Source organism: Tiliqua scincoides, chromosome 1 (genome assembly GCF_035046505.1).
Source record: "Tiliqua scincoides isolate rTilSci1 chromosome 1, rTilSci1.hap2, whole genome shotgun sequence".
NCBI lineage: Eukaryota > Metazoa > Chordata > Lepidosauria > Squamata > Scincidae > Tiliqua > Tiliqua scincoides.
In genome coordinates, this window is record NC_089821.1 from 48199216 (window position 1) to 48341034 (window position 141819).

Below are 141819 nucleotides of genomic sequence, written 5' to 3' on the forward strand. Positions count from 1 at the left end.
GCACCAGTACCCTGCTGGTGCTCGCCCAGTACTGGGCTAGTGCTGGAGCTCCACTGCTTGATGGTTGCGTGGACTGGAGAGGTAGGTGGGGTTGTCGGGGGAGGTGGCATTCCAGGGCAGGGGGAGGCAGGGAGGCGGGACTGATGAAGCAAAGCTCCACCGGATCCTGAGCCTCCGTTTTGGGCCACTGGCCCAACACAGAGGGTCAAAATTCTACGTCAATCCTTAGGTCGATGTAGAATTGATTAGCCCCATTGCGGGGCTATTTGGCTTACCCGGGGGAAGGGAACCTTCTCCCCAGGAGCCGCCGGTGCTGCCTGCGGTGTGTGCAGGATGCAGCGGCAGCCATTTTTGGTGCCGCTGCTGCCCTGGGCACCAGGAGCACAGGATTGGGTTGCCAGAGTTCTAGTATTAGCGCTAATACATGGAAATGAGACCTGACTCATACTAACACTTTATGAGTTCTGTGCTGTGTCATAACAACACCTCATTGCCTCTTAGAACAGTCTCATTGGGCAGTTTTGAGTTAGGGAAATCCATTTTTTGTTTCATAAGGCAGTTGTGTTTTCCTTTTCTGGTTATACAGCTACACCTTTTGATAGAATACAGATATTTCAATGTGGTATTTTTAATTGCATTCTTCACTAAGTTACGCATTGAGTGAAATTTAACACAATGGTATTATTCGAAAATACCAAGATTTTCACAATTTTGGCACTAGTGTCACCCCTCCCAAGTGTGTCACCTGGTGCAGTTTGCACCCCCCACTCCCCTAGTGACACCACTGTTCTAAACTTTAAAATTCTAAAAGTTCTAAACCTGTGGAAGTTGATGGCTTTGTACCTGAACTTTCAAAGGCATTTGCAGAGCCATTAAATCCATGGTTACTTTTGCTTTTTAATAGTGTCTTTGATGGAGATGTTGTCCTTACCCTTGGCAATGAGTCAGCTTATAACAGCTGTGTCCAAAGTTTTTGGCAGGAAGCCCGCATCATCTCTCTGACACTGTGTTGGGGGCCAGGGGGATAAAGAATTTACATTTAAAATTTGAATAAATTTACATAAGTTTACATAAATGAATATATTAAAGATGAACTTATATGAATGAATGAAGGTCTTGCAACAGCTCAAGGCCTATAGAAGGCCTTGCACAAAGCAAAACTGGCCTTTCCTTTGCTGCCAGTACTGCATCACAGACGTGAAACAGCAAGCAGTGGAGGGAGCTCTCATCCCACAGCTCATGGGAGAGGTCAAACAGTTGCCCTCACACTGAGAGCAGTTGCGTCAGGCCAGTGCAGGCTCCAACAAATCTCTGGAGGGCTAGAGGCTCATTGGAGACTGGGGGCTCCCTGACGGCCGCATTGAGAGTCATCGAGGGCCGCAAGTGGCCCCAGGGCCTGGGTTTGGGCACTCCTGGCTTATAATGGTCCCAAGCCCAATGGGGACAAGGCTGCAGCGGTGTGTGCCCCTGCACTGCCTGAATCCTTCCAAATGCAGCCTCTGTGTGCATACACACATGTGCACAGTCCCCCATGATTGAGGGGTAAGGGTGAACGAACAAGTAGGATGCATCCATTCCCCCTTGCCTTTTACTTACGAAGAATGCAGTATGCAGCCTCCCTGCCTTGTGCTACTTCTGTTTGAAATGAATGGGAGCAGTGTATGCTGGGAATCTACACTACATACATAAAAAATCTAAGTAGTATGCACTATATACTTTCATAAAGTGATACATAACCGAATTTTCTGAAATATTGAAAGCCTACAAATCTTGTGACAGATTGTAAGAACTGGAAGGACTCCCACTTTTGGGTATTCTGCCAAAAGTGCTTCAAAAACAATTATTTGCAAAATGTTTTATAAAACCAATGGCTCTTAGTTATCATGTGTCCTAACTGTATGCCATATATTAAAGATTACAATAAAGAAAATTTGGAATCTTTGGCTACAAATAAATAATTTTCTATTCAAGATCTTTTAAAAAGGAAAGAATTACTTCACACAGTATCATGCTAACTAGGTCAATACATAATCATGTTATACTTTATTGCAACATCATTTGAAGGTAACATTTTAAAATTAAGTAAAATATGCAAAGAAACAAAAATTATAGTTATTTTCTTTAATATTGAACAACCAAAGCTTCTCTTTTGTACATAATCCAATTCAAAGATAATATAATTAGCACTTCCAGCATGGACAGTCTGTATTTACAATCAGTGAGATGGGAGGGGAAGCTAAAGAAAATGAATTTCCAACATGTGTACGAAACACAATTCAAAACGTCATATTTACATAGGTTTCAAAATTAAGAACTCTTCTGTATAGAGAAACAATTAAAATTGTTCTGCTTACAAAGGGATTTTGAAATGATGATTGTTATGGTTTAAACATTTGAAATCTTCGGTAATGCCTTCATTGTTTTTGTGTGACTTTAAAATTCACTCCAGTATTTCTATAGTAGCTGCTGCTTGCACATGTAGTCTGGAATCTGATGTAAGCATAAGCAAGGAAATTTAATATGAAATCCTAATTCCACAGTCCTGGATAGGAAATTAGTCTAATAGATGGTATTCATCTGTTTCCAAGGTTTATGTACAGAAACGGTATACACATGAAATGTTCTTCACTCTTGCATAAAATGTTTGTAGAGTAGTGGTGAGCAAGAACACATCAAACTTTTTATGGATTCAGCTGGTATGGACTTTTGTTGATTGAAAATAAAATGTATTTAATTCTATTGTTCCTTTAGCTGAGTTAGAAATTAATCATCAATTCCTGGTGTTTCACCTTGTTGTATTCTGGAAGCTATTCTAATGGCTTCTTCCAAAGACTGCTGTTCTCCAAGCTGAAACAAAATATATGTTAAAATATACTTTGCATTGCAATCAATTTTCTGTTCAACAAAAGCAAAAATATAAATTGAAGTATGGTACATTTTGTACACCATGTTTAATCAACAAATATATTAGAGAAGAAAGTTGTATATCATATATAGCCCAATCCTATGACCAGGCTGTGCCGCCAGAACTATGGCATTGCAAAACATGACACCATGCATGACCAAGTTGCTGCTGAAAACAGCAAGTGGGGCTGGCTGTGTAGAAGTGGCTTGCCTGGAGTTGCCAGTCTGTCAGCAGGAGGGGTAGGCTGTGGGTGGGGAGGGAGTGGGAGAACTGAGCATGTAACAGGGCAGGGAGATCCTTAACACCAAAATGGCCCCCCATAAAAATCCCTCGCAAGCGATCAGAAACATTACCCCTGATGAGAGCACCTCTGGTTACCAAGCTTTCCCACCCTATCCTCATCTAACAGGTTTGGAGACAACTTGTATCCTTCAGAGAATCACCATGGGCATCCACATGGCTCCACAGTATGTCAACATTTCCATTACTACCTTAAAATAAGGTTCCTCAGCTCCTGTTCCCTAAAATTTATCCTCTACTTGAGATACACTGTTGAAATTATCATCTAGACTCACAAGCAGAAAGTCCTTGAGAAAGTCCACCAGGACTTTAACATCTTCTGCCCCACCAGAAACCCAGTAAACATTATACATATTTATAGGCTTCTAGCGTCCATCCACAATACATCACATGATTTATCTATAGTCAAGTCTTATAATACAATTGCATTTATTCCAGCTCATCAAATAGGGATTCACACCTGAAGAATTTACAGTAGGTATTCCTAAAATAACAATATTTGCTCAATGAAGTGAATAGACAGATTGACAAGAGAAAACTGGTTCCTAGGAAGAATCTACTACAGGACAGACTCAAAGAGAAAGTGGGTGAATATCACTGACCATCACCTTCAGCTGCTAGCTAAATCCAATTCATGTACTGTATCAGTTACGACCAATAGGTCATCCTGGACTATGACATTTATCACTCCCAGGCCTTAGACGGTAAATCTATCCTTACTCCCCAACACCTGAAACAGCTACTAGTGTTAATCAATACCACATAATTCAGAAAAAAGGGACCAAATCTGGCAACAAACCCAAATGACAACCTGTATTCACTCAAGCAACGTTATCAAAGGACCAAACAACATCATCTGTACCGTCAGAGGCTTTTTGAGTTGTTCATTCTCCAATGTGATATACACTATCACTTCCCAACTGCCTTTCTGCTCCCTATGTAGGATGAAAAGGTCAGTCTCTATATAATACAGGTCTTATCCATGGATTTGGAACCTGCGGATTTAACACATTGTAGGTTCTGAGCCCATGGTGGAGGGCCGGACCTGAGCTCCCTGACGTGACTAGAGATGTTCTCCAGTCATATCTGGGAGGCTTTCTGCAGGCCTCCAAAGGTGCAAGAAAGGCACTTCCAGTGTTTATGAAAACCAGAAGTGCCCTTCCAGCACCTCCAGAGGTCTTTCAGAGGCCTCTGTGGGTCTCAGATACACCTCTAGACACAGAGAACATTTCCAGTTGCGTCCAGAGGTAATACTGGACCAACCCGCAGATTTGCTTATCCTCAGGTTTCGGTATTCATGGACGGTCCAGCAATAGATCCCCCGTGGATACTAAAGTCCAACTGTATGGTAAATGGAAACAAATCTGATGCAAAAAATGACTACATTAAAAAGCCAGTGAGAGAACATTTCACTCTTCCAAGACACTACAGCCAAACTGAAAGTCACCATTTTACAACAGGGAACTTCAAAGGGAGACTACCATATAAAACTGCTGAACCACAATTAACAGGAGGTTTTATTTGGTCTGTTTTGACTTGAACAAAGAAGAGGTATGTGTTCTTATCTCACTATAGCTGCTAATGTAAGAAGACTATTATTGCGGACATAAAGATCACCATACTTATCTCATGATTTTGCCTCACATAAGAATAGTTACCCATTGTATTTCTCCCATTCCATAGATGTTCAGTTCCATCATTTACAGGTGGGTCCACCTACTCAGGCTTTAATAGAAGCTATTGTTCCAATGATCACAGAACCTTATGCAGTGGTTCTCAAACTTAAGAGTTTTACTCCCTAAGTAAGTCTTTGCAGGGGAGGGCAGCAAAGTTATTCCCAGGACTGTGTTGCTAACGGGGTGAAAGGGCTATTTTTACTTACAGAGGGCTTCTGGCAGCTGTAGGAGTTGTGGGGAGCCCCGAGCAGCCCTCTGTAGGGCTCCCCAGTGCTTAGAACATTGACTTAGAATGTTGAGAAAAACCAATCACTAGGCACTTCCTGGTTGTTTGGTGACCGGTTTTTCTTAATGTTCTAATATTCTAAGTCAACATTCTAAGCATCAGGGAGCCCTGTGAAGGGCTGCTTGGAGCTCCCTGCAGCTGCCAGCAGCCCCCAGTAAGTAAAAATAGCCCCCTTTTACCCCCCCCATAGCAATGCGATCCTGGGAATAGCTAAACAAAGAGTAGCTAAACAAAGAGTTGAACATCATGAAAATAATAATGAAAACTTGATAAGGCCTCCTCCTAATTCCACTTACCTGCACAGCAATTTGTGTTCCATTGGAAGTAGCCAACAATGTAACAGGTCTAGATTCTGCAGTGACTAAGTGATGCCCATGTTGCTGATGTCCAATTTCTGATGAAGCACTATGGAATGCTGCTAAATCTTGAGCCACAATGGCAACCTTCAGAATACAAAAAACACGTATTTGAAATCTAAATATTTTTTCATTCCTTTCAGTTTTAATCCATGGATCATTCTTCCTGTTTTTAAAAGAGTGGATCAGTTTACTAAGTGCAAAAGCTAGCTGCAGGGGCACAACTTTCACCTCTTGGAGCCAAATGGTGTGCATCTGTCATAGCTACCTGCCAGTGTTGGAAGGGAAACTGTCTCTGCCCCTACTTCCAGTGGATGATCAACCTGAGAGGCTGCCATACTGCTATTATGCTATTAGGATAGGTGGAATATCCAGACTGACCCTTGGACCTCTTGCTCCTGAATTCTTACCTGGCAGCTAATCAAACAATGCAAAGTAGGAGCAGAGAACAGCCTTCTGCCAACACTTGTTTTTTGGATTGGGCCACAGCACAGACCTTTATAACCTGAATTCCTACACATCTTGCTATGAGGCTATTTGTCAATTACTAAACTCACAGATTGTTTCTAGCTTTAACTGACTAGGTTACAAAGTTCTCAGAAATCTTTTGTACCATTAGACATAGAAACATAATATTAGAGACAAATGTTTTGACAATACTTAGGGCACAATCCTAACCAGATCTACTCAGAAGTAAGTCCTATTTTGTTCAATGGGACTTACTATCAGGAAAGTGTGGTTAGGACTGCAGCCTTAGTCTACTTTGTCATAACAAGATACAGCAATTGTGAGGATAATACTATTTTGTGCATTGCTTATTTACAGATATATTTGTTCTATATTTAGTTATATTTTACCTGCTGTCCTTCAGTGCCCTCTGCTGTGACCATTGCAACAGAATGTGTTCCTGCAGAAGAAATAACGGCATCGTGGGCAGGGACTGTGATGGTGGTGCCATCTTGTGTTACCATAGTGATAGTATTTCCAATGGCTTGCATGTCAGCCTGAGATATGTTAACCTAAAGCATAGAACGCAATTCTTCAATTAAGCTGATAGCATTATGATTGAGTCATACAATACTGTGCAATTTCAGCCAATGTGGTAACCCTTTCAATAAACAAGTAAAATGAAGATTAGTGTTTCAAAGATCGAATAGTGGCTAGGCATATTTTAAGAAGAAAAACATTAAAGTAGAAATTTTCCTAAGCACATTATACTGTTTGAGACCCTAATGTAATTTTCCTTATTAAGATGATGCCATATATGTTAGGTTAGTTATGAAATTAAAACAAGCAACTTTACAGTGAGATAGGTTGCTAGTTCAGTCATTTAATGGCCAAATAAAAAAGGACACAGGATTCTGATGGAACTTTCTGCTAAGTCAAACACAATTATTTTTTTTCCTCCCAGTTCTAATTGACTGACTGAAGCCTATCTTCATGGTAGTACTGAGTGACAATTTCTTTCTGCATTTATAACCACCAGGGGTACAAAATCTAGCTTTCTGCAAGACTGTGGGTCAGTTTGGACTATTCTTACCCTGTCCAACTGATCCCACCCCCTGCTTTATACATCTCCTTAATTGTAAAAGAGGGGATCATCCAAACCACCCGCTGCTAAACCATGCTGCTTAGCAGTGAATGTAGGTAATATAGATGGACCGTCCCCCTGCGCCATAAGGGAGATGTAAAAGGAAGCAAGGGGAGAGGCCAGGATGTGTGCGTGCCATTAGCATGCATTTTATTTAACAAGTGGGGCTGGTCAGACAGAGTTAACGCCCAATCCTATGCTACTCACCCTCCCAAAAGTACAGCAGCATCAAAATAGCTACCGCTATATCTTGTTGGGTAAGAGAAGCAGTTGGAGATTTACTCAGGAAATGGAACAATGGTTCCATTACCCTGTGTAGCGCCCCCAAAGCCCCTATGGGTCTACTTGGATCTACACCAGCAAAATAGCTGGTGCAGATTTGAGTAGCCTGTGTCAGGCTGTCATGTGTGAGAGAAGGCAGAGGATTTTCTGCTTCTGCTGTCCCCCCCTTCTGGGCCTGAACTGCCCTGCAGCCTACCCACCCTGCCCAGAAACACTACCTCTCCGCCTTCCACTGATTACTCACTGCTTGTGAGCTCCTGGCATCCTCTTGCCAGTGGAGGCCCAGCATTTACTGGCAATGACCTCCTCGCCAGCACCTCTCCCTTCCCAGCCACCGCAACGTGCCTTATGGCACATTTGCAACAGTCGCTGAGTCATTTGCAACATTTGCACAGTCAACACCAGTGAAAGTGGTGTTGCCCGGACAGAGGTTCTGGCTGCCTGTATAATTCAAACTGCCTGTGCTAGCAACTAGCATTTATAATACTTTTAGGTCAAAAAGTTGTAATGGCCAACACAGTAAAACCTTAATCAAGTCACATACTAATCAAGTATGGCACAATCTTCAACGGGATTTATGCCCAGGTAAGTGGATATAGGATTACTGTTTTAGGGCACATCTCGGCCCTTGACTTGGGCCAGTGCAAGTCCCTTGCGCTGACCAAGGAGGGTCACAAATATGCCATAAGCACATTTGCGCCTCCTCAGGAGTTGGCTAGGCCAGTGTACAGAGGCGCGCTGGCCTGCGGAGGCTGGAAGACGACTCTGTGCCGATGCAGGCACCAAGGCTCACGTCAGCCCAGCTGGGCCGATGCAAGCCTCTGAGGTAGGTGGAGAGGGGGCGGGCGGAAGGCGTTCCTGGGAGGGGGAAGGGCGGGCGGTAGGCAGCCCTGGGGGCGGGCAGGGAGGCAGGGCTGGGGAACGTTCTCTGGGGAGAACGGAGCTGCTTCAAGCTGCTCCGCTCTCCTTGAACTTGCGCCACCTCTTCCGAGGAGACCCATAGGGAATAGGGCACCTTTCCCAGAGGTAAGAGGAAAAGTTTCCTCTTGTCTCCGGCTGAGCCGCTTTTGGCCCCTATCCTGTGCTGGATACAGCGCAAGCCTCCTGGCTTGCCTTTTCCCACGCAGAGTATGATTGCACCCTTAGGAATTCTAATATTTATGTATATAATCAAATGAGGTTGCATCACCCCTGATTTTTAAAGCCATTTTGCAGGGATGGCTTGAACATGGTGAATACTTACATGCTGCGTTCCATCTTGGGAAATAAGTGCCACTTGCTGACTCAGCCCTGTCTGAGTCACTGTGGCAACCTGTGCAGAAACAACATCCTCTCCCTCTACACCTGTTACATAGGTTATCTGAGATCCTTTGAGAACATCTTCACCTTGACCTGTTTTGATTAAAGGAAGATAAACTTAGTTCTCATGTAGCCTATTGCTACAAAATAAGGAAAAAAAAATCATGCATGCAAAAGGCATTTCATATATACAAAATTATATCATGTTGGTATTCATATCATGTTTGCATAGGCTATCATCTAAAAGAATAAAATACTATGATTTACTTTTTGTTAAACATTAATCTTTGCCTAGTAACATCTGGACACAATAATCATCAGTGGCTTATTCAAAGAATTATTCATTAATGAATGCACTTTCCTTCTACGGAGAAAGAGAACCCCCACTGTGTGACAAGTGATGAAATAGTGTAATTATCTACAGGAATGTTTAACCCCAGCCAAATGTAAACTTTCATTCTAATCTTTCTTTTGAAAGTAGTCATTAGAACGCACCAGTTTAAATAGGCTTAATTATGTACTATATCAGCTACAGGGCAACAACCCAGTTTCTTCCCCCCATTACATTCAGATTTAAAAGGAAAAAGTAGCTTTTAAAATAAAAGGCCTTAAAGACAAAATCGGTTATGAACCTAGAAAGCAGCAGAGGATGGCTCAAAATGGAGACAAATGAACAATTCTTGCAATGCAGGGAAGCAATAGGATTTCTGAAAGTCCTATATTGAGACCAATGTTATTTAATTTATTAACAAATGATGTAGAATCAAGTTGAACAATGAAGCAGTGATGACATCAAATCTTGAGATGACATCTAACTGTTTAGATTAGGGGTGTCAAACACAAGGCCTGTGGGCTGGATGGAATACCCAGAAGCTTTTTATCTGCCCCCTGTGATAACTGGGCTCTCCCAGTGCCTCCCTTTCAACAATGCTGCTTCAGCTGAGGTATCATGTTGTAGACTACCTCTCAGCTGCTGAGCTGCAGATGCTGTGGCAGAAGTGGAGCTGCTGAAAGGGTGGCCCACTTGATAATAGGGCACTTCCATATTTAAAAATATGATCAGGATTTGCACATTTTCTCTTCTGGCACTTGCAGCTGAATTTCCATATGAGAACAAAGTGCTTATTTCTGACCATCATCTAGTTAACAACCTCACTTCCTGCTCAATGATGTCACTTCCAGCTTCCATGACAGCTATTCAGACCAAACTCATTTCATGAGTTTGACACTCCTGGTTAGATGGTGAAAACCTAAGCAGATTACAAAGAACCCAAAAGGAATCTTCCAAACTGGGTGAAGGTGTTGTAAAATGGTTAGCGCAACTCATTATTAAGTGTAGAGTAATGGACATTAGACAAAACATCCACATCCACACTAATGCGGATCTGAACTGACAGTGATTTTCTGGGGGAAAGGCCCTAGAGTTGTGGCAAGTAACTTTAAAAAAACAAAACATCAATTCTGTGTGTGGAAGTAGTAGAAAAAGACAAATTCCATAAAAGGACTAAAAAGGAAAATAAGATGGCCAATTTTATAATGCATTTATACGGTGTAACTACATAGTTTTAGCTCCAGCTAAAAAAGGCTTTCATAGAGATAGAAAGAGAGCAGAAAAGACCAACCAAAGTGATAAGAAGTTGAGGCATCTGCCAAAGGTTGAAAGGAAAGGAACTGGGGGAAATGAAGGGGGGGGGGATAATGATATATTTATAAAATGAGACCTTCTATGTAACAGTGGTTCCCAACCAGTGGTCTGCAAAAACTGAAAACTAGTCCATAAGGTCTCTCTCTCTCTCTCTCTCACACACACACACACACGCATGCACAGATCACCCTTTGGTAATTTTAATAAGCACTTCTATCACAGGCATCCCAAGGGGGCATGACACCTGGTGTGGCTGTCACCCCCATGCCATGGTGCCACCTTATAGGCTGGCCCGCCTATACGCCAACCATTTCTATGGCTCGGCTCTCGAGCTCCAGCATGATCTTGGGTGGCCCAGAGGCAAATAGGACCTTGTGTCACGGAAGAGCCAGCTGGCAGCTGCAGGAGCACAAAGCCTGCTGGCACACTTCCTCACAGGCTCACTAGTGGTGGGTGGTGAGAGGGGCACTGCTCTGGGTCCATGTACAGCCATCCAAGGAGGGGGAAAGGGGCTTGATGTGGCTGACTGGATGTTGTCCATGATGATTCCAATTTCTGTCTCAATGATTTGCAGTCTCCTAAAGGTTAGGAACCACTGCTTTATAATGATTTCCTCTCTTCTCAAATTACTAGAAAGTCTGACTGGATATCAGTTAAAAAATTTCTTGTCAGTGGAACAGATTGTCGAGGGAAGTGGTGGACTCTCTCTCACTGGACATCTTCAAGCAAAGGCTCAACAAGCACCTGTTGGAGATGCTCTAGGAGGATTTCCTGCTACAGGTAGGGTGTTAAGACTTGATGACCTATTAGGTCACTTCCAATTCCATGATTTTATGAGGTTGCCTAATGAAATGGATCAGCATTACTTTCTTGTCAAAGTGTTTTTTTTTTACACAATGCACAATTATCTTATGGAATTCATTGCACAGATGTGGTAATGACCACTGATTTAGATGGCTCTAAAAGAGCATTAGAAAATTTCATGTTGACCTATTAACAGCTACTAGCCAAGGTGGCTAAGAGGAACCTACATGTTCAGAGGTAGTATGCTTCTGAATACCAGCTTGGTGGGGGGAAGCGAATATGGTTGGAAGTGGGGCTTTGCTTTCAAGCCATATTCAGTGGCATTCCAAGGGGGGGGCAAAATGGTAAGTTTTGCAGGTGCCTCAATGCACTGTGTAAGCGGCCCCTTCTTCTCGACTTCAGAGTCATTCTGGGTGGAGAGAGCATTGTGGAGGAGTCTCCTCCACATTGCTCTCACCACCCAGAATGGCTTCAGTTTGTCCCATTTGGCCCCCCCCCGAACACCACTGGCACTATTTATGGGTTTCCTAGAGGCCTTTAAATCAGCAGATTCCAAACTGTGGGTTCAGGAACCACCAGTGGGTTGTGACCCAATTTTGGTAGTTTCCAGAATTGACAGGGTAGATTAGGTTATGTGCATCAAGGGTTAAACAAACACAGGGTGGAGGAGCACTGCTGCCCAATCACCATTATAGCCACACCCTTTGGCATTTATAAATTGGGCAGCAGCCTCTAGGGTAGGCTTATGTCAAACATAAAGCCCGCAGACCAAATGTAGCCCCCAGAAGCAATTTATCCAGCCACCCGTTGTAATTGGGCTCTCCTAGCTTGATAATTGGGCTCTCTCATATCTTGAAAATATGAAAAGATTTGCATCTTTTCTGTCATTTGCAGCTAATGAGTTTCTATATGAGAACAAACGGGGAGATTTGTACTTACTGTGAATCACCCTTCTCAGTGGTCTCCATGTCCGGATTAGTCCTTACAAGTGGGTAGCTCCTCCCTCTCAGGTAGGCAGGCCAGAGTCTTTGATCATCCTGAGGGGTGGGGCTGCCTGGACTCCCCAGACTGTCCAAGCTTGAAGAGCCCCGCCCCTGATGCCAGATGTCTTGTGTCCATCCGGAGACCACTGAGAAGGGGGATTCACGGTAAATACAAATCTCCCCTTTCTCCAGTGGGATCTCCATGTCTGTCTTAGTCCTTACAAGTGGGATGTGCCCAAGCAGTGCTCCTCAAGGGTGCGAGCTGCCGCAAGCTTATAGAGCCACGCTCTGGAGGACGTGCCTTGCGAAAACTGCATCCCCAGAGGCGAAGGCGTCGATCTTGTAGTGTTTGATAAATGTGTTAGGCGAGCTCCAGGTAGCTTCCCTGCCTACTGCCTCCAGGGAGGGGTGAGCCCTGAATGTGGCTGAGGTAGCGGCCCCCCTGAGGGAGTGGGCCACTAAGGGGGGTCCTTGCCAGATGCCCTGTAGGCCTCAGCTATGGCCTCCCTAACCCATCTGGAAATGGGGGGAGACACCTTCCTGCCTTGGTCACTAGGTCGAAATGAGACAAACAAGGCCTCTGAACGCCGGTGGGCTGAGGTACTGGAGAGATAAAAGCTCACCGCCCGACGCACATCGAGGGCATGCCATTCCCGCTCTCTGGGATGAGAAGGGTTGGGGCAGAAGGTGGGTAGCACCACCTCCTGCGAGCGGTGAAACAGTAGTTCACCTTGGGTAGGAAGGAAGGGTGGTGTGGAGGACAATCCTGTCTTCCTGGATCTGGCAGAGTTCCTTGGCTACGGAGAGGGCTGCCAGCTCTGACACCCTTCTGGCGGAAGTCACGCCCACCAGGAAGGTGGTCTTCTGTGATAATAGCTTTAGCGAACACGTCGCCATAGGTTCAAAGGGAGGCCTCGTCAATGCCCTCAGCACCAGTGTCAGGCCCCAAGTGGAAGCCCTGGTCACAGGGGGCGGGTTGAGAAGACTCACACCCTTGAGGAATTTTCTGATGTGTGGGTGTGCTGCCAGGGCCCTTCCCTTTGGGGACCGCAGAATGGAGGTGACTGCTGAGACCTGTCTCTTGACGGTGGCTGTGCTGAGGCCCTTGTCGAGGCCTGCCTGGAGGAAGCTCAAGAAGTCCTTGACCCTGATCCTCTCTGGGTCAAGATTTTGGAATTGGCAACATTCGGTTAGGACCCTCCAGGTTCCACTGCAGACCCGGTTGGTGGATCTTCTCTGGTCGGGGAGGAGAGTAGCCAGGACGGCGGGGGAGTAGCCTGACTTGGTAGTCTTTTACACTCAATCTCCAGGCAGCTAGATGGAGTTTGGCTGTCTGTGGGTTAAAGATTGAGCCGTGACAGAAGGACTGGGCGCTGGGGGAGGGAAATGGATGGGGAGATGGCCAGCTCCCGCAGGTCAGGGTACTAGGGCCGACGGGGCCAGTTTGGGGCTATGAGGAGGACCTCGGCCTGCTCTAGGCTGACCTTTGTGAGGACCCTCTGAAGGAGCTTTGTGAAGGGAAAGGCATACGTTACCCCTCAGGGCCACCATTGGTGGAGTGCGTCCATCCCCTCTGCTTCCGAACAGCGTCCTCGGGAGAAGAACCTTGGCAGCTGGTGAACAGGTCTAAGGTCATTGGACCAAACTGACGGTTGATCCATGCAAAGACCTGCGGGTGAAGCCTCCATTCTGAATGGTCGAAGTCCTGGTGACTCAGCCAGTCCACTGCTGTGTTTTCCAGTTCAGTCTGATGGACCTGAGGTTCTTTTCCGCCCACAGCATCAGTCTGCGTGCCTCCACCTGCAGCGCTGCTGACCTGGTGCCCCCTTGCCAGTTTATGCAGGCCCTTGCCGCGATGTTGTCAGTGTAAACTAGGACATCTTGGTCCCTGAGCTGGGGGAGAGAAAGCAGGGCCAGTGGGATGGTCCTCAAACTCTAGCAGGTTGCCTCCACCATCGAAGGTCCTTGAGAGTGAGGGAGTCCAGTCTGACACGCTTGTTCTTTTTGGAGACGATGAAGTCCTGGAAGGGCAACAGCAGGTGCTGGAGGGACCGTGCCCTGTACCTGGCCCAGGGAATGATGTCCTGGCAGGAGGTCAGCATGCCCAGGAGACAGGCCAACATCAGTACATCCGGTCTGGGGGAGTGGAGGGCAGCATTGATCAGGTCTGCAGTGTTGGCCCGCCATTCTGGGGACTGGAAAACTCTGAACTGGGAGGTGTCGATGATTGCTCCCAGGTGTTCTATGGTGTGTGAGGGTGTCAGGTGACTCTTCCCCAAGTTGATGAGGAACTCGTGGTTCCGGAGACATTGGATGGTCTGGTGCAGGTGTAGGGCGCCCTCCTCTGATGAGGCAGCAGCCGAGATCTCAGATCTCAGCTGTGCCTTTTGTGTCATGTAGCTGATGGACATCAGGATGGCGTGTAGGGTCTCCATCTTGAATTTCTGTTGATGTATCCATCTGTTGAGCCACCTGAAGCTGAGGATGGCTCTGGTGCTGCCGGATCTCTTGGGCACGGTGAAGAGGTGGGAGTACACCCTGGACCCCCACTGCTCCCTTGGAACCGGTTCGATGGCCCCGACCTGTAGGAGGTGTTGCATTGCCTCAAGTGTCTTGCCATGCTTTACTGGGCACTTGGGTCTGGGGACCCGTAGGAACCAGTTGGCTGGATGGCTGGTCGTTATTGAGACTTTGGGTCCTTTGCACCAAAGCGCTGGGGCTGCTGACTTCTGGGCTTGTGGGTTGGCCGTCTTGGGTTTGACTTCTGAAAGGGGCCACAGAGGGGGAGGTAATGGGTTGAGAGCTTCATGAGTGCTGAAAGGCGCCGGCACTGGGACCGCTGGGCGGGCCTTGGGTTCCACTCCCTGGCGGGCAGCACCCTCGTCTTTCCCCTGTACTCCACCAGTAGCGGGTCCAGGGCGTCCCCGAACAACTTGGCTCCCTGGAAGGGGAGGCTGGTGACCCTGGCGTGTGAGGTTGCAGTCATGTCCCAGCTACGCAGCCAGGTCCTGCGTCGCATGGCAACTCCTGCGGCCCTGGCCGAGAACTGCAGGGTATCTGCTGTGACGTCTGGTACGAAGGCGGCAGCTGAAGTCATCTTTGTCATATCTGAGCTAGCCCTGGAGCATAGCTTGTGGGTCTCACTGAACTGCTGAAGCCAAAGGACCAACGCTCTGAAGCAGAGGGAAGCAGAGGTGGAGGCCCGCAGCACATTGGAGGAGGCCTCAAAACCCCTCCTGGTGGTTAGCTCTACCTTCTTATCTGTGAGGTCCCTTGGGAGACCGTCACTTTCTGTGGGGAGGACGGTTGGAGATCCAAGTGCTGCTACTGGGGTGTCCACCAGGGGTGACTTGAGGCAGGCCATGACCTCTGGGGGCAGGTTGTAGAAGGAAACCAGTGGGGAGTTTCTTGCTGGTTTGGGAAGACCGTTGGGGACCCCCACTTGGTCTTTATTTATTTATACAGGTATTTATATACCGCCTTTCTTTGGTCGTCAGATTTCTCCTCGGACTTTAATCCAAGGCGGTTTACATAGGCAGGCTGTTCTAAACCCCCGTAGGGATTTTTACAATTGAATAGTTCTAGTCTTTCATAGAACTCCTCTTTCCAGTTGGATTCCTTCCCAGTCTGGTCTCCCTCTGGCCCTTCGCCTCCCACGCTCTACTTGATGGCAACTCCTCTCTGCCACCGAGAGCCAGCTCATCGGTATATCAGCGTGTTGTCAGTTCTCTGGTACTTCCGGTTGTTTCAAACTGGCAGCCTCAGATCTTCAGGCATACAAGGTGGCAGCTCTACCAACTGAGCCAGACCTCCTATGGGTCTTGGGCCCCATATTCACGTGGTGCTCGGCCTGCAGGTCTAGCACCTGAACCACCCCTGAGACTAGCTTGTTAAACTGTTAAGCTGCTCAGCGTAGGAGAGGTGGGACTTGTGTGCCTCAACCTCGTGTCCCCCCCCCCAATATTTCTCCCTCTTCCGTGGATGAGGCGTGGGAGCTCCCTATGCCCTGATCCTGCTCCTGAAGGTGGGTGTGTTGGGGATGGCACTGTGCACGGATCACGTCTGGCGCCTCTTGGAGGGGGGTGTGTGGGTTCATCTTCGTCATCATCCTCTACCACCTCCTCTGAGGAGGAAGCTGGGAGCCCCGTGGGTGGATGCTCTGGGGTACCCCCCAGTGGTTGCTGGTGTGCCTCCATGGCAATGTTGATGCTGGCCTGGACCATGTCCTGGATGGCCCTGGAGAGCTCTCCCCAGTCTAAGGCGCTGAGCACTGCACGGGCAGTGTGTGCATCAGGGGCCTTGCTGGGGGTGGCCATGTGTGAGGGGGGGGTGTCCACCAGTTCGGGGGGGCTCACCACTTCTCCAAAGTCTGGTCCGGTCCCGGGCTGGCGCGTGGCCAAGATGGTGCCCGCGCACGTGGTTGTCTCCTCTGCTGCTCTCCTGCTGCAGCTGGAGGCGGCTCAAGTGGCTGGACAGCACCTGCTGCCGGTGCAAGCCTGCCCCACTTGGGGGGGCTGGTCTTTGCACTCTTTGGGCGCTAATCCAAGGTGGCGCCTGCCGACTGCGTGGCGCCCTGGAACAATGGGGAGGGGAGGAAGCTCCGTGCCCCCACTGCTGCTGGGGGAAAGCGGCTCCCGAAGCTGGCTGCAGTGGGAGCGCTCGCGGGCGAGCCTGCCTCGCCCCTGCCAGGTGCAGGGGGGGGGCGAGCGGCTGGAGATGCAGGAGAGCCTGCTGGGTGTGTGGCTGCCGCTGCTTGAACAGTTGTTGTCAGCTAAGGGGGGTCTGCCCTGGGGTCAGATGAGGGCAGCCCGGGTGCTCCCATGTTGTGTGGCTGCTGCTGCTAAAGCAGCTGCCCTGGGTCAAGCGAGGGCAGAAAGCGGCCCCGGTTAGCTGCTGCCTCTCGGCAGAGGCAAGGGGCTCAGGCGCGAAGCTCAAAAATAGATTTGGCCGCCTTGCTCTAAACCAGGCAGCCACATGGGAGCCTCCAGGTCACCTGCTGGTAAAACAAAGGGAAATTTCTTGAAGGAACTGCAGCCTGCATTGAAATTCAAAATCAGCTCTAAAGCAGGCAGCAGGCACCTCCAGGCAGGCTGCTGGTAAAACAAAGGAAAAATTTCTTAAAGGGACAGCAGCCAGTATTGCCTGCTGGAACGGCTGCCCTGGGTCAAGTGAGGGCAGCCCTGAAAGTGGGCCAGGTTAGCTGCAGCCTCTAGGCAGAGGCACCAAGCTCAGGGGTGGAAGGGTGAGAAATCCAAGAGTAGAGTTGGCTGTCTTGCTCTAAAGCAGGAGCCTCCAGGCAGGCTGCTGGTAAAACAAAGGGAAGTCTCTGAAAGGGACTGCAGCCAGTATTGAATAAGTTTGGCTGCCTTGTGTTAAAGCAGGAGCCTCCAGGCAGGCTGCTGATAAAACAAAGGCAAATTTTCTTAAGGGATAGCAGCCCTTCTTGCCTGCTGAAGAGTTAGGAAAAAGTTTATTAAAGGGACAGCAGGCAATATTGCCTGCTGGAAGGCTGGAGAGTTAGGGAAAGGTAAAAAGAAGAATAAAATACCCTCTTAGCTTCTCCAGTGGGGGGGGGGATTCAGCAGAGCTGAACCCAGCTCTGTCCTGCTTCCCGAAAGGCTAGGCCAGTCTGGGGAGTCCAGGCAGACCCTCCCCTCCGGATGACCAAAAGACTCTGGCCTGCCTCCCTGAGAGGGAGGAGCTACCCATTTGTAAGGACTAAGAGGGACATGGAGATCCCACTGAAGAAGTGCTTGTTTTTGGCCATCATCTGCTTAATGAAGTCACTTCCTGCTTAATGATGTCACTCCTGGCCCTCAGCAGGCACCATGAATGCTAACTTAAGCCCTCTGTATGAAATGAGTTTGACACTCCTGCTGTAGGGTCTCTAAAAGGTTTGGGAGCCACTGCTCTAAATGGTAACTATTATAAACAGGGTGCTCTCAGCACCCTCCAGCAAAGCTCTTGCTCTTACCCCCCACAACCAACTGAAATGAATGGTTGTAATAATAATACAGGTATTTATATACCGCCTTTCTAGGTCCTCAGATTTCTCCTCAGACTTTATTTAAGGCGGTTTACATAGGCAGGCTAATTTAAATCCCCATAGGGATTTTTACAATTGTACAAACTGTATGTTCACTATTCCTTTGTACTTTGATGCTATAGGTCAGTGCTTCCCAAATGTTTTAGCACCAGGACCCACTTTTTAAAATGACACTTTATTGGGATCAACCCAGCTGTATGAGAATTTTTTTTTTAAAGGTTTCACCTTACCAGCAGCTCAAGTGACTGTTTTTATCCTTTTTTCCTATGGTGATGGGGGGGGGGGGCGCTGCCTTCTACAGTGTTTGTTGAGCTCTAGAGTCATCAGATACAGACCATTCTGGTGTTTTTGTAATCCCTTTCACTTGGCCTTCCATAGGAGCCAAGGCACATTTGCCTATTTGTGAGTAAACACATGCACATGGCTTGGTTTCACTTTCCATAGGGCTCAATATATTTTCCTTATCAGCTTGGGGGGGGGGACCTCCTTCTCAAGTGTTTTTTGGGGCCTGTATTCATTGGATTGGGACTTTCTGGTGGTGTTGAGTTCTTCTTGGAATAAGGCATGGCTGCCTACTCATGAGTAAACATGCACATGCAGCTCAGTTTCCATAGGTCTTAATACATTTTCCTTGTCAGCTATGAGCTACCCGCAATCAGGTTGGGACCCAGTGGTGGTCATGATCCACAGTTTGGAAAATAGTGCTCTATTTTGATATTCACTCTAACCTCTAGAGCAGGGGTGCCCAAACCCCAGCCCGGGGACCATTTGAGGCCCTCAGGAACCCCCAATCTGACCTGCAGGGAGCCTCAAGTCTCCAATGACCCTCTTGCCCGCCAGAGATTTGCTGGAGCCTGTGTTGCCCCAACGTGACTACTCTCAGCGTGAGGGGTGACTGTTCGAGCTTTCCCGTGAGCTGCAGGCCAAGGGCTCCCTCCACTGCTTGTTGTTTCACATCTGTGAAGCAGCAGCGGCAGCAAAGGAGAGGCTGGCCTTGCTTTGCACAAGGTCTTTTATAGACCTCGAGCTATCGCAAGACCTTCATTCACTCATATAAGTTCCATTCTAATATATTCATTTATGTAAATTTACTCATATTTAAAATGTAAATTACAGGTTGAGAAAAATTATTCCCACCTTCCAAGCACTCACAAGTGCTTGGTTCCAAGTGGATTTAAAAAAAAACGCACTATAGCAAATCAATTTAAAAAACAAAGTTTCTTTGCTCCAATGATTGAAAAACAGCCTTGCTGACCTTTTGACTCTAAGATAAGAGTCATTAAAAGGCAATCCATCAGAACTTCACTCAGCCCCTCCCTTCACCAATGCAAAATGGAAGGGAGGGTCCAAAGGAGAGAGGATTGATGGATTGTTAGCCTGCTGCTCTCTCTCTCTCATTAAGGAGGCTGTTGTTAAAGGACAGTTCAGTTTTCAAAACTGATTTTAAAGGGATGCATTTTTCCCCTTCTCCAGGGATCAGCACATTCTCTCTCATTTGTAGGGGCCATTCATGTTGAGTCAAATCCGTGTATAAAAAATCCGTGTATAAATAGGCTGGACCTGTAATTACTTTTTTCCCCTGCCCCCAACACAGTGTCAGAGAGATGATGTGGCCCTCCTGCCAAAACGTTTAGACACCCCAGCTCTAGAGTACTATAGATAAAATAATTTTTAATTAACAAATGCCCCTATGGATGAAAAATTGCTTGGAGAACTGACCACAGTTCGGATACATCCAATTTTAAAACCTGAAACAAGGAAGCCCAGTTTCTAAAAAAAAAAACTAAAATACTAAAAAAAAACTAACTAAAAAAAGGTAAAAAATAAACTAAACAAAATTTAACCCAACTACAATACTGAGATTTGCCAATACTAAATGATTCTTAATACTTAGAAAAACATCAAAAGAGCCTTGGTGGCAAGTACACTACTTTAACTCCTTGGTACCAGTGCTATAACTTCCATATTTAGATTACCCTATACTTAAAGCATTACAATACAATACAGTTCAGGTTGTTATATGGGAGAACATTTAACAGACAATGAACATCAACCACATACCTGGAGGTGGCTCAAAAAATGCTTCTTGCTCTTCTTCTATTGGCTCTGTGTCATTGTGTGCTGTCCGCTTGTGCATTGCAAGCGTAGAAATCTGCTTGTATGTTTTACCACAGTGATTACAGTTATAAGGTTTGGAATGTGTGTGTACAACGTGGTGTTTATATAAACTGGAATATTCTGTAAACCGTTTATCACAGCCAGGAACTGTACATACATAAGGTTTCTCTCCTGGATAAAAAAAAGCACAAACAGTGAGGAAAGCTGAATTTGAGATGCTAGAAAATCTGGCACCCATGCTGATAACATGAAGTACACCAATATATTCCTATCATTATCATGCAGAGCCCTCCTAATTTAATAGGGAAGTCCTAGTGCGGTTTAGCTGGCTTTTCCAAATTAACCGCAGCTAGTGCCTTTGTCTTTTGTATATAGAGCTGCGCAATCCACCATGCAATGCGCACAACCTATTGATAGGTAAAAGTTTATTTCAAGGCCCAAATTTGTAATCATGACTATTTGCATTAAAAACAACATGAATCCAAGCATGGTCCCATGTAAGCAAATCTGAGCTGGCTCCTGACAAGATATCTACTGTGCAATCTGCATGGTAGTATTTTGATCTTTCTGTCTTAAAATTTCCCAAAAACCAACTTATTGGTTGGTCTTATAAGTCATAACACAAAATATGTTCAACTCCCTCCATTCCCCTCCTCTTTTTTTTTTTTTAAGTAATATACAACCTCCTGAACTCCAATGATGTAAAATAATGGAATTCAGGTCTAAGATAATTGTGGACTCATCCTAACAAGATGAATAAGGTTGCCATATTAATTTTAGCACTCCCCCAAATATGTTCTAGGATAAAAGGCCACAGCAAAGAAATGATAGAATAACAAACTGTAAACTGAAATGTATTATATTTTTTTTCATTTAGGACAACACATTGCAAATTCTGCATTACAGATAGAAGCCTAACCCAAAGACTTTTGAATTAAATGAGAATTTTCTTCCATTGCCTGCAATGATCTTCAGAAAACACCCTGAAACACCCTCACACTTTAAGAGCAGTGTGAAAGTTTCCCCATTTTCAAGACAGACAGGAAGACTTCAACTTATCCCCTCTTAAATGCATCTGGGGGGAAAGGGGGGATTGACAAGATAATTACAGGCAAAACACTAAAAAACATAACTCAAATACCTGTATGTATTCTCACATGGTTCTTGTAATTAGTTGCACTGGCAAATGCTCTCCCACATCCTGGTTCTGTACAATAATAAGGTCTTTCCCCAGTATGTGTCCTGATGTGAACCTTTCTTATGTTAGATGTTGTAAATGACCTTCCACATCCTTCAAAGGGGCACTTGAAAGGTCTTTCACCTAGAATAAAAGAAAAGAAAAAAGGTAGGTAAAAATCAGTATGCGTTTTTAAGATGCACCTTCAGATTCACGTTTTTTCAGATAGCTTACACATGATAAATCTGTTATTAAGCAACCTGAGACTCAAACAGATACATTAAGTAGTCTTGCTGGGATTAGATGAATCACCATATCCATTAGTAGACTTAAAACTTCATTTAATTACAAAATTGATAAGGCTGCATTCCTAATCACATATACTAGAAAGAAGCCCTTCTGAACTCAGTGGGACTGACTTCAGAGTACACAAACACAAAATCAAACTGTAAATGTGGGCTCATTCAGGAACAAATGATGGCTATGATTCACATATGTGTGTGCAGTAGGACTACCTGCACAGGAAGAGGAGTGTAAGGCATACACCTTGAATGACGAAGGTCCCAGATTCAGACCCTGGCATCTCTGGGTAGGCTAGAAAAGCTTGATCTGAAATCCTGGAGAGCCACTGGCAGACAGTGTAGAAAACGGTACTAGGTGAGAAGGAGTAATGACTAAGTATAAGGGAGCTTTCTGTGTTCCATACAAAGGATTGTATTATAAGGTGTGTCTTCCTTTAGTGAAAGAAACTCCAGGAGAGTGTGGTGAGTTTTGCTTATCTCCCCTTCTGTCTACAGTCCTAAAATTCTGTTCTTGAGAGTTGGGGGACCCTCAGGAGCAGATATATGGGGATGCAGGGAACTACAGGCAGAAGGGGGATAAGTAAAATCACCCTCCTATTGCGAATGGAAGAAGCAATTAGGATACAATCCATCAATTGTTTTTATTAATGAGCAATTCAATTCAATGAAACCTTGTTTTGGTTGTTTAAACAACCTTTTAAATTCAGGGAAGCTTATATGTGTTTCACAGATTCAGTGCCACAAGCACCTGAAGTAGCTTGCAGAAACAGAGATTTGAACATATGTACGTATATTGCATGTGTGTTAATTCCCCTTTACTGCACTGTGGCCAAAATTCCTTATACAAAGTGGCCTACCACTTTGTGTATGTATGCATATCTAAATTACATATTAATTGTTCGACCTATATGTGCAGGAGATCATTCACAAATACAATCAAATGGTGATTTTGATACTTAAGGAAGAGCTAAATATTTTTAAATGGGAAAACATTTTGTACATATTATGCACTGTATAAAAATCCTTTTTAACAGATGTTAGTATTTCTGTTATTTCAGTTTACTTGCACAGTATGTAGGAGCTTTAGAGATGGACCACAATCCTGAGGCCTACTTCAGATAAGCACATTGACAGGTATAACCCCAATGGAACTCTTTTTCTTGGATCAGCAGATCCTATCTCCCTTTCTTCCCCCATCCCTTTGGTTTTTCCCAAGTTTCAAGAATGGTTTAGTTCATCAGGTAGCATGATGAGTTTTTGCATGGATAAGAGAATCCCAAGGTTTAGCTGGCTATACTGAGAGTCATATGTTCTCTGGATTGTGGCCATGGCAGTTATCCAACTGTAAATACAACACTACAGAAGAGCAAGTTTCTACTATCAAATCCACTGATGCAACAACTCTAAGAAAATGCATCTGTTCCCTTACACACAGCGATCTCAAACACAGCTATACTGATTATTATTTAAAACCCTACAATGAATGTTATATTGCTGGCGTACCCTCATGCTGTTGTGCTGTATTTTCTCATTGCTTTTGCTAAGAACTGTCGAGTCTCTGTACACTGTCATGACCCAGAGAGAAGCCTAAGAGGGATGGGTGAAAGCACAATTTTTATAATTCAATGTATTATTGAGATATTTTTAAACACCCCATTGCTATCATACAACACTGGACACTAAAAGGCCTTAAAATAGATCTATCAGAAAGTAGCTATTAACTTCTTGGTAGAATTAATTGCAAATCACTCCTTAGGAAGGTTTTTTCGTTTTCTGCCAAAAAGAGATATGAGTTTTAAAGTGTATATACTATAGTGACACGTTACCATAGTTTCTATAATCCTTACTTGATGCTATGCCTCATATTACAGGCAGAAAACAACAGAACTGCACTTTGATCCACCCAGCAACAGCCTTTCCTTAAAGCTAGTCTTTAGTATAAACAATTGGAACAGAATGTCTTCAAGAATGCCATACAACCTGTTTGTAAAGCCTGCTCTGGATATTTCTCACTTTTTTTTTTCAAAAAATAAGTCGCTGGGACATGGCTATTTTATGTTAAGGAACTGGATCAGTTACAATGAAGCAGAACCAAAAGGGAGGAACTTCCTCCCAAGATATTCCATCATCCCACATATCTAATAGTTTTCACCCAGAACACCGCATTTATTTGTCCAAAGTGTTTAGGGGGGGAGGGGTTAAACAGAAAAATGGAGGGTAGAACTCGAGTTCTGAACTCTTTGCCCTCCTGCCGCTTTCTGTTTGCATATCTCTCTCCTCGCTTCTGCTGGTAGGTTCGAAGACTGGAAGCAAAGCTGCAAAATGATGGGGAGGAGGGAAGAGAGGAGGTTGCAAACAATAAGTAGACAGGAGGGGAAGGTTTGGCCTCCGTTCAATTTTATATTGATTTCACAACCCATATTCTAACACACAAGTTGTGCTGCCCCTTAGCCTTTAGAGGAAGGTTGAATCTACGGTCGCCCAGAAAGTAATGCACCACATTTTTTTTCTTCAACAATTATTTATTGAACACAATGAAACTTACACACAAGAAAGAATGATGTTTCTTCTACACTCCCTATTTTTCCACGTAATCTCCGTCCAGTTCTATGGCCTTCCTCCAGCGAGACACAAGGGCATGTATGCCCTGTCGGTACCATTCCTTGTTCTGGTCACGAAGCCATTTCTGCACTGTGCGAATCACCTCTTCGTCATCCTCAAAATGTCTTCCGCGAATGGCATCCTTTAATGGCCCAAACAAGTGGAAGTCTGAGGGAGCTAGGTCAGGGCTGTAGGGTGGATGGGGTAACACAGTCCAACCCTGTTTAGTGATGTGTTCCGAAGTCCTCAAACTTGTGTGAGGCCGAGCGTTATCATGTTGAATCAAACATTCACCTGGGTTGTTATGGCGCTGAAGTCGCTGGAAGCGCTTCTTGAGTTTGGTTAATATCTTCACATAAGCTTCAGAATTAATGGTGCTGCCTCTTGGCATCACATCAATGAGTATGACGCCCTCACAGTCCCAAAACACAGTGATCATGACCTTACTGGCGGAAGCAGTTGCTTTGAATTTTTTCTTCTGTGGAGATTGAGGATGACGCCATTCCATCGACTGTCATTTTGTTTCGGGCTCAAAACCCAGGTTTCATCACCTGTCACAATCCTGGACAAGAACGCTTCCCCCTCATCTTCAAAACGTTTCAGCAACTCAGAAGAAATGTTTTTTTCTGAGAGATTTGTGGTCCACTGTAAGACAGCGCGGAACCCATCGTGCACACACTTTTGAGTAATCAAGAGCACGATGATTGCATCCACACTTCCTTTGCTGATTGACAGCTTCAGCCCCAACTGCCTAGTCGTTATGCGTCGGTCCTCGCGAATGAGCACATCAGCAAGCTGCGTCTTGTCAGGTGTGACAGCCATGGATGGCCGCCCCGAACGCTGCAAATCTTGGAGCTCTGCCGAACCGCCTTCTAATGGCCTCACCCTCTGTGCCCAGCGACTAACCGTACTTCTGTCGACTGCAGATTCTCCATAAACTGTACACAAACGTTTGTGAATGTTCCCAACAGTTTCTTTCTCCACAGTGAGAAATTCAATGACGACATGCTGCTTGTAACGTACATCACTTACAGACGCCATTTCGAAACACTGCTGCAGCTACGCTATCTGTCTGAAGAAACCAAAAATTTGTGTGCGCACTCCTGAAAATTCAAATAATGTATATCTAAAGTTTCGCATTCGTGCCATTACTGTAGGTTGAGAAAAAAAATGTGGTGCATTACTTTCTGGGCGACCCTCGTAAATATGTTGGTCAGCATCAGAAAAGGGAACCCCAAAAACAAGCACGAGTGACTTCTGTATTAGGATCAGCAACAGAGTAACTTTTAAGCTTCAGGGAAAAAAGTCTTGCTTTAGACATTACATAGCTAAAGTATACTCACACAATGTTTTTATATGTAAATTTTACAATATAGTATATGAATGCAATCAACATGTTTGCGATAAACAGGTATACTCGCCAAGGAGCTGGGACTGACGGCTACTCTCAGTGAATATACAATTGCTCCCACATAATGTATGGATAAGACCAAAGGGAAGGTAAATAGTATTTATGGAGGAGGTAGACGTATTTGGAGTGTGCTTGCATTAGAAACAGACAGAAAGCATATGTATGAATTAATCAGATACTATCTGATAACTTTTGATTTGTTTTTCTAATGATGCCCAAAGGCAAACTCTTCAAAAATATTTTTATTTAGAATAATTATACAAAAATAAATCATGAACAAGAAGGAAACCTCTCTGGCAACACATCACTGTGCAAGAGCTGCACAAAGACCCATTGCCTCAAGGGTCCCTGACAGTATTACCACCAATATGGAAGGAAATAGAGGAAGGAGTTGCTCTCTCCATCATCTTTTACCTATGTGGCAATATCAGAAAGGACACCCAAGGCCAAATCTCCATAAACAGATTGCAGCCTCCCCCTGTCCCCTTATGCACATAGTGAGAACTCCAACTAGTTCCATAGTGAGAACTCCATAGTGAGAACTCCAACTTTTTGGCCCTTTCCTACATTTGCAGGAACATATAAGCCCATCAGTCCAGTGAGCGCATGGATGGTAAAATGCCTGTATCACTATGTCTGCAATGCTCCTCCTTTTCTAGATTCAGAGTTATGAATTGCTGCCAGTTTTAACAGTCTGCTGTACCCAGCTAGCCATGGTTTAGAGTCCATCTGCATTCAAGTCTCATTCATTGTATGAACTGATGAGACAGTGAAAGCAATGAATGCTGTTGCTTCCAAACTTAGGAGGGATATAAAAACACATGTTCTTGTATGTGGACAAAATACAGGAAAAAGGAGGGGGGAAGCTGGGGTGGAGATGCAGAGAGACCTGCAGTGGACCAGAGAGAGAAGGAACAGTATGCTATAGGGATGCAGGGAGAAAAGGGGTCTTAACAGCAAGCTGGTTGAAAAGAAAACACAGAATTGAAAAGTAACAAAATGTGTTTCCACAGCCAACATACAAAGGAGCTATACTGACAAGGGCTATTATATTCAGTGGCTATTACATTATGAATAATCACAATGACACTACTAACTTTATTTTAAGTTAGAAAAAATGGTTCTTAGGAAGTACAGAATTGCACACTCCTGCTCTATGCAACATATTATACTTTAAGTAGTGATACTGTAAAGGGCCTCCCCTTCAATAATTCAGTGATGTTTAAGCAGCAACATAGACTCTCTTGATCTGAGATCCATTGCCAAGAACAGTGTTTCTAAACCAGTGGTACTAGTACCACCAGTGGTACTTGATGTGGTGTCTGGTGGTACTCACAGGACTCCTGTACATCTGCAGCAGCGAGACCAGAAATGCAACACAACAAACAGCGGTAGGAGGCTCGGTTTGGAGAGCCAAAGCACGCTTTACCATGCTCAAACAAAGCCCCCAATTCACCCTGAATCTCGTACTGGTGTTTATCACACTGCATCTGGCTTCCCAAGCCAGATGTAACTGGCAACAATGTCATGATGTCATTGCCAGTTACTTCTAGGTAGACCATGTGAGGTGGTATGGTGGAGGGCAAACCCTGAGAAACGCTGGCCTAGAACAATCTTGCAGCAGCACTATGGATCATACTGGCTACCTGTCTTATCAGGAAGGAAAGGAGTCAGAGTTGACAAAAAAAAAAAGAGAGAAGTTTTGTGTCTTCCATGCTCAGGTAGATTAGGAATATTACCAGAGATTGACAATTGCTTTAACTGTTTATACATCTAAAAAACAGCTAGACTAACAGCTAATCAACAACTAATCAATCAAGGATTAGCAGACGAAGAGTAATATGACTGCCCTGATAGGACTAAATTGTCCTGTGGCAACTATAACAACAGCCATAACCACTATAATGTGGACATTGAGATTAGCACTAAAAAGGTTTCAAGTGAGTTATTAATGTTGACAAAAACAGTGGTAATCTTGCTCAAAATTTTGGATAGAGTTAAGATGTCATGATTAGGATTTGAGATTATTGGGTAAAAGCAACAATGCTTTCCAAAGAGATTGCTGGAACAGTTAGGAGCTTCAGGAGAACATGCTTACCATGAAAGCAGAAGCAGAAGATCTAAGTTAGATTCTATTCAAAAAACTCCTTTCACTGTACAAAATGTATTACAAAAGATTAATAGGCAATAGAGTGCTAAATAGGTCAGATACCTGTGTGCGTTCTAATGTGCTTTTGTAGGTCTCCTGATGTCTTGAAGGATTTTGTGCAGTTCTCTTCTGAACACCGATATGGCTTCTCTCCAGTGTGAGTTCGGACATGGCTTTTGAGTCCATAACCTTGAAAAAGGTTTTACAGACAATCTCTTTAAATCTTAGAATATATGAATGTTCACAAACATTCTGCCACAAAAGTGAGACAACTGCAACTGTATAGCTAGTATTCAGAGACATCTTGGAACTGGACTCCTATGTGCTATCTCCAGGTTAAGCATCAGTCTGCAACTGAATACCAGTTGCAAGGGAGCAAAGGAGGAGCAACTCTCCTCCTTGTGAATTTCCCAGAGATAGTTAGTGGACCAAGATGCTGATGGGCCTTAGGCCAGATCCAGCAGGCTTTGCTTATGTACTTTTTGTCACTTTCTTCTTGCCTTTGCAAACGGGCACATTCTGATAATTATGCTGACATCCATTTTGATTTTGAATTTGGCAAGAGTGTCCAGAATCACTGGTTTCCTCTTACCCAAGTTTTTCTTCATTCCAAGGGCTCTTTTTCCTTTCTCTTCATTTATATCACTAACAAAGGACCAGATAGTACCAGGACCAGGACTGTCATGATAGTACATAACAAGCCCCTGAAAGTTTTATACGTTGTGTCCAAACAAGCATTAGCAGGAAATCACTCACAAAGGAGGGTGGATTTCTTGTCAGTGCTTCCACAATGCAGTCTCCAATGATCCCCAAAGCCTGCGGTTTTCAAACTCTCCAGGAGTTTGAAAAGCACAGTATATCCTTGCGGAGGCGGGGGAGAGGCAGCGGGCGTGGGGGGAAGGCAGCAATGCGATCCCCAGGATCATGCAGCTCAGGGGGGCTGCAGGGACTGGGATACACTCACCAGTCCCTGCAGCATCATCCTGGGGGTGTGGGGAGCCCTGCGCGAGCCCCTGCAGGGCTCCCCATCTGGTTCAAAGTGAAAGTAGAGTGATCACGCTCCACTTCCAGTTTTGCTATCCCTGCAGCCCCGAGCAGGGGATTGTGTTGCTGCCTCCTTCCTGCCCCTGCCCCTTAAGGAGCAGAGGCCAGGGCCTTTGGATAGAACCTTCTATCTGGAATACCTCATAATCTCTTTTTACACTCTGTTTTTGTTCAAAGTGTTCCTCTGTCCTGGAATACATTCAACCTTTTCTGAATGATAACTCCATTGCAAGTTTCCATCACAAGGTGTGATCCTACACAGGTACAAACCCAAACGTTTATTAATCATGGAGTATAAGAAGTGAAATGGGTAGTACTATATAAAGGAGCAGGGGCACTGCCAGATTGTATTTTTCCTAAATAAAGTTTTGGATTACTTCCATCATTTATTTTTATTATTATAAATATTGCCAATAAGAAGGTTGTTTACACATTATCATCAAGAGAAAAACACACAGCCTTACCTGTTGCAAATGCCTTGCCGCAACCTGGATGTTCACACTGATATGGTCGATCTCCTGTGTGTGACCTTTCGTGTACCTGTTGAAAGACACTAATTGCTTCATGCAGCAACATATGTTCTCAGATATAATGCAATTTTTCTCTGTCCCTTGTATTAGCACCTGAGGTCATGTGAGAATGTGGAGTCTCTTCAAAGAGCCCTAACACACATACAGCTGACAAAGGAATCGGGAATGTGTGGAAAATCAGAACAGGAACCTGACTGACCATACCCAACACCATGAATGTAATTCTCAGTTTGCCTGCCCTGTGCAGTTTGTATTGATGAGCTTTTCAGATAGTAACCAATGTGCACAGAGGACAGGGGGATATTCTATGGTTTGTGAGACACTGGTAACCATTCGTCTTATAGCCAAAACATATGGGCTCATTAAAGAGAGGAATAAAGAACATGGGAATGAAGCCCTCTCTTCTCTTCACATTTAAAGTAAACAAGCGCCACTATCAGACAGCTTCATAAATACAGTTGGGGGCAGATGTAAGGCAAGAATTATAATAGCTTGCCTTTGTCTCATAAATTTTGCAGGATTGTTAAACAGAAATATACACCTTAGAACTAATGCTAGTTAATGTGTTTAAATTACCAGTTGAAAGGAGAAAAATGTTCTATTATTAGACATAAGAACTTTGACCGTTTCAGTTAATTAACACACTTCTATTTGGCTTCTATAAGCCCTTTTCCCACAGCTGCTCTCTCTCTCTCTGTCTTTATATATATATCACTATATATATATATAATTCCTTTTAATTATATTGCTTTCTGCTTTGGTTATCTTTTTTGATAGCTGATTATGTCAGGAGTATAATGGGAGAAATATATATCATCTATAATGCTAGAGGCACAAACACAAACACTTTGTAAATTAGACATATAAATTAAAATTGCCATCTGTCCAATTTCCTATATGTCTCTATGACTTTCTGACCAACACCTTATTGCTAAGAACAACAGGAACACTTTTATACCATTTTGGAAATTACCTTGAGATGATGAGCTGTTGTGTACAGTTTTCCACAGCCATCGTAGTCACAACGAAAAGCTTTGTCTCCACTTGGTTGTGATTTAGTTGTCACTCTTGTACTATGGCTTTGCAAGACAATCTAAATGGAAGGAAAACACAAACATTTTAGGTATGTGTGTGTGGGGGGGTGGTGCCTATGTACACGTGGGGTTGTGTGTACAAATAAAACATCGTTCCAGAAAAGCAGAAGCATTACTAAGAACAAATTATTATTATTATTATTATTATTATTATTATTATTATTATTAACAACAACAACAATATTTATATACCGCTTTTCAACTAAAAGTTCACAAAGCGGTTTACAGAGAAAAATCAAATAACTAAATGGCTCCCTGTCCCAAAAGGGCTCACAATCTAAAAAGATGCAAATGAATACCAGCAGGCAGCCACTAGAACAGACACTGCTAGGGTGAGGTGGTACAGTTACTCTCCCCCTGCTAAAAAAAGGAGCACCCATTGAAAAAGTGCCTCTTACCCAATTAGCAGGGTAAAGATGCTAAGGGTAAAGATTAGCAGGGTAAAGATGCTAAGGGTTTAAGGTGCTAAGGAACAAAGAGTTTCTTAGCACCTTAAAAACTAAACTTTATTGTGACGTGAGCTGCTATAAGCAAAACCTCACTTTGTCAGATATAATAACAAACTAAGTGTTTATAAGGGCACATTTTCATTCATCGATTGTGCTGACTAGTACACAATTCCCACATGTGGTCACTGGGATCACAGTGCATGGCTTTGCTCCAGAAATCGCCAATTTTGCATAGTACACAACAAGGTGTTGTCCCTAGGCAAGGATCAGTACCAGTCTGTCATTTAGAGACAAAACATAACAGTTACTGGGCAATAAAAAAAACACAGAACACACTACAAGTTGTTTAAAAAGTCAAATAATCCCAGACAGACATCTTGGTTTCAAGACAAATCCTATTAATTTGGAATCATAGGAGCTGAACCAAGCCACAATGAAGAACAATCACTGCACAATGACACAGGGCTATATATTTCCTAACTACAATCTACAGGGTGTTGGAAAAAAAATGCAAACACATTTTATAGCTCAATCCTCAGTTGCCTGGTGCCCAGAGGAGCAGTGGTGCCAAAATGGCTACCGCTGCATCTTATGGGTGCCACGGCAGATGCTGGAGGTCTCCTTGGGAGGACATTCATCCCTTTCCCCCAAGTAAGGGCGCAGGCCCCATAATGGGTCTCCTCCAATCTATTTCACCAGCACAGACTGGAGGAGTTCCGTGTCAGGCTTTTCAGCTCATAGGATTGGGCCCTTAATGAGCCCAATATATATTCATATATACTTCATTGCAGAAAGTCTCCAACACTGAAATATCTAAAGAAGCAATTGAAGAGATATATGGAACCATCTCAGCACACATGCTGTGTGAATCCTTTTGTCAACCATGTCAGCAGTGCACATATACCAATGGGGATCACTTTGAGCACTTGTTCTAATTCATTAACTTACTGGATCAAGCAACTGCTTCTGTGTACACCATATGCCAGCGGTTCTCACACATTTAGCACCGGGACCCACTTTTTAGAATGAGAATCTGTCAAGACCCACCAGAAGTGATGTCATGACCAGAAGTGACATCATCAAGCAGGACAATTTTTAACAATCCTACCCTCCCTGGGCATTTGGTGGGCTGCTGGGAGATATAGGAAGTTGGACTGGATGGGCCTATGGCCTGATCCAGTGGGGCTGTTCCTATGTTCTTATGTTCTTACCCAGGAGTAAGTTCCATTGACTATCATTGTTAAAAGAATATACATAATAGTTCGTCAAAAGTACAGGTCTGTAACATTTCCCCAAATGGAGTCACATACCATGGTAGCATCAGGTCTAATACATTAAAAATAAAATACTGAAATGAATGGGGACCCACCTAAAATTGGCTCACGACCCACCTAGTGGGTCACAACCCACAGTTTGAGAAACACTGCCATATGCATTATATGTGTAAACTGCGCTGAATCCTCCAGCTTGCCTATCCCACTTGCCCTTGGAGTGCTCACCCAGGGCCGGATGACTTTGGTGGCAGGCCAGCCCGCCCATGGACAGTAGGTTGCAACCTTGATTTAGAAGGAAAAAAACTACTGATTTGAATTTCTCTGTACTCTGTTTTGGAAAAAAACCAAAAAGAAAATTTTGCTCTAAATACCTTTTTACAGTACAATCTTATACATGTTTACTTGGAAGTAAGTCCCACTGAGTTCAGTGTGACTTGCTCACAAGTAAGTATGTATAGCATTGCAGATTTAAATAATTTTATAAATATTTAGAAGAAGTAGCGGAAAGTTATTTCTGTACAAACCCCAACACTGAATTTTCTGTTGATAATGGTCAGAAAGCTGTTCTGTTGATAAAGGTCGGAAAACTTCAATATTTTGACAAGTATATTCTATTTGCTGTGAGCATATGGACATATACTGTCTGAAAAGGAATTACATTATCTGAGATGTATTTATACAGTTTTTTCCTTTTGTTCTTAGAAATACTATAGATATTGGGATTCAGAAAAATCCTTTGTATTTTTCCATAATGTGAAACTCTGCCTTAAGCAAAGATTGGACTGACTATTACTTAAGCCATGTGACATGTTTTCTTCTTATATTACTTTGGTGAACATAAAGCATGTTGAACACCTCTTAAATTAAAATAAATAATAATACAGAGGTGAAGTAGAGTTATTGTAAATGTGCAGAAAACAGGAGGGGGAGCCTTTGTCACACAAAACTAAGGAACAGGATGGGGGCCTTTGTCTCATAAAACTAAGGCTACAATCCTATGAACACTTTCCTGGGAGTAAGCTCCTTGGAATACAATAAGACTTACTTCTGATTAAATTGTGCTATAAGTTCCTAAATGAATATACAAAGTCTGTAATGATAGGAGAAAGTGGTAACAAAGTAAGGAAGAGAGGAATTTTTTTCCTAATATATAAATATTGAATTCAAATTAGAAAAAGACATCAAAAAGCAAGATTTAGGAATGACAATTCATGAGGAAAGACCCTAGTATAAAAATTGTTGTACAGTTCAAATCTATTTAAAACAACTGTTTTAAAACAACTGTTTTAAATACTGGAACTGTTAGGTAGAACAAGCTAGTAACAGTTTATGTTCTGTAAAGGAAAAACTCTTAGAAGGAAGATGAATCCAGAAGGGGCCTACGTGATAGTCAAGTCTGTGATCTATTTGGTATGCATTTAGTACCCAGAGCAAGAGAAGACATTAATAATAGCAACAACAAAAGGCCACCTTACTAGGAACAGTGCATATACTCCAGCAATATTTGTAAAGCAACATTACGAAGACAAAAAAATAGCTACCTATCCTAGGTCCTTGGGAAGGACTCGATAGGTGGGTATAAACAAAATCCAGTCAAAAACAACATGACTGTGCAAAAATATTACAACAACAATAATAATAATAAAGCAAGGTATGAAATAACCACTTGAATTCTGCAATGTTACTTACCTGCATTTTTTTATCTTGTTCACTGTCAGCTATCATCCCAGTGCTACTAACATTGTCACTTCCATCAATAGACACCTAAAAAGCAGAAACACAAAAACATGTTTTGAAATAAACTATTTTATTCCAGCTTCATCCAATATCCAACTTTTGTGAAACTGATGTGATAAAATACTCTTAAGCAATAAGTTAAATGGTTGATTTCTCATAAGTTTTAAAAATAAATACAAATACTGTACAGCAAGTCCTCACTTGAAGTTGTTTCATTCAAAGTTGTTTTGTTATAAAGTTTTTGAGAAAAAAAAATCAATTCCCAGTTGGGGCCAGTGTCTGTGTGGAAACTGCACGTGCTCTCCATGTTTGCTTGGGTTTTCTCTGGCCTGGAAAGAGCACATTTACTTTAATATTTAATATTAGAAGTGTTTTATGTCTTTATTTGGAAGTTTGGTGACATTTTTGGGCCCTGAAATATACTGTAGGAACTTTATTATTTATTTTTAACAATTAGCCTATGGTAAAATTGGTTTTGTTATAAGTTGTTTTGCTTAAAGTTGCAGCTTCCAATAACCTATTGACAACTTTAAGTGATGACTTGCTCTACCTAAAATTGCCATTTGTTTCATAAGTTAGGATCAACTGAAATGACATTCCCCCCCCCATTTTATTAAGTTTTTATATATACTGTATAACATACACAACAGTCATGTAAAAAACGATACACATAGAACAATACATTAAGTTCAGAACAACTTTCAAAACTTAAACATATTGATCTGCTTATACAAATCTGATATGTTGAAATTCTGACTAGAAATTCTCAATGTAGTCTGCCCATTCAAAAAAGCAGGCAAATTCTGCCACTTTAATATAACCTCTCTATATATCTTCAGTAGAACTGATTCACATACTTCAACAAAATTAAGATCTTCAAAAGTCTTCTCTCTCTCTCATTTTCTATTATTTTATTTCATTTTTATTTTCTATTCAGATTTATTTTCTAGCACAAATTTCAAAAGATGACCCGTTAGGACAACTTGCATGATATAACAGACTAAAAAATTCTGCAGATGTAGTAACTACACCTACACCAAGAAGCAATTACATTGCATGAACTGGGAGCTCAGAGATCTTGAGAAGGCAACAGCTCGTTACCTATCCAAAATCCCACTCCACTCCTATCCCAATCTAAAGTAAAACAGTTAGAGCTCAATCCTATGCAATTTTCTAGTGCTGGTGCAGCCGTGGCAGTGGGGCATGCACTGTATCCTGTGATGGGGGTGCAATCTGAGAGGCCTCCTCAAGGTATGGGAACATTTGTTCCTTTACCTCAGGACTGCACTGTGACTGCACCAGTGCTGGAAAATTGGGTGGGATTGGGCCCTTAATCTCTAAATATCAGAGAACATTTTAGCTGATTCTAGCACAACCATTGCTAGGTTAAGATTATGGATGATGCTCAAGGCGCATGTGCATAAATGCCAATCTTCTCTTCTAGTAGTAACCCTTCGCAACTAATGAAATGTTGCTTTAAAGGGACCCCTACCTTTGGAGAGTGGCATTTCAAGATTGCTGCCCCTGGAAAGGCAAAGAGACCATGTAGCCCTTCTGATCCCAGTCCTAGGGCTGTATCCTAAGGAGTGCACATGGAAATAAAGTGACAATCTTGCACTTTTGTGTGCAAATGTGCACACACATGCAGATGAAATTGCACAATGAAGTACTGATAATTTTGTGTTTGACATCTTATGCAATGTGTTGCACAAGCACAAAGAAAAGTCAAGACTCTATTTAAATTTCTGTGTGTAAGAATCTTGCACTATCACTTCCAAGGGCACAAGTTCCTTTACATGTGTTGAAGGATAGTTTAGGATGTGACCCTTGGAATTTAAGTTATTGCTCATATTAATCTAATAACAGATGGAAGAATCTACCACCTCCATTGCTTCATGAGTAATGTTACAATTTCAAAATAAATGAATGTTACCTGTACCTGCCCTGAGACCCTCACCTCAAAGATGAGTGAACTCTGCTATCTTCCACTATGCAAACTGCAATTGTTATTAAGCAGGAATTTGTGCCCCGCTTAGCACATTGCCCAATTGTCTGGAGCTGACAGTACTCTGATTTCTAATCATTATTAAGAAAAACTGGAACAGATCACAAGATTATGTATGCTTCCCCAGACCCTTCTTATGTGAATTTCTAAATAGCTAATGCGTAATTTTTTTTCCTTTTAGAATCTAATATTCTGCATGTTTCTTGATCACTACTGCACTTCAAACAGACTGTTAACTCTCCTCCAGATAACAGGCAAGGTTCTGTCTCCAACCTCCAGTCTCTCATTTACAAATGCAACCTTCTTTTCTGTCTTTAATCATGTCTCCCAACTTGTACTCTTCGATTACAGCTGGGCAAGCTGGTTTTTTATTTTAAAACAAAATGTGCTTGTTCTAATTCCATTTTATCTCAGTACAGTTTTCAGTGCAATAAAATTCACTTGACTGTATGTTTTCTTATGTTATACAATGATTTCATTAATAAGATGTACTCCAAATGTACCTTGGCTGCATACTGTTCCAAAGCTGTGATGGTATCTGGATCAATGGTAGCATCCCCTGTATGAAGACCTGCCACTGTACCATCAGCCTGAATAGCTAAGATGGTATCCGACTGTGGTACCTGCACTGTATGGTGAATGTAAGCAGTGGTCCCATCTTCCAGCTGTACTGCCTGTAGTGCACTCTGATCATAACTATCTGAGAAATGATTATAAAAAACAACATTAAGACATAAAACCAATTCCTATAATTCTTTAGAAGCCAACTGAGCAAATAATGCTGCTGCATAACCCACATCTATTTAAATTTTTTGCAATGCAAAATTTGAGTTTTGATGCAGAATGTAGTCTGGGTTGCATCCTAAGGTCTTTTTCGGCGAGCAGAAGACCCCTGCACCTCCAAAACATGTGTTCCTGAGGTTTGTGGGACTTTCCCAAGCAGATATTTGGGTGACACTAGAAGCCACAGAGGGAAAGAAAGTTTGACAAAAATTGGCCCCCCCCCCATGCAAATAGGACTTCTTCCGCTAATGGAGGACCATCTTAGGATACAACCCCAGGTTATCCTTCCACTCACATAAGTGGGCTTGCACATATGAAAATGATAGCAAAATGTTTATGTATACAAAAATCTCACCTTTTTGTTTAAACAACATGTTGCTCATGAAAATGTCAGTACCTTGCTGTTGTGTGATTTTTTTTGCATGAGTTAGCACAACTGCATTGGTACAGTACAAATTCCGCCATATTTCCATATGTGCTACTTATGGTAAAACCTTTATATTTGGTACTATATTAAGTATTATACAATGTTTAATGCTGTTCTCTGGTAAAAGTGTAAAGCTAACTTAACAATCTCTATTGGTTTTAATTTAAGTGCTTATTCCATTTGTGCAAAGGGGAAGGGCTATTTTTTTCTGACCGCCCTTTTCCTCTACAGATCCATTGCACTAACTGAACATCTGTTGCCAAGGGTCCCCCAAGGAGCTAATTTGGGGAAGGGGCTGAAAAGGGAAGGGGAAGACAGGGAAAACTGCCCTACCTCCCTTTACAAAAGCCGAGCTTCTTCCTTGAACGGAACAGCAACTGAGGATACGACCTGCTTTTTTACAAGGGCACACATTAATAAGTGCCATATTTTTTATTTTCTAGTAATGGCCTGACAACAAGACCTTACAACAAGAATCATTAACTACTCATTAACAACAAGACTCCTTAACTACTATGGTAATTGAACACAAATCTTTTTGCCCAGGAAAAAACTGGAATATTTTCTAAATCAGTGTAATCCAAGATTGAATTTGAAATACAGAAACTTAGACAGGACAACCATGACATTTAATGTACACTATGCATATTGTTTTGGAATATTTATCAAAAGAGTAGTAGATATTCATATTGCACTAACTCAGACCACCCTGTTTTATTTGCATGTATAAGTAGGTACACCAGCAGGAGGCTTTCCTTCTTTCACTTAAACATTACAGACCTTGTTTGAGAAATTTTAACTAAAAGCAAAAATTACCTTAATTAATTTGTATCTCTTTTCAAATCATTATTATTATTAATTACTATTATTAATTAATTACTATTATTCATTACTGAATTCAGGTAAAGAACTAAAATCATGAAATAAGCAGTTACTGGGTAACTGCAATGTAAAATACACTGACTTTTTCATGACTTTCATATAGAATTTTCAACTACACGTTAGAACAACACATCAGATTTGGTATACAGGTGGACCCTCATTATCCGCAAGGGGTTCATTCCTGGACCCCTCGTGGATACTGAATTCCATGTGAAATCAAATCATGTGAATTTTGAGGTCCACGTTGAGCTCAGAGCATGACCAGAGCCTTGCTCCGGTAGCATTTGGAGCTATTCTGAGGCTCGTGGAAGCCGAATGCAGCATCCAAGGGCCTCAGAATGGCCCCCGAAAGCATCAGAAGGCGACTTCCGGTTCACCTTCCAACATTTTTGGGGAGCTTCTGACGCTTTCCAGGGGCCTTTTTGAGGCCCATGGATGCTGTATGCAGCCTCCACGGGCCTCAGAAAGGTCCTTGAAAGCGTCGGAAGGTGACTTCCAGTTTTGCCTTCTGACACTTTTGAGGGGTGTCATGAATATGTACGTTAGGCCTAGGTTAGCATGTGAAGCCTGAACCAAACTAAGTCAGTAAAGGAGAAGTGGCTAGCAGTTCCCAACTGCAAGAATGTGAGTAAATAAACAAGAATTACAACCCCTTGGAACATTTAATACCTTAGTAGACGGAGAAGCGCCTACTCAAGCGGAATGGAATGCAGTTATGGATCTCCAGTTGGGAGGGGTAAGAACTAGGAGGGCTAGCAACCAGGCCAACTTTAAGAAGGTTCTGTCGTCAAAAGTTTCTGATTGGACAGTCTAAATAAGTATGAAGTCACCTCAGTACTATTGACATGAGAAGTAAAATAATGGGTGTGTTCCAGTCCTTCCTAAACAGAGTTTTTTGGGTGCAACATCCTGCACGCTGCGAGCTGCATTGTCTACCGTGGGCACCTGGCCTCATAGGTAGCCTTGGGGCTAAAAGATCAACAAGAATAACTGACCCAGGTGAGAGATAGGGATTAATAGATATAGCCAGCTAGCTTTATTATTTTATTGCTGATATGTTTCCTAGATGTTTATGCCTCTAGCATTTGCTGCCTTACTGTAACTTTATGTAACCGTATGTACTTAACAAACTAAAATCTCTTTTACTAAGTTGTTTCATTGCCTGTTGGGGACAAAGGTTGAGAATCCTGCCTAGCCATTCAGCAAGCTACCAAGTGCTCATTGAGGTCTAGTAACTTGAGGACTGAAGCTTTAATTGGAGAAAGAGCTCAGCGCCTGCAAGGGATAGAGTTAAGCCTAGAGGGTCTCCCTGGACTGAGGCACTGGCACATACAGGGTGATGGCAGTACTACTGGACAGGGGGCCTTGAGGGTTTTAGGGTTCAAGAAACAAGAACTTGGAGCACCCCAAAACCCCCTAAGTTTGCGACAGGGGGACCTCAGAAGAATCTCCAGAGGTGACCGGAGCACAGCTTCCATCACCTCTGGAGGCTTCAGATTGGGCCAAATCTGGCTCAATGGGGGTCGGGAGGACCTACATTGAGCCAAATCCGCATATCCAAAATCCGTGGATAAGTAGACTCAACCTGTATTACAAGGGGAATGATAATTACTTTGTTTAGTGCAAAATTAATTGCATGTAAAAATGTAATATACACCTTTTGAAGTGTGATGAATGAAAGCTGTTGTTCCATCCTCAAGCTGAACTGCCTGCCCATCTTCTAGACGAAGACTATCTCCTGCATCAGAAAAAAAAATTAAACCTCAGTTAAATAGTGGATTTATGAATTGTAGGACCAGAAGTTAATGGTTATATAAGCACCCTGCAAAACAAATTAACTAGAATGGAAACACTTCCAATGGCAGCAATAACATTTCATAAAAGTGGTCATTAAATCAGTGTAGTACACTGCATGTTGTCACTAAGTTAACAGCTTAGTGGCCCAAATCCTAAGCCAGCTGCTGCCATTGGGATGGGCATGCACACTGCCACAAACATGCTGTAAGGCAAGTTGCAACAGTGCGAAGGATTGTCACACCAGCAAAAAGACTGGTGCAGGACTGCTCCCACCAGAACAGGTAGGCATTCTGCTGGCTGGCAAGGGGGCAGGCAGAAGGTGTTATGGGGACAGGCGGAGGGCAGAGAGGGGGTGGAGGGAGGCAAGAATAGTGGCAGAGACCTCCACTATTGTTACGTGAATAATTTTCTCTCTATATCAGGTTATGTTACTAAAACATCATGCAGGCCACACTTCTCCCAGCACACTTTTCCAAAAACTATGGTCAAGTCACAAGCTCATGGTTACAAAATCCACCTCCCTATGATTCATATATTATAGGAAGAAGTCTGGCATAGTAAATCATTGTTTAAGTGTCTCCTATTCACTGTATTGTTTTAACCCAGTCTCCTACATTACTGTATTCATTGTATTGTTTTAACCCAATCACTGCTTAAGTACCATATGCAAACTTGAACTGCCTTCCTGGGTTGCCCATTCATTGTATTGTTTAAGTTCCCCCAGCTAGGAAACCAGCCATTAGACCCCACTTAATTTTGCTAATAAGGGACATCCTGATCTTTTCAATGTTTACCCTGCTGTGTGGTAGTAAGGAAGCTACCATTCAGCTCAGCACATTTTGCAAACCCCTTTTTAAGAGAGGGCTTCCCCACCACATGCTATCTCTCTGGCTCCCCCTCCAAGGACACAACACATATATAGTTGTATTGTATTGAACCCATATATTGTATTGTGACCCTCTGTGTTGTGTCAGAGGGTCCTTCACACAGGACTCTCCCCCCCCATCCAACTGCTCTACAAGACAGGTAACTATCTTGCGTCTGGAACTTTTTCTCTTCTTTCCCCCCTTTTTCTCCCCTTCTCTCCCCATCTTTAGTTAGCAGCTGGGTTTGGCAGACCAGAGACCCCTAAAATCCTTCCCTACAACCTTTCCTTTTTCTAATTTCCTGGGATGCACCAAATACTTCTCACATGCAACCACCATGAAAGCTAGGTACACTAGATTCAAGTACTAGGACCAAGAAACATATACTTATCATTTTTCCATGTGCATTATGTTTACCTTTGTGCTTTTGTAATAAAGTTATAATCTTTTATTGAAAGTTATCTTTCTCTCAGTCTCCTTTTTAAGCTAAAGGGAATTTCTCTGCATTATGCCGTCTTGTTATCCAGCCTGAGATCCTGAGGTTCCAAAAAGGGTAGTGTAATAATTCCCCCTAAACAAAACAGCCCTTTTGGTAACACTATATCCTATCCCCCATTCCCAGGTCTGATTTTCCAAAATGGGGCTGCCTGGACATGCGCCAGTTATTTTGTGGGCACACATTGGAGTAGCCCCATTGTGACTGTGAGGGCTTTATCCAGGAAACATTTGTCTCCTTACCCCAAGAAGACACCTCTGCCACACTCAATGTAGCAGAGGCTGCACTGGCACCGCTGCATTGCAGTGTGGAACTTTTGTCAGGATTGGGCTGCCCAACTAAGTATTTGTTGTAATATACTTACTACTTTTAGACATCGGAACATGCTGCACATAAGCAGCTGAGCCATCTTCTAGCTGAATCACCTGGCCATCCATTAATTTGCCATCTGGAATATATGCATGAAAGGTACAGATTAAAAATTATTTCCTCAATCTAGTAGAATGATTTGTGTAAAGAAGCAAATTTCTAAATGCAGATCAACTTCTGGAACAGGACCCCTGGATGCAAAATTATGCGCACGGCTTTGGCATGCAACATCAAACCGGTGGTTTGTGCTATTTGACAACAAAGACATTGTTTTTGCACATGGGTAGGGGAGGAGACTAAATCCAGTCTTTCATCACTCACCATCCCAGTCATCAACTTCATTTTGCTGGATGGTACCCATGTCAAATTATTAACTATGAACTGCCACAGACACAGAAACAGAAAGGAATCCTTTTGGAATAAAGGATTCCAAATAAAACTATCTTGCTTTGTTGAATAAGATAGCAATGTATAAAAGGCTTTCAGATACTTGAATTAAAGCTTCTTATGAAACTCAGGCAGGACAGACTGGCCTTGTTCCAGTTAAGGCCACTTCAAATTTCACTGGTGCTAGAAATATAGGACTTCTTCAATAGCCATGCTATTTCCCCAAAACTTCCCACAGTTAAGAAGTTAGTTGTATAGTGGTCCTGTCCTGCACAACGCAGAAGCTTTTCCGCAACATATCAAAGACTGTTCAAGGAATGCACTAGTTCAAGGAATATTGGCTCCCAGCCTTGAAGCAGAGCAATGGGAGGCCCTTCTTTTGTACTCCAAGAGAGCACAGGATCACCTTCTTACACAGCAATACTACACATGTTTACTCAGAAGTAAGTTCCACTGTGTTCAATGGGGTTTACTCCACAGTAAGTGTACACGGGAGTGCAAGTCTAAACATGTTATTCAGAAGTCAGTCACACTGAATTCAAAGAGATTCACACCCCAGCAAAGGATTGCAGTCTCACAGCCCAATCTTATCAAGAGGCTCCACCACCAGAGCTAGTGTTCACTTTACAGCATTACACACTTTAGAGCACACATAAATACTGCAAATACTGCACTGCAAATACTTACAGAAGCATGTGTAGCCACAAGCTTCTGAGTTGCCATCTCAGAAAGCAAGAAGGACAGCACACATGAAAGCAGCCAGGAGAGGCATGCTGAAGTTGGCTGGCTAAGTAGAACAGGGTGGAGGATCAAGATGGATGGTGAAGGGAAAGGGGCATGTGGGAGACAGAAGGGGGTTATTCTGGCACAAGCAACTTTGCCTGATGCTATCCCCATCTCCTTGGACTTGTGCCAGTTGAAGAGCTGGCACAGTTCCAAGTAGATCCAGTAAGGATTGAGGGGCTTATGGAAGGGTAATGCAAAAATTTTAGCTTCCTCTCCCAAACCTTTCAATCAGCCCCCTCCACCATAGCATTCTACACAGCCTGTTTTAGCATGGCTTCGTGTTATGGTGGGGAAAAGGATAGGATTAGTCTGTCAGTCATTCAAAAGGTACTTCAAACACATCTTGGTAATGTATTCAAAGTGGTTAAATAGTGAGGTAGTATCATGGAACAGTTATTCAAGCATACTGTGACTGTGAACACACATATGGTATTCTTATGTATTAATGAATACAGGGTCCAATCCTACCCAAATTTCCAGCACTGATGCAGCTGCAATGCAGCCTCGAGGTAAGGGAACAAACATTCCCTTACCTTGTGGAGACTTCTGTGATTGCCATCTACTGCAGATGCAGTGCACACCCAGTTGGCATGGCTGCATCAGTACTGGAACTTGAATAGGCTTGGGCCCTAAAAGAGTGTGTTGTGTTTATCAAAACAGACAAATGCACACAGTTTAACTCTGTAAGTTAAAACTTTGTATGATATAACAAATTTATATGAGAGCATTTTATTACTTAAATGCAAATTTTATATTCTTAATATACCTTTAGAATTATGTTGTATGTAGGCAGTAGAACCATCAGAAAGTGTAACTGCTTGTAAGCTTACTCCTTCCATGCTATCCAAGTTGTCACCATCTAACAAGAACAAAAATAATTTAGCAACACCTTTAATTTACATGCTTTAGAGAGAAAAAATTAGCGGAAAAAAAACATTTAGCTATCTGACAGTTTCCGATTAACTTCTACGGTGAATTTCAAACCCAAGTAGGTCATGTCTTGTAAGTTCACCAAGCTAGATGTTTTGCTTCTTTTCAATTCCATACTGAATGGTTTTAGGACATTAATCTCATTGCTCACCTTGTACAGCTACAGCTTCTGTCAAACAGAGAGTTACGTGCTGAGCCTCCATCCCCCCTCCAGAAAACTCTGTCATTCCCTGAGAGTCTCGGTTTATCTGGGCTAATAACATTGTTTGCCTAAAACGAAAGAAAATTTAAGTAAAGTTAGCAGTAGATTCAGCATATCCAAAAACAATTCATTGTAGTATTAAAGTAGTAGTATTCCTTGTACAAAATAACATTTATGGGTTGTATCGGGGTTAGCCAGGTTGAGAACTGGCCAAAGGTTCATGTCAATGCAAGGATCCACATGGCTGGTTTGACCCCTGCACTCACAGTATTTGCGGCAGTAGTAGCACCCAATTGCCATCAGGGGTAAAGCGGGCCACATGGAAGCCCACTGCCAAGTTCCCCCTCCCCCAAGTACCACAGCAGTAATGTTTCAGAATTTTTATTGGAAAAACGTTTTTTGCCAAGTCTTAAAATCACAGCTCTCATACTTAGGTGGTGGGGTAGAGTTTAAACCAAAAACCTTGCTAAAATGTAAATATGTCATTTATTTTTCCCCAAGTTACAAGTTCTCATAAATTTGAAGTTTTAATTATTTCAAAGATTCTAGTCATCAAAGAGGAGCATTTGAGTGCAAATGTTTAAATCAAATAATTTAAAACATTGTTTTAAAATCTTAAAGCAGTCATTCTGAAATTGTGTGCCAGGACACACTGGTGTGACTTGAGTAATACATGAACCTGTAATTATAGCACTCCAGCGTAAGTCCCTGAATGTGCTCCCACCTGATCAGCCTCTCTGAAAATAAGCAATTTTGCTGTACCAGCACTCCAAGAAAGTCAGGCGCCTGAGTCATAACTTGGATAGCCTGATCCTAGGCTGCCCTACCACCAGAGCTGCAGCCCCAGTGGTGTCCGTAAGACACATTTGTGCCACCCTGGGAGGAAGCAGTGCCGGCAGGGAGGCCTGCCCTGCCCCATCAATGGTGCAGAGCAATCCCTGACCACTGGTAGTGAGGAGGTAAGTGCCAAGCAGTGTGGAGATATGGGGAGCATGGCAGGAAGTGTTTCTGGGCATAGAGGGAAGGACCAGTCTGGGAGGGGGTGGGGCTGATGCTTCCTTTGCAGAATTCTATCCTGTGTCGGGCTTGGAACCCTGACACAGGACTTCTCAAGTCTGCACCAGCAATTTAGCTGGTGCAGACTCAAGAAGCTCTACTGAACAGGCAAGGGCTTTACTTGGGGTAAAAGAAGAAATCCTTCCTTCCACCAAGAAGACTTCCAGCCTGCTCAGATCTAGCACAGGATCTGGCAGTGGCCATTTGAGCTGCTTCTCCTAAGAACATAAGAACAGCCCCACTGGATCAGGCCATAGGCCCATCTAGTCCAGCTTCCTGTATCTCACAGCGGCCCACCAAATGCCCCAGGGAGCACACCAGATAACAAGAGACCTCATCCTGGTGCCCTCCCTTGCATCTGGCATTCTGACATAACCCATTTCTAAAATCAGGAGGTTGCACATACACATCATGGCTTGTACACCATAATGGATTTTTCCTCCAGAAACTTGTCCAATCCCATCCCCTGCATAATTTTGTATGTCTCAATCATGTCCCCCCTCAGGCGTCTCTTTTCTAGGCTGAAGAGGCCCAAACGCCGTAGCCTTTCCTCATAAGGAAGGTGCCCCAGCCCCGTAATCATCTTAGTCACTCTCTTTTGCACCTTTTCCATTTCCACTATGTCTTTTTTGAGATGCGGCGACCAGAACTGGACACAATACTCCAGGTGTGGCCTTACCATAGATTTGTATAACGGCATTATAATACTAGCCGTTTTGTTCTCAATACCCTTCCTAATGATCCCAAGCATAGAATTGGCCTTCTTCACTGCCGCTGCACATTGGGTCGACACTTTCATCAACCTGTCCACCACCACCCCAAGATCTCTCTCCTGATCTGTCACAAACAGCTCAGAACCCATCAGCTCCTCACAATCACTTCTGGTCTTCACCACTCAGAAAAGTTTGGTGTCATCTGCAAACTTAGCCACTTCACTGCTCAACCCTGTCTCCAGGTCATTTATGAAGAGGTTGAAAAGCACCGGTCCCAGGACAGATCCTTGGGGCACACCGCTTTTCACCTCTCTCCATTGTGAAAATTGCCCATTGACACCCACTCTCTGCTTCCTGGCCTCCAACCAGTTCTCAATCCACGAGAGGACCTGTCCTCTAATTCCCTGACTGTGGAGTTTTTTCAGTAGCCTTTGGTGAGGGACCGTGTCAAACGCCTTCTGAAAGTCCAGATATATAATGTCCACGGGTTCTCCCGCATCCACATGCCTGTTGACCTTTTCAAAGAATTCTATAAGGTTCGTGAGGCAAGACTTACCCTTACAGAAGCCATGCTGACTCTCCCTCAGCAAGGCCTGTTCGTCTATGTGTTTTGAGATCCTATCTTTGATGAGGCATTCCACCATCTTACCCGGTATGGATGCTAGGCTGACCGGCCTATAGTTTCCCGGGTCCCCCCTCTTTCCCTTTTTAAAAATAGGCGTGACATTTGCTATCCTCCAATCTTCTGGCACCATGGCCGTTTTGGGGGACAAGTTGCATACCTTAGTCAAGAGGTCTGCAACTTCATTCTTCAATTCCTTAATAACTCTTGGGTGGATGCCATCAGGGCCCGGTGACTTATTGATCTTTAATTTATCAATGAGGTCTGAAACATCTTCTCTTTTAACCTCTATCTGACTTAACTCCTCGGTCAGGTGGGGCCATTCGGGCAGCGGTATCTGCCCGAGGTCTTCTGCCGTGAAGACAGATGCAAAGAACTCATTTAATTTCTCTGCCATCTCTAAGTCTCCTTTTATCTCCCCTTTCCCTCCCTCACCATCCAGAGGGCCAACCGCTTCTCTGGCGGGTTTCCTGCTTCTAACATATTTGAAGAAGCTTTTATTATTCCCCTTAATGTTGCTGGCCATGCGTTCCTCATAGTCTCGCTTGACCTCCAGTATCACCTTCTTACATTTCTTTTGCCACAGTTTATGTTCCTTTTTATTCTCCTCATTAGGGCAAGACTTCCATTTATGGAAGGACGCTTCCTTGCCCTTTACAGCCTCTCTAACTTGGCTCGTTAGCCTGCGGGCACCCTCCTGGATTTAGTGGAACCCTTCTTTCTTTGTGGTATACACCTCTGCTGGGCCTCTATAACTGTTGTTTTAAGCAGCCTCCATGCACTCTGGAGAGATTGGACTCTTTTTACCCTCCCTTTCAACCTCCTTCTAACCAGCCTCCTCATTTGAGGGAAGTCCGCCCGTCGGAAGTCAAGGGTTTTTGTTAGAGATTTGCCTGGTATTCTTCCCCCAACGTGCGCGTCAAAACGGATCGCAGCATGATCACTGTTCCCCAATGGCTCAGTAACGTTTACATCTCTAACCAGGTCCTGCGTACCGCACAATATTAAATCCAGAGTCACCTGTCCTCTGGTGGGCTCCGTGACTAGCTGATCTAAGCCACAGTCATTTAGCACATCAAGAAATCCGGTTTTCTTATCGTGACCAGAACACAAATATCCTTATCGTGACCAGACCACTTATCGTGACCAGAACACTCCTTATCGTGACCAGAACACTCCTGTGGTGGATAGTACTGGACCCTAAGTGTGCTCCTGATGTTAATTCAGAAAACCATGCCTCAGGTATCTGAAGTTTACTATCATGAAAAAAAACAAACTTCTCAGTCACCCAACATGATACATCTACAGGTTTACATGTGTGTTTACAGTCTGTCCATCATCTATTAATTTGAACTTTAGGTCTTTTCTGGATTGTGCATATGTCTGTTGATATCAGAGAAAAACGAAAGGGTAGCTGAAATCTGCACTGCACTTAAACCATACAGAGCATATCAAAGTAGTCTATCCTCAAGATGAAAGAATGGAAATGCCAGGCACCACAGAACTGGGAGAATTCCAAGGATATAAACTGGGGAGGGAGACACACTTCTTTCTTTAAAAGCATCCTCCATAGATCAGGCCCACCAGCCATAGTCACTTTAGTGTTGCCTGAATTCATTTTCATTCAGTTTGCCTGCATTTGATTCACAACCACAGCCAGATACAGCAGGCACTGGGAGGATGTGGCTAAAATGAGAGAGCTAAAGCCAGGTGTCACTAGCGCTGCAGTTGATCGCATCTCACGCCAAACCACCACATGATCTTAATCAACCACCTTCTGTATCAGTCGAATGGGGAAGACAGAAAGGAATTGCGCTAACATCTTTGTAATAAAAATTCCAGCCACAGAACTATCAATTCCTATTTCATGGCTACGCTTTCAATGCTTCTGCCATGTACAAGAAAAACATGAGGAAACAACTTCATAATCATTTGCTGGTCTCCCTATTTGCAACATTACCACAGCATGACAACTGCTTGATCTAACAGGATCAAAAACCCAAGGTCAAGTACAAGTTCATTATCACCCCATGACACTCAGAGATATTAGCTGGAACCAGAGCAGCTTAATCTCCAAATCACCAGCCTTTCTTAAAAAGGGAAGGCAGGAAATGTGGTAGTCACCATCCCCCCCCCCCCCCAAAAAAGTTGCCGTACCTGGACAGCTGTACTGTACCTATTTTTTCAAGAAAGAAACATCAACAAAGTGAGTCATACACTTTTATCAGTATCCATGCTTTAATTCAGTGTTGTCACCATTCAGTTAGCAGGGAGCATATATTCTCATCCCTGTTAATTAATGACAGATGGATAAACTTGTGGTAGAAGCTCTCATACAACATTAGAAGAGCAATCTTGTATCTGACATTGGTGGAAAGGTGGCATCTTCAGAGCCAATTCTGATTTGTTTATTGCTAAACTGCTTTGCCACATTTCTGCTTCCAATTGTTTGCAGCCATCTCAGGACCCATAAAACAGATTTATTTTGAAGAATCACTGAACTCCAACAGTGATCCTTTCTGCTGCGTGCAGTAATAGTCACAAAATATTCCATGAGATTATTCAATTATTATTTACATGGCAACGCGTTATACAGTTATCTTATTTGTACCACAGTCCTATAGTGCTAACAAATAATCATGCTTCCCATTTTGAGACTGGAAACTGGCCCAATCTATCCAACTTTCCAGCACTGGTGCAGCTGCAGTGCAGTCCCGAGGTGAGGGAACATATGTTCCCATACCTTGAGGAGGTCTCTATGACTGCCATCCCACCAAAGGATGCAGTATACACCCCACTGACATAGCCGCACTGGCGTTGGAAAATTGAATAGGATTGGGCACTAAGGCTGGAAGATAATTAGTCAACCCAGCAAGTTCATTAATTTAATACAGATACAAGTGAAATGTAAAGATTCAAAGAACATTAGGAGAGAAATGGTCCCCTTTTGTTTCAATCTTTTTGCTCCAATCTCAAATTGCTTTTATCTGCAGAAATTGCCTTTCTCCTACGTCTGATCACCTATGCAGAGCAAGTAAAGTGTGCAGCAGAAGTTTACTGTATTGCAAACTCTGTTCTTTACACACACACACACACACACACACACACACACACACACACACACACACAAAATGAGACGAGCTGTGTACTAATGATAAGCACAAGCTATATTAATTATGTTTTACTTACAGTTTGACATTCAAACTTTCACCATGCCTTTCTATTCCAACTAATTTCTGACTACCTGACTACCTATCTGACTTCTGGTTTATTTGAAATACCAGTTGTAGGAGATTTGGAAATGTTTTTTGAAATAAATATAATAAAAATTTGAAAGACTATTTTGGAAACAGCATGCAGAAACAACAAAACACTGATGAGCGCTTTTTGTACAAGTAGCAGCTAGATATTTTAAAAGTGAATTATTAAAAGTCTATTACAATATCAAGAAATATTATTAAAGCAATTTAAATCAGTTGGTAAATTGATAATTTACACCAGTGGTTCCCAAACATTTTAGCACCAGGACCCACTTTTTAAAACAACACCCCATTTGGGATCCACCTAACTTTATAAAAAAAATTTTAAAATGTTTCACTTTGCCAGCTACTCAAGTCTCTGTTTTTATCCTTTTTACTATGGTAGTAGGGGGACACCTTCGGGAACGTTTTTTTTGTTGAGCTCCATGTAAATTTGAGTAAACACACATGTGCAGTTCAATTTCACTTTCCACAGGGCTCAATACATTTTTCTTGTCAGCTTGGAGGGGGAAACTTCCTTCTCAAGTGATTTTGGGGGGCCTGCATTCATTGGATTGGGACTGTTCTGGTGATGTTGCATTCCTCTCTGCCTGCCCTTCAAAGCGGACTGTAGCACATTAATCTACTCCTGAGTAAAAGGTCACAACCCCCTGGCAGGTCACAACGCAGTTTGGGAAACCCTGATTTATAAGCTCACAAGACCAAAAAGTTTCCAACTTGAACTTCAGATATTTTCTAAGACAAGTGCTTACTAATGGTTAATATCAGAGCTGACCCATCCATGAGATGAACTGAAGCAGTCACCTCAGGCAGAGGATTGGTAGGGATACCGATCTCTGTCCTCCTGCCTGCCTCCACATCTCCTCCCTATATTGGAAAAGAGGGGGACAGAGAGGAAGAAGAAGTGTAGAGGGAAGGAGAGAACTAGAACACTGGAGAGTGAGAAGACCAGTGGCTGGCACATCATTAGGTGGGGGGGAGCAGTTGGCATGTTGCCTCAGGCATCAGACTAGCAAGCATAAACATTCAAAATCTGAGAATTGAGAAAACCATATACAGAGCATAAAACAGGAGTAAGACGGGGGGGGGCTGAGATTATTCTGGTGGAAGATAGGACAGCATGTCTCACAGCCAGGTGTTGGAACCCATCACCTGTGATGACTTGCCCAGTTCCTGCCCCAAGATACCAAGACATACGAACCTGCTGTGCCATCTTTATAATGCTTGATCTGCAAAAGTAGATTTCCCCCATTCAGTTATAGTCCCCCCAATTAACAGTTCTCCCCCATTTATTTGATTTTCTCTGTAAATGTAAATGTAAATGAGAAGCAAACTATAAATATTCTTAATAACAATAATTCATTTTTTGCATAAACATATTCTGTGCAACTCAATCACCTATGCAGTTAGGTGTGACTGATAATTATTTCACTTTCAGATGAGGAAGGAAATGTAAAAGCAGGGTAATAGGAGACATCTGAACCAACACAAAGACTTGTACTTATTCTTAAAATGCCAAATCAAAAGCTTCTTGCTATCATTGTGAAGAGACCTGTAGCCCAATCTTAAAGCAGTGTTAAAGCAAACTTCTACCAACAAGAGGAATATCTCAGTCTTAATGTAGTTGAGGAGAGCTATTTTTTTAACATACAATGAAGTATTCTCCTAACAATCAAAGCATATTTGCTTTCGAAACTTAGGTTAATACTATTATATCCTGAAAGGCAGTGACTTGGTTAGGACCACCTTGTCTATTGATGGCTCATAAGATCTAGATTTTTTTGGCTCGCAGTCTACAATTGTTCCAAAACTGTCAGCTGAAACCAGCCTGCAGAATCCTCCTGAAAAACCCACCATACTATACAGTGTACAGGATTGTAACCCTAATAGGGAACAACAGCCAGTGACTCAGTAGGTCAAAAGGGCTGCCAGCTAAAATAGTTTGGTAACCACTCCCGGGTAAGTGTGGATAGGATTGCAGACTTTGGGATGTTTGGGGAACTTTTTTCAAACAGATCAGCAACTGCTTGGGAGGGTTAGAAGGGTTCTCTTTTATTTCAAATAAATTTTTAATCTTATTGTAAACGTTTACTTCTTTGATTTTATTGTATGGGGGGTGTTAAAACTTTCCTGCTTGAAGACGTCACTTTTAGACATGACATCACTTCCAGGTTCAGGACGTCACTTCCGGGGTTTCCTGACAGATTGTCATTCTAAAATAGGGGTCCAGATGCCAAGTAGTTTGAGAATCACTGCTGTAGAGTGTTAGATGCTGTTGTTAGTTTTGAATGGTAAATATAGCTCTGCCCCAATCATATCAAAATAGAGATATACTGCATTTTAACAGCAAAAGGGATACTGAATCTTACTAGTCTCTTGTCCATGAGCACTTTTTGCCCAAATGAAGCAATTTCTGATATCAGAGCTCAGGTAAGAAAAAAAATAGCTAGTGGGAAAGCGGTGTGGGCAAGGAAAAGGTCTAGAACTCCTCATCCTTTTGCTCCTTTTGCTGTTAAAATCTGCCTACTTGATTTATGGTACAATGTTATACTCACTGAACACTGTCACAGATATGCCATAAAGCACATTGCAGCACTGCAGGACATTGTGGCACCAGCAGGGAGGCCTGCACAGCCCTGCCAGCACCAGTGCAAGGCCAGCACCAGTGCAAGGCCTGCACGAGCCAGAGCAGGTTCCATGCTGGGTGGTGGAGAGCAGAACAGGAGCAGGGAGGGGGTGAGGTGGGGCAGGGTGAGGGCAGAGTGGTCAAAGTCAGGCTGGAACGGCGGCAGGGGTTACTACCATATGCTATCCCCAGACCTGATTTCCTGACACAGGGCTGCTCACGCTTGCACTAGCGGCTGCTGGGGCTTTTGTGGGGTGAAGGGGAAAAATGTCACCTTACTGGGGGAGAACTCCAGCAGCCTCTCTTCCTGCACTGTATACAGTTGAAACTGTTCTAGTATTGCTGCATCAGAGCGGAAAGTTAGGATTGAGAAGTTAGACAGCTCCATGCTTAAACACATGAAACTGCTGCCATGACATCTAATTTGGCCCTTAATCTCAGTAATGAATGCTGTTTTATCACTATTAAGTCTGAAAATGTTTCTGGATGTCCACAAATGTTTTTCCAGTTATTTACAGGTAGATTCACTGACTGTCGACATAGTATTACAGTAATCAAGGGCCCACTCTGAGGACACAATACAGCTAAACTGGTCAGTGCCTTGGATGGGTGACCACTAGGAACTTCACATTGGTCACTGAGTTCCATGATGAAAGATATACATGAAATAAAAATAATCAGAGAGATGAAGCCACAAGTTGTTTCTACTATATTGTAAATATGAATAAAGGATCATTTTAATAAATTTCTTTCTGAAGATTGCATTTGTAAATACAGGTCCAGCCTATTTATACACAGATTTTTTTATACACGGATTTGACTCAACACAAATGGCCCCTGCAAATGAGAAGGAATGTGCTGATCCCTGGAGACGGGGAAAAATGCATCCCTTTAAAATCAGTTTAAAAAACTGAACAGTCCTTTAACAATAGCCTCCTTAAAGGGGGGGGGGCAGCTGGCTGACAATCCATCAATCCTTCTCTCTCCAGGCAACCCTATCTTCCCCGAGTCCGTGGTATTCAAACCGGGGTGTCACGACACCCCAGCCTGTGGGTCCCCGCCTCTGCCCCCGCCAGGAGACGGGGGAAGGCAGTGCTGCGATCCTGTGGATCTCGCTGCTCAGGGGGGCTGCAGGGGCTTGGGTGCACTTGCCCAAGCCCCGTGCAGCCTCCCGGGGGTGCGGGGAGCCCTGCACAACCTTCGGCAGGGCTCCCCAGGTCAGGAAAAGTGAAAGCAGAGCGATCATGCCCCGCTCCGCAAAAACAGAAGCGGAGCATGATCACTCCACTTTCCCTTCTGACGGGGCTGCAGGGACTGGGGTGCACCCTCTAGTCCCTGCAGCAGCCACCTCTGTGTGTGGGGAGCCCTGCGCAAGCGCCTGCAGGGCACCCCAGGTCAGGGAAAGGAAGAGTGCGGCAATTGCGCTCCGCTTCCGCGGAGGCAGCGCAGATCACTCCACTCTCCTTTTCCCTGACCTGGGGAGCCCTGCAGTCGCTCTCGCAGGGCTCCCCGCACACAGGGATGGCTGCTGCAGGGACTGGTGAGTGAATCCCAGTGAATTCCCCTGAGCGACATGATCCTGCCTTCCCCCTGCTGCCTCCCCCCCCCCCACAAAGACTTACTTACTCAGGGAAGCTCTGAGTGAAAGAAAAGTGATCACTTTGCATTGGTGAAGGAAGGAACTGAGTGAAGCTGCTTGGAGGAGGACTGATGGATTGTTTTTTTAATGACTCTTATCTTACATCACAAAGGTCAGCAAGGTTATTTTTAAATCACTGGAGCAAAGAAACTTTGTTTTTTAAATTGATTTGCTATAGTGCTGTTTTCTGCCATCCACATGAGTGAGTGCTTGGAAGGGAACCCACAGGAATAATGAGGCTCAACCTGTAGCTTAAAAATGCCTCTGGTACAAAAAAGAACTATGGTATGTGATCTATGCAAAGCACACATACAAAAAAACCTCAAGAATGAAGTCCAATACCAAAATAATAACCCCATTTAAATCTAAATGGGCAGTGCCTTATAATCAGCTTCAGCAAAGAGTATTCTGTATATTTTTGAAGCACTGGTATTACAAAAGTTTTGCCTTACAAAGGCCTAATGGACAAGTTGTTCAACACTGAGTGTGACACTGGAGACTGATCATCATTCATCATTATGTATTATTTTAGTTAACCTACTTCTTATAATTATAGTAAACTATTTAATTTGTCTTTTTATTTGCATATATACAACCAGAGCCTAGCTATTTCTAAAACTTTATTACGGACTAGCAATCCTAAGAAACAAATTGATTTTACACTCTGCTTATAGGTTTCTGAACCTGTAATATACTGCTATCACATTTTTAAAATCCTTATATTGTATAGACATAAAAGTCAGCAATACAGCAACAAAACAAACAAAATACTTGGGAAACATCACATTCTGACAAAAAATAATTTCAGATAAAAACATTTGCAAAGGCATTGCTGTTTGCTTTCTCAGCTCAGAGAGAGCAACTCAGCCTATCATCCACTTCATCTGAGAGAAAAAACTTGTGTGGTGGTAGTGGGGGGGGGGAAACAGTACACAATTATGTCACTGGGCTGTGGCCTCATCAAAATGTGTTGGTAGGTCAGACATAGCCTGCGAGCCAAAATCACGGGACTCTGATCTAGGCTTTGATGAACCATTCTTTTACATGACAACTTTTAAATACAGCTACTACTAGTGCATGTTGATTTTACCACAATCCTATGCATGTTTACTCCCTATATTCAATAGGATTTACTGCCAGGTGTACATAGGACAACTTACCTGGAAGTGTCCTATGCACACCTTGCATAGTTGATACATTTGCCCATAATTTAAACATGTCACTTTCTTCCATGGTTATAAACTGGAGTGTCATCTGCACTTGGAAATGACTCTGTTCCTGCCTTAAATAGCTAATTTTTCTATAAAATTGTGTGCTTTATGGCGTCTTCACTAACCTTTAAAAAAAAATCTTTTTTTAGTTACAAAACACCCAGACCACAAAACAATTCAGATAAGCTTAAAAGCTCACTGAAAGAATGAAGTGAGCACTTAAGGCTGTAATCCTAAGCAGTTACTTGGGACTTAGGCTGCAATTCTATGCATACTTACCTGGGACTAAGGTAAGTATGAACTCAATAAGACTGATTTCTGAGTAGACATGCATAAGATTGAGGTGCAAGCTCCCAGTACATAAGCACATGAAGGATTAGGCTGCACAACTTTGTTGGATCATGCTTGCAAAGTGCAATGTACTAAAAGACAGGGAGACTTTCTTAGTCCTCTGTGTGTTCTCATGCTAAAAGTGAATAAACATAATAGCAGCAAATGAACACTGATAACTGTGGGTTGCAGGCACTGTAGAAGAGGTCTGCTGCAATATATATCAATGGAAACAAAAGCAATACTTTTTTTTGACAATTTCCTTAAATATGCAAAATTTATTACAGGTTGAGCCTCATTATTGCTGTGGGTTCAGTTCCAAGCACTCACATGGATGGCAAAAAATGCACTATAGCAAATCAATTTGAAAAACAAAGTTTCTTTGCTTTGTGATTTAAAAACAGCCTTGCTGACCTTTGTGATGTAAGATAAGAGTCATTAGGAAGACAATCCATCAATCAGTCCTCCTCCAAGCGCTTACAAAGGCACTTTACTCAGCCCCTCCCTTCACCAATGTAAAGTGATCACCTTTCTATCAGGTGTTCAGGGGGAAGGGAGGGGTCTGCTGGGGAGAGGATTGATGGATTGTCAGCCAGCTGCCCCCTCTCTCTCATTGAGGAGGCTATTGTTAAAGGACTGTTCAGTTTTTTAAACTGATTTTAAAGGGGTGCATTTTCCCCTTCTCCAGGGATCAGCACATTCCTTCTCATTTGCAGGGGCCATTTGTGCTGAGTCAAATCCCTGTATAAAAAAACTGTGTATAACAAGGCTGTACCTTAGTGTCTTGTATGTCATATTTGGTTGAGTTTTTTGTTAACAGTTTTTTGTTAACATACTTTTTTGTTAACAGCTCGTTTATCATTGATGTTAGGATTGCAATCCGATGCACCCTTGTGAAATTCAGTTCTGAAAATTTTTTAACCCCTGCTAACTGCATGAGGCCCCTTTTCAAGTAGGTGCTCCTCTTATTTAGCAGGGGGAGCATAACCAGCCCTCCTCAGTCCAGCAGGTTCTTTCCAAGCACCTATCCGATTATGTTCTTTTGCATCTTTTAAGATGCCCTTTAGGGCCAGGGAGCCATTCCTTATTTGACTTTCTCTGTAAACAGCTTTGTGAACATTTTGTTGAAAAGCTGTATATAAATACAGCACTGTTGTTACTAATAATAGTAGTAATTAAGGATGCAACTCAATGCACACTTTTACTAGGGAGTAAAAGCCCAATCCTATGCAGGTCTGCTCTGAAATAAATCCCCTTACAGTCAATGAGGATGACAATATTGACTTAGGGTCCAATCATATTCAATTTTCCAGTGCGGGTGCAGCTGTGCCAATGGGGAGTACACTATGTTCTGGAGGGGGGGGTCACAGAGGCCTCCTCAAGGTATGAGAACATGTGTTCCTTTATATTGGAGCTGCACTGCAGCTGCACCAGTGCTGGAAAGTTGGATGGGATTGGGCCCTAAATTCCCAGGCCTAAGGTTGCAATTCTAAGCACATAATTATTTACCTGGGGGTAAGAGCTCCATCCTACTCATATCTACACAGAAGAAAATCCTATTATAGTCAATGGGGCTTACCCCCAGGTAAGAATGGGAACACAATGGGAACTCCTTCTGAGTAGTCATGCCTAGGATTGGGCTCTCAGGCTGCACTCCTGTCCACACTTTCCTGGGAGTGAGCACCACTGGACTCAAGCGGAAAGCCCTCCAGAGCGGGCGTGTGGCGCCTTCAGCACCCAGGCAGAGCGGGAACTCTGAGGGGGCGGCCCCCCAGCATCCTAGGAGGGGCGACCCGGCGGTGTTGGGAGAGGGAAGCGCTGCTTCTGCTCCAGTGCGAACCAGAGCCAGTCAGGGCGGGGAGGCCGAGCGTCCCCGAGGGAAGCCTTCGGAAAGAGCCGTCCGCTCCGCACACGGGGCTGAGGGAGCTCGGGCTCCTCACACGCGGCGGCGCTTCCCGAAGGCCTCCCCGGAGCAGGTGACGCAGCCCCCCGGAGGGTCCCCTCAGCCGGGTGCGGCGCCCCGCTCCGCTCAGCCTCGCCTCAGCCCCGGAGACGCAAAAAGGGCGGGAGCCGGCTGGAGGCCTGGCGGAGGGAGTCCGCGCGGGCGGGCGGCGCCGCGCGCCGCCTCGGCTCCCCGCTACTGCGGGCGGCGGCACAAGCGCGGCCGCCCCTCCGCGCCCTGCAGTTCGCGGCGTGCGGCGGCCGCGGAGAACCAGGCCCGGCGGCCCAGCGCGAGGCGTCCCGGCCGGAGATGGCGGCGGGCGGAATAAGGCACACTGGGTAAAAACACATTTATATACGAACCTCGCCGAGAAATTTTCCAACAATTCCTCCGTCCGACCACCATGCACCAGGACAGGAAACGGCCGCGCTGCGCCCGCCCGCCTGCTCCTCCAGCCCCGCCCCGAGCCGCGCGGGCGGGCCCGCAACCAGCGCCGGGCGCGGCGCCATTGGGCAGCCCCCTCGCGGGCCCGCCCCTCGCCCGTCATTGGGCCTCCCGGAAAGCGGTGCCGCCTCCCATTGGCTCTTTGAGGGAGGGCCCGCCTTCGCGCTGCGCCCGTCCTCGCCCATGCTAAGCGCGGGGCCTTCGCGCGGCCATTTTGTTTCGCGTCCAATGAGGCGGCTGTGCGCAACGAGGGGAAGGCGGGCGGGCGCCATTTTCCCTTTTCTCGCGGGGAAGGAGGCGGCCGCAGCGTCGGCCAGGGACCTCTGAGGAGCGCAAGGGTGGTGGGCAGCCGCCTGGGGCTCAGACCGCGCGCTGTCCTCCTCGGGGTGGCGGGGTGGCTTTCCCTGCCAAGAGCGGAGCTACCTCCCAAGGGGGCCTGTCTTAGCCAGGACCGCTGTCTCACAGCCCAGTTCTGTGCGTGTCTACTCAGAAGTAAGTCTCATTAGAGTCAATGGGGCTTACTCCCAGGAAAGTGTGGATGGGACTGCAGCCTCACAGCCCAATCCTATGCGTGTCTACTCAGAAGTAAGTCCCGTTAAAGTCAATGGGGCTTCCTCCTTGGAAAGTGTGGATAGGACTTCTGTCTCACAGCCCAATCCTATGCGTGTCTGTTCAGAACTATTCTATTCATTAGTCAATGGGGCTTACTTCCAGGAAAGGGTGGAGAGGATTGGGGTGTTAGATCAGAACCTTTTCTTTGCCTCTTCTCTCCCACCCCACTATTTTAAAACTTGGCAGTATGTACTCTTGTCCTATCTAGATACTGAACAAGGGGCAGCTGGATTGGCATCAGTCTACAGCTCCAATCCTATCCATACTTTCCTGGGAGGAAGCTCCATTGACTGTAATGGGACTTACTCCACAGTAGACAGGCACAGGCTTTGGCTCTCTACATCAGTGAACCACTCAAACGCCTTAGCATCAGGACCCATTCTTTAAAATGAGACTGTCGCAGCCATTTTCAACCTCTTTTTCATCTCACATCGGTGACAAGGCATTAAAATGGTCAAGGTGCACCATCAGTTTTTTAAAAAACCATTTGCAAGGCACACCGTGCTGCTGGTAGGGTACTCACATCCCCCAATTGCCCAACTAGTAAATGACCCTCTCCCAAACTCTCTAGGCATACTGTCCAAGGCACAGTGGTTGAAAATCACTGTTCCATAGGACTAGATTTACAGGACTTAAAATAAGGTGATCAAGAAAAGTTATTTATTTACAAGTAATGCTTTATTTATTTGCCCCCCCCAAAAAAAACACATTTGATCCATTTCACATAATGAGGCAGTCCTAATGAATAGCCTCAAGGCTTGAGGGGCTTAGTTATGTGACCCAGCCTTCACCTGCCCCCAATACCTGTCACTGATGGATGGAAGAAAAACGCACCAGAAAAAAATTCTCAAAAGCTTGCAAAACTGCAGGAGCTCAGCTCTTTGTGGGGCAATTAGCAGCTATCTGATTTCTTAATAGCCTCAGCTTGAGGCAATTATCTTAGATACTCGTTCATAAGTTGACCCCACAGATAAGTGGAGGGCAGGTTTTGAGCCAGCAATCATGGAATTTTCTATGACCCTCAGATAAGTTGGGGGTTAAACTTAGGGGGGTGTCTGACTATAGTTTTGTCTGATTTACCTGAGGCCAGATCCTGAAAAATAACCTACCACTAATTGTTACCTAAGAACTGTAATTTATTAAAAACTGTAAAAGATCATAAGGTACATTTTTATTCTTTTTAAATTCTGGTCTTCACCACCTTTTTGTAAGCACTATCAGATTAAGTACACTGTAAACAACATACCAATAAAACAGTGGTTCCCAACCTGGTATTCATGTTCTCCCAGGGACACTCAACAGGACCTTTAGGGGTTCTTGAATAAGAATGGAATAATGGCAGAAAAAGGCAGGTCCTGCTCCAGAATGCCTTGCAAGGCAGGAAGGGAGTAGCTAGTTGGATGTGAAAACCCCACCAATAGCTGGTTTTTGGTCATCAATTCATGTGTGAACCAGTGATTGAAAACCAGCACAGTAAAAAAATTGAAATATGGAAAGTGATCAATCACCCAGAATTTCTCAGGATACTTCTGGTGCAAAACAGCGCAAAAGCAGAGTCTTCTGTTCTTCAAACAGATGAAAAGAGAAAGTATGTGATGAATACATAAGAACAGCCCCACTGGATCAGGCCATAGGCCCATCTAGTCCAGCTTCCTGTATCTCACAGCGGCCCCACCAAATGCCCCAGGGAGCACACCAGATAACAAGATACCTCATTCTGGTGCCCTCCATTGCATTGGCATTCTGACACAGCCCATTTCAAAAATCAGGAGGTTGCACATACACATCATGGCTTGTAACCCGTAATAGATTTTTCCTCCAGAAATTTGTCCAATCCCCTTTTAAAGGCATCTAGGGTAGACGCCAGCACCACATCCTGTGGCAAGGAGTTCCACAGACCGACCACACACTGAGTAAAGAAATATTTTCTTTTGTCTGTCCTAACCCCCCCAACACTCAATTTCAGTGGATGTCCCTTGGTTCTGGTGTTATGTGAGAGAGTAAAGAGCATCTCTCTATCCACTTTATCCTTCCCATGCATAATTTTGTATGTCTCAATCATGTCCCCCCTCAGGCACCTCTTTTCTAGGCTGAAGAGGCCCAAACGGCGTAGTCTTTCCTCATTGCAGCATGATCACTGTTTCCCAATGGCTCCATAACATTGACATCTCTAACCAGGTCCTGAGTACTGCACAATATTAAATCCAGAGTCACCTGTCCTCTGGTGGGTTCCATGACTAGCTGCTCTAAGGCACAGTCATTTAGGATGTCAAGAAATCTGGTCTCCTTTTCGTGACCAGAACACAAATTGACCCAGTCTATATGAGGATAATTGAAGTTCCCCATGATTACAACCCTGTCTCTCCTTGTCACCTCCCTGATCTGTTTCCTAATTTCAAGGTCCCCTTCCGGTTTCTGGTTTGGAGGACGATAGCATGCCCCCAGTATTACATTGCTCCTGAGGCCTGGTAATTTAACCCACAGAGATTCTATGGTGAAGTCGAACCTGCCTTCAATCTCTATTTTGCTGGATTCTATCCCTTCCTTAATGTAAACGGCCACCCCACCTCCAACTCGACCCTCCCTGTCCCTCCGGTAGAGTTTATAGCCTAGGATTGCGGTATCCCACTGATTTTCTGCATTTCACCAGGTTTCCCACTATGTCAATATTTTCCCTTGTCACCAGACATTCCAATTCTCCCATCTTTGCTCGGAGACTTCAGGCATTTGCATAAAAGCATTTGTACACGGAATGCCCCAAGATGGGCTACTTATTAGCTCCTTTATCCCCGCATCCTCTCATTGTGCCAAACCGTCTATCACATCCCATCACACTACCATTCCCAATTTCTTCTCCTACTCTGTCTTTACCTTGTTATTCTCTAACCTCCCCATCCTCGTCCAATAGGGATGAGGAGTCCCGAACTGGATGCCCCTCGGCTCCTGTCGGGCTCCCCCCAGGGGTCGGTTTAAAAGCTGCTCTGCCACCTTTGTAATGTTATGTGCCAGCAGTCTGGTTCCATTCTGGTTCAAGTGAAGCCCATCCCTCTTGTACAGGCCTTGCTTGTCCCAAAACATTCCCCAGTGCCTAACAAATCTAAACCACCGTCTCATCCACGCATTGAGACCCCTGATCTCCGCCTGCCTAGCTGACCCTGCGCGTGGAACAGGTAGCACTTCCAAGAACGCTACCTTTGAGGTCCTGGCTTTCAGCTTTCTACCTAATAGCCTAAATTTGGCCTCCAGGACCTCCAGGCTACACCTCCCCACATCATTGGTGCCAACATGCACCACAACCACTACCTCCTCCCCAGCACTGTCTACCAGCCTGTCTAGACAAAAAGTGATGTCCACAACCTTCACACCAGGCAGGCAAGTCGCACCCTGCTGCTGGCTGCCTGACTGCATAGCTTTTTTTTGTTGCTGTTTAGGGGCTTAACCCTACACTGGTTTGCTGCCCTCTTCTCAAGGGAAGAAAACGGGCAGTGTCTGGGGCCCTGGCTTCCTTGCCCTGCTGCTGAACTCGCACAGAGGCTAAACTCGCTGTGCCTTACCTGGCACTTTGTTCCCAAGGCACTGGGTTTCCCAGAGGCCACACACGCTTCTGCAGAGGGCTCACACGGTGGCAGGCACTAGCTTTATACCCCTAGCTAGCTCCTCCTCCCTCCCTCCTTGCTGATTGAAAGGGGGCTGGTCTTCCCAAGTGAATTACAAAAGATTAGGAAGACAAAAGGCTGCTGGTGGGCCTAATCTACTCAGCAGGCTCCTGAATGGGGTGTTTGGATTTGCCTAATGGGGCTCTTATCACCTCCTAAAGGACAATGACTATGCTAAATTACCCTGGCTGGCTAGGAAAGGGCCCTTCCTAGGTTCTTACCCTCCCAATTCAGTTATCTTAGGCTGGACTGTTTTTTTAAACCTCAAGCTAATTTTTATTTGAGTTTGTTTGTTTGTTTAATTAATTAATTAATGCTCTCACCTAGATCCTGTGTCCCAATTTACTGAACCATTAGATTATGTTCTGATTTAGATTAAGTTTAACTTGGGTTAAGTATAGGGTTAATGTAGACAAAGTAGAAAAACTTGCTTTCCACTGTATCCTCCTCTGCTTTGTTTTTCCAAGTGCCTGACCCTTGGGCCTTTACTCACAAGTAGGACTCTGCTCCTGCTCAGAGTAGACCTATGTACACACTTGCGTATTTATTTTTATTGCCCTCACCTAGCTCCTGTGCCCCAACTTGCTGGACCTTAGATTCCCTCCCTCAGGTTAGATTAGGTGCTAGTTTAGGTAAAGCTAAGCTAAAGGTAAAGCTAAATTTCAATCCTGATGAAGTCTGGGCTTTCATATAGAGGAGATGATGGCTTGTATTATTACAAACATTTTGCTAATATGAAGAGTACAATTTAGGAAAATGGGCTGCTAAGGGATATGCAAGTGAAAAAGGTTGGGAACCACTGCAGGAGATCCATGAATCAAATCCACCTTTAAGGTGGCTGGTGTATCACCAGAAGCTATCAGAAGCTCTACATACAACATACAACCCATAACTGAGAGTGTGCAATTCAGTTCACAGCAGAGATGCAGCTGCATATATTTGCAACACTTTTTACTCAGACCAACTGCTTTCCATGGGTGTTATTCTTAAGTAATGGTGCATTGAATTGTAGCCTGTGACTTTGCTTTAAATAGAAATGCGGATCCCATCCTGGTGTTGAAAAGAACATATCTCTAAATGCAAAACAGAACCAGGCTGCAACATCATTGGCAAAAGGGAATGGAGGAGAATAAAAGGTTAACTTTGGCTGGAATTTCCCAGGAAAGTTACTATAGAAACAAATGAGCCTGCTTTAGCAAGCAGACTTTCTAATGAGCCTACTTTAGCAAGAAAGGCAACCAGAGTTGAAAGGCTCTGCCCTCTGATTGATCCAGATATAAGGTGAAGTGATAATTGGAGCTTGATTACTCAGCAAAAATTTTAAGGTAGTTATCAGATCTTTCCATCAGCCTTGTTTTCACTGGAGGCACCACAGCACCCACCAGAAATCAGGTCCCAACCCAAAGTTTGAGAAAAGCTGGTCTACATTACTAGAGTCCCTTTTTCCATTCAGTTAATAAAATCTTGTGTCTTTAAGCTATTTGGAGGAGTTCCCTCATTATAGGCAAAGTAATGGACAAAGTCCATTGCTTGCTACAATCTGTTTGAGTAATAAAGGATCTTCAATTAAATCCATTGTATTTCCAGTTTTGAAAGCTGTTGTGTTCTCCTTGTTTTCTAAGACTTGTGTTCTAAGCCCATGTTTTCTTCATAACAGAAGGAACCATATCAGCCATAGGTGGCTAGATGCAATCGGGGATTAGGAATTCATTCCATTCCATTTGTAAAACCGAGAATATTTCATCTGTTTTACTTTGTCTTATCAAATATTAAAGGTGTTTTTTTTTAAAGCGCTGGATGAATGAAATTCTGTCTTAAACTACTAACAGGAGACACTGTCACCATTCTATCTGGCCATCTTTCTTTTTAGGATATAAATTCTTTAAAGAATTTTTGTTGTTTGAACAGCACTAATCCACCATCAGTACTGTATCCCAGTATCTCTCAAACTGTGCTGCTAGGAGTTCTGGGGCTCCCTGAGACCCCTTCAGGAGCTCTCCAAGCACACCATAAGTGGGCACCCATCTGTTTGGCAGTGCACCACTCCATGCATGCACCAGCATTCTGAGGCTCCCCCAAGTCTCCAGCCATGCACCAGTGGTGCTCCCTGAGAGTCCATTTAGGGGTGTAAAGAGTCCAAAAAGTTTGAGAACCCTGTCCTTATACTAGTAGTTCAAAGTTTTGGTGTAAAAGGATGTACAGTACACTGTGTACAACATAATTGCTTTTTAACAATGCGTCTCAACCCCTGTGGCTTACATTCTTCCCTGGGTGTCTCCACACAAAATGCACGTCCATTGTTTCCCAGCTGACAAGATAGAAAGTCATACAGAATGTTTGAAGTGCAGCTATTCTGTAAGTACTCTAAGCCATTACGAAATTAAACATTCTCTTAAAACATTTATTCCAAATACAGATATGGCTACGGTTAAGCCATTTCTGCCCAATGTTGTATATATGCAACAGGGATCAAATGTGTACGCCTGTAGGCTGGGAAAAAATTGATTTTAATACACCTTGGCTCAGAAGCTGCTGTGGGTTCCTGCAGGCTATGCTATGGAGAACAGACCACTAAGAACCACCTTCACTAAAATATAATAGAGGGAGTCTTAGGCAATGGTATTTGATTGTAAAATAGGTGAGAGATAACAGAAGTGTGCTTCTATTTTCATTTGTCACATATTAGAGAGGGTACATGCCCTTTTCAGGATCAATAAACTCCCTACTAGCTTCATAGAAAGAATCAATCTGGAACACTTCAAAGACACCCAGAGTTACTGACATAAGCAAAAACAAAGTATATGCTTTGACAGAGGCATTGGGTTGTAGCCAAAAGTTTCTTCTTGAACACAGAAACTAGTGGTATTCTACTATTTTTATTTATTTAAAAAAATTATATCCTGCCTTTCCCACACCAAAGCAAATGCCCAAGTTCCATACCAAAGCAAATGCCCAAGGTAAGTTCCATCAAAACAAATTTACAATATATAAAATTAAAATAATAAAAACAACTGGGGGTTGGCTATATAGACCAGAATAAAGTAGCAAAATGAAACATCATACATAGAGGCCCAGAGGGCAGATACTAACCCATCACACAAATGTTTTGAGCCCTTGCCAAAAAGCCAAGAGGGAGGCAGTAATTCTTAATTCCCTTGGCAAAGAATTCCATAATTGTGGCACCACTACAGAGAAGGCTCACTCCTGTGCTGCCATTCCTCTAACTTGGGAGCAGTGGCGCGTGCAGGAAAGCCCCCAAAGATGACCTAACAGGGCAGGCCAGAATGTATGGGAGAAAGCAGATAATCTGGTCTCAAACTATGAAGGTCTTTAAAAACTAGTACCAACACCTTGAGTTGGATCTGGAAATTAATGGGCAGCCAGTGTACGTGCCAAAGCTGTAGTTCAAAAGAATGAAACTGCCTACCTCCAATGGTACCTCCAATGTGGTACCTGGGCTGCCACATTCCTACACTAATTGCAGTTTCCAAACCAAGTTCAAGGGCAGCCCCACAAAGAGTGTGTTACAGTAATTTAGTCTTGAAGTTCCTAAGGCACGGACCACCATGGTCAGGTCCAATGACTCAAATACTACTTTTGTACATGCATAGTGCTCAAATATAAGGATTACATCAACTCTATAAAACAGTGGTCTCCAAAGTGGAGACCACTGCACTCAAGGAAAGGAATCCCCAGCACAATTGGCACTTACAGTTCCGCTGGGGAGCTTTCCTTCCCTGCAGCCAAACTGCACCCCAGGCAGCTGCATCTGCCCAGAAATCCGGGTGCAGTGGCTGCAGGGACAAAAACCTGGTCATGACAGGCTAGACCGCAGTTGAGAAGAGAGGTTGGCAGCAAGGAAGGAAGGCTCCCCTATGGAAAGGTTAAGTGCTGTTCACACAGGGTAGGGAAAAGACAGGGCACTAGACCCAGCTTGTGGGCCGGAGTCTAGAGAGCCATGCTATAAAATATCCCCTTAATGCATCACAGGGGGAGTTGCTTACCTAAGGTTATTGAGAGCATGTTCAAGAAGCAAGATTTGAATGTGAGAAGTTCTGTTTTGCTAGCCATTATATACCAGTTCTCTTAAGATCAGCCTTTGTGTATCTGAACAAGTTGAGTTCTAACCTAAAAGTTCATATTAGCTGAACTAAGTTCATATTAGTCTTAGCCTCATCAGACTTGAAACTTGAGTACTGGTGCAAATTGCGACTTCTCTAAAATATCTCTACCAAGAACTGGCTAGGTTGCCATTGGCAAGCCATACCCTCTCCATCTCAGTTGCGATACAGGGATAACACCTTATCAGATTGTTGTAAGGATTATATCATATCATCAAATTTTTTGCACTCCAAGTGCTATAGAAATGATTACTCATGTTATCACAGCAGGACATGGGAGTGTCTTCCTGCAGTTTTTTAGTAACATTTGGAAACAAGAAAGGCATGTGATGTGTCATAGGAATTGTGGAATTCCTATGAAGTTGTTTTCTTGACCTATGCTAATTATTCTCTAGGTTAGGGGGTACATAAAATCAATTAGCAGCCCAATAGTTTTGATTTTCTGAATAAAAAGTGTTTACCCATATGGTGGTGAATAGGATTCCTATATCTGTTGCCAAAATTACTAGCTCAGGCAGCAATACAACTGGTGAAGCTACCCATCACAACCTCCATTTGGGAAAAAGCTTAATGCAGGGCATTTTTCGTCTATGGCTGTTAACAATAATAAGTTTGCAATGAAGGCATTGAGTGTCCTAGAAATAGCACCTGAACAGTCATCCTCTTGTGTTCTTGTTGGGGTATTTGCTCACCTTGGTAGCAAAAAGAAAACTGACAAATACTACAGGAATATAAATTTAATATAAACTTTTTAAGATTTGCCAAACCCACACAAAAATGAACATATTTAACTGACTACAGACATTAAAAAATAATTTGGAAAGGCAAATCTTGCTAAACTATAGCCAAGAAAAGTTTTGAATACACATTGTAGTTTTAATTGCATTAGGTTAAGGCTGCACAAGACAATTTTTAAAAATACTGTCTAGAGCAGCAGTATTAAAACAGGTTGTATTTCTAGGGAACACTTCCACATTAGCCCATCTATCAGAGTCCTTTGCACACTGCTGTAGATTCTGAGGTACATGAATATAAGGTACGCTATTCTAACTCAGACCACTGGTCCATCCAGCAGCAGCAATTTAAGGTTTCAGACAGGGGTCTTTTTAAGTTCCACTACCTAAGTGAAAGTTATCCAAGTTAGCTTGAGAAGTCAGGAATTTAATCTGGGATCCTTTGCATAAAAATGCTACTGCCAAGGTATGATTTTGAATTAATAACTGTACTACAGAATGCACTAAATACTTTTCCTTACCTCCAAGTTACTTAGGAAGATCAGTAATAGTAGCCAAGATGGCTTTCAGGGAAGCTCAGAATATTTAAACACCTTTAAAAAAGGTATTATAGCTTAAAGTCCAACCCCAATACCTATTATTGCACCAGCCTGCAAGAACATAAAGTGGGTTTTAACTATAACTGTCAGCACAATCACTGCAAACCATATGTTCTAAGCAGATAGTCTTTTCCTTAAGTAAAGTCTTTTCCTTTTCCTTTCAGACTATTGTCTGAAATTCATTACTATTATGAGCTAACTAAAATGAATTTAAGCATGTTAGGTTAATGAATACTACTTTTTTGTTAATTCTGACCAGTTCTGATGGAAAGACAATACCAGGCAATTTAAGGTTATTCAGTTTTACAGTGTAAACTTTATGCCCTCAAGCAAGCAACAGGCAGATATAGATGGATACCAGAAATTTATCTACAAGCTTGTATGCCTAGCATATGTTCTGTGGAGCTCATTGTAGTGAGGAAGAGAAGTGCTGGATTCTGTTCTGAATAATAGTATCTTGACTGGTGTCTAAATGATAACAGTAACTGCAAATCCAGCCACATCTAACATATACAGAAAAGGAAGAGCAGTGCACAAAATCAAAAGCCTCAATAGTTGAACAGAAGAAGCATCCACAGGTCTGACTTGAGAACCTAATTTCAGTGTGCTAGTCTTCCTGGGGTTAAATAGAAAATAGATAGAAGATACCCATTTCTTAGAAGCTAAGGTGCTAACATAAGCCTGCTTCTAATCATACACATTCAAATGAAGGTGAGTTATGAAAGCATAAATGAAAAGTGGGACAGCCCTTAGTCTAGCTTGAAACAAGCAAGAGGTAGATATTCTGCTATGGAACCCTTACATTCCAAGCATCCCTCACCACAGATACAAACACACATCACACAAATTGATTTTCTGAAGACTGCATTTTTGAATATCATAATATATATGTTCATTTCAGTTTCATTTTTTACAGATATAAATTCAATTCATTTTTCAACCTGCCTTTAAAGTTTTGGAGGCTTACATTTAAATTAAGGTAGCTTTTTCAGTATCATTTGTAACAGTAGATGACATTGAATATAAAAACAACCAGGAGAAAGAACTTTTACTTAAAAGATTTGACACCAGTGATCTCAAGGCAAGATCAAGAAACTCAGCATTTAAGATTTTATTTGCGTATTTATTTTGTAGAGGGGGCACTAAGCCAGCCCAGTCACATCCTTTTGATGTTGGCTTATTTGAGTGGTTTTAATAGTGGTCCCAGTTTGGGGGGGAGCAAAGGAATTGCCTTTCTAGTTAAAATATTTCCTAGTATACCACCTGGAGAAAGGGTATAAAAAAGGGAAAAAGAATGATGGCTTCAAAAATGAGAACTTGGTAATTTCAATAGTCCTATCTAGATCATAACTAATAGAATGTCCACTATTTCTGAGAGCCATAAACTGGTGGGGAGGGGGTTTTAAAGCTTCTACCCAGGTGCTGGAAGAAGAGTAACAGGATGAGAATCTTCATATTCCCAGATATGAGAATAAAGTTCAATCAGATCCAACCCAAGTTAGTCAATTTTTCTAAAAGATTGCATATGTAGATGTTCACCACCACACTTCAAAATACACTCCAGTAAGAGCAGAACTTCGTGTCAGATTTCACATGCTACTGAGAAAATGAACTCCCTTCTCAGCACTTAAACATGAAGTCTTCTGTATCCAAATTTCCACTTGTACATTAGAGCTTTAAGAAAAAACGAAGGACACAGAGGGTGTTGCCATTTTTTTCTTTTTTAGCAGCAATGAAATACCACTAACCCCTTTTTACATAACCAAATTCAAGTCACAACCAGTGGTGACTGCACCACAAAGTCACCAGGTACAAAACTGCTAGTTTGTTTTAAATTAATAAGTTGAAATTTTCCCCAGAACATCCCTTTTTTATAAACAAACATTTTTGACTATTTTTGTACATAGGCTAGCAGGCTTGTTTCAATATGAAAGTGCTAAATCATTTACAGATTTATCAGTTATGTAGTGCTACAATAAGTGTCCAATATTCTACATATGAACAATCTTGATAAATGGAAATGACAAAGTGTTAAGTAAGGCTATCCAATTACGTTTATGTACATTAAAAGAATAGGTATCCCAGCAGGGAGAAGGGGAAGGGAGAAAAATTGGGCAGATACTCATAGTCCCACAGGTGTAAAAATTAAATTGGCTTTCTTGCTTGTGTACTGTAAATGAGACCTTTCAACAGTCCTGTAGCCAATGCCTTTTCTTTCCTTCTTGACATTCCCTCTTGATTTCCGATTTCCACAGCGTGTCATTTGAAGCTCAAAGTGTCAGGTTCTTCCTATCTTCATAAAACCTTCTTTCCAGTATTAGGTTGCATGATCATGTCCCACTTCCTGGGTTGGTTTTTCTTTTTCATTTTTAAAATGTTCATTCTACCAATTCATTTAGAGTGAGCTGTAGATAACATGAACCAGTTCTGGAACCACTACTGGGAGGAACACAAGCTCTTCACTACAATCACACAGTAGGAGGAAAAGTAGTGATAATTCAATTCATTCCTGGGGCTGGACCACCAAAATTGAATGAACTTGGCACAACTGGAGCATTGAATTTGTAACCACCATGCTTTTCAATCATTTTGGATTCTGAAAGAAAGGGAAGAGGGAAATTATTTGACCACCAAAAACCATGTCTCTCAAACAGACATCAAGTTCTTAATGTCCACTCATGCTAAAAAGGAGCCCCCTTTTAAAAAAACAACAAATGTATTCCTTAAAATATATCAAGTCACCTTATCTCTTAGTCATTACTACCCCTTTTGATGATGAAAATGAAATTTAATTTGTATCGTATGCAAGGACTCCAAGATCAAGGCATGCAAACTTGAAACAAGCACCAGCAGAGAGGAGCTCTAACATTAAAAAGCCTTATGAGGAGAGTTATAGATCTACAGTCATGTCCCTCTTCTAACTGAATTTGCTCAGCAACACATATAGTATTTGCTCTGTTCTCCATGACTTACAATTTGCTCCTTCATCTAAGTGTACATGGTCAGATCACAAACAGTCTAAAAAAATAGCATCCAAAATTTAAGTTCATCCTGTATTAGCTGGCAACAGACCCAGAAGTCTACTTCAGAAACTGCTTATGGGAGAAGCTGTGAGACCAAACTGGAGTCTCTCATTCTATGGATCAGCAAGGCCACTTTTACTCATTGCTATCAGACCCCAGAAATAGGAGTCAAGAGTTCTAGATCAGTGAAAATATACCTTCCATGTAGGCTTAAGCCACAACATCTCTTTTATATAAACAAGTATTGCTTCTGTGCTGCCTGCCATCACATTCTTTACATATCCCACCATTCAAATAATGACAGATGGTATGAAATGAAGGAGAATGACACAAACAAAAACTATATATTTAAAATAAAATCAGAACTAGAAGACTTGCTGGTCGTTTAGTTCAAATCTTTGCCTTAAGGCAGTGGTTCTCAGACTTTTTAGCACCGGGACCTACTTTTTCAAATGACATTCTGTCAGGACCCACCTAGCTTTACAAGACTTTTTAAAAGGGTGATCTAGAAAATTTTTTTTATTATTCACAAGTAATATTTTTATTCATTTATTTATCTGCAGAAAAACTTCGGATACATTTCTCGTAATGAAGCAGCCCTAATGAATAGCCTCAAGGCTTGAGGAGCTGTTATGTGACCCAGCCTTCACCTGCCTCCACTACCTGTCACTGATGGACTTGGGGGGGGGGGAACACCAGAGAAAAGACTCTGAAACATTGTGCACTTGGTACCTTGAGAGGGTATCTTCGAGACCTTTGAAAGGCACTTCCAGTTTTTGCTAAAAACTGGAAGTGGCTTTTGGAGGCCTCCAAGATACCCCCAAATGCATGCTACACAGGGCAATGTCCCCCCAACCTCTCTTAGCTATGCCACTGCTCACACACATTCACAGAAGCAATTGATAATTAAATCTCAACACCTTATCTTTTGTAAAATGCTTCCACATCTAAGCAGTAACCAGACCCATTTTTGTTTCCCATTCACACATCAGGCATGAAAGGGCACTTTCACAGTTTTCAGGCCATAGAGCCCCTTTGTGAAATGCTAATAATACAGCAAACACTCAACCAGTGACATATAATCTAATGGAGAAATGCATACCATGGGCTGCTCTCCGCTGATCTGCTAAAGTTGCTATGTCTTGTAACTGTTTTCTTTGTTCTTCATTAAGACCACGTGTCAAAGCTTGATACCATACAGGGTTGCGACTCTGAATTGCTGCAAAACAAAGAAACATGCAGTGATTTGAAAAACTTTGGACACACTAGGAACATCACAGTTTAGTGCTTTCTATAAGTCACTTGGATTGCTGCATTTCAACTAGAAACATAAACACCAGTATTTCTGTGCATTAGGGTCAAGGCTTTGAGAACTTCCATAAGGAAAACATGGCTTCACAGGGGAGTATTTTTTCCCCAAGTTGGTTTTGAGTTCCCATCATGGGATAACAAATGCATTCGTGCATTTTAAACAATGTGGGAACAGAGAAAGAGGAAAGCACAATTATTGCTGGAATGCTAGAAATCAAGACAAGAGTCAGTAGGTAAATGGGGTCAGAATTTGATTCACCCCATATCCCTGGCTTTGAGACCTCTGTTGCTGACTTGTCTTGAGCTCAGACACCTTGCCCTATGCGGACTGCTGGCACAGTCCTTCCCAATACACCTCAAATTCTGCCAGAACCAAATGCTGAAGTCAGAATTGTGCAGCAGACTAACTTTATGCATTTGTGCATCACTTATGTATTCTAAAAAATAATCTGGAACTAATTGGTATACAACTGACATGGGGGACAGCATAAAACAGACAAGATCCCTCAATATTTCATAACAGCTGTTGGTAACTGTTGGTAGTTCATATCAAGACAGTAGTGAAGAATGGTGAAGCAATTCCTTAAAAAGCGTTCCTCTCAAGTTGACCAGTCAACCACTAGCTAACATCACTACTAAAGTGCAAACTGTTATCAACATACAGTCACTTAGATGATACTTTTTTCCCTCTTCACTCACTGGATAAAACATACTTGTGTCAAAGAACTGTTCAGCCTGAATACTTTCACCAAGCTAACAACATGTGACTTAGCAGAAATCGGCCAACAGTTAGGTAAACACCATATCAGCTTGGTTGAAAATGCTAAATATCCTGCACTTTCCTCTTCCACTTTAAGTTCATCGTTCCCTCAATTATTTATCTCAGGGGTGTCAAACTCATTTCATACAGTGGGCCGGACAGCATTTATGATGCAGGCTGAGGGCCAGAAGTGATGTCATTAGGCAAGAAGTGATGTCATTAAATAGGTCATAACCAGAAATAAGCACATTTTTCTCACTTAGGAACACATTAGCTGCAAATTACAGAAAATATGCAAATCTTGATTATATTTCAAGATATAGCAGAGTCCAATTATCATGCAGGCCACCTTTTCAGCAGTAACACCTCAGTTCTGCTCAGCAGCTGAGAGCCCCAGGGTCAGATAAAAAGCTTCTGCGGGTTGCATTGGATCCCCAGGAATTATGTTTTACATCCCTGATTTATCTCATCTTTAAGAGAAGCAATATCATTTCTTCTCCCACAAGAAACTACATGCTTTTCTGCAACAGCACTTCCACCCACAGTAACACAATTATATCAGGCAATGCAAGTTGAGTTGGTCACTACATGTCATTGTGGTTGCCCTTGTTGAGGAAACTCCCAACACATTCAGCTGCAAACACTTTCTACAGCAGTATGCCACAACTTTGTCTATGAGAAAAGAGTTTCCACCAGAAATAGGTAAGCTGCCACCTTCTGATGATAATATCCATTTTCATGGATATGGAGCTTTTCATCTGCAGGTTTCACACTCCCCCTCCCCGAATCCCCTAGAACTCCCAGTGTACCTCAAACTCCATCTCCTACCAACAGAAGGTTGCATTTGGTGCATTTTTGGTGCATTTGGCGCTCACAACAAGGTGCATTTTTTCCACCTATTTTCAACACACACAGATATTTTGTTCAAGATGTACACTACAGTTATCTTACTCTGAAAGATTGCTTTAAATATCTGGTATTCATCAACAGGGTTATCTTCATCATCAATAATTGTTGAATATCCTTCCAGTGCAGTCTCTTCAGCATCATCTTCTTCCCAATCCTCATCATCCCCATCTTCTCCAGCCTGCTTTGCCAGAATCTCTAAATACTCTTGTCCATCTTCATCAATATCATCTTCATCACTCCCAAGTTCCTCTGTAGAAGCAGCAAGAGTGACCCAAGGTCAGCAAATGAACATAAAGGGTATTTCTCTTTATACAGCTCCATAATGGTTCCTAGTGTTTAATGTTGAACTCCAGTGTCCTGGACTCTAGTGTTTAAGGCTGAAGTTGTGATTAAACACAGCGACTAAAACATTGAGCTGTGAATCAGGACTTCCCTAGGTCAGATCTCTCCACTGCCATGAGTTCACTGGGTGGCCTTTGGCAAGTCATAAGCCTCTTGGCCTTGACTTCTTAACTATATGGTATGGGGATAGTATTTATCTTACAGGATTCTTGTAAGAATTAAATTTTAAAAAATACATATGAGGCACTTTGCACAAATCACTATATAAAGCTATTATTATTATCATTGCAGTGGTTGGAGTGGAAGACCCAGATTCAAATCTCACTCAGCCATGAAACTGACTAGGTAACTTAGAGCCAAAATCTCTTAGCCTAACCTTCCTCATAGGGTTGTTTGCGAGGAGCCATATACACCATATATAAAGGACAATGTATACATTTATATATTGCCCTTGGACAAAGGGCAATATATGAATATGAATAAGTAATTAAAGTTGATATGACAAAACACCATGCCGTCACAATGCATTAATTAAATTGTCAGTCAATTTACAGACGTCAAATAAATACTGCACTATACAGTCTGAAAACGTAAAGGGAAAAATTCAAATGGAGATAAGTAGTAATAGAAAATAATAAAGCAATACTGTAAGTGCTTAATTTCTCTCTCTCTCTCTCTCTCTCTCTCTCTCTCTCTCTCTCTCTCTCTCCAGAAAGCAAACAGAAAGAAGACTGAAAAACAGACACAAAGCAGAAAGGACTCTTTTCACAAAGAGTAAGGTTACTTGACTCACAAAGCACTCACCAAAACCAGAAACGTAAAAGTGAAGGAAAGACATCAAATAAGCAAGCATAAGAAATACTAACACAAGGCTGAAGAAAAGTACTGTATGACAAATCAGGGAGAGGAGGAAAAACTCAGACATACAAAAATTTGAATCATGTTTAGAAGAGGAAGAATGTCAATTGAGAGAAAAAAGATTCTACTTTCTGAATCTAAAAGCAACCAGGTATAAGCAAGCAAAGGAAAATCCAGGACTAAACATTCACTGTGAGACTATTAGCACATGACCAAAGTAGATGAACTGACCCAAGAGATCACCAATCACTTACCTGCTTCTTCATCTTCTTCTGCTTCATCATCATCCTCACTATCATTTTCATGCTCAGCATGGCAAGCATATGCTCTTTTCAATCCATTAAATAAGAGGATGAAAGCTGGCAGGATCTGGCCCGAAACCTGATTTAAAACTTGTGGTATTTGTTCCAGATCAATAAGTGCACACAAGCCTAACACACACATTTTTCTGTCATGAAGCCTGGAATGCAAGAGGAAATTTTATATTACAAAATTTTGAGTTTCCAAGAAAAAAGACAAGTGACATATTGCCCAATACAGACCCCAATTTAGAGAGGTGCAAAGGGAAGGAGGTCTACATATACAAATAAAACTTGTCACTTTTTCCAATGCCATGATGAAAAGATGAATGACATATCCACTGTGTACACACAATTCCTTGCTTGTGCATAAAAAGGACTAGGCAGAACAGGGCCATGATTGCCAAGAGACAAGCTTACCCCAAGAAACAGTCTATATCATTAAGCCACTGCGTAATGAAGTGATTTGTAACAGGCTCCACATTATTGGGGAAGCGAAGATTATCCAAGGTATTCAAAAGCAGATGAGGATTGTAATACAGAGCAGCAATGGCAACCTGGAGGCACATCGTTCGCAGTTCACTTGTTTTAACTTCTCTGGTCAATCGTTCTAAAGCAGCTTCTACAAATAAGGGTATACACTGAAGAGAAAGGAAAAATAAACATCTCACAGTTAAAGTTTCAATGACAGGATGCGGACATTTAAAAGTCATAGCTCCTCTCACTCTTTTCCTGAACAGTCCTATTGTCTTTCCCCTCCCTTACCTGCTATGGCAAGCAAGAATGTAGGTGTGCTTTCCAGTGAAAGAGAGAATACAACAGGACTCAGGAGAGAATGGGCTTTCTTGTCTCCAGTGGCACTACAGTATTACAATGTATACAATTTGTGTTTCAATTGTAAAGCAACTATTATATAGGCATAATCAATTATATTAGGGAACAAATTAAGTAAAGATCAGGGGGTGAAATATAATTCTGAAATTCATATTGACCTGCAGGACATTTGCAAGAATTTTACAAGACTATGGCTGCATATGATGGATAAGTCCAAAATATGGACCAGTTCTCTTTAAAAATCTTTTGTGAAATGAATCTCTCAGCAAGCATAGATGCCTCCCTCCTCTCCCCTATTAGAGGCATCTGACAAAGACAAGGGGTGTTGCAAGTTCCTTTTTCCCAATAAGCAAGAACAAAAAAATATAATTAATTTCACAGTATAAACCAGTGATTTTCAACTTTTTTCATCTCACGGCAAACTGACAAAGCACTAAAATGGTCAAGGCCCACCACCATGTTTTTGACGATTGACATGGCACACCATGCTGCCAGTGGGGGGCTCACATCTCCCATTGGCCCTATGAATAAATGACCTTCCCCCAAATTCCTGCGGCACACCTGTGGACTACTCACAGCAGACCAGTGTGCCACAGTGGTTGAAAATGGTTGGTACAAACTGTCTTAACAGGACATATTACTCACATTACATTGCAGGCCCACATTCATGATGCATTGTTTAAGAGAGCCAAAGATTCAGTTCCACCTACCTGATCAATGCCACGACCTTTACACTGCAGAATGATCACCTCTAACAGCTTTGCTGCATGACATTCTGCATCTTCTCCTGCCACACCTGTAAGGACCTAAGAATTATATTCCCTGTTAAATTTTGGTTCTGAGCATTTTAGTATCTTTACATTTTAAAAATTGTGTTTTTATCAAAGTTCTGAAAAGAAATTACATAGTAAAATGAAGACAAATTCAAAAGATGAATACAGAAGACAGCAGACTAAAAATCAGGAGAGTATACTGATGTTAGGCATGCCAATCTTTTACCAACGTTGCCAATGATACCAGAATCTCATAGTAACTAAATCATTCCAAAAACACCTCTAAGGCAGTTTGAAAATTGCTACATTGAAGTATCGCTGTTAACATAATAAACAAATAGTTTTGTTTCAATAAGCAAATCTTATGTATGTCCATCTGCTGCATGAGCCCTTTAAAAATGCAAAAAACTTTCCCCACTTTCAAACTACATTTGAGAATTTGGAGGCTGATCAGTGGTAAGCTTGTCTACCAAATCACTAGACCAGTACTGTGAACTCAAGTTGCTCCTTGACCACAGGTCATGTGAGCAAGACAGGAACAAAAAACAGAATACAAATGGACCGTGCAGCCATTGTAATTTACTTCAGAACTGGGATTCTTCGGTTCAGTACCAGCCACACATGATGTGTGTATCAATCACTTTGCCTACCTCCGGTGGCTACACAGCAAGCAATTAATACTGTGCCCCTTGTTTCCCCACCTAACTGAACAGGTATGCGGGCTCTTAGCTTACTGTGTCAGTGAAGGCTCCTGTCTATCTTTTTAGAACCACCATAATTTTTTAAGAAGCCACTACAATGTAAATGGACATCCATTTAGTGAATATTATACTTGCTTTCAAGTTAAGATTCATTTGTCAATCGATTGTTAACCCCACAGGTCTGCAAAAATGTAGCTCATCTAGATCCTGCTGAGTTGCAATGGTATGAACAAGATGAATTAAAACGAACTAGAAAAGGCACAAGCATCTTTTCTGGATTCTATATGACATATTTATACAGATTTAGCCATCTTAAGACAGGAATGTTCTACCTACCTTTTTACACATACTGTAGATCATTTCTAGATATTTTGTATCAGACAGGAGCGTGTCTGTATCAACAGTTACATAATTATGCAACAACGGCATCATATCTGTGTTAAAAGAATAAGCAAGTATTATTTATTTATTTATTATTCGATTTATATTCCGCTTTTCTCCCTGAAGGGCACCCAAGGTGCCCAAGTATTATATATGCTTTCAAATCTGAATAGCATGGAACCTACAAAAATATTAATATTTTAATCTTCCCAACTCTAGATAATCACATCAAATGATTAGGACATAAAAGCTCACCTGTAAAGTAATCAAAACCATCCTGCTGAAATACTTCAAAGACAAGAGGCAAAAGTTGCCACATCTGTGCAGAGACCTGCTGGCAGGTCAGACTATGAGCCAAGGAAAAAATTTCCTCATAGAATTCTGGAAAAGTAACAGGAAGTCATTAAGGCAGCTTGATCACATTTGTCAGACTTCTATTATGTTTAGGTTCCTCATGCAAAAGTTATAGTATTTAAAAAATATTCTTACCTAAAACATGTTGTTGTAAAACTGTTCCAATGACTTGCAAACAGATGCCTTCCAATTGCTGGGTAATCTGAAAGGGATGGTTTAAATGAAGTTTCACACACAATTAAGAGCTGAACATCAATATTTCAAATAAAGAATCTATTTTAACAATGGAGATACTTGTGGATGTTTGTATACATTCAAGGTTCTTTGTGTCTCTATTTTACAAGGGTATGTTTTGGAGCCGGCTTCTGAAAGTCTCCTGAGTTTCAGGAGCAGGTTGTTGAGCTGCACACGTGATTACAGGTGAGCACCCATATCTGCAAGGGTTCCATTCCCCCATGTATGCAGATAAGGAAACAGTGTATATGAGGAAATGCCATATAGATAGGGTTCCCCTGCACACCCATTACATGTACCTTTGTTTACTGTAGTAGCGCTTGCAGTATAGGTGCTTCTTGCTTCCTGTTAGTTGCCCTTTAGTGTGCAGGCTTGTTGCCCACACATTCAGTTATTCAGTTAAGGAAGAATGTTAAGCAAGAAGCACCCGTGCTGTAAGTGCTACTACAGTAAATAAAGGTACTTGTAATGGGCATGCTGGGGGGTCCCCGAGATCCACGTGTAAGCGAAACAGTGAATATCACGGCCTGCCTGTATTTCCAAGTAGAAAATAAGCTCCACCACACAGACAGAGCTCACCATGTGGGCCTTGCTTTAGTTATTTTTCAAGAACACTGTTCTGTCTAACCCCTGGGCAATGATCTTTTAGAACAACACACATATTACATCTGAATTATCGGGTCATTCACAGCTAAATGAGGACTATAGCAGAAATTTAGTTTTCTAAAACTGCCCAGATGCCCATCACCCAGTTGCTCAGAGAGATGCTAGCCATGCCAGATCTCGAATCCCTTTCATTTCACCTTTTCAAATTTTAGCTACACCCTTTGAGATTACATGGTTATGAAGTATATGGCAAAGGAATCACACCATTTCTAACACAGAGTTTAAGAGATACTGGTAACAAGTATTGGGGGGACAATTTCAGATACTCAGATAATGGGGGTGTTGTGGGCTATCCCATCTGTGGAAGATGCTCAATTTCCTCAAGCACGAGAGGCAATTCTCACAGATCTCTTCTTCCTTCTGAAGCCCCTAAAAATTTGAGGTTTGAGGAACCTTCAGGAGTATATACAGGCATGCCCTGGTATCTGTGAGGGTTCCATTCCAGAACCCACCACAGATACCTGAAACCGCAGTTGAAAATAAACAGCATTCCATTCAGCCATGACAAGGGATCCCCTCCCCCCACACGCTTGGTTCTGTAGCACAGTACAGTTCAGTACTGTACTGAATTACTTCTGTTCCAGCAGTCAGCGGGTCTTTAAACAAGTGAGGTGTTTTTTTTCTCCTCCTGGAGAAAGTCACTTCATGGAAGGCAGGGGATTCTTTAAAGAACTGCAGCTGCCACCAGGCAAGCGAGTGAGCGGGAAAGCTATCCTGCCTCCTGCATAATGTGCTCTCCAGTAACTCAGGAAAGTAACTTTTCACCAGTGGGCAATTAGAGATAAACCACAAGTGAAGGGGAGAGAATGAGTTAACAAAACGGAGGAGGAAGCTTTTGAAAACACGGTAAGCCTTCTGGATAATGATAGCTTGAACAGTACAATTAGGAACAGGAGTAATTCAGTACTGCACAACTTAACCAAGCATGATGGGGGGCAGATCCGAATCCATTGATAACTGAAGCCATGGATTCCAGATCTGCAGATATGAACATAAGAACAGCCCCGCTGGATCAGCCCACAGGCCCATCTAATCCAGTTTCCTGTATCTCACAGCGACCCACCAAATGCCCCAGGGAGCACACCAGATAACAAGAGACCTGCATCCTGGTGCCTTCCATTGCACCTGGTATTCTGACATAGCCTGTTTCTAAATTCAGGAGGTTGCACATACACGACCTGTAACCTTTGCCATGTACTTCATAACCATGTAATCTCAAAGGGTGTAGCTAAAATTTGAAAAGGTGAAATGAAAGAGATCCAAGACCTGACATGGCTAGCATCTCTCTGAGCAACTGGGTGATGGGCATCTGGGCAGTTTTAGAAAACTAAATTTCATGACTTGTAACCCGTAATGGATTTTTCCTCCAGAAATTTGTCCAATCCCCTTTTAAAGGCATCTAGGCAAGATGCCAAGACCACATCCTGTGGCAAGGAGTTCCACAGACCAACCACACACTGAGTAAAGAAATATTTTCTTTTGTCTGTCCTACCTCTCCCAACACTCAGTTTTAGTGGATGTCCCCTGTATTCAGGCAGCACAAGGAAGGGGAGATTATACCTCCCCCCTTATACGATGTTTGCCAATGCAGCATCTTCTACAAATGGGGAAAGAAGTTTAAGATGCAACCCACTGTTTCCAATAGTACAACAGCATGTGTAGTACACATGCCAAGGCATACCTTCTCTAGCAACTGTGGAAACTGACTAGGCTCAATTTTGTGATCATAGATAGCCACATGTAACTGTTTGAAGCCAAGTCTGCTGTTGTCTCAGTTTCTGCATGACACTTAATGTGATTTAAGGCAGTAGCAGACCTCCCCAGCCCCACATCCCAGGGCAAAGGTCTGCAATGGCAACCCCCAAGGATGCCTTCCCCGTAAATCTGCCCTCCCCCACTTACCTGGCGTGCACAGTGCCTAGCGTGACTCCAGGACATCTTGGAGAACCCTCCTGAAGGTTCCCCAATGTTTTAAACTGTGCATTCGGTAAACCGGAAGCACAGTTTCTGACCCATCGGGAACCTCAGAGTGGCTTCTGCAAGGTCCTAAAGATGTGTGAGGCTCTGCAACAGGGGCATTTGCCCCATCAACTGAATCAGTGGTCCGCCACCGATTAAGGGTAATTTTTACTAAATGCTATTTTTACCTTGTGCACCAACTTCCGAAGCTAACTCTCAAGTACAATGCAAGCTTACTGTACTAATAATGGCTTCCTGTTGAGTTTCTTTCATCTAAGACAATGTTTCTCAAACTGTGGGTCGCATGCCAATTTCAGGTAGGCCCCCATTCATGTCAATATTTTATTTTTAATATATTAGACTTGATGCTACCATGCTATATGACTGCATTTTGAGAAATGTTACAGATCTGTACTTTTAACAAGCTACTATGTATATGTTTTTAACAATGACAGTAAATGGGACTTACTTCTGGGTAAATGTGGGTAGGGTTGCAACCTGGGATTGTTAAAAATTTTCCTGCTTGATAATGTCATTTTTGGTCATGACATCACTTCTGGTGGGTCTAGACAGATTCTCATTCTAAAAAGTGGGTGCTAGAAGTTTGAGAACCACTGATCTAAGATATTTTGTCACATTCCTGCAAACGAAAACATGTTTTACCTCTTTATGATCCTCAACTACACTGAGGAGTGTATCAATGGTATTCAAAATGCCCATTGCTGTTACTGCTTTATCATCACTGCCTTCTTCATCTGGTCCTGTCTGAATCACCTGGTTAAATGTCATTGCCTGCAAATAGGAAGAATGAAATCAGAGAGCTTCAATAATAAAGCTGAATGAACCATGAAGTATACCAACATGGTAAAGAACTACATGCAAACAAATGTCAAAACTTATATAAGGCGGACAGCTAGTTTTTTGACCTATAAACAGAAAAATTTAAATTCCTTTTCTGAGCCCAACCATCCAATAAAAGGCTGATCTAGGTACAAATTCTCAATTAGTCATGAACTCTGTGAAGAACCCTGAGTGGGATTCACTTCCTCCATTCCTTACTTGTATAAGAAATGATCAGCAACTGATCTCTTTGTGGTGTTGGGTGGAATTTAGGAACGTTCTGCATACTAACACTGCTGGAAGTGTTAAAATGTCAGTTCCAATTCAACTAAATCATTGGAATAAAAGCTGTTCTCCTACACATCACTAGGTATTTCTAATCATCTTATGCCCAGTTGCCTGATAAGACAATGCCAGGGGTTTTTACTAAATTCACATGAACAGCAAGACAATATCTACCAAATCAAAGCAATTTTAAGCCATATTCCTACATAGAGCAGAAGGTATATGCACTGCTATTTTCAAATATTAAAACATGCACTGTGAAACCATTGCAAATAAGTGACTTCTTCTGAGCACAGAATAGGATGTCTGTACTTAACTGTTATAACAAGTTAATTGAGGCCACAGTCTTGAATACACATTGGAGAACTGAACTTACTGCTGAGTCAATATGCATAGAATTGTCAGTATGCATAGAATATGCAATAAATTGCACTTTTATTGTGAATAAAAGGGATGGATATTCCTTAAAAATGTTTTGTTACTGTCAACACACTGGCCCAGTTTCAGAAGCAACAACCACCATGGTTGAGTTTGTGGGGCACCCCTGTCTTCTCCTCCTCCCTTGCACAAGGGGAAAAAGTATCCAATTTCCATTCATTGTTCATAACAAACTGCAGTTTCCTATTTCATCCAAAAAACTCTGAAAACTGATTTGTAACAAGCCATAGTTATTTAAAAAGCCAGATAGTTAACCAGGATTCTAGTGCAACAGTTGAAAATCAAATTATGAAAGCAGGATCTGACCCTGGTTTGTTAACGGCTATTTATGTAAATGTATGTAAATCTGTTTCCTGCATTCATATGAAAATGTAGTTTGTTACCAAATGCCAGTAGACAATTTAAAATGCCCTTCCTTTGGGCATGAGAGCCTGAGTCCTGCTACAGCATATTCTTGTAACAAACCATGGTTTGTTGTTACATCTGAATGTAGCCACTATCTTCAGTAGCAAACTAAACAGATCAGACAACATATTTAATAGCCTGCATGACTGTAATCAGGACACAGTGGAAGGGTAGCTAACATAGTGTAACTATACTTACCAAATGCTGTGTCATCTCTACAGCTATTGGAGTAACCTCTTCACTATATTCACAGATCATTTTCTGAATCACATTGGTAAGGTCATCATTCTCAGTCTCTCTAATAATATGAAGAAGAGCCTGCATTACAGGTCTAATGAATGGAGTAATATATTCTTTAGCTGCAAAGCAAGAAGAAAAAATGGATTACTTTCTTGGAACTCACAGGAAACCTCAAAAGTATTTAAATATTTGCCTTTTTAAACATTTAAATCATACTCTGAACAACAATTCACTATCAAATAATTTTGCTAACTTAGCTTCTTAGTATTAACTGACCTTGGTCTATTCAAGTTGTAACCTATAAAATACTGTTATATTTTGCTTCAGGTTCCATATTTGTTTATCTGTTTAAAAATAAGAGTACAGCCAACCTCGGATGATTTAACCCCTCCCTGTCCTTATGGGAAAATGCTCTTCCAGGAGTATCCCTTGACTGACAAAATGCTCCAGGCCCCAAGGATAGTGCCCAAAGGTCCCTTCAGACCAAAACAAGCACTTCCCCCCATTGCTCGCCAAGTGTCATTTTGCCTTTTTTTCCCCCTGTGAAGTTTTGCAGAGGAAAGCAGCGTACATAATGTTAACTACATCTAGCCTCTCTGGTATTGCTATTGCCACATATACTTGCTACCATATTCAGTAGATTGCAAGAACCATGCTTTCATTTTTAAACTTAGGTCTTTTTGTCCCTCTCTCTCAAAGCAATTTTGTCAAAATACAAATTTTCTGAAGATTTCAGAATTTCTTCTTCACAAAATACCACAACGTCCTCCTACAATTCCATTAATTTCTACTGTTGCATCTGCACCACTATTTATATAGACAGCATCCTCATAGCCATTGGCTGAGCTGCTGTGATTATCATGGAGTGTTCACAAACATCGTAACTGCCAAGGTAGATGGTAGTTCTAAAATATTGACAGAGAACCGTTTCTGTAACAAGAGCTAAAAATCTGAGCTGGTTGAGGAACAGTTGACAGGATTTGAAACAAACATAGGATGTTGTTAGCAGAAAAGGGAGGGATATCTCAAAAAAGAGTATGGCCAGAGTAATATAATTTCTACACACTAACTTTCTCCTCCATGCTCCCTTCTGCCAATAGTATACTGCCCTACTTATCCCAAAATCTGTAAGGATCCTGACACAGAGGAGTTAAGAATCAGAGCCTGAAGGGAGTAAAATAAAGCTGAGGAAAGAATAAATGGAAGTGGCAGGAAGCCAGTGAGAGATGAGGAAAAAGCAACCAGAAAAGAGAGACAGGATGGTGTAGTGGTTCTGGAATTAGACCTTGAAGATCAAGGTTTAAGTCCCAACTCAGCCATGGCTTCCTGGGTGACCTTTGCCCAGTCACTATCTCTCAGCCTAACCATCTCACAGGATTATTGTGAGGACAAAATGAGAGAAAGCACTATACATAGTCACTCACTATGTACACAATCCTGAGCTTCTTGGAGAAAGGGTGGTATAAAAAAATGTGAAAAAACACATAAAAGGGCTTTGTACAAGAAAAAATAAGCACAGAATATAGCCTATACTGCATTAACAAGAAAAACCAGCGAAGAGGTACAATAATAGAGCACAGGACACATGGGAACAATGGGCCAGGATGGCTGAACCTGCTCTGGCATCCATTGCCAGATCTGCTGCCACTGTCTCAACAAAATTAAAAAAATGAAGTTGCTCACTTTGCTCCTTCCTTCACAATCCCTTCAGATAAATAGGAAGGGTGTGTCATGCTAGGAACTTCCATCATGCACTGCACTTTGATTTATTTAAGGGATTTATACTCCCTTAATCCTCTCACCTCATGCAATCTTTGTAGAGGGACTGTGCAAGGTAAAAGAAGCAGGTCACTGCTGCCTGTGTGGTAGGGAGGAACAGACACCAGTGATTTGGTTCCCTACCCACTCACTTTGCTCTTTCCTCACATGATCCTTTTAAGTGCATGTGAAAGAAATGGGTAAGGAAGCAAGTGATCCTCTCCTGCATGCTTTTAGCAAGCAAGAAGTGGATTGATGAGGCTTGGTCCACGGCAAGCGGGAGGGAAGCAGCAACAGGCTCAGGATGAAGGGGCACCTCTGCCCACCATCCACCGACACAAACCACATCATTCACCATGACTGGGCCAGCTATAGTTGCTTCTAAAAAGCAATCTGTTGCTCACACATTTTTTTCCAGAAGGGCTTTCCAAGAAACAACTTTGTGACACTCTGTACAGTGGTTCTATCTATTCAAGTTTAAAAAACTATTCTACAGAAATTTTTACAATTTGTACAAAATTGGAACAACAGAATTTGTACAAAATGGCAAACACTAAAAAGGAAACGAGCAAAGGAAACCACATAGCTCAGTAGTTCCCAAACTGTGGGTCACAATCTGATTTTTAGTGCGTTGCCAAAGGGTGATGGAAAGATGAGATAACTGTCGGTGCAATCCTAACCCACTTTCCAGCACCAGCATAAGGGCAATGTAGCTCCTAGGTAAGGAAACAAGCATTCTATTACCTTGAGGGGGCCTCCGTGAGTGACCCGCAACTGCAGGGTGCAGCACACGTCCCATTGGCACAGCTATATCAGTGCTGGAAAGTGGGTTAGGATTTGAGCCTAATTGCCTCAAGCCCCAAGGCAAAAATCAGATAATGTAGCTGCTAATTACCTTGCAAAGAACTCAGCTCCCGCAGTTTGCAAGCATACATAAATATAGGGAGCCACACACAACCTCTGAAGCCCAGCCCCCAAGTAAGTGGCTGTGATGTCACCCCCCCACAGGTGAGTTAACCATGGGGGAATCCTAGAATGGTTCCCTCGTGGCTATTGAGGTCCCGCTGTATTAAGACATTGTTTTAGGCTGAACTTCCTTCTAAGTACGTATGTTTCAGATTGAACTTCCTTCTAAGTAGTTATGTTTCAGATTGCACCCTGGGCAGGGCACTGCTGAAATTATGGCTAAATAACCATGCTCAGTGAAGCTTTGAGCAGAGCAACATTTTACTCAATATTCTGCCACATCTAAACTTTCTTAGTTCAGTGCAGGGGGGAAAAATACCTCTCTCTTGATTACTAATCAAAACCTGTAGTGCTATGGCAGCTTCCACCTTCACAGGCATTTCTCTGTCATCAATCAGGCATCTTCTTGTCAGTTCAAGAGCTGTCTGCAGATTCTGGTCACTCTTAAACTTAACTTCACAGAAGTAGTGAAGAACCCAGCAAGCCTGAAGAAGATGGCAAACAATTTCAGAAAATGCACATGCAAGTCCCACATGCCAGTTGTCTAAAGCATTAATAAAAACAGAAGTTTTGACACTGAAATGTTTGAATTACTTTTCACCATTTCTATAGGTATGTTTGAGAATTTGGAGGCTGATCAGCGATAAAGCTTGTTTTTCAACATCACTAGATCAGTACTATGATCTCAAGTTGTTCTTTGGCCACAGGTAATATGTAAGCAATATAGTCTAAATGCAGAACGCAAATGACCATACCACTAAGCATAGATTAGGAACTATGCACACATGACCACAGCCAATTTAATTAACTTGGGGAGAGGAGCATCACATGATGTCACATCACTGCATGACGATCACTGAGACAGGCTTATCATATGGTTGTTGTAAACAATGAAGAATGTATAGCCTCATCTTTTCCTTTGTTCCATTACTAAACTGTTCTTACAGACAGCAAGGAATTCCTAATATTTAAACTACATCTGCCTACCCGAAGCTTAAAATCCACTGCATTTACTGTTCTCAAAGAAGAGAGAGCTATTCCTCTTCTCTCTTTCAGATGATCACATCTAGAGACACTTCATTTTAACTGCATACATAAAACTTGCATGCCACGTTACATAAAAGTTGTATAATACAAATTTAAAATAGGGAAACTTGGAAAAAATTAGGATATTGAATTTCAAGATATTGTATGATCTCTGGTTCTATTCAGTCCCCTTGAAGAAAGTTTTGGAACCTAGAGTACAATAGGAACACTATTTCCCTTCCACCCAAGAGCCCTAGCTACACTTGCCAGAGATCACTATTCTTCACAAGACCTTTCTTCCTGAGCCTTGTCCTGTCTTCCACATAATATATTCACAGAAAAGCTAGCACTGGGAAAAGAGCAGGAAAAGCTGGACCCAGATAATCACACATCCTGCCCTGTCTTCGCATTTACTTACTCGAGCTCTCATGTAGCCAAGCTCACTGCTGAACAGAGGAAACACGTGATTCTGCAACATGTACTCCATCTGATCTTTGTATATCTTTTTCTGTTGGAATATTAAAACAATGATAGTTCAGTATTTTAGTTTTATATAGAGAAATACAACTAACTTGCCAGAAAGGAACTATCGCAGACACTCAACTATAAGTCAATCTCACAGATAAGTCAAGGGCAGGTTTTAAGCAAAAAATCATGGAATTTTATATGACCCTCGAATAAGTTGGGGTTAAACTTAGGGGGGTGTATGACTTTACTTTTACCTGAGGCCAGATCCTGAAAAAAAACCTACCAGTAATTGTTACCGAAGTACAGTCTCTAATTTATTAAAAATACAGTAAAAGATCGTAAGATACATTTTTATTCTTTAACTTTTTAAATTCTGATCTTCACCACCTTTTTGTAAGCACTATCAGAGTAAGTGTACTGTAAACGACATACCAGTAAAACAGTGATTCCCAACTGGGGATTCATGTACCCCCCAGGGGCACTCAACAGAACCTTTAGGGGTACTTGAAAAAGAATAGAATAATGGCAGAAAAAGGCAGATAGTTCTCCAGAATGCCTTGCAGAGCCAGCAAGGCAGGAAGGGAGAGAGCTAGCTGGCTGTGAGAGCTCCACCAATAGCTAATTTTTGGACATCAATTCATGTATGAACCAGTGGTTGAAAACCAGCACAGTAAAAAAGCTGAAATATAATATGGAAAGTGATTAATTACCCAGAATTTCTCAGAACACTTCTGGTGCAAAACAGTGCAAAGGCATAATAGTCTTCTGTATGGGTTTTTATATAGAGGAGATGAGAATATATCCCCTATTCCTGTGATTCCCAAACGGCAGCAAATTCACAAGGATGCCTTGGGATGTCCCTAGGAGCTTCTTTGCTCCCCCAGGTTCCACCATCTTCGATCTCACGAGAGTCGCGCAACATCTTGCCCAATTCAAGATGACAGCACCCAGAATAGCTGGGAATATGAGACCCCAGCAAAAAAAAAAAAGTGCTGTGACCACAGTAAGTTTGGGAACCACTGCCCTGTTCTACTACTGCACAGACGTTGTCATAGGTGCAGACTTAGCAATTATTATTCTAATTAGCAAGAGATATGCATGGATACAGTTTTGTTTTTATGTTTAGGTTCTTGTTTATACATTACACTTACTTTCAATAGTATTTCAGCCAAAGATCCAATCATATGCAAAGCACCATCTTTTTTACGAGGATCAGCATTTGGTTCTGTGAGGATCTGGTAACAAAAGCCCATAGTCTTTTGCAAAACCTAGGTTTAGGGAGAAAAACACAATTTATTAAAATATTTCAGCTAGCATGTTGAGTATTAAAAAGTTGCTGAAACTGTCCAGATTGCTCACTTTTTATTTTTCCAAATTTCAATACATGGACACTGCACAGACACTGTATAGATAATTTACATTTAAAAAGTAGCATTTAATGGAATGCTATGTAAACATCATAATGACAAACTATGGTTTGTTAGGCGCACAGGCAAATGTGACCTTGCATGCTCTTCCCTCTCCTTGCCTCCTTCTCCAAGGTGAGGGTCAGTCTGTAACAAAGTGCAGTTTTCAATTTCATCTGAATATGAAGAATTGCTCTGTACAAGCCACAGTTCCCACATCAGACAAAATAGGGAACTGCATTTTATAGTATATCAAGAACAGAACCTTTAAACTCCCTCCCCTTGGCTACCAAGGAGAAAAAACTGTGTGAGCTTAAGGCTCACATGGGTAACAAACTATGGTTGATAATGTTAAGCAACATCATCCTTGAAGCTGTAACATATAGTCTAAAAGTGGAACATACAATAAAATGCAATGTATCTCAAGCCCTAAAGAAGATTGTTAATGTCCAAGTAATTGTGGACCAGGCCCCAGTGCTGCCTGCAGGCACAGGTTCGCAAAATGCCCCCATCAGATAAATGGCATTTCCAGTTTTTTCAGAAAACCAGAAGTGCTGTTTTTCTGGAGGCTGGGGTGACATCGGGCAGTCCCTCCCGGCCCTTAAAAGGCCTTCAGGTCCATAGAAACAAAAAAAAATGGTGGTGGGGAAGGGTTGCTGTGCCATCACCTTTCATGGGTGCCGCCTGGGGCATTTGCCCCCCTGCCCTCCCAGGTACAACTGTGTGTTCAGGGCTCCAATCAACCTGGGGAACTTGAAATGACATTAGCTCAAAGAAGTGTGAGGAAAGGGACACTGAGAAAAAGGACACTTTTATTCTATTGCCTTCCCTCGAGGCAGTCTTCTGCTATGCTAGAGGGTCAATATGGAGTCTGGCTTCTAGTGAGGGGTGGTTCTGAAGAATGGGAAAGGGAAAAGATTTTAACTTTATGGCATACATCCAGCTCCCCACATGCACCCTGAAAGACATGTATTAAAATTGTGAGCATGCATGCCAACTCCATTTCTCCCTCTGAACAATTGTGGCTCAAGGGCTCTCTAACATTCTGTAGGTCCCAAGTTCACTTTCACACTGATACGCATTTGATCATCCAACCTCACCCTTAGAGGAACATAAAACAAACTGTTGCATTTCCCCAACCCTCATACCCATGGCTAAAGCAGGTCAAATCATCCTGCCACCCTCCAAGCATTTTGCACTTCTTGTTTTCGAACCAGTACCTCAACATTTTATTATTGATTCTGGGCCACACTGGAGTATGCTCAGTCCATCTTGGGCAGATGCCCCCACTTCCCCATTACTTTTAATTTACAAACTTATGTACTTCCTGCATAACGAGCAAGTCCTCCAAGTATGCAGAAACCACCAACTTGCATGCAAATAGACTGGTTTTGTTTCCAATTAGATAGACACTCAAGAACCCCAAGTTCATGATCAAAGGGAATGATGGTAGTTTAGGATTAACTAGAAAATACATTGCCCCAAGACTTATTTGCATTTTCCAAATACCATTATGCAAATATCACATAAAGAAGCGTACCCAAGGGTCGGTTTGCACAAGAGTCCAGGAAAGAGGACTATTGTTTTGGGATTAAAAGTAATAATTAAAAAGCATACCTCTTTCCTTTTACCACATGCTGTAAACAACAATGTTTGAGCAGCAGTTGTGGGGGAAATGAAGTCTTCAAACACATCTATTAAACAAAACACAAGTCTAAATGTTTTGTCATTTGAAACAAAAGAACTAAAGCAAAACAAAAACTGAATTCAATCTTCAGAGACATTTCAACCTGTTCACCAAAATTTTTTTACTATAGGAATTCCCACTTTGATTTGTATACAGAGTTTTTAAAAAACACAACTTCCTTGGAATCTAGAAATATCAAATATCAGTACAGTTGGCCCTCAGTATCCACCGGAGTTTCATTCTGACAGGTCTTCCACATATGGTCTCTCTGTGTCTCAGAACACCTCTGGATGCAAATGGAGGGCACCTCCAGAAGGTACGGGTCCGTTCTCCAGATGTAGATCAGGGACATGCACTGAGTTGAACCTGAGGGTCCTGGACCCGCGGATAATTAGGGTCGACCTGTACTACAGGATATCTGCTTCCTTTATGCTTTGCAGATGCTACTAATATAAAATGCAACACAACATGTAAGAATCTTTTCTCAAAAACAAAGTATTCCAAAACCTAGCCATCACCTGCTTTGTGAGGCATTTTGTTGGCAACCTTCAGTCTCAAAAGACTATGGTATCGCGCTCTGAATGGTGGTTCTGGAACAGCGTGAGGCATTAAGATCTTAAAAATTCCACCAATAAGAACTGGCGATTAAAATTTGATTATGCTGATTAAAATCTCAAAGATCTATGAGGCATCCAAAAATTTTCCTTTTCACTGTTATACTGAGAAAGCCTCCTACAAGCCTGAGCTCTTAAAAAAGGACTTTAGGGAATTTTGAAAGTTAATACGTTCACCGAAATAGTACTTTTTACCTCACTTTAAAAAAAAGAAAACTCACCCAGATATGAGTATAACCCTAGGCACACTTTCCGAGTATAAACAATGCATATAGTGAGATTTACTTCTGAGTAAATGTACACAAGACTAGACTACACAAGCTTGATATTATGCTTTGATGTACAAAATATAGGGTTAAGACTTTGGGCCCCTCTCTCAAAGGAGCGCTGTCAACCCTGGCACTTCAGCCCAGCAGCAGGAACAAGTCAAGTTGAACAAGAACAATTTCTTCAAGGAGAAATGGTAGAAAAGTGTAAATTTTCTGCTTCTTACACATAACCTGGTGCATGTTAAGGCTCTAATCCTATCCTAAATACACTGGTAGATCACAAGGATTGCAAACCACCAGCACAGTAGCCTCTCCCTCATTCTGTGGAGAACTGCCACTAGGACAAAAGATGGGAGGCCACACACTGAAAGCAGCACCATGTAGACTGGCCAATGGTGCAGCTGCAGTGGCGGATCGGGGGGGGGGATGGATCTTGGCAGTAGTTCTCAGCCTGCCAAATCTAGAGCCTCTCTGAGAAGACCCATAGGACACCAGGCAACAGCCAGAGAGTTGTTTTATTTTTACTTGCTCTTTAGGCTAGCCGGGTCCTCTGTTGGCAGGCAGGATAGAGCAGAGGCTATACTGGCAGACCTAAATGCAGTACATCAGTGGGAGATAGCATTGGGCCATTAAGAACTATAACTGGGGAAAACACGCATTTCATTCATTTTAGAAGCAAACAAGGCAGACTATCAAGTTGTGTATAGTTTGGCTTGCACAAAAATTAATGCTACGGCTAGAGGTGTTCTTAAATGTTTTGATTTTTGCACAGATTCCCCCCCCCCAAGGAAAAAAAGTGCAGAAAGCAGTGATGTGTTTTAGTCCAAGGGCACATTTTTATAAATATAATAGCTTTAAAAGTGTAGTAGGTTAAATGATATAGGTGGTATAGTGTCATTACCAGGCTGTGACTGTAGCCATAGTCATTAGCCATGCACCCTCTGTTCAGCCCATTTATGTATTTTTTTGCATATTTCCCAGTTTATTTCATTTTATTTTTTTGCAGGTTTCAGGGTTTTTTGTTTGTTCTTTTTACAAAAATGAGAAGTGCAGAAAGAAGTCTTAGGTGTTTTTATTTCATTATAACCAAAAAAAATCACACCTCCAGCTATGGCACAAACCTTCCGCTTGAGTCACAACAGCTATAGAAAGAACAGGAACGAACAGTTTATCACATTGAGCATTTTCGCATTACAATGTCTATTTGGGAAAATATGCATTCCATACATAATTTTGAACTACTTACCAAACTTCATACGTATATATTCATAAGGATCTTCCTGCCACAGCTCTTCATCAGCATCTGTGTAGCACATCAGTGGGAAAATCACATCTTGGATAATTCCCTGCAAATAATGAGAAACAGTCTTCAGTTTTTGTTTCCCTCTCTGATAAGGCAACAGCATGAGAAACCATTTTCAAAAGGCCCAGTACATCATATAAGGTGCCAGTTGTATGATCTTTCGATGAAGCATGCAATAAAATAAGGTTTATATCAACACCACAGTCTGAAGTCACAGATGTTAAAATCAACACAGTACGTATTACTTTAAAAAAATCTGTGCGTCAAAACAAGCTGCAGCTTTCACTGCTGTGGAAACAAGTATGAATTGTCTGAACTGTGCAGATTTGCAAATCTGCAGATGCGTGGCTGAAATAAATTCCCAATCAAAATATGTTGCAATAGTGGTAAGGAAAGCCTTTTAAAAAACTAGCATTTCCATTGCATAGTTTCTTCCATTTGCAAGAAAAACAAGAACTTACTTGGATATGGGGTTTCAGATTCTTCCAAGTGACAGCATGTGACACCCCCTGATTGATGTAGTTTAGTGTCTGCTGCAGGACTCTAGGAGCCATGTACTGCTTTTCCTTATATTGATATAAGACTTTCAATAAAACCTAAGAAAATGAACTTCAATTAGTTATCTCTAAATATTTAAGCATCTTGCCAAACAAATCCCAATTCATGTCTAGGTGGCACCTTTCCACATAGCTGATTTACAAATGTAGTCTTAATCCATAAATGGGGGGAAAGGTACCTAGTCACGTGGGAAGTAGCAGGGAATTTGGAAATTGTGATGCTATTAATAGTCCTTCTGGAGTGTAACTTGCACTGATCCTGCTATCCTACCACTAATGATCTGTACACTTTATGATTTTTGGTGATAGGTGTGCTGAAGCTCTTCACTAGGAAGCACCAGGGCTTTGTCAATTCATCATATATGGGGAAAATTTTGGGGTAGGAAGACACAGGATGGGTCTATCAGAATGTTAGGCATTTGCCCTCAAGCAAATTTAGTACCTAGGACCACCTTAGAGAGGCTTCTTTGGTAACCCAAACATAATTTTGCTAAATACCCACAATAAGAGATTAAATTAGTTTTAATAAGCGAGTGTAGAACTCTTAATTTCAAACAACCTGATGTTTTTGTATAAGCTTAACATGATCTTTAATCTATTCCTTCTGCAAAGAATAAATACTAATTCCCAAAGAAGCTTGTGATATGACAAATAAATTCCTACCTGCTGGACACCCACAGCAAATGCCTTTAAGAAAACTTCAGCAAACTCGTTGTATTCCTTGGAAACATTACCAGGGCTTCCGTACCTATTATGATTAGTCAGATAATGATGCAATATTTTTATGTATCTCATCAGAGGTAACATCTCCAAAAGTTAAAAAAAAATTAGAAAATCCATTACCTTTCAAAAAGTCTAGCCAAGATATGCAATGCCCACTTCTTACATTTCCACCATGGTAATTCAGGTCTATCATCTTCATCAACTTGAAGGGTCTCCTTTAAGAACCAATAGTAGATTATACCATAAGTAAAAATACTTATATTTGTACTTATATACCTAGGGTTCCCAACCTGAGGTCCGCAGACCACCGGTGGTCCACAGCGCCCTCCCAGGTGGTCCGTGACCTCTCTAGTGAAAAAAAGAAAAAAAATGCCCTTCCAGGAAGAAAAAAAGCCTCTGCAGCGCCAGCAGCCAATCAGAGCAGCTCAGAGCCAATCAGAGCATGGCCTTTCTCCGCCTCCTGCCTCCCCCCTCCCTTCCCTCCTTGTCTGTGAGTGCCCAGATAAGCGAAAAAGTGAAGCGCAGGTGCCCAATAAGGTGTGCGCATTTGTGCAGCCTCCTGGCTCAGCTGCATGCAGAGGAGAGGCGCCCTGCCGCCGCTGCCTCCAGCCTGCTGCCTCCATTCCTTGACCCTGTGCCTTGCGGTGAGCCCTCATAGCCTGGTTTTTCAGGAGTCAAATCAGGACTGCAGCCAGCCTGGGACGTCTCTTGGGCATGGGGGCTGCCGCAGGAGGAGGAGGTGGGGGGGCCTGAGGAGGGGAGCAATGGGAGTAATAAGGAGGAGAAGGAGAAGGAGAAGGAACAGGCTCCCAAAGGCATCGCTGGCTGGCTTTCCCTGGGAGTGGGTTTCTCTGGATGTGATTTCCCTGGGAGTCTGGACTCCAGCTGGCCAGGGAACACAGAGGGAGTTGGAGACAGTGTGGCAGCAGGAGAGGGGAAAAAACAGTATGCTCAACCCTCAGCCCTGGTACCCCCTCCCCAGTTGGCAGGATTGGGCCCCCTGGATGTGCTCTTCTAACACCCAGGGGTGGAGCAAGGGATCCAGGCAACCAGGTTTTGGCACCCCTTTTGGAGAGGGAAACAGGCAGCACCTCTGCTATCTTACTGCAAGCTGCCCACCTGGGGAGAAGCAAACCCAGAAGTTGCAGAACAGGCACCACCATAGCCAAGTACAGCAGGTGCAACCCCTGACTCTTCCTCCTCAGAGGGCAGCAGCAGCTTTGTCCATGGGAAGCCCTCCCCCACCCCACATGTGGCCAGTTCCCTATCTCCTGCAATCCTATGCATGCTTACTTTGGAGTAAGCCCCATTGACTATAATGGGACTTCTGAGTAGACATGCCTAGAATGGGGCTGTTAGTCACACTGTGGCTGTGATGAACTTCTCCAGAAATTTCTCCAATCCCCTTTTAAAGGCATCTAGTCTAGACATCATCATCACATCCTGGGGCAAGGAGATCCACAGACTAAGGACAGAGTAGGCAGCTGTTTTGTGGCTGCAGCCTACCTACAGGCTTGCTCACACTGTCTTAGCTCCAACCAAAGTAGCCCACAGCTAGAGCATGACAGCAAATAGAACAGGAAGTGAAGAGAGGCTTTTTTTCCCCCCTAAAGACCTTGCAGTGCACACCAAAAGGACCTTTCTTCCTGAGACATGCAGCAGCCATTCAGAGATGTCTCTCTGAGCTGGTGCTTCCTTCACACATCTCCTTCAGGACCCACCTGCCTAAATTGTGTTGAACACTTTCCTAAGGACTCTGGACTCACAAGTGGGGGGGGGGGAGAGCACGGCCAGGGCTATGTAACAAAAGGAACTGTGGAGGGATGTGTGTGCTTTTTGTTGGCTCATTTAACTACCTTACATGACTTGTCTATAATCCCCTTGTGCTTACCCTCTCTCTTTTTGAGGTGTTTTTCCATACTTAAAAGAGGCAAGGGTTGTGCGTAATGTGGTCTGGTGTGGGGGAAAAGAGACTGGATTGAATTGGGTGGGTGTGAAAACCTCTGAGTTGGGGGGGAATTATTATGTGTTCCATGTATTCCATGTAAATCTAAGACTTTCACAGCTAGTGAAGCAAATGCAAGCACAACCATCACATTAATTATTAAATAATCTTCTTATGTATTGCAAATTTAATTTAACAGTATTTAACAGTATACCTGAACTAACAACATGCTAGTCTAAGCACATTCATAGCAAGTGTGCCCTTTAAAAAAAACAGCTAGAAAAGCAGCCAGATGGGGAACATGGTGGGGGAAACAGACTGTTGATTATACCCCTCCGAGGCTTTTCTTAGCTAGGGGAAAATTCCCATTGGTGACAATGAGAGTGTTTCCCCCTTGGTTAATGGCAGCAGCCCAGGAGTCAGGAAAGCATCAGGACTGGGACTGCAGCAGGGGGTAGCACTGATACCCCTCGCCCATCTAGCTATTTAACACACACACACACACACACACACACACACAAATATGATCCACCTCAAGTTTGTGAAGGAAGTAACATCTAGTCAGACCATCAATAGCTGATCATCAAAGGTAAACTACCAGAAAATTCATAGCTATGCCACATTTCCTTCTCATGCTTATCGTAGACCCTTCAGATTATAATCTGTTCATTAAATTTCATACAGAGCATCAGGGAACTAAATATCCAACATTTGTGCAGAAGATTGGTCTATATGCCTTAAGCACTTACAGCTGGTACATCTCGATCCACAACTGTCTTCAGAATTTCTATCCATTCAGCTAGATTCTGCTGATTGATCAATTCTAGAGGTAAAGTGTACTATTAAAAAAAGGAAGAAAACAAAATTACAAATTAAGTTCCACTTTAAAATAAAAAACATTTACACATACCTAATATGTTCTTCAAACCTTTCTTAGGCATTATTTTGATATGCAGAACTCTGCTGGGGAACTTTATTAGCACAAGAGGTATTTTGTGGCATGTACACTTTCTTCTTATCCACAAAAAGTTTTCCTCTTTTTCATTCTTCCCATATTTCCTGAGACATTTGAATCGTCTCCTAATAGCTTCCTCCTGGGACTGATCAAAACGGTTTTGTTTCATATCAGAAAAAACACAATTCAGGCCTTGGTTTTTCAAATTGTAAACTGATATTTGCACCATTCAGGTGGTTTTTCTTGCTGAACAAATAGACCACTATATTTTTCCTGCCAAACTAATGAAGTACCATACACCAACCTGAGCTTCTTGGAGGAAGGGTGGTATAAAAAAAGTGAAAAATAAGCACTTGCTTTAAGAATAACTCTATATTAAACATACCAATTTCTTTAGTATTTTGATTTATGTTTTCAGTAAAATAGTGTCACTGTAGAAAGTAACTAAGAACAGTAATTTCTAATCACCCTTGCCATGCAGATTTAACACAAAACTCCACAATATCTATATATACAGTACTCAGGGCAAAGTTATCCACAAAACCCACTCAGAATCTCAAATAAATGTTCCACTGCCCTGGCCAAACACTGATGGACAAATATTTCAGAGTACTAAAATGATTTTAGAACATTAATGCTTTAAAGGGGAGAAATGTCTCACCTGAACAAGAGCATAGAAGATTTTGAAGATCTGTTTCTGGATAAGGACAGACTGATCAGATGGATCAGAGAGAAGTTGGATAAAGCGATCCTTCAGAACAGGTAGGAAGTGCTGCATTGCTGCTATCAATGGAGTTCGCTCCTCTGGTTTCTTATACCTATTTAAGGAAAAAAAGAAATTGCTTTAGAAGGATTTTAGAGGCAATACCTATTTAAGATAAAGATTTCAAGTCACATATTCAAAGTAGCTTCAAAATAATGTATTAGGAAAGTACTAAATCCTACGCTATTTTGTCATGACAAAGAAAAGAAATCCAAAATTTGCATAATTATACTGTACTCACATTTTTATCCTGCCAGCAACTGGATGACCTCTACTGTTCAATAGCAAAAGTGTAAACTATTATATGAGCATACCTCACACAATTTGCTCACTTTAAATACTGTGTCATGCAGACATCAAAAAGCAAAGGCAGAACAAGGCCAGATCTGTAAAGCTCCCATCATGTGGCTAGGTTTGATACCACTACCTAGAAGTATTAACTATACCCAGCCTAGGTATAAGAGGAGCAAGAGAAAAGAACCATGCAGGCCTGCAAAGAATTAAGATTCAGGGAAGAAGCACTCATCCCCAGAAAGAATAAAAGGAAAAGAAAGGGGGAGGTCCAAGTGGCTGCTCACCTTATTAGTTAACATTACAAGTAACAAAAGTGGCTAGTGAGCCCCCTCTCCCATCTTTCTCCTACAATAAAAAGGAGGAAGACAGGGAACAGGGCAACCAAAAAGGAGAACAAGACTTCAGGAAACTCTCTTCACAAAGGAAAAAGCATGACTGTAGAAAAGTGAGTATCTATCATTAAACAAGTCACATTTTAAAAATTATTTAACTTACACCCCACGATGCTTCCAAGGAGCTCAGAGCACGGACCTAACTTTTAGTCAGGTCCCCCACAAGCATTAGGACTGCTGAACTTCAGCAGCAGAACTCCATCATCTGCTTCAAACCACTTTCTAAGCCTCAGGCAAGTTCAGTTGTTATAACATAATGTGACCTCTTTGGTCAAGGCATTTCTAGCCATCTAGGTTTATAAAAAAAATATATGAGGAGAATAGTATAAGATAGCAATGAGTGGGGGGGTACACCAGGGGGAAACAGTCACTATGTTCCATATCCCAGGAAAAACTACTATAGGCATCTTGGTAGTAATACAGTCTGCACTGACCAACTCTCATTTCACTGAATAGCAGAGGCCCACTCAATAGCTTACTCAGCATAACTCACTCAACATTATCTAGAAAGTACTAGTGTAAGCTTTTAGTAAAGCAGGAGTTTCATATCCTTGCTATTGCTCTTCTATGAGATGACTACAAGTAAAAGGGGAACTTACTCATAGTTTTTCACAAGCTGATAAAGACAGAGAAGAATTCCAAGCCAATAGGCACTATTATCGGACTGAAGATAAAAACCAATTTTCTCCACAACAGCAGTCCAACGATTGGGATAATCATGCTTGATAATGTGGTGAATGCAAGTAGTAAGCTGTACCCTAGAAGAGAAGTCACAGGTGATTATAAAAATAGCCTCACTATTTTAGGGGATTTTGGTTTTTGAAGTTGCTTTTTGGGCAACAGCTAAACACTAAATAAACCAAGCAGTTAGAATAGAACTAAATTTAAAAAAATTAAGGCTTAAATATTCCTATTTATCTAGTGTAACAATCTTCTCTTTTGTAACATAAGAATTACAAGTCCAGAATCCTCTTATTTATCCAGCGATATGAGTGCTATAGATTGGATTTTCCAGCACAATACAAAATCAGTTTTGTAACTTTTTGTCACAATGAGGTTTAACATAATGAGATCTAAGTAAGAACATACTTCAAGATCATGACTGAGAGCAAGTTTAATGAATATACCTGATCAGTTCAGGAGAATGAATAATAGCTTCTACAATATTCTCACGAATACAATGTCTATCTTCTTCTGGTATTGAGTAAGGTGGGATGTCCCCTGGTGTAGTTTCACGATCAGGCCAATACTGTGTTATCATATTCTTCAAGTAAATAACACCTGAGAGAGAAGAATTCAATACTGGTATATCCCAAACTTATGTATAAGGCTATAATGGGTCTGCAGTAGCATAAAACCACAACTCATAAGAAAGCACATCTTCTGCTATGACTACTGATGTGCCACAACTGGATAAAGTGCACCCTGAAGCTATGAAGTCCCTTTCCTAGAGAAGTACTGAAGTTTATGCATGTTTCAAAAACACCCCAATACCTTGTAAAATTGTACTGACTTTGGAGGCTGGCTTTAAGTTAAGCATTGGGAGGCTAGAGGATGTAATTCCCCCTACCCCAGGTAATGCCGCAGCAGTGCCAATGGGATATTTGGATCTGCGCCACTTAAAGAGGTGGCACAAATCCGAGCTGCCCAGGACTGCCTGGGGATAAGACCCAGGATAACTGCCAATCTTGGTCCCACCCAACCCTGCCCACCTGCCCACAGGCCTCCCTCCCACCCACCCACCCAGTCCCAAAACGCCTGCTTCCCGCCTCCCTCCCGCCCTCCCCATGCACCCCCCGACCTCTGTGCCAGCCAAGCTCATCTGCACTGACCTACCTTCTCAATCAGCACAGAGGCTGAATGCAGCCTCCACAGGCCAGCTCATGTCTCTGCACTGGCCCAGCTGACACTTGAGGAGGCACAAACATGCTTTATGGCACATTTGCAACTCTCCCAGGCCAGCACAAAAGACTTGCACCGGCTGAGTGCTCCCTTAGGATTGTGCTCCACGGTATCAGCATTCTTTGACAAAAATCCACATATCAGTTTACCCATTTTAAGATTAGGGCAAGGACGTCACTGGTTGGAGAAGCCTGCAGCAGGCCCCGACCGTACTCCCCAGCGGGGAAGAGGGCATCCTATCCTGCAGGACAGACAGGAACGAGGGGCTAAAATGCCACTCCCTTAGACACCAGGGAATGTAATGGGAGAGCAGGGAGATTGAGACATACAAAATTATGCATGGGAAGGATAAAGTGGATAGAGAGATGCTCTTTACACTCTCACATAACACCAGAACCAGGGGACATCCACTAAAATTGAGTGTTGGAAGAGTTAGGACAGACAAAAGAAAATATTTCTTTACTCAGCATGTGGCTGATCTGTGGAACTCCTTGCCACAGGATGTGGTGACGGCATCTGGCCTGGATGCCTTTAAAAGGGGATTGGACAAGTTTTGGGAGGAAAAATGCATTACAGGTTACAAGCCATGATGTGTATGGACAACCTCCTGATTTTAGAAATGGGCTATGTTAGATGCAAGGGAGGGCACCAGGATGCACGTCTCTTGTTATCAGGTGTGCTCTCTGGGGCATTTGGTGGGGCCGCTGTGAGATACAGGAAGCTGGACTAGATGGGCCTATGGCCTGATCCAGTGGGGCTGTTCTTATGACTGGTATCCCTTTAAGGACAACAAGCAGGAAGGAGGAGGAGCAGGGTAGAGCTGAGAAGCCCTATAAAGCCGGGGAGGCCAGTGATAACAGTCTGAGGAGTGGTGAGGCAGGCAGCATGAGGGAAGGCTGTCTGCCTGGGAGCCCTTAAGGTGCCACAAGATCAAGGCAGGGGGTCAGGGTGATATAACCCCCCTTGGAAAACTATCTGAGGCCACCCCATTGCTCATACCTACTCTTGACCCCAAGGGGGTTTACTAGCAAGTCACACCTGTGGCAACTTGCCCCGGTCTGGCAGCTGTGGGCGGCAACTGCAGCCAGAGGGCGTGACATAATATATGGACTTTTTGCCTATGTTTTGAGACCATATCAATTCTATCAACTTGACAAAATTTTCAAGTCTAATTTCCGCTGTACATTTTTACCCATCCAGTCAGAATAAAATGGTTCTATTTAAGCATATTATTTTAAAAAAGACAATCAACTTGCCTGCCTGTCTCACTGGTAAATCCAGCTGCTCTGACATAGTGATTTGAAGAAGAGTTGAAACGAAGTTCACTGTCTTGTGAGCCTGTAAGCAAACATCAGATACCACACACAATATTTAGAAATCATTACAAATAAAAGATGTTATCTATAGGGTAGGTGCATATTTTTCCAATAGTTCTCCATATTCTAAAAAAACTACCAGTCCCCAAGTATCTAGTGGTTTTTCAAGGACGATGCACTTTTCTAGTTTCTTCTAGATCTCCTTTTCCTCTCAATCAACCTGCTTCCCTTCTCTTACACTATTTCCCCTAAGGTTTTTCTTGTCCCTTTTAGTATCCGAGATGTTCTTTCTGTTCCTTAAAAGAATCTCATTCAGTCATCAGCAGAAATTAATCGTTTTGTTTCATTCCCTAGACAGAACCAGAGCAAGTGACCATTTTCCTAGCTTTAAGATCAGATTCTCTCTATGGGTATCTAGTCAGAATGCAAAATGCATTCCAGAATTACAGAATGCAGAATAGTTACCTTAACAACTCCACTATATTCACAACTTCTTTTTCCATTCTTTCAAAACATTCTTCTAAGAATGCTAATTCACAAGAGCCATTGTGAGAATTGAACTACAGGGTAATACAAGCAGATTAATGTACTTGGGGTGGACAATCTGTGGCACATGTGCCACTAGTGGCAGGTAGACACTTTCTAAATGACACACAGTGGCAGCTCCACTCTTCTCTCTAGCTTCAAAACAAGTTGGGTGGCAGGCGGCACTGTTTGGTCAAGTTGCAGCTGGCGAGCCCATGCACTGCATTCTTTAGCTATGCCAAAGGGCAGCTGGCTACCAACTCCGCCAAGAAGCTGCCTCCATCCCAAGCGGGCTTAGAGGAAGGGTAGCCTCCAAAGCCCTTTCACACTGGCTCCAACACCTGCCTCCATGGTAAGCAACTCCCACCCCCTCAGAGGACACTTCAGACTACTGTGGCAGGGACTCCAGAAGCCAAAGGATTAAGAATGGCTCAGCCTGCACCTTTTGCAGATAGACAGTTCCCACAGCCCGCATCTGCACCACCACCGAGAACCTCCAGGAGGTTTGAATGGTCCATTCAAAGGCAGTATACCTGTAAGTCAGGGATGGCCAACTCGTGGCTCTTTCAAGTGGCACATTCAAGATTCACTACAAAAAAGTGGCATATGTGCGCTGTGGGTTGGCCACCCCTGATGTACACCAATACGATGAATGCAGTATAGGAGGGCCAATGTAATCAGGCTACAGTGTGCATCACTGCTCTGGGTGAGGGAAGGTTATCTTAGGGCCTGCCAACAAGAGTTGTTCTCTTGGATGCTCTCATCAAACAATTGCCTTCACATTTGCAGGCAGCCATGTAGGGTATTAAAAAGCCATTGCAGAAGGAAGGAAGATTGAGCAAAAAAACTGTGCTCTCTCGAGAAATATACTGAAAGTTTTTCAACCTCCTATTAAAGCAAGTCTGGAAACAGTCCTTCTTGTCTACTTGGCCTTCTCAAGAAAACAGAGTCACCTTACACCAAGTCAGATTACTGATCCATCTATCTCAACACAGTTTGTACTGAGGCTCTCTAAGAGGCTCTTGAAGGTTTCAGACAAGGAGCTTTCTCAAATTCTAGCTGGAGATTCCAGAGACCAAACCTGGGATATTCTGCATGCAAAGCATGCGATCTACCACTGAGCTAGACCCCTTGCACAAGCTAATCTTACCCTCCTCACTTTAGACACAGTGAGGATTTCCCCTCTCCTTCTCATTTCTTCCTCCTGGTTTTAAGGTTTTGTGTCTCTGGCTAGGAGTTTATCTGAGGCATGATTCTTACATACTTTACGTAAGAGATCTGACCTCCAATTTTCAATATTTATGGGAACCATGGCACATGAACAGATGAATTTAATCCTTCTTGAGTTTAATGGTCTCATGTGCGCCCCAAAGAATTCCTATTATTACAAATTACACTTCAGCACCTGACAACATTCTATTAGCATTATTACTTCCATCCTCTAGTGAATTCCTTTTAATGTAAGCACTTACTACAGGGTAGCATTAACTATACAAGCTAAAAAAACTCCACCAGCATCTTTAAAAAGCAACACATTTATTCTTCATTAAAAAATTAAGCATGAAGGCAAGTTTGGTCTTGAACTTTTCCATGCAACCCTACACAATCACACTTGCTTCAGAAGGCACATCACTGGAAAAAGGAAAAGTGAGCAGACAGGCAGCTCACATGACCCTTGGGTATAATTTAAAAGTCCTCAAAAGACGACCATGGAAAAAATAAAATCCCTGCTAAAATAGGGAATTGTTTTAACAGAGCAAGTGGGAAAGACTTCCAACCACTTAGATCAGTGATTTTCAACATTTTTCATCTCATGGTATACTAAAACAAGGTACTAAAGTTGTCAAGGCACACCATCAGTTTTTTGACAACTGACAAGGTACACCATGCTGTTGATGGAATGCTCACATCCCCCAGTGGCCCTACTAATAAATGACCCTCCCCCAAACTCCTGTGGCATACCTACTCACGGCATACCTACTCACGGCACACCAGTGTGCGAGGGCACAGATGAAAATGGCTGACAGATTTAAATGGGGCAAGAAGCTATCCTGAACCCTCAGCGCTTTCAAGATACTCACAATTGGGAGATGGACATTCAGAAAATAATACTTCAGACCTTACCTAGCGGTCACTTCTTTAAAACTTTGTTAACTGGTGGCTTCCTTGATTTACTGGGCCGTTGGCCATGGCTCCCCATTAGGGTTACGATCCTATACATTGTATAGGGCGGCAGGTTTTTCATAAGGATTCTGCAGTTCCCCTGGCTAGTTTCCTTAGCTTCCTAGGGAGCCATGACTCACAGTTTGAGAACCACTGCTTTAAGGAACCACAGGAGTTTCAAACACTTTCTCTCATATTACTACTCCTATGGCAGCTCTCTTACAAAACAATACATGCAATGGTTGCTACACCAGTGGAAACAAGGGCAATTTTTCTTCCACTATCAGTTCTTGCTTTGGAGAAAATCAAATTCAGTCATCCAGGAGGGAACCCTTTAAACTGGAGACAGATTATCTTCTACCACTCAACAATAAAAAGGACTTTGCTCATAGAGGAAATATGCTCTGCTTGTTTGCCCTGCAACAAGCACTGCTTCGTAACCCTAGTAGCCTTCTATTGATTTTATACCTAGTGCTTCTCCTAAAACTCATTTTTAGGTTTTATATTAACTATATTTTTCTTCAAATGATTGACATCCCACCTTCCGCTCTGAATAATCTGCCTTACAAGGGATCTGTACCATTTAGTGCTAAAAGTACTTCTGAATAATTGTTGGCATTTATATTTTTAGAGGGAAATCAGTCATTGCTCCTTTAACCCAGCATTCCTAGCTGCAGCCACAGACCTTCTGCAGCAGGCATGACCTGGTATAACTTGCCTAGAACATGCCTCTTCTATTTTAAAACTAGTGCAAACTGCAGAGTGGAGCTTTTCATCATGCCAGCAACTTCTATCCATCTCTACTTTTTTTTCCTCATAAGAATCCATCTTGAAGAATTCCATTGAACTTGAACATTTGCTCACTACTTTGTGACGTTTTAGTTGTTCCTAATCAAGGTATGCTACTTGGTCCTTCACTGACTGGCAACAGCTTTCAAAGACTACAGGTGCGGGGGTTACCAGGCACAACCTGGAGACAGAATATAGCTACCTGTGTTCTCCCCATTTCAGTATACATATATAGTGGTCCCTCCTTATGTGTGGGATTGGCACCCACTGATTTGACCTAATGCAGGTGCTGACCCGTGCTGGAGGGCCTCTCATGACCTCCCAGATGTAAGCGGAAGTGCCTTCTGGTCATGTCCGGGAGGCTTTCTGAGGCATCAGGAAGTCATACGCAGTCTCCCTGTGCCTCAGAAAGCCTGCCAATGGCTTCTGACAGGCAATTCTGGTTTTTCGGGCCCTGTGGATTCAATTATTTGCAGAAATTGGTATCTGCTGGGAGTCGAGGAATAGTTCTCTTGTGGATAGCAAGGGTTTACTGTACAATGGGACAGAATCTACCATACTGTCAATAATGTTATTTCTAGAAAGAAATTATTGTTCCATCATGATTTTTAAATCACCATTTACCCTGTATTGTGGTGTATGCAAAAGTAAGAAAAAACTAGGACAACCCATTGTAAAATATTTTCCCTTTATCTCCAGACAAAGCTGAGTCATCATAGGAGCCTGTTACAAATTCAATTTGTTTAGACATCATCTACTACTCAATGGTGACTCACTTTTGCTTCACTGCCAATAAAAAGTGGTCTAGAGATTGACATGATGTAAAAATAATTCTATTCAACAGAACTGAATGATGGCAGAAGAATTTTAACTTGATTCAAATCTGCCACCTAAAGAAGGTGTGATGTCAACAATATAAGCTTGACAAAAGTTAGTCTTAAGGCAATCATTTTCCCCCTTTTCATTGAGAAAGCATCAATTTATTAGGGTTATTACCTACAAACCTATTTAAGGGTGTGCAAGCTTAACAAGGCACAACAAGAAAAAATGAAAAAATTGTGAAATCTGCTCTTCATGAAAATATTATTCTTCCCTGAGGTGCTACTTTACTCAAGTTCCTAGGATCAAAGCTGTTTTACAAAACAATGCTGTCAAACAGCAAAGCTGATAAAATTCTAACATTTTTTGGTAAAGATGTAAGTGCCTCGCAAAGGATACTGCTACGTTTATGAGTTTAGCTTAAGCAGAAAGGTGATATATCTTGTTGTATCAGCTGATATTTGTCTCAGACCATGCAAAGCTCGTTATGAAATGCTTAATTAATCAAGTAGAATGACCTCAGCTATATTAAAAGGAAGAGTTTAATTAACAAAGCAACACAGGAACTATAGACAGTTTGTGACATAATCACAATACAAGTTGAGTCTCATTCAAGAGGGTTCCTTTCTAAGAACTCACGTGGATGGCAAAAAATGGACTATGGCAAATCAATTTTAAAAACAGTTTCTTTGCTCTGGTGATTTAAAAACAGCCTTGATGACCTTTGTAATGCACACAGAGGCCATTGGTCCAGGTGCTTAGGCTTCAATAGGAGGCAGCAATCCCTCCCTTCACCAGGAGCCCTGGCAAGGGGGAAAGAATGGAGGTGATAATCACTGCCATTTAGCCTTCTTTCATGTGCTCAGGGAAAAGGGAGGAGTGAAGTCTGCAGAGAATGATTGATGGATTGTCAGCCCTCTCTGGCATTATTAAATGACTGTTTTCCTTTAATTTAAAGGGCCCTTCTCATCTGCTTTGACACAGAAAAATCTGTGGATACTTAGGTTATACCTGTAATCACTTGTATGACTGTGTCTTTGCAACAGTAAAAAGCAGTTTTTTAAACTGCGATTTTAAAAGGATGGATTTTTTTCCCCTTCTCCAGGGATCAGCACATTCCTTCTCATTTGCAGGGGCCATTCGTGTTGAGTCAAATCCATGTATAACAAGGCTGGACCAGCAATCTTAGTGTTTCGTGTACCAGTTTAGAAGTAGAAACCTTAGAACAGAGAGGGAAAGAGACAAGGCCCATTCCTCTGCATTTCCATCAGCATTGCCATTCTGACTTTCAGTATACTTTTCAAGAAAATTAGCACAAATAATTGCTGTACCTATGAACCCAATGGCAGTAGTCTTCATTTTTTCCAGAAACAGGGCCAACTTTAAACCCAATGTTCAAGTTGGGGGCTATTCTACATTTTTCAATAATTTTTTTTTCTTGTCTGTTTCTCCAACTTTCTACAGTAGCCTAATTCAGCACTTTCAAGACAAGCTGCTGATCTGTGTTCCCTCTGTAATTTGCATAAATTCTCTTTGCTTTAGTAAGAGAAAGAACTTGTATACCACCAGTATGATTCTTCTTATCTGTCACAACCTACCAGTTGAAAGTCAGTTCTACCTTAATTTTGAATATCTTTCCGTGCACAAGTTTAGCCTCTATGCATAGCTACTTTGGAAAATATTTCTTAGCTTGGATTATATTGGCACTGTTGAGACCCAGAACCGAATTGCAATGGCTTCTGAAGAATAAAGCCAACATACTATATTCAGGTTGATCAGAACAAAATAAGACAATATTGGAAAGAAAGTTACTTTCTAAGCTTTAGTACAAAGGAAGAATTTTCATACTGCATTATTCACATACGTACACTAAAAATAGTCTGCAAAATATTTAATAGCTTGTCTGTATGTGAAGCCTGCTTTCCTCACAAAAGGAACCCTACTGCTTTTTTCCTCAACATGCTGTGTCATGGGTATGACTTCTCAGTTGTCCATCAGCCAAAGAATTCAGGGACAACTTCCAAGAGTTATTATTTGCCATGCACCCTTATTAACCAAGTTGTTCACAATTAAACCACAAATGTTTCTCCTCTCTGACAGCAAAGAAAAGCATTTTATAGTAACAGTCAGTTATGCATAGTGGTGCACCTGTATTGTAAAGAGGACTGCAGTCATTGTCTCAGAATAGCATCACAGATCACAAATGTGAAAATGTCACTCAAATTGAGTATTGGGGAGGTTAGGACAGACAAAAAAAATATTTCTTTATTCAGCATGTGGTTGGTCTGTGGAACTCCTTGTCGCAGGATGTGGTGACGGCATGTGGCCTGTATGCCTTTAAAAGGGGATTGGACAAGTTTCTGGAGGAAAAATCCATTACGGGTTACAAGCCATGATGTGTATGTGCAACCTCCTGATTTTAGAAATGGGCTATGTCAGAATGCCAGATGCAAGGGAGGGCACCAGAATGAGGTCTCTTGTTATCTGGTGTGCTCCCTGGGGCATTTGGTGGGCCGCTGTGAGATACAGGAAGCTGAACTAGATGGGCCTATGGCCTGATCCAGTGGGGCTGTACTTATGCTCTTATTGTAGGTGTTCCTGAAGCGCCATCACTTCCACAGGAAACACACTGGCATTGCTCTTCCTGGCATGACACCATTGGAAGTGTAGAAAGTGTAGAAGCAGTATGCTAGTTGTAAGGTACAGCTCTGCAGCTGTCTGAGCCCAGTACTTGAAAAAAGGTGCAAGTTAGGTGAGAAGAATATGGAGTGAAGAAGAGATTCTGAGGCACCAGCAAGTGAAGGAATTTCTCCCTTGCTGAAAGGACAAATGTGTGGTAAGCTGTCCACTCCTGCACACAGAATTCACTCCTGGAGGCAGAAATACTTGCAGAAACACCAAGGTTGAAAAGCCCATCTCATGCTACTACTTATGCTGGATTCATGCCAATCCTTTGTGCTCCTTAAAATTTTCATGAAAATTCCTTTTTGTCATGTTTACACAAGTTCCAACATTAATCTGACTGACAAGATAGCAAGGTAACACTGATAGAGCCCGTGCTATCTATGTGGTTTGTACCTAGCTTGATTTTGGCACTAAATCACCAACAGCAATGCAGATATAAAAGGCACCAAAAACCAATGCATCAGGATACTTATACATGCAAAAGGGAGCTAAAAAATAAAAACTGCTTTGCTTAATATGATGCTTCCATATCAAACTGCCAGCATGCATGTACACAGACATCTGTTTGTGGTTCCAACTGTACCAACAGGCAATGATGTAAATTCTCTGCTTAATTATAAGCACCACCTATTTCATACAGTATTCTAAACTAAGTTCTGGAACATAAATTGAAAATTTCACATTATTTTATCTTTTATGCATCAGGTATGAATTATAGTAATATACTCGTTATGTCACCACTACCAAACAATCTCAAAGTCATCAAGTAGTAAGCCACAGCCTGGAAAAGTTGCAGACACACCCATCTGTGTAGGTGAAAATATGGCTCAGTCTCTCCATAGCCCAATTCATATGTGACTAGAGTGGCACCAATACCATTTCTCATGCGTTGGATTCCGCACTATTTCAGCAGTGCCTGAAAAACCATGTGTGTTGAGTAAACTGAACTGTTTTTCCTACACCAGTGTTGCTAGTTCCCAGGGGACAATCTTAATAGATGAAGCATAATATTGGTTATCACCATGAACAAACTTCTCTATACTGAGGATTCTACACTCTTTTCTGCAAAGCTATTCAAATTTAACAGGCAGTCTGATCCTAAATATGCACAATCAAAAGCAAGTTCCACCAAGTTTGATGTAAATTACTTTCCAAAAAATATGCTAAAAACTACAAGTTACCAAGACAATTTACCTTTTATTAGCCTAGGATACACAGTATTTCTAGTTAGAAGAATATGAGCACCAACATACCTTAATATTAAAAAAAAATGCAATGTGTAAAATATACTGTTAATATTCAGTAGTAACCAGATAACTGTGACAGCAAACAGTGCTCCAGAATTATGGTTAGGAACAAAGATACAAGCTGCTACAAGGGTAAGTCTTTGCAAATGAGGACAAACACTTGACTCAGGGATAGAAAGCCAACAAGCATAATGAAGTGTGCACTCTGGGTTAATCATGTTGTAACATTCAATACAATAGAGCACTTCATTACTGACAAAAGCACAACCTATACATTTGCTTTCTACCTATAGAAGCCAACCTTAAAATGTAGGAGTCAGTTAAATTTCTTAACTATTTACTGAGTTATTTTACATAAAATACCTATGCTAGTGTCTCTGGTCACATCTTGCAGCAGTAATACAGCAAAACAAAATAAAAATCCAGCAACCAATTAATTACTGGAGGAGTAGGAGAGAAGAGGTGGCCCTTATCAGAGTCCTCCTAGTGCTAGTCATTCTTGCCAGTCTTTCTTACCACAGTGGCTCCTTTTGCTCAGTGAGACAGGTGCTAAAAGGTGAGTTCTTGGCGCTTCTAAAATCTGCATCTGGTTTGTACTGACAGCCCAGGTCATAGCGCAAGATCAGCTGTCAATAAGCATGGGCAATTTCAGTCTTGCTTTTGTCTTGGCTCATTCCAAACATGTGACAACACACCAGCTTCCTGCAGTACAAATACTCCACCTTAGTCATCCATGGGCAAAGGAACAGGACACACCACAGCACAGCTCCAGACAGCATCCTGCTGGGAACTTCTAGTACTCACTGTGCTAGTGCCATGGCTGTAACCGGGTGCATTTGCTCATGCAAGGAGCCACCAGAGGGCTTCACATGGATGACAACAACAGTCTCTTGTTTTCTCACACCAGCATTGTTGCTAATACAAGCTCAGAGTAGATGGACCAGCTGGGAAGCAGCAGGCAGGATCCATAAGTTAAAAAGCTTTTGAACAACAGAGAGGGAGAAATGAATAAGAAGGCCAATCAATGAGGCATCCTGATGAAATTGCTAGGTGCCTGGTGCCCAGGATATGTAAAGCCTCATCTGACACTGACTTTCTCAGCCTTTAAAAGATTAATCGCTTATTCTTGTTTAGAAAAGGCAGCTGTATACACCACACTGCTGTAGACTTCCCAAACAATCTTAACCATCTTTTGACCACTTTTACCAAACCATGAATCTGCTTTGTCTAAAGCAGTGTTTTTCAAAGTGTGCTCCTAGGAGCCCTGGGACTCCCCAAGACATCATCAGGGGTTTCACAAGCACATCATAAGTAGCCGCCATGGTGTGTCCCCTGCTCAGTTTGTTTGTCTGTCCTTCCCGCCTCCCCTGTTCATGGCTCTCTTTCCTCACACTCCTCCTGTTCTTGTTCTTTGCTGCTATTCAACATTGTGCTGAGCACTGTGCCACACTGCACATGCACTAGCAGGGCTTCCTGAGACTTCTTTTAGGAGCATAAAGGCTCCAGAAACTGGAAGGTTTGAGAATCACTGGTCTAAAGTATCTTTGGCATTGGTAGACATGTTTATTTACATTCACAACAGTACCAAACATGTATAAAGCAAGCAGCAAAAAATATAAGGTTAAACAACCAGGGGTGAGGATCAATTTTTAAGAGCACAATGGACAGGTGGCTGAGGAGAGTTGAACCCCTTCCATGTACCACCACCATTCTGACACTTTTCTTCCAGTTGGGCTTGCTGCCAGTATCATGGCACAACTCAAGAAAAGGGAATTTAGGCAATCAAGAGCAAGGAAGCAAATCACAGGAAAGAGAGAATTCAACTTCCCCTCATTCCTCCACCCCTCCTGCTTTTAAAATTGACCACTCTACAGCTACTTTATTTGTGACTGGGTCTGACCACACTTTAAAGTAGTAACTGGACTGCTACCACCAGGAAGAGTGCATGTAGATGTCTCAGAGTACAAACTTTTGGCGCAAGTCCCTTGTGCCGGCCTACAAGTGTTATGAACATGCTGTAAAATACATTTGCAATGACTTGTTAGCCAGGTAGACCAGCACAAGGATACATGCTGGCCTCCCTGCACCAGAACCACGACTATAATAATAAAACTTTATTTTTATCCCGCCCTTCTCCCTAAAGGGACTAGAACTGGTGAGTTCACATTGGCCGGGCGAGGCAGTGCAGGGGGTTGGACAGGGTGGTGGGAAGGTGGGACATGAGCATTTTGGGTGAGGGGAGGGCAGACTGGTGGGTGGACCAGGCCTGAGAGGGAGTTGGGATCCGCTTCAGCAACTTAGGCCAGATCCTAAGGGCTATTCTAGCATCATACCTGAAGAAATTCACTGTGTAACACAAAAATTGCTTATATTAAATTTTTAATGTTTCTTATTCAGTTCAGAGCTGCTGGTTCTAATGGTCATCTTAGTCCTTGCACCAAAATTAATAAACATAAAAATATTCAGATAACAATAAATTCTTCAAATTTTGTCACACGATCTTCTTTACGTGTTATGTTACATAATATATGCATTTTTAAACACTTATTCCACCCAATTTAATGGTTTTATTTACACGATCAGGACTGCTGGAAGTTGCTGACTTGTCCTGAACCTTCATTTTCATGGACAAAGTCTTCACAGTTTTCATCCAATCTCCTTCCTCACTACAAAGTCATCTGTGAGTCACTACTGGTTTGTAGGAAATTCTGCACTCTCTCAACACACAGCATGGGTAACATCCATACTGTTTAGCCAATTATTTAATCCAGGATGAAGGATAAATGATGTATCCTCAAACTCTCTTCAGATTCCAATTTATCCCTTGGTTATTAAAACCAGTTTCAGAGTCAAAAGGTTATTAGTCCTATACATAGCTTACTAATAAGACCATGACATCCCTGTAATGGCTCAATCCTAAACTGAGCTGGAACAGACAGACCAACTGGCCTGAGCTGCATCCAGTGCAGGTTTGGTGCAGCCCAAGTCACAACTCAGAGTGTGGGGATTTCAGTCCCCTTACCCCAAGCAATGCCCCAGGCAGTCCTATCTGTGCCCGTGATTTCACAGACACAAATCCAAGCATTCCAAGTAACACCGCTTGGGAAAGGGGTTGGGATCCAGCCTGTGCCACCACAGCTGGCCCCACTCCCCTGCCAGGCATAATTCACCCCGGGGTGCCCTCCCCCAACCCAGAAATGCTCCTCCTGCCTCTGTTCCTCCCCTCCTCCGCCCTCTCCCATGCCATGCTGGTCCGCCTGTGCCAGCACACACTCACGCTGCCCCAGTGCCTCTCTGGCTCAGCGCACATCTGTCAACAGATAACACAAGGATTAACACAATATAATAAGATATTGCCTTCATAAATAAACAATGGCAAACAGTAGTCTGATGTCAGTACACTGGAAACATTTCACCTAAAAAATTAAGACATAAGAAACAAAACATGCAACATGTAAACAGGTTCCTTGAAGTATTTATTTATATAACTATTAAATTAGAGAACACAAAACATTTTAAAGATAGGGAAGTTTTAAGAAAATGTATTTTACAATGTACATTAAAGAAGGATTTAAAAGGCTTCAAATCCTTATGTGAATCCTTATCCTTACATTCAGGTCTAAAATTCGTCACTAAGTTTAGCATGTACAGAAGCAGCAGCAAGTTTTGGAGGACTAGGGTATTTTAACATTTTCTCATCTCTATAGAGCTTACTAGTTTGACATATGCCAAAGGAACCATGTGCTGTGCTTTCTAAATGAACAAGATACAGATACTAATGCAGCATATAACATACTATCATGTTTCACTGCAGAAAACGAACACCACATCCAGTAAGTTGATTTAATTTTCTGAACTAGCATTACACTATGTTGTATATTTCTTCAGGCAAAAACTCCAGGTTATGTATTTGTTCAATACATATACCATATACTTTCATAAGTTATATTCGTCATATGTATATGACTTAGTCATAGCCATCACTTTGGACAATGCAATATAGGCATACCTTCCACTTTTATTCAACAATTAATAGCTGCAGAAGTGGAAATAATGAATGATGCATATCAACATATCTTCCAGAATTGTATGAAATTATCAGTTATTAAACCAGAAGCCAAAACTACTACATTACGAATATTTATATATACAACATTTTTCAATAAAAAGTCACTCAAAGTGATTTAAATAGCAAGTTAAAAAATTAATGGTTCTCCGTCCTCAAAGAGCTCACAATCTAAAATTTTCACAAACATGAGCTTGAATATAACTACTGTAAAGCACATTTACTTTGTTTTATTTTTACTCTTATTATTATTTACAAATTATTACTACTTTTTTTTTTGCAATGGAAGTATTCTCACTGTCTCAAGGTATCCTTTAAAAAACCCACATACATAAGAAAACAGAAAATATTCACAAATGCATTAATTTTTAAAATCTCAAAACAAATAGATGAAGGAAAGTCAACCTCTCCCCATCTACTTTGTCATGAAACCATGACACAATCATTTCATTTTCAGAGCTGTAGGTTACATGACATAAGCTGACAGACCATGTTCCAGGCTAGTTTTATCAACCTTCATATTCCCCTTTATCACCAATGACATCACTTTCTACATTTTCTGAGTTAAACCATTGTTGGCTATGTTGACTCACTGATGCGCTGTCACCCTTATATCCTCCCATTTTCAGAAGCTGCAAACACCCAGTGGTAATCTGGTGTATAGGCAGAGCACCATCAACTATTTTAACAAGCGAAGGCTCTATTCTGAACTATATGTGAGGCTATGATAAGTCCACATATCTAAAAAGCACATTCGGTGCAAATTTAACACCATGGTTTCCACTGCATGTCACCCAGAATGTCCTGGTGTGTTACTTTTGACACACATGTCATAGGTTTGCCATCACTGGACTAAACAAAGTGAAAGCACTGCATGCAAGTTAGCATTTTAAGTAAGCCATACAAACTAGGGGGTCAACACAGACTTATCCTTCATAGTCATCTTATTTTCCACTACATCACAGCCTTCAAGTTAACTCTGTAGGCTGCTAGCCTCCTCACTGCAAACTTTCCAAAGCCTCCTCACTGCAAACTTTCCATGTTTTTCTACATTCCAACAATAACCACTGAAAATATTAGCATCTAGCGGGGGGAGGGGCAGATAGCATATGCTTTGCACGCAGAAGGTTCCATGTTCAATTGAAGCACCTCTAGGTAGGGTGAGAGAAAAATTCCTATCTGAAACCCTAGACAACTGCTGGCAGTCAGTGTCAACAATATTGGGATAGATGAACCAATAGACTCAGTATAAGGCGGCTTCTTAAGTTTGTATACTAAAGAGTTAAGCAGCTCAGTAAGGCATAGGACAGGTTATTTTAGACCAGTGATTCCTAACATGGGGTACGTGTACCCCAGGGGTACTTGAGCAAGAATTGAATAATGCAGGAAAAAGACAGGTCTGTATGAGAATGCCTTGCAGGATTGGCAAGGCAGGAAAGAAGGCAACTGCTGTATCTGGTCAGATACAAATCAGCAGTTGAAAACAAATTTGAAATAACAGTAACTATATTAATTACAAACATTTTGCTAATATGAGGGGTACAATTTATGGAAATAGGCTGCCAAGGAGTATGAAAGTGAAAAACTCTGGGAACCACCATCTCAGACCATCAAAACATACAGAATCATACTGACAATTCTGTTAGCTTTTCCCACTCTGAAGAGTGGGATGGCAGCTACAGGGAGTAACCAGGACTATTAACATTTACAGTAAGTCCTCAGGGGCTATTTTAAAAAACTTGCTTTTGTTAACAAGATAACTTTTCTCACCATATCTTGCTAATCAGATTTCAAGTTTAGAGAAGAAACGGGAACAGATAGAATACAATATCATAACCTTAGCCCAAAATTCAAGTTTCTCAGTTACAAAGCAAACTACCCTGCATTGTGAAAACCAGTGGCGTAGCCAGAGGGGGTGCAAAGCACTAAGTTTCCAAAGAGCTTCTTTGCAACATGCAAGGGGCCCCTCCCTTTCAGAGCCATTCCAAGCAGGGGGAGCATGCTGCCAGGAATGGCTCTGAGTGGGAGGGGCACCTTGCACTCTGGGAATAAGCTCCCTACAAAACTTAGTGCTCTGCACCCCCTCTGGCTATGCCACTGACCTTGACTCATCTTCTGTAGACTGTATACTACAATAAAAGTTGGTGCTATGTTACTTATGGAACTATTCAGTTCCATAATAGCTGGTGGCAAAGGGTTCCCCACCCCCAGATCCTTTCAATCATCCTACAGCACTCCATTACTTGATGGATGGCCTCCGACTCCAGCTAACCTAAAAACTCAAAGTTTGTGTCCTTATATGGACTAATGACATCCTGTGCTGCTGCTGCTGTTGCTGCTGCTACTTTAGAATCACTCAGTCGCTTCTTGACAGGGACAGTTAAAGCCCACAATCCTATGCGCACTTACCTGGGAGTAAGCCCCACTGAACTCAATGGAACTTCCTTCTGAGTAGACAAGCACAGGATTGGGCTGAAAAACTCCCTCAGTGCCACAGGAACAAGCTCTCCTGGCTGAAATCCTAGCCATACTTACATGGGAGTAAGCCCCACTGACTATAATGGGACTTACTTCTGAGGAGACAAGCACAGAATTGGGCTGAAAAACTCCCTCAGTGGCACAGGAACAAACTCTTCAAGTTGAAAGCTTAGCTATACTTACTTGGAAGGAAGCCCCACTGACTATAATGGGACTTACTTCCGAGTAGACATACCTAGGATTGGAGCCCAATCCTAGGCATGTCTACTCGGAAGTAAGTCCCATGAGCGTCAATGGGGCTTCCTCCCAGAAAAGGGTGGCTAGAATTGGGCTCTCAGCCTCCTCCCCTGTGACAGCGGTGGCGAGTGAGGCCACACCGTGTCTACTCAGAAGTAAGTCCTGTTGTGGCCAATGGGGCTTACTCCCAGGGAAGTGTGGACAGGACGGCAGCCCCGCTGCTCTCCCCGCCCCGCGCCCTGGATGCGGCTGCTGCCATGTGCCCGCAGACAATGCTTGAGGGAGCGGGAAGGCGGCCTGACAGGAGGGCCGGCGGCTGCCGAGGCCTTCCCTTCCGTCCGTCCAGCGCGTGCCGCGAGGCCTCCCTCCCTGCCTCCCGCGCCGCTTCCCTCTTCCTCCCCACGCTGCGCGCCCCGCGAGGCGGCTTCGTGCCGGGGAACGAGGGAGGCCGGCTCTGCCCGGCCCCGCACCCGGCCTCTCAGCGCGCGTGCGAGCGCCTGTCCCGGAGAACGCGGCCGGCCCGACCGGGCCCGGCCCGGCCCGCTTCGCCCCTCCGTCCCTGGAGGTGACCTCCCGCGTCCCCCGCCCTCCCCGAGCCGCCTCCGCGCCCCGCTCCCCAGCCCCACATGGCTGTTCTCGGCTCGCCCGTCCGCCCAGCCCAGCCCAGCCCAGCCCAGCGCCTCGGCCTCGCCCTCGCCCGGGCCCCCGCCGCCCCGCACTGCCCCGGCCGCAGCCGGGCCACGCTTCCCGCCCCAGGCCGTCCGCGCCGCCGCCTTGCCGCTCACCTCGTTGAGCTGCCTCTCGGCGGCCTCTCGCAGCGCCGGGTCCATGGTGCCCCGCAGGGCCTCGATGATGGTGTTGGGGTCCATGGTCGCGGCTGGGCAGGCGGGCTGGGCGGCGGCGGCGGCGCTCGATGCGCACATGGACCACCGCTCCGCAGCGGCAGCCGGCGGCGCGAAAGGAGGGAAGAAGCACCAAGGCCCCGGATAGAGCTCCTCGCCGCCGCTGCGAGGCCGACGCCTTCCGCCGCTCTTGCCGCCGCCGCCGCCTGGCATCACGGGAATCGTAGTCCTCCTCTGGTTCTAGCTGCCTTGGCAGGCCTGCTGTGTGGGCACAAAACAGCACCAGGCAGCATTCCTTACCCAGAATGTAATTAGCCTGCGGAACTCCCTGCCACATGATGTAGTGGTGGCATCTGGCCTTTAAGCCAGTGGTTCTCAAACTTTTAGCATCGGGACCCACTTTGTAGAATGAGAATCTGTCAGGACCCACCAGAAGTGATGTCATGACTGAAGTGACATCATCAGGCAGGAACATTTTGAACAATCCTAGGCGGAAATCTTACCCACACTTAGGAGTAAGTCCCATTTACTCGGTGACGTAGCTGGGGGGCGGAGCTCTCAGGCTGGTAGGGAGCCTCAGCAGGGCTGGATAGGATTGGGCCCGAAGTCCCGTACCATGGTAGCATCAAGTCTAGCATATTAAAAAGAAAATGTTTAAATGAATGAGGAGCCGCCTGAAATTGGCTCGCAACCCACCTAGTAGGTCCCAACCTACAGTTTGAGAAACACTGCTTTAAGCTATCTCTGTCCAACGTTGCATATATACAACAGGGATCAAATGTGTATGCCTGTGGGCTGGGCAAAAATGGGTTAAAAGCGAATTGGACAAATTTCTGGAGGAAAAGTCCCTCACAGGTTACAAGCCATCCAGGGTATGTACAACCTCCTGATTTTAGAAGTAGCCTACCTCAAATGCCAGGTGCAAGGGAGGGCACCAGAATGCAGGTCTCTTGTTGCCTTGAGTGCTCTCTGAGGCATCGAGGGGGTCACTCTGAGATACAGGAGGCTGGACCAGATGGGCCCTTGGCCTGATCCAGGACATTTCATATGTTCTTATGTTCTTAAAACAAACCTAGTAGGGTTGCCATATTCCAGTAGAGTGGATCAATTTCGATCACCCTGATGTGCATAAGATGCAGACTGAATGATGGGTTGGGTGGTTAAGCCAGGGCCTCTGAGAAGAATTTTATCAGGGGGCATAGAGTTTCTTTAGGAACCCCCTCCACATGGGTAAAACTGAATGAGGAGAAGGTGGCAACGGGGATTGGCAGAACACAGGCAGGGAGGCAGGGCCCATGAGAAGGGGGTGAAGGGAGTATTTGTACCCAGGTCCAGGGTCCAAAATGGGGCCCAGGAGCCAAAGAAGGGGGCCCAGAAATTTCCTGCGGTCTTATATTTTCCTATCTCACCTAGACTGGCTGCCCACATGGGCATGGCTGGGATGCTGGTATCTGCTGCTCCTGAAAGCCAGATGTGTTGGGCCAAGGAATGCATACATGACACTCCTTAACATGGTGTCAAATTCAGGAGGAAACTGGCCTGCAACAGTAGCTCTTTGGCTTGTAGTTCCACTTCCCATGAAGGAGTATATAGGAGCTCAGGGACACAGCTGTGGGGTTATAGCTGTTGCTGTATGATTTGGTGCAAACAGGACACTTTCCATTCTAGTGTGAGCCTAAATATGATGATGCTAATGTTCTGCAAGGATTTTCTATATTTAAAAGGTTTTAGAGAGACTTGGGAGTGTGTTCAGTTTTCCATATTGTTGTAACGAGCCAACAACACTGCTTGGATGGATAGACCTGGGCTCTGCATTGGAAAGCCCAGTAGACCTGAGCTCCAAATATTTTTCCAGCTGTCATTCCCCCTGCTCTGTTTTGCCTCCCCCCCACACCTGTTCTGCTCACCCTAATCTCCACCCTCCCCCACTCTGTTTCCCCCTCCCCCTTTGGAAAGGGACCCAAAAGAAACTTTTAATCCCCCAATAAAATTCCTCTCAGAGGCCCTTCAGGGAGGGGGTAAAACAGGGCAGGCAACTGCCTGAAAATTCTTTGGAGCTCAGGTCTACCAGGCTTCCCGATGCAGAGCCCAGGTCTACTCACCCATGCGGCATCAGCAGCCAGATACAGTAATATGGAAAACCAAACACAGTCTCTTTAAAAACTTTTGAATATAGAAAATCATTATGGAAAATTAGCATCATCGTATTTAGGCTCACACTAGACTGGAAAGTGTCCTACGTGGACCAAAACATACTTCTGTGTGAACCAAAATGTACTCCACCACAGGATGCAGCACACACCTCATTGGCACAGCTGCATCAGGATAGGATTGAGCCCTTACTGGGAAGGGCTGCACCAGCGTTACTGGGAGAACTGAGCTGGTGTGACATTGCCTGAATAGTCTTAGGATATGGCACCATTGTCAGTGCGCTGTTGGTGTAACGTCCAAAAGTGATTGGGCCATTTGTGTGAGATGTGTTGGTTGTTTTGTACACAAACAGTTCTGAAATTAGGGGAAACAGACCTGGGATTAGGAGCAATTGTAGGATGCTGATGTCAAAGACTTTGATGACTCTGCAAAGCAGAGTTGCTGTGCAATTTCTAGGAGAAGGAAACATTTGGATAATCTCAAGTGAAAGGTTGCATGTTCACCAAGCACAGTCTATTACTTTTTCCTCCCTCATAGCTTGCCAGCAGAATATCTCCTACACCTATAAAGAAGTTTTGATTTTATTTGTTTGTTTGTTTTAAAAAGCTGCCCTTCTCAGGGGGTTAACAAAGATATTAAAACGTATTATAACACTCAGGAATATTAAGAAAACAGCAATATAATAAAAACATTACAAGAAAGAACAATAAGCAAAAACAAACATAAAGCCTTGAGAGTCATCGAAATCTTGGTGAAAAAGCCACAGGCAGCAAGAAGTTTGAAAGGAAGATGCCTCCACATTTGAAGTTGCATCAGGAGCAAGGTAAGGAGTCAGAAGATTTGCTATCTGCTCACTTTTAGCAGGGTATAAAGTGGATCATTGTGCCTCGTGTCCTTGGCCAGCCAGACAGAAGCAGTGGCAGACTTGGGTTGAAGGGCATATTGAATTTGCCACCCTCTTGCCCCCCTGCAATCTGCTGCTTATGTAACCCTCCATCACCTAGCCTCATGGATGTGTTTCCCCTGACTCTGGTAAGATCCAGGCAAAACCAAGAGATAAGCACCAATTTAAATACGTATATCCTAATAAAATCAAAAGGGCTTAAAAGAGCATTATTTTTTCTGGAATGTACCCACCATATGATATAATATTGTTCTATTTGCCTTCTTCTTTGTGATCTTTCTGATGCTTTCAACATGGAACTCTTTCAGTCTTCCAAATATCTGATCTTTCTTTACCATCAGAAGGATTAGCAACTTTAACAAATTAATGCCCCAGTCCTATACCTCATCATAAATGTCAATGCAGCATGTGCCCTGGAGGCACTTTCTGCATCCAGTGATGGGGGAGCGATCAGGAGGTCTCCTCAAGGTGACGAAACTTTGTTCCCTTACCTCCGGGTAGGCCTTCTGTTGGCCTATGGGTCTCCTCAGATCTACACCAACTCCATAGGTGGCATAAGTCAAAGGACAGTAAGGCAGTGAGGTTGGCCAAAATGAGGGCATAGGATCTAGCATGATTTGCCACCAAGATCCACACCATCCAGTCCACTCCCCAGCTCCTGCCCTCCCCCAATCTGCCCTGAAACTCCCCTTGCTTTCCCCCATCCTGCCCACAAAACACACCCCACACCAACCCAGCACTGGCCTGGTCCAGCAGCCATTATGGTGTGGCTTTGATGTTGCCACTGCTTTGCAGAGGCAGCTTGGACTGGTCCAGTGATGGCGTGAGCTGCATCATGGGGACTTTTTCAACAGCAGGATGTTATCCCACTGCTGTGAAATAGAGGACAGGATTTGGCTGTAAAAGAGGTAGTTACATTGGTCTCAACAGATCTGAATGGCATCCACCCAAGAGCTCTTAAGGAACTAAAATATGAAATTGCTCATTTTCTAACAAAAATATACAGCTTGTCCTCAAAACCAGGCTCTGTGCCAGAGGACTGGAAGGTAGCCAATGTAACCCTAAAAAGGGGGTCCAGGGAGATCTGTGAAATTACAGGCCAATCAACTTAACATCTGTTATGGGTAAACTGGCAGAAAGGATAAGACAAAATTTGGAGCATCTAGAAAACAGGTTCTTAAGTTATCTAGAGTTAGGAGTAAGCTGCAAGGGTGCCAGATTTGCAAATGACAACACACTATTTAGGGAGTTGTAAACCAAAATGAATTCTGAAGGGCTCTGAAAGCCCCCCAAAAGCAAAATGGGCAACAAAATTGCAAGTAACAGTCGAATCCTGAGCTGCCTGCAGCGCCCAGGCTCGGCGGCTCCGTGGAGGGCTCCCGCCAGATCCTGCACCTCCCACGCTACCATGGGAGGCACATTGGAAGAAGGGGATGTTCGTCCCCTTCCCCTGAGTAAGGGAAGCAGCCGTGCAATGGGGTACTCTCTTTAGTGCCAACCAAAAGGTCGGCGCTTAAGTAAAGTCGCTCGTGTAGGGCGCGCAGTCCTCCATGAGGGCCCTGAATCCTGCGGAGCTCAGCTCCGTGGATCTGCCTCTCTCCCTCCCTCTGACACACCTCCCCCCTCCCCAGAACACCTCTGCCATACCCCCACCTCCTTTTCCGCAGGCCAGCGGTCCAGGAGACCGTGGAGCCGCAGAACCTGGGCAACCGCCGCATGCTAGCCCAGCTCCGGCGGTGAGTGCCACAGATCACAGGATTGGGCTCTAAGGCTGATTGTCAATGAGTATGAAGTGATTGATGTATATGGGACAAAAAATGTCAGTTTCACAAACACACTGAAGGGGTCTGAAGCGATGAATCAGGAAAGGTGTTACTCAGTCATTGCACTCTCTACATACCTGAAGTAGAAGTCAAGCAACAAAATTTATACATAGATCTATAAATTCAAATCTGAATATATACATAAAATATATATGTATATAGCATATACTTTATACATACTTAAAATATGTACTTTATTCATAAGAATAAAGCCTATTTCTTAAAGCCAAATAAGTGTTTTTTGTTAAGGAGATGAAATTCTAAACAAAAATGAACCAGACAATTCTGCTGAAATCAATTATTATATTCAATATTTCAACATGTGGAGTACAATAAAACAGATTCATAGATTGTTTCATAGTTTTGCACTTGTTCAGTTACCAGTTTCATCTGTAGAAATTTTGCTGCTAGAGCAATCTGCTTTTTCAATAGTTGCACTTTGGATAACTCTGCTTGCATTACCAGAGTCTGAGGTAATCAGTTAAGTGTTGGAAGCAGTCAGGTCTTTTGCAAGTGATGAGTCAACACTTAACTAAGTGTCTTCCGGCAATGCAAATGAACTTTAAACAGTCACCAGATGAATGTAAAAAGGAAAGAACAAAGACAATCAGAGCCTAGGGAGTGATGGCAGGATAAAGAAAACAGAGAGGCAAATAATGAAGATTTAAAATACAGGGAAATTATTCTACTATAAATCATAGTGATATTTTAATGGCTTTGATCTCATGTGATTACCATACATCCAATATCCAATATGTAAATCCTAAAACAATGAATATGAACAGCATTTGTACATCATTTAGTTGAAATGCAGAAATATAGACATGTTCTTGGTAATCCTTTAATTTCAATCTAATTCAGTCCATGGTCAAGTAACTGATAAAATCTACCCCTTACTCTTTTCAAACAAAACCGGGTTAGTTTTTAAGATGTTACAAATATCTTTATGGTGTGTGCCCTGTTCATCTTCAGTCTTGAGGCAAGACTAGCCTTCCTCAGTCAACACCTCAGTCCCCTATTCAAACCTCTGTTGTAAAATCATTCATAGCCCTTGCAAAAGTTGTATGAAGAGCGCAGTATCAGGATAGTGAAGTATCATGCACACCCAACTGTCATGCATTCATAATAAATTGGGCAGACTCCCTATGGTGTTTGTGCATAGGGCTTCTCTGTGTTATTGCAGGGTTCTGATTATGAGGTAAGAGAGCCCTATGCATGCATAGTTGGGCTACTTTTCAAGTCACTATTTGAATAAATAGAAGTTGAGTGCATGCAGTTCTACTTATTATTATTATTATTATTATTATTAACAGTATTTATATACCGCTTTTCAACTAAAAGTTCACAAAGCGGTTTACAGAGAAAAATCAAATAACTAAATGGCTCCCTGTCCCAAAAGGGCTCACAATCTAAAAAGATGCAAATGAATACCAGCAGACAGCCACTAGAACAGACACTGCTGGGGTGAGGTGGGCCAGTTACTCTCCCCCTGCTAAATAAAAGAGCACCCACTTGAAAAAGTGCCTCTTACCCAATTAGCACAATTCCTCTTACTTCACACACAATTCCTCTTCAGACAAATACTGCATGGGCTGTCCACTCAATGCCATGAATGGGAGCTGAGAATACTGCTTCCTTCTCCCACATGTACAATCTTTGTCTGCACAGATTGTACAGTGTCTGTTGACACTGCTGTACACAAGGAGCCTCTCTCTGTAATCTGGAACATTGCATGGCTAGTTGTTGCAAGTCATTAAAGGACATGATGCAAGCAAGAGGATGTTGGCAACCTTCAGTCTCCAAAGACTATGGTATCGCACTCTGTATAGTGGTTCTGGAACAGTGTCTAGTGTGGCTGAAAAGGCCGATTCGGGAGTGACAATCCCTTCTACACTGGGAGCAAGTGCAGTCTGTCCCTGGTCTGTCTCCCTGGCTATTGTTACCAAAAAGGGCTGTTATGTTTTAAGGGGAATTATTATATTACTCTTTTGGAAACCTCAGGATCGCAGGCTAGATAACAAGACAGCATAATGCAGAGATAATCCCTTGTTTAGCTTAAAGAGGAGACTGGGAGAAAGATAACTTTCAATCAAAGATTATATTTTTATTACAAAAAACACACAGGTAAACATAATACTATTTTCCATGTGCAAGTATATGTTTCTTGGTTCCTAGTACTTGGATTCTGTGTACCTAGCTTTATGGTCTTTGCATGTGCCGTGTATTTGGTGCATCTGAGAAGGAATCAGAAAAGGATAGGTTGTAGGGAAGGATTTTAGAGGTCCCTGGTCTGCATAACCCAGTTGCTAACTAAGATGGGGGGAGAAGGGGAGAAATAGGTGGGGGAGAAGGGAAAAGATTCCAGATGCAAGATATAGTTACCTGTCCTGGGAACCAGTTGGGGTGGTGGTGGAAGAGTCCTATGGAGGACCTGTGCCTTGGAGGGCAGCCAGAGAGAGAGAGAGCACATGTGGCAAAGTTCTCTCTTAAAAGGCTTTTTGCCCGACCTTGAAGCTGGATGTGAATGACCGGGATGTGGCCTCCTGGATGCGCATGCTCACTACACAAAATGGGACACGTGGAGCATGCAAGAAAAGGATGACTGGGTATCAGCCATGACTGGCCTCCTGGGGGAGGGAGGCAGTTTGCATAAGGTGCTTAAGAGTGATAAAGCTACAACAACAGAACAATAGACTTCTTCCTCCAGAGGTGCATGCTTGTTTTGCATAACAGTGATTGGATCAGGAGGCATCCCTGCATTGCTAGAGGTTGTGCAAACTTGTGACTTCTACCAGGGCCTTGGAAAAGTGTTCTGGGGGAAGGGTGTCCTGTATTCTGAGGTTTAACCTGCATGAGTTTTAGTCCGTAATACATACAAAATCACAACTTGGAAGGAAAAAGGAGATTTTCAGGTAACACTATGGGCCTTCTTTCTTTGGCTCTTTGCCTCAGTCTGTTGGCCAAGTGTCTCTTCAAACTGGAAGAGGCCATGCTGCACAGCCTGCCTCCAGGTGGGCCACTCAGAGACCAGGGTTTCCCACCTGTTGAGGTCCACTCCCAAGGCCTTCAGATCCCTCTTGCTATACAAAAGCCTGCAGAAATGGCCGTATGTTCACCTGACACAATACGGTATTATATAACTTTCATAACACCAGCATGAGGCTCCCTACAGCCAGTGGAAGTGCAATTGAGTTGTGCTTTCTGTACCATTGCTGTTTAGAGGGTCCAAAGTTGATATTCTGAATCTCTCTTCACTGAAAATCCTTGTAGTGACTTCACATTCATAGATAGAAGATTTTCCACAAGAGGTGGAAGAAAACAAAACAAGGTGACCCAAGGTGGTCCTCTAATGACAGTGATTTGTAGCTCTCAAAACAACTTTGGATATTAGGGAACCTTCCAAAATGTATGTCACATGACATAGTAGGGCGCAGGTAACAGCACTGTGACCAAGGAAGAATTTTGTCTTACTAGAGTAGATAAAAAGGGGGTAACGTGCGATGTGATGGAGTCAGGGCAGGACCGTATGACATACTGTACCAGAAGTCATTATTAGTCATGTCATTTATAAATGACTGTCACCGCTGGCACCACTGTGCCAACATCTGAGAACATATACTGTATCCTGTGGTGGTCAGAACAGCTTTTCTGTAGTACTGTAGGATTGGGCTGATGGTCTATTTTCCTGTTGTTAATTATTGGAATTTTAAGATAATCAACTGCCACTTATGGATACTCAGAAGAACGTATTAGGCCATTTGAGAATGAGGAAATCATAGTGTCACTTACAGTAGTTAATGTAATGATGAGAAGGCATCATGGATTTAGCTGCTAAACAGGATTAGTGTTTCACTGAGAGGATGCTGTGGACATTACAAATACAGCACTCATTTAACCCTATAAGCTGTGGTTTGACCTGATTGTTGATTCTGAACCCTGTAGTGCTAGTTTATTTTATTTTATCTAAATTTTTTAATTGTAGTTTCCATAAAACCAAAGCTAAAAAGACCTCTTGCTATTGTTGATAAAAAGAGAAAAACGCAATAAATCTCAAAATATTGCCTGCAATAATTGTACTCAATGGAACTTATTTCCCAGTAACTATACATGGCTCATTAACAGCCCAATCCCTGGAAAGAGGGCAGCCACATGAAACAAACACAGGTCTCTCAATAGCAAGGATTCAAGTATGTGTGGGGACATCTAGCAACTGAGGTAATAAACAACTAGGATGGTAGCAGGAGGTGATGCCAGGACCCAGCAGTCATGCCAGATCCTGACCTGTTCCTGGGTTGCACAGAGCAGCTCCAGGCGGCTTGGTTCTGCTTGGATCTGAGGAGATCCATTGGGGTTGCAGCGGCTCTCTCCAGGGTAAGGGGAAGCATTTCCCCTTGCCCCGGGCTGAGCTGCTTGTAGCCCAAAACTTGCGCTGGTTATGCAAGGTGACCAGATACATGGAGGACAGAGTGCCTATCCCTTTAACTCAGCTATTTTCAGCCTTTTTCATCTAATGGCACACAGACAAGGCACTAAAATTGTCAAGGCACACCATCAGTTTTTTGACAATTGACAAGGCACACCACACTGACAGCAGGGGCTCGCATCCCCCAGTGGCCCTACTAACAAATGATCCTCCCCCAAACTCCTGCTGCACATCTGCAGACCATCCAAAGCACCACAGTGTAGCACAACAGTTGAAAATGGCTGCTTTAACCATTGTATAGAAGAAGGAAATTGGACAGGTGCAGCTCAATAGGAAAGGATTTAAAAAGCTGCCCAAATTCCCTCTTCTATACAATGGCTAAAGGGATACACACTCTGCCCTCCATTGTATCTGGCTACCCTGTGGATATGGGGCAGGCCTGGCAGTCTCCTAGCGCAAGTTAGGATTGCACTGCAAGTGTTCTTGCTCCATAGCTCCCTTCACCAATGTTTGTTTTCCACATTTTTATATTGCCCTTCCTCCAAGGATCTCAGAATGATGTATAGTACATAGTTCCTTCCCTGCTTTGGTCCTCACAACAACCCTGTGAGGTGGATTAGACTGAGAAATAGAGACTGGTCCAAGGTCATCCAGGAAGTTTTCCCTTTGTGTGCTGCAAGTTTGGTGACAAAAGGCCTGAGAAGTATAGCCCCATGCTGCATGCCTACATCTGAGCTGTAATCTCCCTGGTAGGGGCTTAATTATTGTGGTTGGCAGGGTTGGCTTTAAGCTAATTGAACTAATAGCTCCCAATTGGGCCCCTGTGCCTAAGGAACCCCCCACCCCGTGCTAGGGTAATCTAGTCTTGTATGCAATTTTTATTAAAATGTGCTTAGATCCATTCGGTTCATTAAATCACATGCACTTTTAAAGCACACATTTTGATTGCTTTCCATCCTACCATAGAGATATAAAGTCTATAATAAATTTTAATTAAGATTCTACAGACCTGTTGACTGTAAACCTGGGGCTCTGCAAAAAATTGGGCCCCACAGCTCTTAAGGCAGTCCCTGGAAGTTGGTGTGTTGTGACTGACTGCCAAGGGTACTCTATATCCTATTCTCCACTGTTGGAAAGTGGACTGCCTTGGAGGTGGTGGCAGGAGCTAAGATTTGCTGGAGTTTTTCTCCTTGCCATTTTTCCCAATAGGTTTTCTTCTTTCCACACACCAGCTCTGCCACTGGCATTGCAGTTTTCGAGTGTTGTGGGGCATATCCATTGTCTGCGGATGCTTGGGATATGGCATACATTGATTTCTCCTCCTTCTACCCATGTCCCACCCCATTTTGGCCTGCCTGCCAGCAGAAGTTGTACCAGTATGCCAGTGTGTTGTTGCATGGGTATCTGGAGCTCATCTGCCAGCAGACCAGCTGCTGTACTGGTGGGATTGTTGTTGTACTGGCACCCATGGACATATCCCATGGAATACACTGCTTACACTGGCATGTCAATAGAGAATTGGGCTGTTTGTTGACAAATTAAGTCTAAGAATTAACTAAGAATTGAGTCTTAGTTAAGTAATTAATCAATTGTATTTGCATATGTGTAAAACCAATCATTCTGAAGAATGTGCTTTCTGGATCAGACTGTTTTTCAGAAGTATCTGTAAGTCTCACTGATTCCAGTGGGGCTCATGTCTAAGGAATTTTCTGCAGAATCGAAGCCTTACAACTGGCTTGTATGCTGCTAGTGTGATGTTTTGTCTTGAGAGTGGGGTAGGCTTTTTTTTTTTTTTTGCCACCTACTTCAAGAACCCAGACAGGAGGAGGATCAACAACAGAGCAATGAGCCTCCATGCCTATATAAATAACAGTCTGTAGCTATATGCAGAGGGGGAAAAAAAACCTCCACATCAAACCCTGCATTTTGTTAAGACCATTCTGCATTCCTAGTTTTATTCTTAGGCGCTCCTGGCTGGCACTGTAATTACTACAGGGATTGGTAGATGATGGGACTGGGAAAAGAACAGGGAAGAAAGTGAGCTTGCCTTCAGATGCATTGGCAGGGCTTTTCTTATATTCTTGGGACACTAGGAGCTCATCTCCCCTGGGGGCTGGGGATAAGAATAGGCCCTCAGTTTGGCTGAACTTGTCGTAAGAGGCGACTAAACAGCCACCGGGTAGATGGGACTCGTCACCCTGGGAAGGCAGCTCATCTGAGAGAAGTAAAACTCTGATCTCAAACCTCCACTGCCTTGTGGCTACATCCAGTTATGGAAAAGGCTTCAGGAGTCAACCTCGAGGCAAAATCCGGAGCCGGAGTCCCTGAGGCAGTTCATGACTGAACACAGTCACATTCTGGCAACTCCTGTGATGCTGCTAGAACCAACCGTATTGGCTTCTGCCTTTCCATTGGACCATTTCAGCGATGTGGAGAGGGGGGGATTTGCTGCATGGGTAACAGCCTATCCTGCATACCTACTTTACCCAGGCTTCACGCACTGGAGAGGACATTCTGTTCCAGAACCACCATTCAGAGCGTGACACCATAGTCTTCCAAGACTGAAGGATGCCAACAATAAGGGGCTCAATACTATCCAGCTTTTCAGCACTGATGCAGCCAATGGGGTATGTGCTGCATCCTGTGCTGGGGGCCCTCTCCTCAAGGTAAGGGAATTATGTTCCCTTACTTTGGGGCTGCGCTGTGGCTGCATTGGTGCTGGAAAGATTGGGCCCTATATAGTTTAATTTTTATTTGCATTGCATTCTCATGAGTGAGTGTCAACTGAGCTCTGAGGGAAGAGCTTGGCAATCCAATCCTGTACTTATTATTCACAAAGTAGTTTCTAATGTGACTTACACTCTGGTGATTAGGCAGGCTCACATTGATCACACTGCAGAATATGACCCTGTAACAATATTAAGCACTGTTTGTTGAGGAATGGCTCTGTGTGTGCTTGTTTGTGTGTGATTTAATTCATGCTTTTCATAGGCACATTGTATACAAAACATTTGCCTTAGCTTGTTAGCCCATTTTTACTTATGGCGAAGTACCTGCATGTGCATCTAGATGCATAGTGTTACAAGTCAGATATACTGCACCATTGACAAGATTGATTTACAAGGGTAAAGCAAATGAAGCAATCAACTCAGTTTGCAGATGCCATCATAACCATGCTTACCAAAGAGTAAGTTCCATTACTTTTGACTAAACAAGTTAGGGTGCAATCCTATGCACATGTTCCTGGGAATAATCTCCATTGAACACAAAGAAACTTACCTCTGAGTAGACATGTATAGGATTGCACTGTTAGGCTTGTATTGTATAGCTGCAATACTGTGCACATTTACATGGGAGTAAGCTGCTTTGAACATCATGAGACAGTTTGAATAAACATGGAGTGACTTGAGCTGTAAAGCTACATCTATGTGCACTTATTTCAAAGTAAGTTCTATTTCAATCAAAGAGGCCTTTTCTGGATACATGTGGATAACAGCAGGCTGCAGAAGCATGAAATCGTCTAATCACAGTACAGTAAAATGGGCTGTATTTCAAATAATGTGATGCTACACTGAGCCTGATTGATGAGGCTGTCATTCTATACAGACACTGATGAGCTAATTCTATTTCAGTCAATCTGGACTCTTCATGATTACAAATGTAAAATGCAGTAACACAAATTGATAGTTTTCCACTGCCTTGGCTACCCGTTTAGTATGCAAAAATGCTCTTCTCAGGGCCACTGTCTCCCATGACACTTTAGCTAGCCCTGCCTGCTACTCAGTATCCTACCCACACTTCCTTGAGAGTAAGTCCCTCAGAACACAATGAGACTTACCTCTAAGTAGACATGTATGGAATTGCACTGTTAAGACTTTGAAATAATCCATCCAGTGGTGGATTAGAAGAAGATACCGAGCTAAACAAACGCATCGGCAAAGCAGCTACCACGTTTTCCAGACTCACAAAGAGAGTCTGGTCCAACAAGAAGCTGACAGAACATACCAAGATCCAGGTCTACAGAGCTTGCGTCCTGAGTACACTTCTGTACTGCAGCAAGTCATGGACTCTTCGCTCACAATAGGAGAGGAAACTGAACACTTTCCACATGCGCTGCCTCCGACTCATTCTCGGCATCACCTGGCATGACAAAGTTCCAAACAACACAGTCCTGGAACGTGCTGGAATCCCTAGCAGGTATGCACTGCTGAAACAGAGATGACTGCGTTGGCTCAGTCATGTCGTGAGAATGGATGATGGCCGGATCCCAAAGGATCTCCTCTATGGAGAACTCGTGCAAGGAAAGCGCCCTACAGGTAGACCACAGCTGCGATACAAGGACATCTGCAAGAGGGATCTGAAGGCCTTAGGAGTGGACCTCAACAAGTGGGAAACCCTGGCCTCTGAGTGTCCCGCTTGGAGGCAGGCTGTGCTGTTACCAAAAAGGCTGTTTTGTTTAGGGGAATTATTTATATTAGCCTTCTGGAAACTTTTGGGACCATAGGCTGGATACAAGACAGCGTAGAGCAAAGAAAGCCCTTGTTTAGCTTAATGAGGAGACTGGGAGGAAGGTAACTTTCAATCAAAGGATTATATTTTTATTGCAAAAACACACAAAGGTAACATAATACACATGGAGAATCGATAAGTATATACTTGTCTGGTGTACCTAACTCGTGGTGGATGCATGTGCTATGTATTTGAGTGCATCCAAAAAAGGAAACAGAAATGGTTAGGGTGTAGGAAGGTATTTTAGGGGTTCCTTAATCTGCTAAACCCAGTTGCTGACTAAAGATGGGGGGAGAAGGGAGGAATAGGTAGGGAAGAAGGGGGGAAGTTTAGACGCACGATATATTTACCTGTGGGGGGGCAGTTGGATGAAGAGAGTCCTGTGTATGGCCCCTCTAGCAGGTGAGCAGTCAGAGAGAGAGACCTGAGCTCTGCGTTCTCTCTTATAAGAGTTGTCTGACCTGGAAGTCAATCTAAACTGACCAGAAGTATCCCAGAGCTGTGGGCATGCTCAGTAACACACAATGGTACACGTGGAGTATGTGATGAACAGGAACGAAGGCAGCTTACCAGCCAGGCTGATCTTCTGGGGGAGGGAGGCAATTTGCATAAGGTGCTTAAGAGTGTTAAAGCTACAACAAAAGAACAATAGACTTCCTCCTCCATAGGTGCATGCTTGTTTTGCATAATCAGGAGACACAGTGATTAGGTTCTACATTGACCTGCAAGGAATTGGGGGTTGTGTAATTCATGTGTTTGTAGCTTGGCCATGGCCCCTTAGAAACATGTGCTGGGGGAGGAGTGGCCTGCTTGCTTGGTCTGTATAGTCCAAAATACATAACTAGATATAAAAACACAACTTGGAAGGGAAAAGGGGATTTTCACGTAACAGTGCAGTATGGCCTTTCCCAGTTTGAAGAGACACTTGGCCAACAGTCTGAGGCAAAGAGCCAAAGAAGGAAGGCCCATAGCCAGGGAGACAGACCAGGGACAGACTGCACTTGCTCCCAGTGTGGAAGGGATTATCACTCCCGAATTGGCCTTTTCAGCCACACTAGGCTGTTCCAGAACCACCATTCAGAGTGGGATACCATAGTCTTTCGAGACTGAAGGTTGTCAACAAGGCTACAATCCTATCCACACTTTCCTGGGAGTAAGCCTCGTTGACTACAATGGAACTTCCTTCTGAGTAGCAATGCATAGGCTTGAGTTCTAAGGTTGTAATTCTGTGTCTTATCTAGGAGTAAGCCTCACTTAACATAGCGGGACTTACTTCCACATAAATGTGCATAAGGTTGCTCTGCATGTCCCACTAGACTCTATGGGGCTTATTTCAGAGTAACCATGCCTTGGCTCAAACTATTAAGCTGCAGGGCCCTGGTTTGTGCCTTTTGTGTTTCTCTTCCACACTGCTTTTTCCAACTATTTCTCCATATCTTTCTGGGAGAAAGTGCAACTGTGCTCAATGGAGCTTTCTTCAGAGCAGTCATGCCCCAATCACTCTGTAAGGCTGCAGCCCTCATTCACTTTGTTTCTAATCAGGGTGGGGAGGAGGTGTGGTCTGGAGGTTGAGCTGCTACCTTCCCTGAAGAAGCTAAACAGGATCAGGTTTGGTCTTGCTTTGGATAGGTGACCCATTAAGCTTTACATTATCCAGGCAGAATGGAGTTTGAGGGGGATTTTTTTCGTGACAGTTTTTGGGGGGGGCGTTTTGGGGGGCATACCTCTAGAAATGATCTATACTCAGGTACCTCCTGTCTTTGGGTGCTCCCATTTTGGCTATAGACCTATCAGTACCAAAGCTAAACTTCAGCTTTATAGGACTTTGGATAAGTCCTGGTTGAGTTCCATGAGATTTACTCCAAGTAAGTGGGTCTAATACTAGGAGTGTTGCTATTACTTCCTCTATTCTGTTGCAGTCACACCAGCTCACAGTTTCTCTGCAAGGAAACAGAACTCCACCTGATACAGGTGTTGTATACTATCTGCTTCTCTGAACAGTGAGAAATTGTGGGGCAACATTGCTTGGATTAGGGTTCACTGAAGAAGAAGGCACTGAAGAGATCTGGTATTTTTGAAATATCTGTAAACAAACAAACATTTCAAGCCTTCATCAAAACAAACAACACACACTCTCTGGGAAGTAGTGGATTTGGATCAGATTACAAGAAACAGGCACTTTTATCATAACCCTTAATACCCAGAAACCAACAAGTGCCACATCCTATATTTCCTGGGTCCATACCGATGTGTGGGCCCCTTCTTCTCCTGTATGGTGTTGCAACTGTATAGCAATGCCTTCTTCAGACACTTGGCAATATCACGGGTATCACTGAATTCCAGATTGCCAAACTCCACAGCCATGCAGCTTAAAGGGAACACTAGCCACATGTATTATGAGTTCTTAGAAGAAGGAACCCCAAGCAAGGAAACAAGCCCATAAGAACAAAGTATTAGGGCGCAATCCTGAGGTGCCCTTGGGCTGGCACAAGTCCCTTGCACTGGCCCAGGAGGGTTGCAAACATGCCATAAGGCATGTTTGCGCCTCCTCAGGAGTTGGCTGGGCTGGTGCAGGGATGCGCGCCAGCCTGCAGAGGCTGAATCCAGCCTCTGCACTGAATTCACGGAGGAGCTTTGCATCGGCTGAGCTCAGCCGACACAAAGCTCTGGAGAAGGTGGGGAGGAGGCGGGAGAGAGTCGTTCTGGGGCAGGGGAGGGTGGGCAGAGGGCAGTCCCAAAGGTGAGCAGGAGACAGGGCTGCGACCCAGCAGTTATGCCGGATTCCAACCCTCATTCCTGAGCAGCATCTTTGGAGGTGGCACAAGTCCAAGGAGACCCATTGGGTTTGCAATGGCTTACCCAGGGGTAAGGGGAATAGTTTCCCCATATATCCGGCTGAGCCACTTTTGACCTGCTTGTTCCAGTGCAAGATAGGATTGCGCTGCACATAGTACAGGTTGGGCACCCGTTATCCGAAGTGCTAAAGACCGGAAGCATTTTGGATATTGGATTTTTCTGTATTTCTGAATACTTGCAAATACATAAAGAGAGATCTTGGGGATGGGGCCCAAATCTAAACACAAAATTCATTTGTGTTTCATATATCCCTTATACAGATTGTGCCTTGTTATCCACTGATTTGACATCCACTGATTTGACTCACCATTGATACTGGGATCCACCTTTAAATGTCTTATAACGGGGAAAAAAGTGCCAAAACAAAATCCCATTTCCTACCTTCGTGCTGTTAAACTGCACTGGTTACAAGCTTCTTAAGCTTGTAGATAAGCTTTAAACTTAAAGCATAAAGATAGTTTAAAGATCCACGTCCAAGTTTCTTGCTCCTTCATTGTAGCCCCAGATTGCATCGTATAGATGTTATACCGCATTCAGCCACTAGATGAGGTGAATAATGCAATCTAATTTCATTCCATTAGATTCCATTATTCACCCCATGTAGTGGTTAAATGCATTCCAATGCATTATGGGGTGACAACAGAGGAGCAGGAAACCTGGAGGTGAGTCTTTAAAGCTATTTTTTCACTGATTTGGTATCCACTGATTTTTTTTTAAATTCACCTAGGGTTCCGAAACGGAACCCCAGTGGATAACAGGGCACAACCTGTATGCATAGCCTGAAAGTAATTTTATACAATTTTTAAAATAATTTTGTGCAGGAAACAAGGTATGTGCATGAAACACATATTTCACAAATAAAGATTTTATTTCTTAAGGCAAAAAAGTTTTTTTTTTTAAAGTCAGGTTAGTACTCAAAAATTTCAGAATACCCCCTATTTCAGAATTCTGGATAAGGGAAACCCAACCTGTATTTCCCTTTGGAGTTCACATGGTTTCAAATTAAATTCCATAGTTTTACACTTTGGATGCGTATTTAATCTCCTATTCAGAGATGAACAAATGTAGCCATAATCTTCAACCAAACTAAAAAAAAAATCATTTTATTATCTGGGTGTTCTGGGTGTGCATTGAAAAGTGAACTTGTTTCTTAAATTTTTACTTTTCATTTCCCTGTATGGATAGCAGCAATTCCCCCTTCTTTCAGATATGTGGATTGTATCCAACTGTGTACGTTGTCTACCTGACATTCTACAATAAGTGTGGCCAAACTGCTTAACATAAGAGCCACATATGATAATCTTCAGATGTTTGAAAGCTGCAAGAGAGATGTTTGAGAGCATCCTGCACATGCCTAATCTCGTCTGAGCTTGGAAGCTAAGCAGGGTCAGGCCTGGTTAGTACTTGGATGGGAGACCGCCTGGGAATACTGGGTGCTGTAGGCTTATACCATAGTCTTTCGAGACTGAAGGTTGCCCACCACCAATATTTAAGAAGTATTTAAATACTTAATAAATATTTACTCACCATGAAAATTAAAATTCTGTTTTAATCCACTGGATTCTTAGTTTATACCTGATAATCATAAGGCAGGGGAGGGCACCAGGAAGCAGGTTGTGTCTGTTGTCTAGTGTGCTCCCTGAAGCATTTGGTGGGCCACTGTGAGATACAGGAAGCTGGACTAGATGGGCCTTTGGCTTGATCCAGCAGGGCCCTTCTTATGTTCTTATTATTTACCTTTTATATTAATTGTGATGCAAAAAGGAGCTCAGCCAACATATTTTCAGGAGCTGCACATTATATATATATCAAAGAACTGCATGTGACTCACAGGAGTCACGGTTTGGCCACTCCAGTTCAATGATGTGAACAGCATGTGGCAGTTGCTGCTGCTGTTTGAATACTTAAAAAGCAGTTGGTCTTCCAAGTTGCATTTTGCAATCCCCATGAACATTGCATCAGTAAGCAATGTACTTCCTGCTGTTGTGGTTTTCTCAGTACTGTTGTGGATGGAACCCACAACATGAATCTGATGTGAGAGTAACAGAAGTACATAATTAGGCTTTCTGCCTGACTGGCTTTAAACTTTTTTCCCCCCACCAAGCTGGTTTTCTCTTAGCTTACCCTCATCATTAGAAAATGGACAGTTTGAATTTGCTTAATTAACTGTGTAAAGATTTCACAACATATAATGAACAATGGGTATTTTTCCCCTCTCAGAAATGATGGCAACTCTGCATGTTCCTGGTTAGCAACTAGTTTTATTGGAGTGTCTTTCTGAGGAGAAGATGATGAGTGGGCTAGTCACTGCTCTTTACAGGGTGGTGGGGGGCACAGAGATGGTATTGCTTACAAGATACCAATTTGGATAGTTGAGCACTATTACTAGAATTGGAATAGGTATGTCTTTTTCACAAAATTTAATTCCACTGAAAAACAGCTTTACATAAGAACATAAGAACATAAGAACAGCCCCACTGGATCAGGCCATAGGCCCATCTAGTCCAGCTTCCTGTATCTCACAGCGGCCCACCAAATGCCCCAGGGAGCACACCAGATAACAAGAGACCTCATCCTGGTGCTCTCCCCTACATCTGGCATTCTGACTTAACCCATTCCTAAAATCAGGAGGTTGCGCATACACATCATGGCTTGTACCCCATAATGGATTTTTCCTCCAGAAACTCGTCCAATCCCCTTTTAAAGGCGTCTAGGCTAGACGCCAGCACCACATCCTGTGGCAAGGAGTTCCACAGACCGACCACGCGCTGAGTAAAGAAATATTTTCTTTTGTCTGTCCTAACCCGCCCAACACTCAATTTTAGTGGATGTCCCCTGGTTCTGGTATTATGTGAGAGTGTAAAGAGCATCTCCCTATCCACTCTGTCCATCCCCTGCATAATTTTGTGTGTCTCAATCATGTCCCCCCTCAAGCGTCTCTTTTCTAGGCTGAAGAGGCCCAAACGCCGTAGCCTTTCCTCATAAGGAAGGTGCCCCAGCCCCGTAATCATCTTAGTCGCTCTCTTTTGCACCTTTTCCATTTCCGCTATGTCTTTTTTGAGATGCGGCGACCAGAACTGGACACAATACTCCAGGTGTGGCCTTACCATCGATTTGTACAACGGCATTATAATACTAACCGTTTTGTTCTCAATACCCTTCCTAATGATCCCAAGCATAGAATTGGCCTTCTTCACTGCCGCCGCACATTGGGTCGACACTTTCATCGACCTGTCCACCACCACCCCAAGATCTCTCTCCTGATCTGTCACAGACAGCTCAGAACCCATCAGCCTATATCTAAAGTTTTGATTTTTTGCCCCAATGTGCATGACTTTACACTTACTGACATTGAAGCGCATCTGCCATTTTGCTGCCCATTCTGCCAGTCTGGAGAGATCCTTCTGGAGCTCCTCACAATCACTTCTGGTCTTTACCACTCGGAAAAGTTTGGTGTCGTCTGCAAACTTAGCCACTTCACTGCTCAACCCTGTCTCCAGGTCATTTATGAAGAGGTTGAAACACTTTGGATTGAAACACTTTGGGACTCATGAATAAACATTTTGGAGTTTGCCATTTATTTATTTATTTATTTCCCACCTTTCCAAGAGCTCAAGGTGGCTCACAAAATTCCTAACAAATAATACATCAGTAAAATCATATAATGTATAAAAGTAAAATACAATAACAAAGAAATTTATATCAATAAAACAAAGAGAAGACAAACATAGAGAATCATGAATCAAAGGCAGCAATATAAAACTATTCAACCAAGAGAATGCAAACCAAACAGCCAAGCAACAGCAGCAAAATACTATAAAGGGAGTAGACAGTGAAAATAAAGCCAACTCAACCACCCCAACTTCCACCTTCTCTTAAAAAACCAACCTAAATAAAAAAAACATCTTCAGCCCCTGCTGCAATATCTCTGAAGCGTGGGCAATTGTTAACTCACAAGGGAAGGAGTTCTATAAATATGGTGCCACAACAGAAAAAGCCTTGCTTCTTAGCGCCACCTTCTGACTTCTGTCAGAGACAAGACCCATCAGCTGAACTTTAGAGGTGGACCAGAACATATGGAACCAAAGAGGTGGTCCCAGGTCACATAGGGCTTTAAAGGTTAAATATCAGCACCTTGAATTGTGCCTGGAAACATACAGCCGATGTAGTTGCTGGAACTGCAGCCTTACAGAGTCAAACGGCTGAACACCCCCCTCCCACATATCCCCATACAGTCTGCCGCATTCTGGCCTAATTGCAGTTTCCAGACCACCTTCAAGGGCAGTCCGAAATGGAGCATATTACAATAGTCCAGTGGAGACGTAATCAAGGCATGGACCAACATGGCCAGTTCCAACTGACTCAGGTATGGCTGCAGCTGTTGGGCTAGCCAAAGCTGGGCACAACCCCCCTTGGCCCGAGCCACCACCTGGCAATCCAGTAGTAGCTGTGGGTCCCAGAGAACTCCCAAGCTGTACTCCTGCAGCAGTCATGTAACCACTGCTCCCTTTTAGCAACACCACAATCCAAATCCATGGATGACCTCTCAAGTTTAATACCTTAAACAGCAAGGCAGACAAGATAAGAGTCCTGCAACACTCCACAGGACACTGGTCAGAGTGCAGAAGAAGCATTCCGCAGCACCACTTTCTGGGACATGTTATCAAAGGAGGAGTGGAACCACTGCAAAACAGTGTCTACAAGTCCCAACTCAGCCAACTCATGTCCAGGAGGACACCATGATCAATGGTGTTGAAAGCAGCTGAAAGGTTCAGAAGAACTAACAGAGACATATTCCCACGAACCAATCCCCAATGCAGGTCATCCACCATATCAGTTGACACTGTTAACATGGAGTCCAAATCATGGCAGATGCAAGAGATTTTACCTGCGAAGTGCCTGTTAAAATCATCATAATGAGCCACTGAGTAGACTCCATGAATAACTTGAGGAGCCTGCTGTAATAAGTCCCACATGACTCAGAACAGCTAGCCATGACAATTCATGGATGACAATTCATGGATGTGACTTTTAAAAACGTTTCCTTTATTAATGAATAACATAAAATAATAAAATCATTAAATTAAATTTGAAATAGTAAATGTTAAAAAAAACTATAAAGTAAAATAAAAAAGAGGGAGAAAAGGGAGAAAAAAGAAAATATAACAAACATGAACATGAAGATAGCCATAAATTTATAAGACTCCATGGATGTGATGGTGGCACAGAAAAAAAGCTTCTCTGCTACCACCTCTACCACAGAGTAGGCTTTAATATGTGCTCTAGCTAGCCTGTTTTTGGCTGTGAGTCGCCTTCCACTTTCACTCAAGATCAGTTGTAATCTGGCCCCTGTGCCTTCCTGGGGTACAGAACTGCAACATGCCACCCCAACAACATACCGCCATGCCCTCCCCAGGATACTTCCCTAGCTACATGAGATACAGAGCCTCATGCAACGTTTTCAAGTGCTTTGAAAGCCTTCTGACGTTTCTAGAGCACCGTTAAACTGTGAATCAGTTAAACTGTTAACAGTTAAATCAGAAAACCAGAAGTACTGTTTAAGGGCACTCTAGAGACCTCAGAAGGCTTTCGGAGCACAAGCAGACACAGCACAGAACTTTGCCTGGCCCAGGAATGGCTGCAGAGGGTGGGAGGAGGTGGCAACGATGGCACTGCAGTGGGGTTGGCAGTGCCCACAGGGCCCACAGGTGTGGCACCTGGGGCTTTTGCACACCCTAACCCTCCCCCAAGACTGCCACTGCTCAATATGTCTGCCCAGTTGTTTCATTGCCCACAACTCAGTAAACCAAGGAGCTGCTACAGCTCTATAACAGGGCAGAGGCTGCACAGGAGTAATCTGATCTACAGCTCTGGCTATTTCCTCATTTGTTGTACAGTAGTCCTCCTCACCCATGGGCAAGCCTTAATACCTAGTATTAATGCTGAGGAAACCTGAAAGGAGAAGGCAACTGCTGCTTCTTACCTCTATGCCTCTCACTGATCAATGGTTTTGGTGCTATCAAAAACAATACTGCAATATTGATCACAACAGTAGTGTTTTCTTTGTGATACAGGAGAGGAGTGCATTGCTGATTCCTAGAGGTTACCATAATGTCATGCAATTGGTTGTACAGTTGTGTAGCTGTCCAGGTGTCACAGTGATGTGCTCCAGTGTTGGAAGGGGACTTGCTGTTTCTGCCTAGCATGTTATAACTTTGTAGCAGACTTAGGACCCAATCCTATTCAATTTTCTGGTGCAGCTGTGCCAATTGGGCATGCACTGCATCTTGTAGTGGGGCAGCAGTCACAGAGGCCTCCTTAAGGTATGGGAACATTTGTTCCCTTAGCTTGGGGCTGCATTGCGGCTGTACCGGTGCTTGCTGGTGCTCCTTTTACTGCCTATTTGGATTTTGTTTAGCTCATGCTGACCAAAGTTGCACTGGGACATCTTGTTAGCACTGTAAGAGCATGCTGCACAGCACCCATATTTGGTAGATTCTCCATCACTTCTTTCTACCTACATTTTATCTTTTGAACTCAATGGAACTCCATGCTTAGAATAAAGCGAGAAATTTCATGCTATAATACTGTAGTAGACTCTGCTATTTCACTTTGGTTTGCGGGGGTACCACTTTCTTTACTGTATTAAATGGGCAGAAACTTTCAATTCATTTTCTTTTTGTATGTTTGTTGGACATGTTTGGTCAGATTTTCCAACATGCAAAAACAACACATAGTTTGAGCACCAGCAGACTTAGAGCGCTGATTTTTTTTTTTTTTTTGGCTCAGAAGGAAGTCCCACATAGTTCATTCAGACTTATTCCCCCATACAAGCTGGCATGAGGTTGCAGCCAATGTCCTAGAGCAGTGGTTCCCACACCATGGGTCAGGACCCACTGGTGGGACACAACCTGATTTTTGGTGGGTCCCATAAGGGTAGTGGAAAGACCAATTAACTAATTATCTCAAGCCCTAAAGCTAATAAGAAATCAGATGTTGTAGATGCCAGTTACCCTGCAAAGAGTAAGTTTGCTCCTGCAGTTTGCAGGATAGCTGCTAACTACCCTGCAAGGAGCTGAGCTCCTACAGTTTACAATCATATAATAATAATAATAATAATATACAGTATTTATATACCGCCTTTCTTGGTCTTTATTCAAGACTTTATTCAAGGCGGTTTACACAGGCAGGCTTATTAAATCCACGCAGGGATTTTTACAAATAGAAAGAAGGTTCTCTCTTTCAAGAACCACCACATTCAAGATGTTACGCTCCGATCTGGTTTAACATTCTGGCCTCCATCCTCCCACGCTCCGAGCAGATGGAACAGCTCAGCTGCAGCTTGCCGGCTGCTTCAAGGTCGCACGGTGCCGGTGGCCTCGAACTGGCGACCTTGTGGATGTTAATCTTCAGGCAAATGGAGGCTCTACCCTCTAGACCAGACCTCCTGCCCTATATGTAAGTATAGGGAGATAAATGTGTGAGGGTCTTTTATTTCTTTCTAGGTCTTTTTAAAAATATTAAACCTAGTTTAATATGAAACCTAGTTTCACCTAGTAAACCTAGGTGGGTCCTGACAGAGTGTCATTTTAAAAAGTGGGTCCTGGTGCTAAAAAGTTTGGGGACCACTGCTGTAGTGGGTTGAAAAGAAAGCCAACTAGCAGTGGGGCTCCCTTTTGCACTAGTGCAGGTGCTTGGATACATAAGTACTCTGTGGCTTCATTTTTTGAGAGGAAAACAGAGTTGTTCTGGTTCTACCTGAACCTGAGACACAGCCTGTAGCTCCTACTGT

The 141819-nt window shown here is 43.0% G+C and overlaps 2 protein-coding genes and 2 non-coding genes across 6 annotated transcripts; all 4 read right to left on the reverse strand.

The window, feature by feature from the left end:
• Nucleotides 1-2106: 2106 nt before the first annotated feature.
• On the reverse strand, nucleotides 2107-57800 carry ZNF143 (zinc finger protein 143). 2 transcript variants are annotated; one of them, XM_066625385.1, is made up of 17 exons: nucleotides 57751-57800; nucleotides 43939-44057; nucleotides 43624-43716; nucleotides 41680-41763; nucleotides 39814-39894; nucleotides 36568-36764; nucleotides 35552-35638; nucleotides 34012-34086; nucleotides 30479-30598; nucleotides 29440-29515; nucleotides 27995-28120; nucleotides 21433-21612; nucleotides 20235-20462; nucleotides 8640-8788; nucleotides 6381-6542; nucleotides 5464-5610; nucleotides 2107-2847 (listed from the first exon to the last, which is right to left on the reverse strand). In XM_066625385.1, the coding sequence occupies exons 2-17, from the start codon at nucleotides 44048-44050 to the stop codon at nucleotides 2764-2766; spliced, it is 2001 nt and encodes a 666-aa protein (XP_066481482.1). In that variant the 5' UTR covers nucleotides 44051-44057; nucleotides 57751-57800; the 3' UTR covers nucleotides 2107-2763. The 2 variants fall into 2 exon arrangements, with proteins under 2 accessions (XP_066481482.1, XP_066481492.1); XM_066625395.1 differs by lacking the exon at nucleotides 35552-35638.
• A 10601-nt stretch (nucleotides 57801-68401) lies between these two features.
• Nucleotides 68402-117531, reverse strand: IPO7 (importin 7). 2 transcript variants are annotated; one of them, XM_066639845.1, is made up of 25 exons: nucleotides 117305-117531; nucleotides 101451-101532; nucleotides 99420-99573; nucleotides 98892-99050; nucleotides 97505-97661; nucleotides 96638-96727; nucleotides 94064-94158; nucleotides 93884-93968; nucleotides 93125-93259; nucleotides 92607-92706; nucleotides 90408-90484; nucleotides 88536-88652; nucleotides 87335-87424; nucleotides 86210-86375; nucleotides 83125-83285; nucleotides 81622-81750; nucleotides 78235-78301; nucleotides 78001-78126; nucleotides 77701-77798; nucleotides 76601-76696; nucleotides 75477-75697; nucleotides 75012-75217; nucleotides 73600-73806; nucleotides 71680-71796; nucleotides 68402-70150 (listed from the first exon to the last, which is right to left on the reverse strand). In XM_066639845.1, exons 1-25 carry the CDS (start codon nucleotides 117440-117442, stop codon nucleotides 70053-70055), a joined length of 3171 nt encoding a protein of 1056 aa, XP_066495942.1. In that variant the 5' UTR covers nucleotides 117443-117531; the 3' UTR covers nucleotides 68402-70052. The 2 variants fall into 2 exon arrangements, with proteins under 2 accessions (XP_066495942.1, XP_066495943.1); XM_066639846.1 differs by lacking the exon at nucleotides 117305-117531 and adding an exon at nucleotides 110543-110561.
• LOC136638394 (small nucleolar RNA SNORA23) lies at nucleotides 77089-77220 on the reverse strand. The gene has a single exon (XR_010793615.1). It is a non-coding gene; the product is annotated as a small nucleolar RNA SNORA23 (small nucleolar RNA).
• On the reverse strand, nucleotides 86503-86683 carry LOC136638393 (small nucleolar RNA SNORA23). The gene has a single exon (XR_010793614.1). It is a non-coding gene; the product is annotated as a small nucleolar RNA SNORA23 (small nucleolar RNA).
• Nucleotides 117532-141819: the final 24288 nt, after the last annotated feature.

Coding starts and splice junctions, on each gene's coding strand:
- IPO7 (XM_066639845.1), bottom strand. CDS start 117,442: ATGTGCGCATCGAGCGCCGCCGCCGCCGCCCAGCCCGCCTGCCCAGCC. Junction 77,799..78,000: donor TGGTTTTGATTACTTTACAG/GTGAGCTTTTAT, acceptor CTTTTAACACAG/ATATGATGCCGTTGTTGCAT. Junction 71,797..73,599: donor ATTTAAAGCAATCTTTCAGA/GTAAGATAACTG, acceptor TTTGTTTTGCAG/CAATTCAGAGTCGCAACCCT.
- ZNF143 (XM_066625385.1), bottom strand. CDS start 44,050: ATGTTATTAGCCCAGATAAACCGAGACTCTCAGGGAATGACAGAGTTT. Junction 21,613..27,994: donor GCACATTAGAACGCACACAG/GTATCTGACCTA, acceptor CTTTTATTCTAG/GTGAAAGACCTTTCAAGTGC. Junction 2,848..5,463: donor GAACACAAATTGCTGTGCAG/GTAAGTGGAATT, acceptor ATTTTGTTTCAG/CTTGGAGAACAGCAGTCTTT.